Below are 102,196 nucleotides of genomic sequence, written 5' to 3' on the forward strand. Positions count from 1 at the left end.
CCTACAGTGCTGTGTAGGATACTGCAGACCTGGGTCATTACTGCTTCTCTACCTACTGTGCTGTGTAGGATACTGCAGACCTGGGTCATTACTGCTTCTCTACCTACAGTGCTGTGTACAATACTGCAGACCTGGGTCATTACTGCTCCTCTACCTACAGTGCTGTGTACAATACTGCAGACCGGGGTCATTACTGCTTCTCTACCTACAGTGCTGTGTACAATACTGCAGACCTGGGTCATTACTGCTTCTCTACCTACAGTGCTGTGTACAATACTGCAGACCTGGGTCAATACTGCTTCTCTACCTACAGTGCTGTGTACAATACTACAGACCTGGGTCATTACTGCTTCTCTACCTACAGTGCTGTGTAGGATACTGCAGACCGGGGTCAATACTGCTTCTCTACCTACAGTGCTGTGTAGGATACTGCAGACCCGGGTCAGTACTGCTTCTCTACCTACAGTGCTGTGTAGGATACTGCAGACCGGGGTCAATACTGCTTCTCTACCTACAGTGCTGTGTAGGATACTGCAGACCGGGGTCAATACTGCTTCTCTACCTACAGTGCTGTGTAGGATACTGCAGACCGGGGTCAATACTGCTTCTCTACCTACAGTGCTGTGTAGGATACTGCAGACCGGGGTCAATACTGCTTCTCTACCTACAGTGCTGTGTAGGATACTGCAGACCAGGGTCAATACTGCTTCTCTACCTACAGTGCTGTGTAGGATACTGCAGACCGGGGTCAATACTGCTTCTCTACCTACAGTGCTGTGTAGGATACTGCAGACCGGGGTCATAACTGCTTCTCTACCTACAGTGCTGTGTACAATACTGCAGACCGGGGTCAATACTGCTTCTCTACCTACAGTGCTGTGTACAATACTGCAGACCGGGGTCAATACTGCTTCTCTACCTACAGTGCTGTGTAGGATACTGCAGACCCGGGTCAGTACTGCTTCTCTACCTACAGTGCTGTGTAGGATACTGCAGACCGGGGTCAATACTGCTTCTCTACCTACAGTGCTGTGTAGGATACTGCAGACCGGGGTCAATACTGCTTCTCTACCTACAGTGCTGTGTAGGATACTGCAGACCGGGGTCAATACTGCTTCTCTACCTACAGTGCTGTGTAGGATACTGCAGACCGGGGTCAATACTGCTTCTCTACCTACAGTGCTGTGTAGGATACTGCAGACCAGGGTCAATACTGCTTCTCTACCTACAGTGCTGTGTAGGATACTGCAGACCGGGGTCAATACTGCTTCTCTACCTACAGTGCTGTGTAGGATACTGCAGACCGGGGTCATAACTGCTTCTCTACCTACAGTGCTGTGTACAATACTGCAGACCGGGGTCAATACTGCTTCTCTACCTACAGTGCTGTGTACAATACTGCAGACCGGGGTCAATACTGCTTCTCTACCTACAGTGCTGTGTAGGATACTGCAGACCTGGGTCATTACTGCTTCTCTACCTACAGTGCTGTGTAGGATACTGCAGACCTGGGTCAATACTGCTTCTCTACCTACAGTGCAGGATACTGCAGACCTGGGTCATTACTGCTTCTCTACCTACAGTGCTGTGTAGGATACTGCAGACCGGGGTCAATACTGCTTCTCTACCTACAGTGCTGTGTAGGATACTGCAGACCTGGGTCAATACTGCTTCTCTACCTACAGTGCTGTGTAGGATACTGCAGACCTGGGTCATTACTGCTTCTCTACCTACAGTGCTGTGCGGGTTATACATGTTTATCCATTTCAACTAACCTTGAATTCTGTCCTTGTAGAATTCTAAACTTATTAATAATAACATATCCTTAATTTCCATTATTAGTATTGTGGAGCCTTGCTTGAAAATAAAGTACAGAGCTGTACATTGTACTGTGTAAGTTTATTTATTATCCATGCAAAAGTTAGAGTTCATTTTGAAGACAGGACAGTTCAGTACACTGCTGCCATTCCCTGAGGTAATGCCCCAGACTTACTGTATCTATAAATAGGGTTACTGGGCTGCATCCTCCCAGCCACACAGCTCCTTATGCATGCTGCTGTCCCCTTTAGCATGGCCTGCCACAGCACTGAGCCATCCACCATGTCCTGGTCCAGCATGGAGCGCTGGTGGTGGTGAGCACTGCACTGACTGACTGAATTACATCAGCCTTAGCTTCCGCCTCAGCTAGCTAAACCACCATGCCTGTTATGTCCTCAGGTCAGCCTGAACATCCTTGGCCAACACAGACCGAACAGTGTTTTCTATAGTTATTATTAGAACTAGGGCCTGGAATTTTTCCTGGTCAGGTTATGTGGTAAATATAACACAAACTAACCAGCCTATTCCAAATATATGGATCAGTGTTGAAATTCTGCAGATGCCTGAAGGCAAAACTTAATCAGAATCATGTTATATAAGTATATGATGAGTCATATGGTCCAAAGACAAGATAGTTTTTGGTTTAAGATGTTTGTTTACTCCATTATGTCATCTTCCTAACCACAAAACAGCACAGTGCCATAGTGGACACGGTTTCCCCTCGGATCGATCTGTACCTCCTCTCCAACACATCAACAGCTGCTCACAGGGAGGCTGCCCAGCATCATTAAGTAAGGAAGATGACTGAGCCAAAGGAGGTCAGCACCTTCCTGCTCGTCGGAATTTCTTATTTAACATATCATTCATTCTGAATTGCTAATAAAAAGGGCTGGGAGCTTATTGAAAGCTTTTTATCACCCCGCTTATTTCATGTCGTCTAGCTCTATTCAATTATTCGTAAGTTAGCTACTACTATGATACCTTGCTACCATACCACACCATTCTTTGTGAAGCTGCTGAAGCAACTGAAATATACTGCTAAGTTTCAGCTGGTAGGTTATGCATTATAAAATCCATTTACCAGTTTGGTTATGAATAGAGAGAAAATGTGGTGGCTTCTGTAGGTTTTTCATCAGAACCTTGTTATCACTGTGCTGACATGAAGATTGCACACTTGGCTATTTGTGGATAAGTGAAACATGGAGATAGAAGGGTTTTAAGTGCTGGTGGGCGAGTCTCCTCTCCTGCCTAAGTGCTGCATGTTATTGCTGTTTCACCAGGAGAAAGACTTCACTTTGCTCAGACAGGACATTGTATTAAGCCTAATAAAGTAATGGGAATTGTCACTTCCTCAGGGAAATGTGCAGTATGAACATGGTACAAGCTGTAGAAGCTGACATAAAAATAAAATTAATTTTAGAAGTACTCGCTGACATCGGTGCAGAATGCAGCACACTCCAACAGCCAATAGTAATAGGGGGTTTGTGTCTTGGTTTGTTAGTGTGAATTTGTGTCTGTGCTTCTATAGTGTAATAACAAATCAAGACATTATGCAACGAACCAAACTAAGCCCACTGAAAGATACACATGACGTCATCTGCCGTGTCAGTCATCTTTATGGGACAGCAATGCCCTCTGCTGTTTGAAAATGTTTCTGCAGGTGGTAATGTGCATGTGAAATAGAAGAGTTGAATCTAGAGTACTTGTGTTTATCAATTAAACTATACTATGGCTCAGTACATAAAGTTTAGTGTTAGTATTTGCTTCCATCCAAAGATATTTATTGGCATCCCACTAAATTAGATGGATTGAGTAGTCCTCTAGAGATATAGGCCTTATCAGACGATCCCACATTGATCATGACAGAAATGTTCATCATTATAGTGCTAACATGTAGAGAAAGACAATATTCATGTCAATCTGTGAATGAACACAACATCACCAATACATGAATGAAAGTAATTAGTGTCAGTGAGCTGCAGTTAAACATACTCTGTGATCACATTAACCTGACAGAGAGAGGACATTGGAATGGAAAATGGCACCCCTAACTGCATAGGATAAACATCACGTCAGGGGTCCTCTCTGCACCAAACCAAACAATACAATGCCTTAGAGTTGCTGGGGTCTGATGAGGACACTGCTGGGGACAGATAAAGCAGACATCCATCAGACGGTCCTGCTGCTGCTTCACAGCCTTCTGGGAAACAAATCACCCTGCATCATGCACTCTCACAGCCAGCACATTCACAATCTCAGTCTGCCTTTACACTAGCATCTAGCATGTCGCCCACTTACAGCTAGTCAATACTGTACAGATAGCTTGGTTATCTTAGCACTTCCAACACCAGGGTTTGTATGATGGATATGCCTGATTGAGTTTATTGTTGGCATGGACAGCCTCAGTCCCAATTAGTGCTGCATAAATTGCATGAAACTGTAATGGTGTTCTGTAAAAGGAAAAGCAACAAGAGGCTGATGGCAAGGGACACAAACAGGAACCAGGGCTACACTTAAATTAATATAAATTAATTTATCATTAGTATAGCTAATCATAATCATGAATGCTTATATATATATATATATATATATATATATATATATATATATATATATATATATATATATATATACACACACACCTGTGTATTTTTCTCTGCTGCAGTCCAGGTTGTTTTTCTGGAGCCAGTTGATCATTCCTTTACCCAGCTAGTGCTTCATAATGGAAATACTTATAATTAAAACGTAAAAAGGGGACATACTTTCACAACACTAAATATAGTGACTAAATTGAACATCTCTTCCAGTTAGGCCTGACTTCGACTTATAGTCATAACCAGGCGATGACAGCTTCTGATAGACCGTGAATCACCAGGTCACTTTAAGTAAGAGCCATCTGAGCATCTCACAATCTGCTCCTGATTCTCTGGAATGAGTTTTCATATCCTGTCACGATCTCTCCATTCCTTAATGGAGGACAGGCGGTCCAAATGTTCATGAAATGTTCCATCAAAACTGCACTTCTCAGACACAATGAAAGTTTTAAATATCAACATCATTTATTACATCACAAACAAATACACAACTTTGTCAAAGATGGTGATCCATGTCTTCATAAACACGACCATTAGCAAGACTATAGAAACATCAGCAGTGGTCAATCTCGTGTCTCCAGTGCTACAGTTCAGAGCACTCAGGGTCACAACAAGCCTGTTTTTTAGTCTTCTCCAGCGGAAGGCAGCACGCTGTTTTGAACGAAGCTATCCATTCATTTGATTTTCCTGTCACGCTGTGAGGCCCTGGGAGAAAGCACATTGACTTATTGTTTAGACTGGGCGCACAGGCCACACGTCCACCTACCTTATTTGAACTCATCACAGTCAGTGAGCTTCTCCTCTGGACGGAGCCTGTCAGCCAAAGGTCAATTAACATTAAGTAGATCCATGAAATCTTAAAACATCCAATGCATTTTTAAACTGGGAACATTGCTGTTGTGTCGACAGTGCCATTTTATAGACATTAAGAAAGCACTAAATCGTCCACCCACATGGAGTCTGAGTTACACACGTAATGAAATGTCAATTAGTCATGAAGAGTGTATAAAAAAAACAAAGATTTGAGACTTGAAAAGTTCAAATCTCAAAACAGAAATGGATCGCAATTTTTTTTAAATAAAAATGCAGAATAAAAGTTCCTAGTAGTCCTAGTACTTATTGCGGACCGTCACTTTAGTGAGTCGTCCCCTCTGGTTCTGGAATGCCGTACCCTGTCCCCATATCCCTCCTCCTCTGCATCGTCTTCTGAGCTGTGGACCACTGCAGCACTCAGAGTCCGAAGGTCCCCAAGCACTGACAGTAGCGAGTCTAACAGGGAACACACAGAACAGTTCACTGGTTACTACTGTGTGTCTGTAGACATGTTAACTATAGTCAAATTACAATTTCATTCTATGTTTTATAAATTTGCTATAAACATGTTATAGTATACATGGAGTATACTTAAGGACACCTGCTCTTTCCATGAGACTGACCAGGTGAATCCAGGTTGAAACTATGATCCTTTATTAATGTCACTTGTTAAATCCACTTCAATCAGTGTAGATGAAGGGGAGGAGACGGGTTAAAGAAGGATTTTTAAGCCATAAGACAATTGAGACATGGATTGTACAGTACCAGTCAAAAGTTTGGACACACCTACACATTCCAGGGGGTTCTCTTTGTTTTTACTATTTTCTACACTGTAGAATAACAGTGAAGACATCAAAACCATGAAATAGCACATATGGAATGATGTAGTAACCAAAAAAAAGTGTTAAACAAATCCAAAAATACTTGATATGAGATTCTTCAAAGTAGCCACCCTTAGCCTTGATGACAGCTTTGCACACTATTGGCATTCTCTCAACCAGCTTCATGAGGTAGTCACCTGGAATGCATTTCAATTAACAGGTGTGCCTTGTTAAAAGTTAATTTGTGGGATTTCTTTCCTTCTTAATGCGTTTGAGCCAATCAGTTGTGTTGTGACAAGTTAGGGGTGGTATACAGAAGATGGCCTTTACCAAATAGGGCTAAGTCCATATTATGGCAAGAACCGTTCAAATAAGCAATGAGAAACGAAAGTCCATCATTACTTTAAGACATGAAGGTCAGTCAACAAGGTACATCTCAAGTGCAGTCGCAAAAACCATCAAGTGGTATGATGACACTGGCTCTCATGAGGACCACCACAGGAAAAGAATACCCGGAGTTACCTCTGCTAGAGAGGATAAGTTCATTAGAGTTACCAGCCTCAGAAAATGCAGCCCAAATAAATGCTTCAGAGTTCAAGTAACAGACATCTCAACATCAACTTTTCAAAGGAGACTGCGTGAATCAGGCCTTCATGGTCAATTTGCGATTTGTGATGGTGCTTTGCTGGTGACACTGTCAGTGTTTTATTTCGAAATCAAGGCAAACTTAACCAGCATGTCTACCACAGTATTCTGCAGCGATACGCCATCCCATATGGTTTGCGCTTAGTGGGACTATCATTTGTTTTTCAACAGGACAATGACACAAAACACACCTCCAGGCTGTGTAAGGGCTATTTGACCAAGGAGAGTGATGCAATGCTGCATCAGATGAGCTGGCCTCCACAATCACCCGACCTCAACCAAACTCAGATGGTTTCGGATGAGTTGGACCACAGAGTGAAGGAAAAGCACCATGCCTCAGGACTACCTGACCTGATGACTCCTTGCTGTCCCCAGTCCACCTGGTCGTGCTGCTGCTCCAGTTCCAACTGTTCTGCCTGCGGCTATGGAACCCTGATCTGTTCACCAGACGTGCTACCTGTCCCAGACCTGCTGTTTTCAACTCTCTAGAGACAGCAGAAGAGGTAGAGATACTCTGAATGATCGGCTATGAAAAGCCAACTGACATTTACTCCTGAGGTGCTGACCTGTTGCACCCTCGAGAACTACTGTGCTTATTGTTATTTGACCCTACTGGTCATCTATGAACATCTTGGCCATGTTATAATCTCCACCCGGCACAGCCAGAAGAGGACTGGCCACCCCTCATAGCCTGGTTCCTCTCTAGGTTTCTTCCTTGGTTCTGGCCATTCTAGGGAGTTTTTCCTAGCCACCGTGCTTCTACACCTGCATTGCTTGCTGTTTGGGGTTTTAGGCTGGGTTTCTGTACAGCACTTTGTGACATCAGCTGATGTAAGAAGGGCTTTATAAATACATTTGATTGATTGAGCAGCCAACAAGTGCTCAGCATATGTGGGAACTCATTCAAGACTGTTGGAAAAGCATTCCTCATGAAGCTGGTTGAGAAAATGCCAAGAGTGCAAAGCTGTCATCAAGGCAAAAGGGGGCTACTTTGGAGAATCTAAAATATATTTTTATTTGTTTAACAAATTTTTGGTTACTACGATTCCATATGTGTTATTTCATAGTTTTGATGTCTTCACTAATATTCTACAACATCGAAAATAGTTTAAAAAAAAGAAAAACCCTTGAATGAGTAGGTGTCCAAACTTGACTGGTACTGTATATGTGTGCCATTCAGATGGTGAATGGGCAAGACAAAATATTTAAGAGCCTTTGAGTGGGGTATGGCAGTAGGTGCCAGGTGCACCAGTTTGTGTCAAGAACTGCAACATTGCTGTTTTTTTTTAGCTCAACAGCTTCCTGTGTGTATCAAGAATGGTCTACCACCCAAAGGCCATCCAGCCAACTTGACACAACTGTGGGAAGCATTGGAATCATGGGCCAGCATCCCTGTGGAACACTTTCGACACCTTGTAGAGTCCATGCCCTGGCGAATTGAGGCTGTTCTGAGGGCAAAAGGGGGTGCAACTCAATATTAGAAAGGTGTAGCTAATTTTTGGTATACTCAGTGTATAAAGTGTTATACATACACTTGTATTATATTACAAGAGGTATTCATAGGAAGAGACAATGTGACAACATGGTGTGTTGGTGGAAGTTACCTCTGGTCTGTGGCTGGTCTTTGGCTCTCAGAGTGTTGCTCTTCCTTGAGGGTCTCTGCTGCTGCTCCAAGGCCACAGAAGTCTGCAGGGCTGTGGTCCGGGCTGCCTTATACTCACTCATCAGACCCCTCTCACGTACAGTCGCCTGTGGGATACAGAAGATCTTGACAGTTGTCAGTTTCACAAAAAAGAAAAAAAGTCTCAACATGGTAAACAATAAGTCTCGCGGAGGCCATCCTTCCAAAACTCGTCTTGTTGACTGTTGATGGAGGCGCTGGCATTTGATTGGCTCAGAGTAGAAATGACATTCCCCGTTAGGAGAGGCATTTTTTTGTTTGTCATTTTCATATTTTTCTACCATGTCGGACAAAGTTTAAGTATGTAGCGTTGTTTTTTGTATCTCATGTTCGCTTGCTTTTTGGAAGTCAGAAATTTTTTCAGGAACACAACCTCTGTTCAGAGCTTGAGCCATGTCAAATACTCGTTTCCATCTAGACTAACCCCTTTTAAGCATCTTTCTGCCGACAAGTTCACCAGGCTTTCAGAATGTACAGTACGTGAACAAAGCCTGAGGTTCGTGGCTAACTTACAATAAACCAAGACATGGGGAAAAAAAACAATGAACTCACCAAAAGTAGATTTCTGTCCTTGTCCTTTTCTTGCAGTAGTTTCTGTAGATCCTGGATTTCTCTCTTGGTGTGTTCACTCTGAAGGCATTGTGCTTCTCTCTCCTGCTCCCTCTCTCTCTTAGCCTGTCTCTCAAACTGACGCAGGGCTACCACTATAACATACAGACAGGAGTCCTATCAGTCTTAGCCATATATATTTACACTACAGTACATTTCTGTAGACGCATATATGAATCCTCTCAACTCTACATGACCCTTTCACATGTTTGTGTTGAGATGGACATTATGTGATGAATGAGTCAAGTGTACCCTACCTGCTTTGGTGTGTTCTCTTCTGGCCGTGTTGAGTTGAGATTCCATCACTCTAAGCTGCTGAGCACAGTGATCCTCTGTCTCAGACACTCTCTCCTGCAGAGCTGATGGGACAGTCAGAGATGGTGTATGGAGAAATTCAGGTACAGAACATTCTGTGACATGTCAACAATTCGGTCACATCGATTTCAAGAGAAATTGAAATTTGATGAATAGATTGAAAAATCCTTGCAGAACACAAGATATTTTAAATTCAGACAGTAAACTTAATTGACTGAATTACAATGGAATCCTGGCATTGTACACTTAAGTCCACCCTGATCCCTCTCTAACCTCTGTCACTGTCCTCCTGTTGGCTGATCAGCTGTGCATGGAGCTGCTCTAGGTTGAGGTTGCTCTCCTCTAGCTGTGTGTGGGCCTCCTGCAGCCTCTGCTGGGCCTCCTCTCTGGCTGCCTGGGCCTCCTGGGCTTCACCCCTGCTTCGCTCTGCAGCCTGCCTCAGCTGCCTCACCTCACTGTCAACTGGAGAGGAGGGGGAACACAGATGGTGTACTGCAGGGGTGTCAAACTCATTTGCCCAGGAGGCCGCAGTCAGTCTTCAACGAGGTCCAAAGGGCCGCATGGAAAACTGGTTATTTTTCCACGCCGTGAAAATGGTTAAATATAGTCTTAAATCCATAATTCCGGGAATCCCGGACTCTCCATCTTTCCTTAGGGTGATTATTAGCGAGCTGGACAGTCAATGAAACGTTTGAATTTAGGTTCATTATCATTACCACACTGTTCTCATTTGGTTTTGGTTATTTTAAAAAGTATATTGACTTTGTTCCCACCACGGGTCGGATTCAAACCACCCGAAGTCCGGCTTGGACCCCCTAGCCAGCCGTATGTTTGACACCCCTTGTGTACAGTATTCTGAGTATTTCTACTACCACATAGTCAGGATATACAAGAGGAGGAAGGCGCTAAAAATGGTCAAAAAGTACAGCCACCCTAGTCATAGACTGTTCTCTCTGCTACCGCATGGCAAGCGGTACCAGAGCGCCAAGTCTAGGTCCAAACAGCTTCTACCCCCCCAAGCCTTATGACTCCGGAACAGCTAATAAAATGGCTAACCAGACTATTTGTATTGTCGCCCCCCACCCCTATTTTATGCCGCTGCTACTGTTTATTATCTCTGCATAGTCACTGTAATAACTCTACCTACATGTACAGTGCCTTGCGAAAGTATTTGGCCCCCTTGAACTTTGCGACCTTTTGCCACATTTCAGGCTTCAAACATAAAGATATAAAACTGTATTTTTTTGTGAAGAATCAACAACAAGTGGGACACAATCATGAAGTGGAACGACATTTATTGAATATTTCAAACTTTTTTAACAAATCAAAAACTGAAAAATTGGGCGTGCAAAATTATTCAGCCCCTTTACTTTCAGTGCAGCAAACTCACTCCAGAAGTTCAGTGAGGATCTCTGAATGATCCAATGTTGACCTAAATGACTAATGATGATAAATACAATCCACCTGTGTGTAATCAAGTCCCCGTATAAATGCACCTGCACTGTGATAGTCTCAGAGGTCCGTTAAAAGCGCAGAGCATCATGAAGAACAAGGAACACAAGCCACCTGGGAGACACATCAAACATGTGGAAGAAGGTGCTCTGGTCAGATGAAACCAAAATTGAACTTTTTGGCAACAATGCAAAACGTTATGTTTGGCGTAAAAGCAACACAGCTGAACACACCATCCCCACTGTCAAACATGGTGGTGGCAGCATCATGGTTTGGGCCTGCTTTGCTTCAGCAGGGACAGGGAAGATGGTTAAAATTGATGGGAAGATGGATGGAGCCAAATACAGGACCATTCTGGAAGAAAACCTGATGGAGTCTGCAAAATACCTGAGACTGGGACGGAGATTTGTCTTCCAACAAGACAATGATCCAAAACATAAAGCAAAATCTACAATGGAATGGTTCAAAAATAAACATATCCAGGTGTTAGAATGGCCAAGTCAAAGTCCAGACCTGAATCCAATCGAGAATCTGTGGAAAGAACTGAAAACTGCTGTTCACAAATGCTCTCCATCCAACCTCACTGAGCTCGAGCTGTTTTGCAAGGAGGAATGGGAAAACATTTCAGTCTCTCGATGTGCAAAACTGATAGAGACATACCCCAAGCGACTTACAGCTGTAATCGCAGCAAAAGGTGGTGCTACAAAGTATTAACTTAAGGGGGCTGAATAATTTTGCACACCCAATTTTTCAGTTTTTGATTTGTTAAAAACGTTTGAAATATCCAATAAATGTCGTTCCACTTCATGATTGTGTCCCACTTGTTGTTGATTCTTCACTAAAAAATACAGTTTTATATCTTTATGTTTGAAGCCTGAAATGTGGCAAAAGGTCGCAAAGTTCAAGGGGGCCGAATACTTTCGCAAGGCACTGTATGTACATATTACCTCAACTAACCTGTGCCCCCACACATTGACTGTGTACCGGTACCCCCTGTATATAGCCTTCGCCACTGTTATTTTACTGCTGCTCTTTAATTATATTGTATTTTTAACTTAATACTTATTTTTCTTAAAACTGCATTGTTGGTTAAGGACTTGTAAGTAGGCATTTCACTATAAGGTCTAAACCTGTTCTATTCGGGCAAATGTGACAAATAACATTTGATTTGATGGTGCATGCAAATCTACTGTAGGTACAGTTACAGTGTACAAGGAATTCATGTAAGTCTGAATCTCTCTGAACAGATGACTAAACAGCGTACACTGTTCACGGACATCAGCCAGAGCACTCTCAATGAGCTCGGGGGTTCTCTTGAGCTCCTGCCTGAGCTTGTCTCTCTCCTCACACGCCGAGGACAGCTCTGCCTGGAGCTCTGTGACAGCGGCACTGTGAATAGAGAAAGAGGACAGCACAACTAGTGAGGCAATGGGAGATGTAGTGGTAGAGAGACAAACTGAGGCAATGGTCTACAAGTCAAGGCCTTTTCCTGATTAATAACTGGCCATTGCCAGCTTGGGTTCATGGAGAACCAGGGCCAAGGTGGTCCAGTGTGGTCAGTTATCATACAGCTCAGAGACCGGGTTGGCTGCTTTAGTGGCCTGCTGCACTCTCCGTAGGGCCTCCTTCCTCATCATTAGACCTGCGAGACAACAGTACAGTGAATGTGTGGTCAAACTGAGCCAGAATAAAACAGTGCAAAGAATTATCCAGGGGCACATGCAATTTAAACTCACTGTTGTAAGATTTCCTGTAGTTAAGCGGGAAGAAATCATTTCAGATCTATAGACAGACCTTGAATTGTGTCCACTCTTCTTTTGGCAAAGGTCAGCCTCTGGCCAAAGCTGTTCAGACGTGTTTGGACAGTCTCCACCTCTGACATCTTAGCCTCAAATGCCTGACTGAATCTGTAGAAAGAAGAACTGGTACTATAACAAAAGATTTGACATCAAATGAGGATTGTAGGATTGAGTAGTACACAAATTCACCCTGTGTCATTGGACATTTTGTAAAAGATGGTATGAGTGATATGGACTGTGAAAGAGTCTGGAAAAGATTAGGTGCCCAGTGTACAAAATTACAGTTAGTACAACTTAAATATCTCAGGCGACTTGACTTGTATAGTGGTTGTCAAGGGGATCTGTCTATCTGGCAGCTCTTTACCGCTGGGTATCCTCTGTCATTGTCCTCAGTCCAGCCTCTGCCTCCTGACTCCAGCTCTTCAGCTCTGTGTTCTCCCTCTTAGTCGTAGTCATGTCCTGCTCCACGGCCTGACAGGACCAGACAAACATAAAAACCGACCCGCCACCAGACAACTACTAGGGTCTCCTTTCAGATGAGGTCATAGTGACCTTTTGATTACATATACAGTTAAATGTCAAATTTCTGAAAAAAGTTTAATGTCATCGCACACTGACTTCAGGGTTCAATCGTGTCTTTTGAGGATTGTTTGAGAGTATTTAATCTGGAAATTGTCATCTTGCTATAACATTTTTAAAGGAAGCATTTTTTGTATTCTCTTAATACTAATGGGAGGCGCGTAAGACGTTTTTCGTGAGAAGTGGCGCCCTCTGCTGTGCTAACACAACAGAGGTAATTGGCAACTCCCCCTGGCAACAGCAGATGCATCATGTCTCAACAACATGGAGGAAAGACATCCTATGAAGAGATGCATTGAGACACTCCCACAGAGGCTGTCCCCCAGCTCCTCCTCACCTCCCTAGCCACCCTCTCCAGCTCCAGCTCAGCTGTTCTGTCCTGCAGGCTGTGCTGGAACACATTGGACTGGTACTTCTCCTTCTTCACCTCCTGCTCCAGAGACAAGATCTGAAGCAACAGGACACACAATAGAGTAATGGATGTTTCTGCACGTTTCGATTATGTCCCTTATCACGATTTGCCTATTTATACACTGAACATTATTTCACAGTGGTTGGAGTTCATCAGGTTTTTAAGTCATAAGCCTCCTAAATCACATACGGTTGAGTGAAGTTTATCCCTTTCTCCCCTCAGTTCCATATCCTTTGAGCGAAGCTGGACCAACAACATGAAGACCTTCTCTCTCCAGCAACGCAGAACCCGAGTGCCTTTGGGCCCAGCTTTCAGGAGAGGGTCTGACAGAGTCTGTGGACGTGACAAAGCCTTTACTTAACCCACAAACCACTCAGATATAGTCACCCACACATGGGGGAATGGATGTTAATCAAATATCTGAAAGAAATAAGAGGATTTTGCATCAGCTGTGGGGCTGTGAACACACAAGCATGGTTCAAACACCTTCTCTACCATCTCCTCCTCTTGTAGGGCCAATATGTCGTTCACAGAGTTGAGTCTGACCGTCAGAAGCTCTGTTGTCACCTGCAGAGCCTCCTTCTCCCTATTCAGTGTCTATAGAGGAAGTCAGATTAGAATATTGACTACTTATTACATGGTAATATGAAAATATGCTCATACCATACATTGAGATTGAATGAGACAAAATTCACCTTGTTCTACAGACAAGACTTTGCTGGAAGAACAATCCATTTCTCTGCTTGGTTAAGCACCAACTGTATTTTTCCTTGTGTGTTTCCTCAGAGCACACAATTAACTTGATCTAAATCAATGTTATCAATGAATCTCCCCACCTGAATGGTTTCAGTTAGTTTCTCTTCCAACCCTCTCTCAGGGGTAAGTTGTCCAATGTAGTTTCTAAGACTCTGCAACGTTGCTGACTGGGTCTCAAAAGCATTGCCCATTTGGCTGAAAAAATAAAACCCCAAAAATGAGATACTATCCATCCATTGAACAAAGCAGTATATTTAAGAAGCTTTGGGATCAAATATAACACCTACCTTAGTTGTTCTTTCAGTCCATCTCTCTCTGCAGACACTTCCAGTAGACAGCACTTCAGATGAGTCACCTCCTTTGACAGATGACATAACCTCTCCTGCACCTCAGAGCTCGTCTGTCTGACTGTGGACAATTCAGTGTCGTGGGTGGCAGTCAACTGCTGCAACTAGAGGGAACAAATAAAGAGATCCACAATAAAACTTACACATCTGTAAAAAATGTATTATTTGCGCCATGTTTGTTAAATTGTTCAGAAAGAAATGTAAACAATCTGAAAAAAAGACTCTTACCTGTGTTTCATGTCTCCTGTGGGATTCCTCCAGTTGCTTATTTAGTTTCTGCAACTCCTGCTTGGCCTCTTCCCCAGCCTGCAGCCTGGCTATATCAGCCTCCCTGGTCAGCCTGTGGGTTTCCTGTCTGCTCCTCTCCACCTCCCTCCTCAGCCTCTCAGCCTCCTCCCCAGACTTCCTCTCCAGCATCTCCAGCTGCACACCACAGAGAGCAGGCATTGTCCAATACAAGGTCAATGTAGTAAATAAAGAAGAGGTTTGAGTGGAAGCCTGGGAGCAGGGAATTGATTTAAACCAATAGCTGTTTTGAAGCAGTGATTCAAAATTACAGTCCTTGGGGGCTGCAAGCATACCTGACTTGGCTTCTATACCATTTCTTGGACCATCAATATACAATGTATTCAGAAAGTATTCAGACCCCTTCCCCTTTCCCACATTTTGTTACATTACAGCCTTATTCTAAATTTGATTAAATTATTGTTTTTCTTCAATCTACACACAATACCCCATAATGACAAGGCAAAAACTGTTTTTTTTAGACATTTTTGCAAATGTAGTAAAAAAATTACAATAATAATACCTTATTTACATTCAGACTCTTTGCTATGAGAATCGAAATTGAGCTCAGGTGCATCCTGTTTCCATTGATCATCTTTGAGATGTTTCTACAATTTGATTGGAGTCCACCTGTGGTGAATTCAATTGATTGGACATTTTTGGAAAGGCACACACCTTTCTACACAAGGTCCCACAGTTGACAGTGCATTGTCAGAGCAAAAACCAATTCATGAGGTCGAAGGAATTGTCCATAGACAGGATTGTGTCGAGGCACAGACCTGGGGAAGGGTACCAAAACATTTCTGCAGCATTGAAGGTCCCCAAGAATACACTGGCCTCCATTATTCTTCAAACGGAAGAAGTTTGGAACCACCAAGACTCTTCCTAGTGCTGGCCGCCCGGCCAAACTGAGAAATCGGGGGAGAAGGGCGTTGGTCAGGGTGGTGACCAAGAACTCGATGGTCACTCTGACAGAGCTCCTATGTGGAGATGGGAGAACCTTCCAGAAGGACAACCATCTCTGCAGCACTCCACAAATCAGGCCTTTATGATAGAGCGTCTAGACGGAAGCCACTCCTCAGGAAAAGGCATCACCAGAGAGAACATCACCGGAGAGAACATCACCGGAGAGAACATCACCGGAGAGAACATCACCGGAGAGACCTGAAAACAGCTGTGCAGCAATGCTACCCATCCAACCTGACAGATCTTGAGAGAATCTGCAGAGAAGAATGGGAGAAACTCCCCAAATATAGTTGTGCCAAGCTTGTAGCGTCATACCCTAGAAGAATCTAGGCTGTAATCGCTGCCAAAGGTGCTTCAACAAAGTACTGAGTGAAGGGTCTGAATACTTATGTAAATGTGATATTTCTAAAGACCTGTTTTTGCCTTGTCATTATGGGGTATTGTGTGTAGATTCACGAAGAAAAAAATATTGAACTAATTTTAGAATAAGGCTGTAATAAGGCTGTAACGTAACAAAACGTGGAAACGGTCAAGGGGTCTGAATACTTTCCAAATGCACTGTATAGTTTTGCAATCATGCCATTGTTGCTGATGATGCTGCAATCATGGCACAGCTGCTGCAAGCTAGATGCAAATAACTGAACTTTCCCTTAGTTACCACCACACATAAAACAGAGGTGAGCTGGGATGACAACCTACACAAATGTAGAGTTATTGTGAATAACTGTTACCTGGGTGCTGAGTCTCTCTTTGTCCTCTCTCTTTTGGACCAGCTCCACACTGACTTGGCTGAGCTCAGTCTTAGTCTTATATAACTCCTCCCGCATCGCCTCCATTTCATGACTCTGCCTGCAATATAGGGTGTAAGGAGAGGGGAGGTAATATCACTGGTAACTTAAAAAACAAAACAAAAAAATTAAGTAGGTCTACTTAGAATAGAAGCAGGATACACATTTCTCCATAAAATGTGAATTGTTGAATGAGGAATGTAAGATCTAGACTACTAATAAGCCATAATGACAAGTCAGTGTCTATACACCCACACTATAATACCTGTTCAGATAAGTTTCTTTGTCCCTCATCTCCTCTCTCTGTCTCCCTCCAATTTCCTTCAGTGCTTCTACCTGGCCTTTCAACCTCTCTGACTCTGCCCTGAAACGCTCTGTGTCCAGTCTCCATTCTGTCTCCCACCTGGAGGCCTGCTCACCTCTCGCTCCAGACCTGTGTGTGGGGGGTGGGAGGAGCAGGTTAGGTGTTATGTTAATAGACATGGGTGAGAATTGAAAAAAGTGGATTTCATAAGCAAGGCATATAGAGCAGCACCTGACCTTGCTATGGAGTGGGCAGAATCCTCTGTTGACTCTGTTCCTCTGGAGCAGTCTCCCTGTAACATCAGAATCCTCTGGTTTTCTCTGTGTAGTTCTAGAATTTCCTGTTTGGCCTGAGCCATGGTGAGCCATGGGTTGGCAGGGCCAGAGTCCGATGGGGGTGTTGCGGCATGGGTGACCCATTTTATTGGTGTTGTCCCTCGTCCCGTAACAGTCCCTGGTACTATGATGGAGGCAGACTGGGTGCTTGCGGTGAAATGGGATGGGGGCATCAGGGTCCTCTGACTACCCTCTGAAAAACAATATGCAGTATTCAGTATGTGAGAATGTACTTGCAATAAACATGTGACAGAACACCTGCGAGTAAGGTAGTGGCACATGCTGTCCCAAATATAGAAATAGAATGAATAGAATGGACATCCCCATTCAAGTTAATGGTGGCATAATGGGTGGACAGGCGGTGATTGCGACTGTACCCATGGAGGAAGTCAAAACAGCAAGTGTACCCATCAATATAAATTAAATTGTATTTGTCAAATGTTCCATATGGTCCCAATGCCATCCAAGAGGACAGTTTCGGCGCATACGCGACTAGGTACGTTTGGTGCAACAGCTCACAAGACACAACTTACGCTGCTGTATAACTTAGAAAATTATATAACTTAAGTAATTGGTTAGCAATGCTACTTATGTTCTATATAACGTTAGGCGCAGCTGGCGTTAGCTTCCGGGTAGCTAGCCAACTAACTAACTTAGCTAGCTAGCTTTTTAGGACTTACTTGAGACACTTGATGCCACAAAATCGGACGGGGCATTCAGCTTCTCATCCTCATTGCATCTTTCCATCAGAGAATCGTAAAATGACCACTGTTCTAAAACAAGTTACAAAAGAGTACACTGTATTGTGAGCGGGATCATTTTGAACATCACTTTCATGGCGACGAGTCGCTGCAACGACTCTTCCTGTTTACGTAGTTACGTGAATGGAATAGTTGCGTGGGCGTTGCATTCTCAATCGTTTTGGTAAACGGCAATAGATTTTAAAAAACATTGATGTATATCGATCAAATCAAGTCAAATTGTATTTGTCACATGCGCCGAATACAACAGGTGAAGAAGACCTTACAGTGAAATGCTTACTTACAAGCCCTTAACAAACAATGCAGTTTTAAGAAAATACCCCCAAAAAGTAAGAGATAAGAATAACAAATAATTAAATAACAGCATTAAAATAACAATAGCGGGGCTATATATAGGGGGTACCAGTACAGAGTCAATGTGCGAGGGCACCGGTGTCGAGGTAATTGAGGGAATATGTACATGTAGGTAAAGTTATTAAAGTTACTATGCATAGATAATAACAGAGAGTAGCAGCAGTGTAGAAGAGGGGGGGGGGGGGGGGGGGGGGCAATGCAAATAGTCAGGGTAGCATTTGATTAGATGTTCAGGAGTCTTATGGCTTGGGGGTAGAAGCTGTTTAGAAGCCTCTTGGACCTAGACTTGGCGCTGCGGTACCGCTTGCCGTGTGGTAGCAGAGAGTCTATGACTAGGGTGGGTGGAGTCTTTGACAATATTTTAGGGCCTGACACCGCCTGGTATAGAGGTCCTGTATGGCAGGAAGCTTGGCCCCGGTGATGTACTGGGCCGTACGCACTACCCTCTGTAGCGAGCAGTTGCTCGGTGGCCGAGCAGTTGCCATACCAGGCAGTGATGCTCTCGATGGTGCAGCTGTAAAACCTTTTGAGGATCTGAGAACCCATGCCAAATATTTTCAGTCTCCTGAGAGGGAATACTGTAGGTTTTGTCGTGCCCTCTTCACGACTGTATTGGTGTGCTTGGACCATGTTAGTTTGTTGGTGATGTGAACGCCAAGGAACTTGAAGCTCTCAACCTGCTCCACTACAGCCCCGTCAATGAGAATGGGGGGGTGCTCGTCCTCTTTTTCCTAAGAACCAATGTGTGCACAACAATGGGGCAAAACAGCAAGGGGTTGGCTTTGATGGTTGACAACATGCAAACTATATTTCATCTCCAATGTTTATTGAAAACATAAATAAATTTGCTCAATGAGCACTTGTTTCCTCTCAAATACATCCTTACAGTTGTTGGTTAGTGACTTTTTGCCATATTTGCATTGCCATGAACTCAGTCAAAGCAAGACATGGTATCAAGAACAAGATGAAACGAGCCCCTTACAATTCCCCACATGGAGTTTCTTGTTATTCTTGCTAGCAATCTGGCCGTCCAGAATCACAACAACACGCTGACTTCTGCCCCATGGAAGCTCACATACTGTATAATCACAGATAGAACAATGAGACAGATATTTCACTGGATGTATAAATGTGAAGCATCCGCTTGGCGTTTCCACTCATATGGTAGTGAGAAGAAGCCCAGTGGGAGAGGATGGAACGAGATGGATTTTGGCCGACATTCTGCAAATGTTCTCATCGACGAAACATTTGATCTCAATACCGTTTTCTGTTCCCAAAACTACAAGCTGTTCCGAAAAGAGTGGACTAAGTTTTGTAGACTTTGCCATTTGCAAAGGGTTTCAAAAATCGCGTTGTTTAGAAGGTGTGTTTAGTCGAATGGGGTTATTGCATACGTGCAATTCACTAAGTAGGCGTTAGCTAACGGAAATATGCAGATGATGCTCGTGCTTGGCTCTGCCCACCTCCTTGCTTGTTCTGCCCACTATGACTAATTTGTTCCTATTGGAAACGACATGCTGTGGTCTATCTTGGTTTAGTTCTAAAAAAATATTTGGTTTAATTTTCGTGATGTTGTCAACACATCTATAGAGAATGATAGTGGCCTCTAGTGGCCAAACTGCCATATTAGCATGGGCAGCGCCATTGAAGGCTTTCAACATTTTCATGTCGTCAACTAGGTGGGACTTACAACTTCATTGGCTGATCCAGCTTTTAGTGACCCTGTTGGAGTCATGTCCAACCGGATCATAAGGAGGGATCAGCCAATCGTGAAGAAGAAAATTGACCACTTCAAAATAGAGAGAGCCTCATTGGCGCTGCCCATGCTGTCACAGACGATATAATGGCACAGATAGAAGATGAGTCCTCTATCTCTATGGAGTACCCCAACAACAAAATGGTGAGGGCGTATACCGGTCAATAAAAATATGAATGACAAGTAAAAGAGCTGATTGGCCAGCTCAGACGGTGAGCCAATTAGAAGTCTCAGTCAAAAACATGAAGGCATCCTCTATGAAGAAATAGCAATTATTTTTTTCAACGGTTTGAGGTGGGGCTTTGGAAGCATTTTTTTCTCTAATTTGTGCTTTGGCCACAAATATAAGAATAGGACGAGTCAACAACATTATTTGGGTACGCGTTAACAGATTATGAGCTTTTTAAAGTGAAATTTTCACTGGACAGTTACTTTAAAACATCGTTTCCCACTGAAGTTGCCCACGATGGCTGTGAATTTTAAACTTACCACAAGGGGGAGCTGTCCAACGCAGCATCAGCACCAGATACTGCAAGTGTTTGGGTGGATGATGCTGAGCGCCTCTTTATAATTGAAACTTATTTTATAACTATAAACCATTTACTATATTAGACCATTCACATTTTAATGTTTTAGTAAAGACATCTAATCAAAGGGTAATTACTAGCACCATTTTCCCATTCAAACGTTGACATGGTATTAGCAGAATTTGCTGAATCTCATCGAATAATTCCCATTGAATTGTCAGGAAGACAATGCAGATTATAGGCCTATCCTTAAACAGCATTGGTTATGCTTAGGCTATCACACACACAGCCTACATTTAGACCCTTATATTTGAATTTTAAATTAGATGAGACCTGAATCTGCATCACTCAGTGTCTTTCATTAGGCAGTTTTTCCTAGCCACCGTGCTTCTACATCTGCATTGCTTGCTGTTTGGGGTTTTAGGCTGGGTTTCTGTAGAGCATTTTGTGACATCTTCTGATGTAAAAGGCCTTTAGAAATACATTTGATTGATCACACAAGGGACCCGGGGAAATGCTACCTGATGCGTTAGATACCATATAGCCTAATTATTATAATGAAATATACATAATTTTGATTAGACCATGATACAGATACATTCCCTTTACTTCTTTACTGCCTGTCTGTCAGCTCACGCGTATCCCCATGGTTGCCTAGAAACGCGAAGACAGTGGGCGCTCCTGACCTTGCCGTCGTGAACGAGCTGCGCGCGCACAAACCGAAAGGGCTAATATATTAATGTTAATCAAGAAGACAAAATAGAACATGTGAATTGAAAGCAAAATATTTGCATGCGATTTAAAAAATAATATTAATGAAATGTGATCATCAATGCAGTGCCATGAAAACGAAATGATATGGAGACCGGGGATGAAGAGTAGGAGCCTCCGTTAGAGCAGGTGAGTCGAAAATTCCCTTTCCATGAGATGAAGGTTTGGCAAGATTTTACTACACACCACGATCCCACATAGCAGGATCATAGGTATTCTTTTCATAATATGATGTGTTTTAATTGTAGCACATTTAAACATTATTGTATAATATGTTGATGATATTTAGATGTTTTGCATGTGATAATTAGGGTCAACATTTGCAACGTTTTATTCATCAACCGCATCCTTGGTGTTTATTTGGGAATTTGGAGGAGCAGGGCTGACTGTGGCTTGGTCTTTTGTGTGAACGTCTGGTTTTCAGTCTCTTTTTCACTCTGACATTTTAACGCATCGTTGCCTATTACTGGTGAATCAGTGCCACCAGCTCACCTTCAACGAGGTGTTCTGTGACATTATCATCCTTTTACCCTGTAACCGTGCATGTTTTGGTTTTACACTAAAACGAGTTGGACTAATTGAACGATTTGGAAGGATTAACATTAATCCTTGCAACATTAAATTGCAAGGGCACTCGATTTGGCTATAGCACCGGATTTGGCTATAGCACCTTGCGTGCCTTACATAGATAGAGAACCGCACTCCGGTTATCTTTTAGCCATAACCATTCTGCCAATGGTCACAAGCTGCTACCTTGGAATCGGTATAATGCAATTGGGATTCATTAACACAAATTTATAGGCGAAATGTCAAAGCATGTCATGTGTGTCCAATTAGACTCCCCGTGTAGAGTAATTCACTACAAGTTGTCATTGGGGATGTGGTTGTAATTGTGCTTATGACTGGCATAGCCAATAGAGCCACTGATATCATTACATTATTGTGGGCCTGTAGCCGCCATAACGGACCTCAACAATGTTGTTTTTTCAAATGCATCTTTAAATGCATGAATACATTTTTTGCCCAGCTTTGGCCCATAAATGCAACATTTGTAGACTATATTCAGGATGTTAACACACCTGTTTTGAGTGTGGTATAACTTATGGTTAATTGTCTGTATTTGACATATTGAGTATATTCGAAAGCATTAGGCTAATGGCCTACACTCAAAGTGACCATTGTTGTTCTCTATGTATTTTCTTAATCAACAGCCTTTTCATTGGGTCTGAAAATTACACACAGCTCAGGAAAATAGGACAGGTTGCGGCATTTAGTTGCAGACTTAGACACAGGGCCTGTCAGTATTTTGAAGTGATGATTTTAATATAAGGATATTGAGAACTCTGGATAATTTATTTATTTTCAATGTAGGCTACACACACTGCATGGGCATCAGATAGCTCCCACAGCACTGCAAGTATAAGAGACCGTGGGTTGTAATCTATTCGTATTCATGTCTTGTCGGGAAGTCTCTTCCATCTCCCCTGCTAGTCTAAACGCAATCCTATGTGTTTAGGGAATATACCTCGTCAGCTTTGCCTGGCCTCCTGATTAACCTAAGCTGAGGCTTACTTTGTCAACCTTTAGCCTGTTTCTGTATCCATACATCAGCCAATAAATTGCAATCATTGCACAAGTTGAAAATAAACAAATAAAAACAGCGTTTATCTAGCTACATTCACTACTTTTTTTCTGATATATTTTCACAACCCAGATTGTACACTTTTGAAGAGGTAGAGGACTCAGAGATATTTCTGTTTTTTGACAGAATCATTATCTGTTCATTCCAGAAAAGAGTAGGTTCACTTTCAGGTGCCTCTACCATGGTCTATCAATAAATGCTAAAGAAATTCATTTAGGGAAACAAACTTATGCTTGCATGTTCATGGAGTCATCCATACCGACAAGCAAGTACCCAGCCTGATGACCCAGGAGGCTGGTTACACTGTTTCTATTGCCTGTAGCTCTGCAACACTGTTGTTTCACTGTTTTCATTAGGATTTAGTCTAGTGTTTAGCTGTTTTCATTAGGATTTAGTCTAGTGTTTAGCTGTTTTCATTAGGATTTAGTCTAGTGTTTAGCTGTTTTCATTAGGATTTAGTCTAGTGTTTAGCTGTTTTACTGGAGGGTTGTTGTTGCCATGCTGCTGTGGCTCTATACTACGCACATGCAGGCATCATGGGTAAGAACATGATTATATGGCACTGTACTTCCTTCCATCACAGCTTTTCATCCTTCCACTCAAAGGTTACGTCAGTGTTGTTTTTCTGATATTTCTGTCCCGTTCATTACTGTCTTTTAAATGAGAGAAAGTGAATGTGCAGTATATTACTAAATCCCTTACTTCCAGATGCATTGCAGTATACAACATTCGATGCAGATGCTTTTTCAGATAGTTCAAATCTTCTCCCCATGGTATTGTCAGCCCACACTAGAACCATGAAAGGGTGTTTATAACAAACATGACGCTGGAAATTATATCGCCTGTTTGTAGAGTAATATTTGTCCCAGGTGAAATCGTAAAAATAAAAAAAAAGAAGACAATTGAGGCCAATGAGCATATCCTCTGCGATATATATTTACATATACAGTATTTACATTCATATTCTGCTGGATTACAGACAATACTACCACTCACTCGCCAAAGTAGTGTGTTCAAATGGTCCCTTGAGTTCTCCCAAGTGATTAGTTTGCTTTGAAATGATTGTGTGGGTTGTCTACAGGGAGCCTATCTTCTGTGAAAGCATACGGATGATGAGCAACTCCCGCTCTATATATTTAGAAGCCCCAGTTTTCAAGTAATCTGGCAACATAGTCCCGTCAGTATACTCAGGGGCATTGCAGTTAGCAACCCACCGATGTTTGCTCACCTAACCATTTGTCTCTCTTGTTTGCAGCTCGGTTTCAGAACAGCAATGAGAATTGGAGCTGGAGATGAGTGAATACCTGGGCTTTGTTAATTTGTTTTTAGTAACCATTGGCGCCCAGGGCAGGTTGAGCGATGCCTGGTTAAGTGGAATATAGTAGGTCATAGGGGTTGAGAGGACACTCGAGTGTACATTGGCGTGGTGCAAGGGCACTCACTTGCCCAGACCATGTGTTTGGCAGAGTTTACGCACCATGTGTTGCCTGCACACCTATCAAATCGGCGAGGAACCGCAACCATCACCACCCGCCGTGGTCTTTTAATGTGGATGTTATGTTCCTACTGGCCATTTACAGTGGTGACCAGCCAGAACTTCAACCCGACTGTGAACACCCAGTTTGGGAAGCTGAGGGGCCTCCGGGTTGCGGTGCCAGGCGAGGTCCTTAAGCCCGTTGACCAGTACCTTGGGGTGCCGTACGCTGCCCCTCCCATCGGGGAGAAGCGCTTCATGCCCCCAGAGCAGCCCTCTTCCTGGTCAGGGATCAAGAATGCTACCCACTTCATGCCCGTGTGCCCGCAGAACATCCGCAACACAGTGCCTGAGATCATGATGCCCATATGGTTCACCTATAACCTGGACACAGTGGCCAACCTCATTCAGGATCAGAACGAGGACTGTTTGTATTTAAACATCTATATTCCAACAGAGGATGGTGAGTGGAACGGGTAAAATGGACCAAAGGAACAATCCATGTTGTTTACTGTATTACCCTTGCTGTCACCTTGCAATCATCATGTTTTGCGTATGCAGCAGTTGTCCTTGTGCATCTCATTTGTGCCACCCCAGGTTGTTTTCTCATCCAAAGTCATGTCACCTACTCTTCTTCATCCTGTTACACTGTTGACTCCGTTCATTGTGTTCTCTACGGGAAAATCACACACTGATATAAAACCTATTATTGCGTCAGACAACTAATAATTTAAAGTCAGAATATAGCCTACAGCATGGCATAACCTAACTACTGGGAATGGCTCAATAGTTATGATAAATCAGACCGGTGAAATGTTTGTTATTGTGCACTAGAGGCCTGTTGTTTACAATGAAACGCCTTAACCGTGTAAGAATCTGAGTTGCAATACATTTATATATTTCTATGCTATGGATCTGTAGATCAATATTTACTTGACAAATTCGGAGGTGCTTAGTCTCAAGTAAACACTATTGTGATTGGTAAACACATTTCCTTTCCTTCATTTATTTTGTAGAGTATTAGGGCTCATACAATATACAGACAGAGTGCATGTGAAAATGGACTGTGTGCAGCATTGTGAAATCATTATGATTATTATTTAATTCGATGTATATCTTTAACCCCCTATCCCACTACCTCCCTTGTATAGTTCCTGAGGTGATGAAAAGTGAACCGGGTTGGGAATTGGGTGCCTGAATGCTTCTTCAATTTTTCAGAGCCTTCTGTTATTCCGTAGTCTTTCATTCATTTTTCAGTCAAAAGAGTATCCAAGGAATGTGCCAGAAAACCCAACAAGAAAGTATGTAGAGAAGAAGGTATGTAAGCTAACAAAGAAGTAAAAAGGAGCAAAGTGACTTCAGAGTTGGCTCAAAACCAAGATCACATCGTCATCGTATTTGAAAATCAAACACAGTAGAGACCGATAAATGTCGGTCAGAGATGTGTGCGTCCATCCATGCCTGAGAGTGTGTGTGTCTCTCTGCTGTGTGAAATTAAAAGCAATCCAGAGTAAGATCATTCCACACAATAACATCCACCCATGACATGTTTATTCGAAAAACACATTGATTTCTATACATTTTTTATTTGTTATTATTGGAAAGCCATTAATGAAATAAATCAACATTCTGATGTCAAAAGTTACTGTTTGTACAATATGTAAATCTAATTTGTTCTGATTGAGTCATGGCAATGAAAAGGAGAGTACATCATATCTTACCTCAAATTCTGCACAGCCTATGTTTACTGCAAACAAACATTCTTTTGTTTTTACAGTAACGCCATTTTTGACAGATTTTCCGAGACACAGATTGGGATATCACTATCTTCCTTCCTTGGTGGTCAATCATGCTATTTTTGAATTCTCTTGTACTTTTTTTTTTTTCCTCCTTGATGTGATTCTTAGGGGCCCACAGCAAGAGTCAAGGAGTGGATTTCTCTCATGGTGACAGTGAAGGTATTTTTGGTGCTCAAAGTTTAATGCATGACGTTTTTTATTTTTTTAGACACTTTTTGACTTTTGATATTTTCATAGACTTTCGTCTTCGATCTTACCTTTGACAACTCAGAAGTGGTTAAACCTTAGTTTATCAGTGGGCATGCCAAGTCAATTATAAGTCACTTGATTCTCTCAGCGTCTTAGCTATTTCACTCTCAATTGTTTTGATTTGGACATCCATATAATATCTGCAGTATTTTTGGTGCCATGGATTTTTTGGGACACTGAATACTGATTTTGTCCCCCTTGAAGACAAATGCTGGTCAATTTGCCATTGATCCCAAATTTACTCAATTTGAACAATGACTCAAATGGGTTATTTCTTGTATCTTTGGCTATACCAATCAACAAAGATATTATTTTGTAGCACCATAAATAGAATGGGAAGTGAAGATTTTCCTGTGTCTTCTAGGGATCACAAACTGGGCTATCTATAACCAACTACATCTTATCTCAAAGTCTCCTCCACTACCTCTCTGTGGGTCTCATGAGAGGACCGTATGAGTGACTCATGAGGATGAAGCTATTACTATTCACTACATGTCGTACTGTTCAAGAGATTGAGTGTGATGTAGGAAATGGGTGTCCTTAAGTTATTTTATGGCAACTCACGCCTTTCTCACATTGACACTGAACTTACAGTTCAGGTCATATGCCTTATTCTTTTTGTCACCAAATTGTTTTTTACTTTGTCATTTTTTCATTGGGGCGGGGAGGGCAGTTATATTGTGGGGAGGGTTTATATACTTATTCTGACGAAAAAACTATATTTAGTAGTTGTTGTTTTAGATGCAGAGAAAATCATGTCCTGTAATTTAACCACTATTATGACAAATTAATTGATAGGAGCGTGGTGCACAGAAACGACCACCTTGCCTGATAAGACGCATGCTCTGTTGAACATAGTGAACACATAGTATTAACTAGATACACTTTAGAGATACTAGATGTGAAAACGGTATATTGCTAATAATAGAATATTAGAATATGGCTCAGGCTCTAGTATAAACACAGTTTTGTGGGGGAAAAACATTGAGATTGACATAATATAGATCCCTGTTAGGCCTGTATGAGTAGTGTCCTTGCTTTGCATTCTTGTCTCCATTGGTGCGTCACAACCAAGACCGTAATCACCGAAGCACATCTGCTAAAATCAATACCATTACCTTGAGCTTACCTTCAGCTTTAGTGGTGTAAATGTTGCTGAGTCTACCGTCTGGTAGGGGTTACAGTATTCTGATGTTGCATTACCTTGCCTGTAACTCTTTACAGTACAAATAGTAAATGGCTGATTCTCTCTGCAGACATTCGGAACACTGAGGCTAGGCCTGTGATGGTCTACATCCATGGAGGATCCTACATGGAGGGGACAGGAAATATGATCGATGGGAGTGTGCTGGCCAGCTATGGGAATGTCATCGTCATCACTCTCAACTACAGGGTCGGAGTACTAGGTGATGGGATTCTCTTACTATCTCTGAATGGTGTCTGTGGAATTTCTTTTCAGTCTAGAAGATACATTTTCTTCTTCTCATAACGTTGATCTCCACACAGAGATCCAATTCATATGTACACTTATGCCAGTTATTCAAACTTCTATTCATTTGTTACATTTCTATCATGTGCTATGGAAGTCATTTTCTCCTGGTGTGTAATGTATAATCCCAGGTTATGAAGGCAAAGTCTTTTTCAGTATGTTATTGTCTTGAGGAGGGAGTAAGATTAGAACTCCTCAGTCAGAAGACAACGGTTAGGACTATTAATCGCCTACTTGGTGTATACAAGCTACAATATTCCAAAACACTGTTAATCTTTTTTGAACTAACCGCCAGAGAAATTGACCGCTTTTGTCAAGCCTGGAAGACTGATTTAAATAGGAAGGGATGCAGGAATCACAGCCAAGGTCTGGAGTCTTTCTTGTAGGAGCGACATCACAGCTGTAACACTTCATGTATCTCTGTGCGAGGGGCGGAAAGGGCCAGCCCCTCTCTCTGTGATTGATACTGCATAGTGGAGAATGCATAGTGGAGAAAAAGACTGGTTGCAACTCAAGGAACCATGCAGTGAGAGTATCCTTATGAAAAAGTGGAGGAGGAGGAGGAGAATGATGTACTGAGCTAGGTATTTAACCTGCTCTGGTATGGTAAATCACAGATAAAAGTGTGACAAGAAAGAAGTTAAATAACACTAATATCCTCTGCTGTACACTTCAGGGTTCCTCAGTACAGGTGACCAGGCAGCTAAAGGAAATTATGGACTCCTGGACCAGATCCAAGCCCTGCGTTGGATCAGCAAGAACATTGGCTATTTTGGAGGAGACCCTGGTCGCATCACTGTCTTTGGATCTGGGATCGGAGCATCCTGCGTCAGCCTGCTCACACTGTCCCATCACTCTGAGGGTAAGACTAAAACTCAACCTGGATAGACAGGGCAGGGGGGGTGGGATGGGATGGGGATAGTCACCAGTGAATCTCATGCCCAATGAGAATGCCTTTATATAGCTTTATCGCATGATAAACACACACAGACCCAGTGATTCCTCAGCCTGCAGTTTTCACAGACACATACTAGGTACTACATTATCTGGTACTTCATCTCAATGTATAGCTTTATGTGGAGCATTAACATTAATGTGTTGTGCTCTGTAGTATTGCTTCAGGGAAGTGACTTTATTCACTGTGTTGGAACAGATCTACTGTTATCTGCTTTTATTTCTACTTTGATGTTTTTATGCAAAAATGCAAAAATGTTATTTTTCTGTATTATGCCATTATTTAGTTTTACCTTTACATTATAAAGTGTGTTCGGAAAGTATTCAGATCTCTTCCCTTTTTCCACATTTTGTTACGTTACAGCCTTATTCAAAAATTTACTAAATTATATTTTCCCTCATCAATCTACACACAATACCCCATAATGACAAAGTGAAAACAGGTTTTTAGATATGTTTGCAAAGTTATAAAAAATGTCAAATATAAATATCTTATTTACATAAGTATTCTGACCCTTTGCTATGAGAATCAAAACTGAGCTCAGGTGCATCCTGTTTCCATTGATCATTCTTGAGTTGTTTCTACAACTTGATCGGAGTCCACCTGGTAAATTCAATTGATTGGACATAATTTGGAAAGGCATACATCTGTCTATATAAGGTTCCACAGCTGACAGTGCATGTCAGAGTAAAAACCAAGCCATGAGGTTGACTGGAGAAGGGTACCAAAAAATATCTGCAGCCTTGAAGGTCCCCAAGAACACAGTGGCCTTTGGAACCACCAAGAATCTTCCTAGAGCTGACCACCTGGACAAACTGAGCAATCGGGGAGAAGGGCCTTGGTCAGGGAGGTGACCAAGAACTCGATGATCACTCTGACAGAGCTTCAGAGTTCCTCTGTGGTGATGGGATAACCTTCCAGAAGGACAACCATCTCTGCAGCACTCCACCAATAAGGCCTTTAAGGTAGAGTGGCCAGACGGAAGCCACTCCTCAGTAAAAGGCACATAATAGCCCGCTTGGAGTTTGCCAAACGGCACCTAAACAACTCTGAGACCATGAGAAATAAGATTCTCTGGTCTGATGAAACCAAGATTGAACTCTGTGGCAGGGACTGAGCTAAAGAGGATCTGCAAAAAAGAATGGGAGAAACTCATCAAATGCAGGTGTGCCAAGCTTGTAGTGTCATATCCAAGAAGACTCGAGGCTGTAATCGCTGCCAAAGGTGCTTAAACAAAGTACTGAGTAAAGGGTCTGAATACTTATGTAAATGTGATATTTTTTATCATTATATTTTATAAATGTGCAAACATTTCTAAGCCTGTTTTTGCTTTGTCATTGTGGGTTATTGTGTGTAAATTGATGAGAAAAAAAACAATTGAATACATTTTAGAATAAGGCATTAACGTAGCAAAATGTGGAAAAATTCAAGGGGTCTGAGTACTTTCTGAATGCACAGTATACAACCCTTATCCTCAACTAAAGAAGGAATAGTTTCACCAAAATGGCGCCGGAGAAGAAGGCTGATGTTTTACGTGGGCCCAACCGATTGTGTTTTTTTGTTGTTGTATATTTGTGTTGTTTGTAACTTATTTTTGAACTTATTTTGTACATAATGTTGCCGCTACCGTCTCTTATGACTGAAAAGAAGTAATGGACATCAGGATTGCGATTATTCACCACGGACTGGCAGAATCCTTTTTTTCCTTTAACGAGTCTGACGAGCCCTACGCAAAGTATTTACTGCTTTCTTGTGAACAGGCCCAGATCCCCTTGATTTGCGTGAAGAGGAGGTGGAGAAAAATGGGCCAGAGGGCGTGCTGCCTTCTGAGAATTTGTAGGCGATTGAATAAACCCCCACTTCCTTCCATTCTGCTAGCAAACGTGACATTTTTTAAGAATAAAATCGATGATATTCGCAGAGATTAAACTACCAACGGGACATTCAACACTGTAATATCTTATGCTTCACGGAGTCGTGGCTGAACGACGACATTATCAACATACAGCTGGCTGGTTATACGCTGTACCGGCAGGATAGAACATCGGTGTCTGGTAAGACAAGGCTCGGCGGACTATGAATTTTGTAAATAACAGCTGGTGCACGATATCTAAGGAAGTCTCGAGCTATTGCTCGCCTAAAGTAGAGTATCTCATGATAAGCTGTAGACCACACTATCTACCTAGAGAGTTGGGGTGGCAGGATAGCCTAGTGGTTAGAGAGGTTGCAAGTTCAAATCCCCGAGCTGACAAGGTACAAATCTGTCGTTCTGCCCCTGAACAGGCAGTTAACCCACTGTTCCTAGGCCGTCATTGAAAATAAGAATTTGTTCTTATCTGACTTACCTAGTTAAATAAAGGAAAAATAAAAAATCTGTATTTTTCGTAGCTGTTTACATACCACCACAGTCAGAGGTTGGCACTAAGACAGCATTGAATGAGCTCTATTCCGCCATAAGCAAACAAGAAAACGGTGTTCCTAGTAGCCGGGGACTTTAATGCAGGGAAACTTAAATCCGTTTTACCAAATTTTTGTCAGCAACCAGAGGGAAAAAACTCTTTACTCCACACACAGAGACACATACAAAGTTCTCCCTCGCCCTCCATTTGGCAAATCTGACCATAATTCTATCCTCGTGATTCCTGCTTACAAGCAAACATTAAAGCAGGTGCACCAGTGACTAGATCAATAAAAAAGTGATCAGATGAATCAGATGCTAAACTACAGGACTGTTTTGCTAGCACAGACTGGAATATGTTCCGGGATTCCTCCAATGGCATTGAGGAGTACACCACATCAATCATTGGCTTCATCAATAAGTGCATTGATGACGTCGTCCCCTCAGTGACCGTACGTACATACCCCAACCAGAAGCCATGGATTAGAGGCAACATCTGCATTGAGCTAAAGGTTAGAGCTGCCACTTTCAAGGAGCAGGACTCTAATCCAGAAGCTTATATGAAATACCGCTATGCCCTCCGACGAACCATCAAACAGGCAAAGCGTCAATACAGGACTAAGATTGAATCGTACTACACCGGCCTTGACACTCGTCGGATGTGGCTTGCAAACCATTACAGACTACAAAGGGAAACACAGCCGAGAGCTGCCCAGTGACACGAGCTAAACTACTTCTATGCTTGCTTCGAGGCAAATAACACTGAAACATGCACAAGAGCACCAGCTGTTATGGAAGACTGTATGATCGCGCTCTCCGCAGGTCAACATTCATAAGGCCGCAGGGCCAGACAGATTACCAGGATGTGTACTGTGAGCATGCACTGACCAACTGGCAAGTGTCTACACTGACATTTATTACCTCTCCCTGACCGAGTCTGTAATACCAACATGTTTTAAACAGACCACATAGTACCTGTGCCAAGAGCACTAAGGTAATGTGCTTAAATGACTACCGACCCGGATCACTCACAGAGTGCTTTGAAAGGCTGGGAATGGCTCACATCAACACCATTATCCCAGAAACCCGAGACCCACTCCAATTTGCCTACCGCCCCAACAGATCCACAGATGATGCAATCTCTATTGCAATCCACACTGCCCTTTCCCACCTGGACAAAAGGAACACTTATGTGAGAATGCTATTCATTGACTACAGCTCAGCGTTCAACACCATAGTGCCCTCCAAGCTTATCAATAAGCTAAGGACCCTGGGACTAAATACCTCCTAATGCAACTGGATCCTGGACTTCCTGATGGGCCGCCCCAGGTGGTAAGGGTAGATAACAACACATCCGCCATGCTGATCCCCACCACAGGGGCCCCTCAGGGGTGCTCAGTCCCCTCCTGTACTCCCTGTTCACTCATGACTGCACGGCCAGGCACGACTCCAACACCATCATTAAGTTTGCCGATGACACAACAGTGGTAGGCCTGATCACCGACAACGATGAGACAGCCTATAGAGAGGAGGTCAGAGACCTGGCCGTGTGGTGACAGGACAAAAACCTCTGCCTCAACGTGATCAAGACAAAGGAGATGATTGTGGACTACAGGAAAAGAGGACCAAGCACGCCCCCATTCTCATCAATGGGGCTGCAGTGGAGCAGGTTGAAAGCTTCAAGTTCCTTGGTGTCCATGTCACCAACAAACTAACATGGTCCAAGCACACCAAGAGAGTTGTGAAGAGGGCACGACAAAATCTATTCCCCCTCAGGAGACTGAAAAGATCTGGCATGGGTCCTCAGATCCTCAAAAGGTTCTACAGCTGCACAATCGAGAGCATCTTGACTGGTTGCATCACTGCCTGGTATGGCAACTGCTCGGGGTCCAATCACAAGGCACTACAGAGGGTAGTGCGACCGGCCCAGTACATCATTGGGGTCAAGCTTCCTGCCATCCATCTATACCAGGAGGTGTCCATCCTGCCATCTATACCAGGAGGTGTCAGAGGAAGGCCCTAAAAATTGTCAAAGACTCCAGCCACCCAAGTCATAGACTGTTTTCTCTGCCAAGTCTAGGACAAAAAGGCTTAACAGCTTCTACCCCCAAGCCATAAGACCCCTGAACATCTAATCAAATTGCTACCCAGACTATTTGCATTCCCCCCCTCTTTTACACCGCTGCTACTCTCTGTTGTTATCATCTATGCATAGTCACTTTAATAACTCTACCTACATGTACATATTACCTCAACTAACCGGTGCCGCCTGTTACATAACTAGGAGTGGTGCGTGCGGAGTCAGGAGTCAGAGAGCAGAGGTTTAAGGAAAACCGTATTTATTCCGGTGAGAAAAGGTCATGCCAAAACAACAGGCGAATAAATCACCGGCCCAAAACAGGACACAAACAGTCCGGAAAAATACAAACAATACCATCCACAAAACAGAACAGAGAAACAAGCCCACGCAAAAGCAGGTGGGCATAACAGGCTTAAATAGCTCTAAACCAAACCCCAAACGAGAAACAGGTGAAACCAATAAGACATAACCAACGGAAAAGGGAATTGGTGGCAGCTAGTAGACCGGTGACGACGACCTCCGAGGAAGGGGAGCCACCTTCGGTGGAAGTCGTGACACCCCCGCACATTGACTCTGTACCGGTACCCCCATGTATATAGTCTCCCTATTGTTATTTTACTGCTGCTCTTTAATTACTTGTTACTTTTATTTCTTATTCTTATCCTTATTTTTTAAAACTGCATTGTTGGTTAGGGGTTCGTAAGTAAGCATTTCATTGTAAGGTTGTTGTAAACCTGTTGTTTTCAGCGCATGTGAAATTTGATTTTATTTTATATTCAAACGAGTTCTGTTCACGTAACTGGGTTGACTTTAAAATGAGGGACAGACGTAAATGAATCACTAATCACATTAAATAAATACAAATCTTCAGAAAGGTCTTTGTCAAAGCAAAAACATAACTAGAGCTTTACAGTGATAGTGAAACCTTCAATACATTTGGGGTTAAGCGGGTTAAAATCTTCATGTCAAAATGCCGAATTTTCCATGTGGTCTATAATAAAGGGCACTTCATTTAATTTAACAGGCTTTTGAAATTCACTATTGGTAAACAATTTCTACTTAAAATATCAAAGGGATGCAAAATGTACTCTATTTGTGAACCAAACCCCAAACTCCAAATGGATCCAATCGAGTCCTTCAGAGGAAGTGAATTGTTTGGATATGTGGCTAGGGTGGTAGGGTAGTGGTACAGTTAAGTGATGGCTATTGTTCTCCTCTCCTAAATATAATCAGACTAAAAGCTTTGCCTCTTAAAGAGTGAACCCCTTTAACAGATCCACCTATAAATTCAAGGTAGTGTATGGATGGAGTCTAACTATCTAGCTATCTATCATTTTTACTTTATATATTTACATTTTATTCATCAAGACATGTGAACACAGCACATAATGTGCAGCATCTATTAATCAATATAATAATCTTTAAACCTCACTCTGTTTTACACTCACTCATTTATCCCCAGCGTTTCAGAAAGATTTGCTCGTATTTCTTTCTTACCCTCACGAGAGTAAATGGAAGGAGGGTTGTGAATGAATTGAGGAATGTCACTCAATCTGAAACAAAGATAGTGGCATCTGTGCCTTTACATCTCCCACAACCACACACACACACACACACACACACACACACACACACACACACACACACACACACACACACACACACACACACACACACACACACACACACACACACACACACACACACACACACACACACACACACACACACACACACACACACACACACCACCTCTTCTCCTCTAATCAATCAGCCCTTTATTACATCAGGCCACAGCTCTAACGGCACCAGAGCCAGCTTAGGCCCCTCTCACTGAGATTGTGTGAGCCAGCGTGATACTGTGGTATACAGACAGACTACCCAAGTCTTTATATCATATATTTATATATTTCAAGCATTAATCAAGAACCACGATCACCGTTGGCGATATAATAAAAAAAGATTATATCGCCATGTTTTCCAGATGTTTTTCCACTGCCTGGCTGTGTAAAATGAGCTTGTTTTACTACAGGCCAAATTTGGTTTGATGGGATCATAACAAAGTAAAAAACAGGAAGGTCATTTAAGTGAATAATTAAGGTGTAGCATACAGTATAATCAAAGTGGATAATTTAAGGGACTAAAGAGCAGTGGGATTTGTCCTTTGTTTTCCAGACATGTAATGCTTTGGTTAGTGGTTGTGATGTATGTCCTGGTAGCTTGAAGCTACCCTTCAGCTCAATGCTCAGGGTCTTGCACTAACTGTAATCTATGGCCCTCTGAATATACTGTCTTTATCTGACAGTATGCATTATGTGGGTTGAATGCTGTAACAACACAGAATAAAAACATTGGAAGTCCCATTTGGGCTCCCGAGTGGCGCAGCGGTCTAAGGCACTGCATCTCGTTCTAGGGGCTGTATCACAACAGGCCGTGATTGGGAGTCCCATAGGGCAGCGCACAATTGTCCCAGCGCTGTCTGGGTTAGTATTTGGCCGAGGTAGGCCGCCATTGTAAATAAGAATTTGTTCTTAACTGACTTGCCTAGTTAAATAAAGTTTTTAAAAAAATGAAAAAAAATGAAAAAACGGTAGTGAACGGTAGTGAATGCCCATTCACCCATCTACTTATCACTTATTAACCATCATTTATTCACATTACTTTACTTTAATACATTTTTTGTTTTATGACTTTATTATTATAATAAAATGCTAAAAAATGTTACCTACTTTTTCTCCCAAATTTCATGATATCCAATTGCGATCTTGTCTCATCGCTGCAACTCCCAAACGGGCTTGGGAGAGGCGAAGGTTGAGTCATGCGTCCTCCAGACAATCCGCGTCCGCTTAACCCGAAAGCCAGCCGCACAAATGTGCCGGAGGAAACACCATCCAACTGACAATCGAAGTCAACCTGCAGGCGTCTGGCCTTCCACAAGGAGTTGCTAGAGTGTGATGAGCCAAGTAAAGCCCCCCGGCCAAGCCCTCCCCTAACCTGGGCGATGCTGGGCCAATTGTGCACCGCCCTATGGTACTCCCGGTCAGTTGTGACACAGCCTGGGATCGAACCCGGGTCTGTAGTGACACCTTAGACCGCTGCGCCACTTTGGAAGGCCCCATGACTTTATTATTTAATTCAAAGTAATCATCTCATATAGGGCTGCTGCTGCCTATGCTGTCTGACAAAATCACAATTTTACTAGTTCTTCAGTAAATAAGGCATACTTTTATGACCCTGAAAACCAACTGTCAATCACTTAGATCATGTATTTAAGTGAACCCAGCCTAAAACCCCAAACAGCAAGCAATGCAGGTGTAGAAGCACGGTGGCTTGGAAAAACTCCCTAGAAAGGCCAGAACCTAGGAAGAAACCTAGAGAGGAACCAGGCAATGAGGGGTGGCCAGTACTCTTCTGGCTGTGCCGGGTGGAGATTATAACAGAACATGGCCAAGATGTTCAAATGTTCATAAATGACCAGCATGGTCAAATATTAATAATCACAGTAGTTGTCGAGGGTGCAGCAAGTCAGCACCTCAGGAGTAAATGTCAGTTGGCTTTTCATAGCCGATCATTATGAGTATCTCTACCACTCCTGCTGTCTCTAGAGAGTTGAAAACAGCAGGTCTGGGACAGGTAGCACGTCCAGTGAACAGGTCAGGATTCCATAGCCGCAGGCAGAACAGTTGAAACTGGAGCAGCAGCACGGTCAGGTGGACTAGGGACAGCAAGGAGTCATCATGCCAGGTAGTCCTGAGGCATGGTCCTAGGGCTCAGGTCCTCCGAGAGAAAGAGAGAATTAGAGAGAGCATACTTAAATTCACACAGGAAACCGGATAAGATAGGAGAAGTACTCCAGATATAACAGACTGACCCTAGCCCCCCGACACATAAACTACTGCAGCATAAATACTCGAGGCTGAGAAAGGAGGGGTCAGGAGACACTGTGGCCCCATCCAATAATACCCCCGGACAGGGCCAAACAGGAGGGATATAACCCCAACCACTTTGCCAGAGCACAGCCCCCACACCACTAGAGGGATATCTTCAACCACAAACTTATCATCCTGAGACAAGGCTGAGTATAGCCCACAAAGATCTCCGCCACGGCACAACCTAAGGTTGTGACTCAACCCACTCAAGTGACACACCCCACCTAGGGATGGCATAAAAGAGCACCAGTAAGCCAGCCCCTGTAATAGGGTTAGAGGCAGAGAATCCCAGTGGAGAGAGGGGAACCGGCCAGGCAGAGACAGCAAGAGCGGTTCGTTGCTCCAGAGCCTTTCCGTTCACCTTCACACTCCTGGGCCAGACTACACTCAATCATACGACCCACTGAAGAGATGAGTCTTCAGTAAAGACTTAAAGGTTGAGACCAAGTCTGTGTCTCTCACATTCTCGCAGACCATTCCATAAAAATGGAGCTCTGTAGGAGAAAATCCCTGCCTCCAGCTGTTTGCTTAGAAATTCTAGGCACAATTAGGAGGCCTTGCGTCTTGTGACCGTAGCGTACTTGTAGGTATGTACGGCAGGACCAAATCAGAAAGATAGGTAGGAGCAAGCCCATGTAATGCTTTGTAGGTTAGCAGTAAAACCTTGAAATCAGCCCTTGCTTTAACAGGAAGCCAGTGTAGAGAGGCTAGCACTGGAGTAATTGTTAGGAATTTTATGAATAAATGACTAAACAATATCCCCATTTTAAATAGAACTGTAACTAAGTAAACTTATACTCTGTTTTATTATATCTGATTAACAATATGAGTTCATAAGTGAGGGATTGTGGAGCCTGAAACAGGGGGTAATTACATTTAAATAAATACCATTCCAGCCAGGTTGGAGGAGATTAGGAGTGTTTTTTTTAAGTAAGCAGAAAAGGTCTTTAACCTATGGTTGAACCGACGAAACTTAGCTCTGGGGTGTTTTAGATAAGGTAGTGAGTGCATTCCCAGGTTTCCGTTAACTAGAACTGTCAGCTAAGTGGTGATCGATAATGGTGAGGGGTCAAGAGTTAATTCAGCTATGTTGTGTGTCCTGTGTGTGCGTTAGTGAGTCGGAATGAACTTTTAAACTTGCTTTGTCTCAGTCGGGAGGAGGAGATTCATTCTAGAAGCAATTAAATGACGTCATGTTTTGTATATAAACTGTTGTTCGTGGATAGTGCGCTCCGGAGCGCGCTCCGAGAATAAATGCTATTATCCCATTATTGATAAGACTGGTCTCCGTCTATTCTATGCAAATAACAATCTTACAAATTCTCATAAAATAGACTAAGTGAATTCAATTAATGAAAACATATTGGAAATAATGAAATTACAGTAACAGTAATAGGATCAAATTTTTTGGTTCTAGTCAGGATTCTAGTAGCCGTATTTAGCACCAAAAGAATGTGGTGATCAATGGTATCAAAAGCAGCACTACGGTCTAGGAGCACGAGGACAGATGCAGAGCCTTGGTCTGATGCCATTAAAAGGTAATTTACCACCTTCACAAGTGCAGTCTCAGTGCTATGATGGGGTCTAAAACCAGACTGAAGCATTTTGTATACATTGTTTGTCTTCAGGAAGGCAGTGAGTTGCTGCTTTTTCTAAAATTTTTGAGAGGAATGGAAGATTCGATATTGGCCGATAGTTTTTTATATTTTCTGGGTCAAGGTTTGGCTTTTTCAAGAGAGGCTTTATTACTGCCACTTTTAGTGAGTTTGGTACACATCCGGTGGATAGAGAGCCTTTTATTATGTTCAACATAGGGGGGCCAAGCACAGGAAGCAGCTCTTTCAGTAGTTTAATTGGAATAGTATGCAGCTTGAAGGTTTAGAGGCCATGATTATTTTCATCATTGTGTCAAGAGATATAGTACTAAAACACTTGAGTGTCTCTCTTGATCCTAGGTCCTGGCAGAGTTGTGCAGACTCAGGACAACTGAGCTTTGAAGGAATACGTAGATTTAAAGAGGAGTCTGTAATTTGCTTTCTAATGATCATGATCTTTTCCTCAAAGAAGTTCATGAATTTATTACTGCTGAAGTGAAAGCCATCCTCACTCATGGAATGCTGCTTTTTAGTTAGCTTTGCGACAGTATCAAAAAGGAATTTCGGATTGTTCTTATTTTCCTCAATTAAGTTGGAAAAATAGGATGATCGAGCAGCAGTGAGGGCTCTTCGATACTGCATGGTACTGTCTTTCCAAGCTAGTCGGAAGACTTCCAGTTTGGTGTGGCGCCATTTCCGTTCCAATTTTCTGGAAGCTTGCTTCAAAGCTTGGGTATTTTTTGTATACAAGGGAGCTAGTTTCTTATGACAAATGTTTTTAGTTTTTAGGGGTGCAACTGTATCTAAGGTATTGCGCAAGGTTAAATTGAGTTCCTCAGTTAGGTGGTTAACTGATTTTTGTCCTCTGACGTCCTTGGGTAGGCAGAGGGAGTCTGGAAGGCCATCAAGGAATCGTTGTGTTGTCTGTGAATTAATAGCACGACTTTTGATGCTCCTTGGTTGGGGTCTGAGCAGATTATTTGTTGCAATTGCAAACGTAATAAAATGGTGGTCCGATAGTCCATGATTATGAGGAAAAACATTAAGATCCACAATATTTATTCCATGGGACAAAACGTGGGTCTGTGGAGTGGGTCACTTTTCCATGTGAATATTAAAGTCACCAAAAATTTGAATATTATCTGCTATGACTACAAGGAATTCAGGGAACTCAATGAGGAACGCTGTATATGGCCCAGGAGGCCTGTAAACAGTAGCTATAAAAAGTGATTGAGTAGGCTGCATAGATTTCATGACTAGAAGCTCAAAAGACGAAAATGTAATTTTTTAAAATAAATTTACATTTTCTATCGTAAATGTTAGCAACACCTCCACCTTTGCGGGATGCACGGGGGATATGGTCACTAGTGTAACCATTTTCAGGCTTGCGAAGCAACTGCTTTCTATCCCTCTCGATTGGCCTTCTCTCTTCTCTCAGTCTCCATGTCTTGCTCCGCACAGACCGGACAAGTTTATGCGGGCGTGCAATAGATTATGGTCATTGTAGTTAATTACCACGTTTTCTGCGCTAAACTGTGTAGAATATTGGCCTGTTGGAAACTTCAACTCCCTACTATGTTGCACAGTTCAGGCTTGATCTGATTTATCTATACATAAACTGCATATTGAGCTCACAGAAAAAAACAGAACGAAATGGAACAAATTATATTTGAAAGTATTTTGAATGTCTCTCATAAAAACCTAATATTTGAGGTATTTGAAAATATGCAAGTTTAAATATATATATATATATGTATATATATATATATATATATATATATATATATATATATATATATATATATATATATATATATATATATATATATATATTTGATGGCAGCCAAATATTTGATAAAGAACAAAAAACCTTCTACAGTTAGTTCAGTTAATCTAAATATATGATCATAAGTACATGGTTTGGAGAACTCTTAGATATGAATCTCAATATAGCCTATATTCTTGAATGAAATACATGAGGGACATGGAATCACCTCAACATTAGAGTAGACCACTTTTGCTGCTTCAGAATGACTAACAAATATATGTTCATAATGAGACAAGGTAATACTTGACATAGTTGTTATACATGTGTAGTAACTTTGTGATTATTACAATAGAAACATTGGTGTTACATAGGACTTTGGAAATGGCTTTATAATTTCATATTAATGGAATTATTACATAAATGGAATAAGAAACAGTCACTATTCCTCTTGTGTACAGTAGTTAAAAGGGTTTGGGTTAGCTAATAAAATGTTACTCCAAAAGTAATGACAGTTGTATTACACAGACACAAGAACAGTTTAATGTTAAGTGTTACTGAGAATGCTAATAGTAACAAAAAATGGCTATTAAGTGTTGAAAGGAAATCAACTACAGCTGAGGTAGGTGGAAAATCAAAAAAATGATCCCTTTACAGATGGTATAGTGTGTGTTTGAAATAAGAACACTTACCCTCAGATGGACAGAGGTTCCAAGTAGTTTTTTGTAAGTATCCAAATTGATGTTTGTAGTGTTTGCAAATGGCTTTTAATTACTCTGCAGTATTTTCAGGTATCATAAAATTAATTGTAGCTTTTGACCTTTTCAGTAGCATGTTGAAAGAGCCATACAATAGTTGAGTATCACAACTTATTTATACTTATCTGTACAAAATGTCATTGGTTAATTGGTTTGACTTGATTATGTACACCTGGGGCAATTGACATTCAAGAGAATGGACATTTACAAAATGTTCAGATATAAATGTATTGTATAGATCAAATATGACTGCCAGATAGATTGGAATAGTATAGGAGATTGTGTGTGCTCTATTCATTCTATCTTCAACATGCAGTTCCGATACAGTCCTGCCATTAGTTGAAGGCAGCCAATCCAATAGTTTCAGAAAAGTAGTCCCTTACTGTATTCAAATATTTTTTAAAGTACTTGTTTTCTCAGATCTGTATTCAATTTGTTTTAATAAGTAGTTACTTTCTGAGATCTGTATTTGAATAGCTTTAAAAAGTAGTTATTTCCACAAACTATATTTGTGGGAAGAGTTACTTTCCACAAACATAGTTTAAACTACAGGTATCCCAGGTCTGAATTATACCCATTTTGCCATGACTTGTTAATATGATTTCTGAGTGAGTGCCTAACAATATCGCCCTGGAAGTCAGGGCCACTGGGCACGTTCCCTGCATGCACGGTCGGTAATTTGATCATGATTCATACAAGTTTAGGTAGTTGGCTAGACTAATTTACCAATCTGAAAGATGTTTTGACATGGGCTAGTTGATAAATAGAGAGAAACTTCTGATGCACTATCAAATTTTCGAAATTACTGTACACGTCTGTCAAATAAAATGGTGGCCCTGCCACATAGCCAAGTAGTCTTTGGTTAAAGAGTTCCCTGAGGACGCAGATATTGAGGCACGATGCGATGACTGACTTTGTGTGTGCTACTGTGGTGTGTGTAGTTCCCTGCATGAGGGCTGCCTGTTATCGCATACACACCTGCTCACACACCCCCTGATGTGGTATTGATTTTGGAGCATGGTTTCTGTCAATGTTTATTATTTGGTTTGCCTGGCTGTCCACGGACCTCCATTACACTTGGTTCTGATGGACATGCTGTGAGTGTCAGCAGAGAGATAGAGAGAGAGAGTGAGAGAGCTGTGAGTGTCAGCAGAGAGAGAGAGAGAGAGAGAGAGAGAGAGCTGTGAGTGTCAGCAGAGAGAGAGAGTGAGAGAGCAGTGAGTGTCAGCAGAGAGAGAGAGAAAGATATTCCACATCAAGATCACTGGACCAATTCTTGCACAGAGTTAGGTTGAATTAATAGTGTTTCTTAAAATGTAATCTTAAAGGTTCATTTAACAGTGATGTTTTCAACAAGGCTACTGTGTGTATTCACGAAAATGACATTTTTTTTTTTTTTGTAAATTGACATTTTCTATCGTGACTCATTCCCAAAATCAGTACTCTTCAAGATGAGTGCCACAAATATGATGCCTTTGTGTTGAGTGAGAGTTTAATTAATTCAAATCCCTTTTTAATGTGGCCAATGTTGTGAGACCTTGCATATGCACCACTTACTAAGCTTTATTTTTAATTGTGGAATATACACTCTCAATTAGAATTCATATCATTTTTAGAGTTCCATCCTTTCCCTCGATATTATTTAGTGATTTATCTTTCGTTAAAGGAAAATGAAAGTTAACTGAGACTGCAGATACACAGATTGAAAAAGCAATGTTGATGAGGTTTGTCTATCACCATCTCAGATGAAATTGTGCGGTGAGCACAAATTATCATCAAAAGTCTGGTCAAAACTGACCTCTCATCATCAGAACTTAGATAGAGATCCTATGAAGCTACCAATATGTTATACTGCAGAGTAGGCCTAAACATTTACTGTCTCAGATGGTTGTTGACCAAACAGCCCTCCTCTGATCTATGTTTGTGCCTGACTGTGCTGTGATCTCCTCAGGCCTGTTCCACAGAGCCATCATCCAGAGTGGCTCAGCCCTGTCCAGCTGGGCCGTCAACTATCAGCCTGTCAAGTACACCCGCATGTTGGCCGAGAGGGTGGGCTGCAACGTGCTGGACACCCTGGACATGGTGTCCTGCCTGCAGAAGAAGAGTGCCAGAGAGCTGGTGGAGCAGGATATCCAGCCAGCCCGCTACCACGTAGCCTTTGGCCCCGTCATTGATGGTGACGTCATCCCTGATGATCCCGAGATCCTGATGGAGCAGGGCGAGTTCCTCAACTATGACATCATGCTGGGCGTCAACCAGGGGGAAGGGCTGCGCTTTGTGGAGACTGTTGTGGACCTGGAGGACGGCGTATCTGGCAGCGACTTTGATTTTGCTGTGTCGGACTTTGTGGACAGCCTGTATGGCTACCCGGAGGGGAAGGACACTCTGAGGGAGACCATCAAGTTCATGTACACGGACTGGGCCGACAGGGACAACCCGGAGACCAGGAGGAAGACATTAGTTGCCCTGTTCACTGACCACCAGTGGGTGGAGCCCTCAGTGGTGACGGCTGACCTGCACGCCCGCTACGGCTCGCCCACATACTTCTACGCCTTCTACCACCACTGCCAGAGCCTGATGAAGCCTGTGTGGTCGGACTCGGCCCACGGGGACGAGGTGCCCTATGTGTTTGGCATCCCCATGGTGGGAGCCACTGACCTGTTCCCGTGCAACTTCTCCAGGAATGACATCATGCTCAGCGCTGTGGTCATGACCTACTGGACTAACTTCGCTAAGAGTGGGTGAGTACAGTACACTGAGATCTGGTCAGCCTTGATTGTATAGTAAAATACTGGGGTCATTCTTTCACTTATTTCAGAATATTTCCCATTTGTGTCCATGTATTTTCCCCAAAAGTTTTCCTAATCATATTTAGATGCGCATTGAAGCCTGTGCAGAAGAACCAGTATTTATAGACATACAGTATAGATGCACTTCACATGTACAGTGCCTTCAGAAAGTATTCACACCCCTTGACTTATTCCACATTTTGTGTTACAGCCTGAATTAAAAAAATATTACATTTAGATTTTTTTGTCAGTGGACTACACACAGTTTGTGATGTCAAAGTGGAATTAGGATTATTTTTAGTTTTTACAAATGAAAAGTTGAAATATCGAGTCAATAAGTATTCAATCCCTTTGTTATGTCAAGCCTAAATAAGTACAGGAGTAAACATTTGCTTGACAAGTTGCACTCTTTGTGCAATAATAGTGTTTAATATGATTTTTGAATGACTACCTCATCTCTGTACTCCACACATACAGTACAATTATCTGTAAGGTCCCTCAGTCAAGCAGTAAATTTCAAACACAAATTCAACCACAAAGACCAGGGCAGTTTTCCAATGCCTCACAAAGAAGGGCACCTATTGGTAGATAAAATCAAAAGAAGACATTGTATATCCCTTTGAGCATGGTGAAGTTATTCATTACACTTTGGATGGTGTATCAATACACCCGGTCAAAACAAAGACACAGGCATCCTTCCTAACTCAGTTGCCGGAGAGGAAGGAAACCACTCGGGGATTTCACCATGAGGCCAATGGTGACTTTAAAACCGTTTCAGAATTTAATGGCTGTGATAGGAGAAAACTGAGGATGGATGAACAACATCGTAGTTACTCAACAATACCAACCTAATTGACAAAGTGAAAAAAAGGAAGCCAGTACATAATACAAATATTCCAACAAGGCACTTAAGTAATACTACAAAATGTTATGCTTGAGGCAAATCCAATACAACACATTACTTATTTTCAAGCGTAGTGGTGGCTGCATCATGTTATGGGTATGCTTGTAATCGTTAAGGGCTGGGGAGTTTTTCAGGATAAAAAAGAAACGGAATGGAGCTAAGCACAGGCAAAATCCTAGAGGAAAACCTGGTTCAGTCTGCTTTCCAACAGACACTAGGAGATGAATTCACTTTTCAGCAGGACAATAACCTAAAACACAAGGCCTAATATACATTGGAGTTGCTTACCAAGAAGACAGTGAATGTTCCTGAGTGGGCGAGTTACAGTTTTAACTTAAATCTACATGAAAATCTATGGCAAGACCTGAAAATGGTTGTCTAGCAATGATCAACAACCTATTTGACAGAGCTTGAATAATTGTTTTAAGAATAATGGACAAATGTTGCACAATCCAGGTGTGGGACACTCTTAGAGACTTACCCAGAAAGACATTTCTATGACATTACATCAACCAGTTTCACAGCTCACAACTTGCCTGTTGACATCCCCCATAATGAAACAAATGAAAGTTTAATGTCTTCTATGTGGGTAGTCAATCTCTGATCCCTGTCTTCACTGTTTGTTTGCAGGGATCCCAACAAGCCAGTTCCTCAGGACACCAAGTTCATCCACACCAAGGCCAACCGCTTTGAGGAGGTGGCCTGGTCCAAGTACAACCCCCATGACCAGCTGTACCTTCACATCGGCCTGAAGCCTCGCATCCGCGACCACTACCGCGCCACCAAGGTAGCTTTCTGGAAGCACCTGGTGCCCCACCTGTATAACCTCCATGACATGTTCCAATACACCTCCACCACCACCAAGGTCCCTCCCCAGGACACCACCAACTCCAACGGTAAGAGGACTGGCACCACCAAGCGTCCGCCTGTCTCCACGGCCCACAGCAGTAACGGGGATGAGGAGGAAACGGGTCCTCTGATTGTGGCTAACCCGAGAGATTACTCCACTGAGCTGAGTGTCACCATCGCTGTGGGCGCTTCACTGCTGTTCCTCAATGTGCTGGCCTTTGCCGCGCTCTATTACCGTAAGGACAAGCGCAGCCGACAGGATGGCCACGGCAGCCCCCATCAAGCCAGTCCCCAGCGACAGAGCAACGGCAACGAAGTGAGCCACACCACCACCACCATCGACGAGAGCCTGTCCCATCAGATGACCCAGAGCAGCCAGATGAACCAGTGTGACACCCTGCATGACCTCCATGATCTCCACGACCTCCATGACCTTCATGACCTTCACGACCCCCTGCACCTCTCCACCAATATGGACTACACCATGACCCTGCGCCGCTCACCAGACGACATCCCCCTGATGACACCCAACAATATCACCATGATCCCCAACTCCTTGATGGGCCTTCCCAATATGCACCCCTACAGTACCTTCCCAGCTGGGTACAACTCCACAGGCCTGCCCCACTCCCACTCCACCACCCGGGTATAGACCCAGCCTGGGACAGGTGACATACAGACCACAGGGGACAGAGATTGTAGAGGTGAGTTGAGGTGCGTGCTGTGCTGTACAGTAGTTTAGGAATGAATACAAAACAGTAGTTGGTATGGGATGCGTGGGTAAGATACGTTTGAATTTATGTTCATACTGCAAGAGCCATACAAAGCTTTTTCTGCTCAAAGGGTGCAGAATCGCCGCCAATATAATACTACTGCATCCTCTTCCTCACAGAAGGAGGTCTATAAGCAGTGTCATTTTCTTATAATCATTTTCAAAAGCCTTTGTGAGCTGGTTAAAACGTGGGGAAAAAAAGCTTTTTATTTCCCATTCTTGTCTTTTGAGGGTAACATTTATCTGTTTCTTTCTTGTACAACCTCAGTATAGTGTTTGTACAGTTGGATTTGTACGGGAAGCTTTTTTCTTACTATGATATCTGTTTTGATTTTCAACAATTCTTTGTGGAACAATTAACATCTGGACTCATCCCTGACTGAAGGACATTTGTAAAAAGCAGAAAATCTGTGTTATGAAGCTATTTTATACATATTCCTCATGTTACTCACAACTTAAAAGGGTATTTTTTACTTCCTGACTAAAGAATGGCTTGTTACTGTAACATTCTCTGCTTAGAGAAATACTGTTACGGTGACTGTGATGAATTGAACCTTTACTACAACATTGATTACAATTTGTAGTAAAAGTATCACATTTATCCAAACAATATTTCTATTTGAATATGCACAACGTGTGTGCGTTCGTGTGTGTGTGTGTGTGTGTGTGTGTGTGTGACTGTGTGCGCGTATGTTTGTGAGCGTGTGCGTGTCTGCGCACACACAAAGTGCAATGTACAAGTGTAAATTGGTAAGACATTTGTTTGACATTTGTTTGAAGTATTGGCTTTCATCATATTAGTGTTGTACTCCGATCTATGGTCGTCTGTTTAAGTACCTTTGTTATTTTTCAGTTAACTGTGTCTTCTTTTGCTAAACCCGTTCTGCGAATGCGACTTCTGCTTTGTTATAAACAGAGAATAGCTTAAGATGGCACCTACTCTAACCAACTGATATGATTCCATTGGCTTGGCTTGTTTGTACAGAATAAACTTAGACCAGCAGTTTTTTTTATTGTTATTTGTTTATATGAATATAAAGGTATTCAGTAAGATAATTAAGTATATCACAATTGTATGTACAAACTACCTGAATCAATCAGATTTGAAAGAGTTTTGCTTAAAATATTGCAGATTGAGCAAGCTGAGATTCACCCATAGGCTTCATCCCATTTACACAAAACCCAGATTTTGCAGCATAACACGTTTTGAAGCATCACTCTGAAAGTTTCTTTTGAATTCAATGTGAACGCTTCACAGTATTATTCTGGGAGAACGCACATCGCTCTGAGAATTATTGTCATCTTGCTTTCTTTGATACGATCATAGAACACAATTGACTAATACTACTGTTCAATATCAATGGGCTGATTAAAGATTTTTTGGAACTGAGTTGTCTTCTTGTCAAAATCCATCAACTTTAAAAAATGTATCAGCTTTACTATGAGTCAGATGGCCAATCTAATTCAATTGTATCACATATCAAGATTATTTTTCAACGGAAAACAAACAGCACAATTTCAGCTTGGATTGTGAGGCATCAGGGCAATGCCCCATATATGACTGGGAACAGTTGAGATTACATAGACACAGCTTTGGCATATTATCATAATCTATGGTACATTTGTAACTGTATGTTGATATTTTGGTCAAGGGCTAAGACTGGGGAAAGTCAAAGAGGATAAGAGGTTACAGGCACACTCCAAAAAGACAGTGTGGTGTTTGCTCCAGCTGCACACTGGGACCATTGTAAGGAGTGGGCTTTGACATCAACTGGGTCAGGGATGAGGGAGGGGAGGGAGGGCAGCAGCTGGATCCAGCCCTCAATGTCCCCTTGTTAGTCTACTTAATCAATGTCAGTCCAGTGGCATTTCCATGGTCTGCCTTTTGTTTTATACTTTTGTCTGCACATTCTTCATATCGCTCTGTGTTTCCTGAAGATGCTTCTCTGAAGAGCCGAACACACTGACCATGTGGTGTCCTTTACGTACCTCAGATAGGCAGCACACATACTATGCAGACCATGAATAGCCTGGCTACTAAGAGAGAATAAACTGTGCATGCAGCAGCCCACACATGATCACACATGATGATCACACCTACAGTAAAAAGGCCTCCAGATCTGCTATCGTAATTTCACCCTGTTTCTCACAGCAGGAAAGTAATTATGCAGCAACAGGAAATCTGAATTATTATGTGGATTATAATTAATGTAGGGGTTGATACATTTTTTGTTAGGGCAAATCAAGTTTGACATTTCAGTGGAAATTTAAAAGTTAGAAGCCTTTTAACTTTAGAAGCCTTTTAAAACCTCAAATACACTATAATTTGAATTTCTTCCTGCACAGGAAAATTCTCCGCAAAAACAGTGTTCAAATTAAGATAGCAGATCTGTATGCATAGGAATAGGATTGTATTTAGGGAAATTGTTATAAGGTTTCTGCTCTGGATTGGTGAATACAGGATGTCATACTCAGTCTAGGAGAAATTTTTAAAAATATGGCATATCTTTTGAAATGTGAAAGGATATGAAGTGCTGCTCATTGAGTTATATCTGATTGCTAACATTTAAAATATGTAATAACTTACTCCTAAAATCCAAAGCCAATTTATAGGGAGACATGCCACAGCAATGTTTACGATGAAGTCTGCTGCAAGTGTACTACACAGAAAAGGCTATGTGTTTGTGTGAATTTGTTATGCATGAGAGTGACTGAAAAGCAAGGGTCTACGGGTCTTTGACCCCTGCACTGTCCTTAATGTTGAACCCAGGGCTGCATTAGTGATGGACAGTGGCTGAAAAGGGACTTTGTGTCTTTAAGATCTGCTGGTATCTGGGAGCTGAGGGTCTGTCTATTGTTGGTCAGACAAAAGCGTGAGTCAGATTCATATAGGAGTGGTGGGGAATAACTTCTCAAATCACAGTCATAAAGCCGCCAAGCTAAACCTCAATAACCCCATAGCTCTTTCTGAACATGGGTAAGTGGTTATCTAATTAGTTTTTAATATTTTCTATGACTATCTTAATAGTAAAAGTCTGTGGAATATAATTAATCTACTTTTGAAATATATATATATATATTTTAGAAAATATAATTGTTGCTTCACTTGAGAACAATATGAAGGCTTGATTAATATTGTGATAATTGCTGGTTTTATTGCAAGTTGATTGTATGATTGTCTGATAAGATTATAATGTCCACTTGTGGGTACCTCATGGGTTATTCATAACACAACATTGGTAATATTGCAACATTATAAACATAGGCAGGATTGCTCAAATATTATTCCAGGTTGCACGTAGGTAATATTGTAGACTAAATAGTCAATTTGGAACATTTGAGATAAGCTAAGCTTATTGATACTCATTACTCAAAATATTGATTGCAATTCCTTGAAAACAAAACATGAGATTCAAATACATTCAGGATCATCATCTAATCAATGAGATTAAACTTCAAATACATTCAGGATCACCATCTAATCAATGAGATTAAACTTCAAATACATTCAGGATCATCATCTAATCAATGAGATTAAACTTCAAATACATTCAGGATCACCATCTAATCAATGAGATTAAAATTCAAATCGAACCAGCTCTCACACAGCTAATATCTGTAAAATATTTTCTAAAAGGTGGATTGAACTCATTGGGGTTCAGAGAGACAGAGGACCAGCGCAGGCTGCTGTCAGGGAGAGGTCATGCAAGGTCGATCACGTCAAAGGCTCTCACACTTCCAGTCTTGTCCAAGGCATAATTAGCAAATTTGCATGGAGTCCTTTGATTCACGTGGTAGATCTGACTCTGGAGTCAGTTCATGTCGACCAACTATTCCTCTTTCACTACAATTTCTTCAAACAAAATAGTTACTCTGCACTACAGTTGATTCAGATTTAGCATGATTTAAGGACTTAGTTTGGTATGATCCTTCAGTGGTATCTGTGCTGTGATTTTATTAATAGGTTATCGTGGCGTTTCAAAGCACAGCTGAAGAGGGGGCGTCTGCAGCTGATGTAATTTCCAGGGACTCAAACAACTTTCCAGCTGTTGCTGTTTTTATTTAAATGGCAGTATATTTCATTAATATACTTTGTTCCTTCCTACCAACTAAAATCACAGAAACCATAATATTACAGGAACATTTAGTCAGTGTGCAACAGTTTCTCAGTCATCTATTATGTATGATCATGACAGTGTTTGCCATTCCCGAATGGGGTTTGTAGATCATACAACTTTGATGAGCCACTTGGTTGTTGTTGTGAAGATATTTCAGTTTCCCCCCACCCATTCATTGTGCTTCCTCCCACCCTTGAACACTTGAACCGCAGTCCCCACCCCCTGCTGACATAGACACTTATTCGCTGCCATAGTACCAGTCCCAGCCAGCTGTAGCTGTGGGCTGGACTGGGTGAGTAGCACTGACGTTGCCATCGGTACTGTGAGAATCCTGGTGGTGGAGATACTCCCCTGACCTCCGCCCCACCTGCCCAGGCACCCGATGGCTTGTTTATTAGATTGTGTGTGTGTGTGTGTGTGTGTGTGTGTGTGTGTGTGTGTGTGTGTGTGTGTGTGTGTGTGTGTGTGTGTGTGTGTGTGTGTGTGTGTGTGTGTGTGTGTGTGTGTGTGTGTGTGTGTGTGTGTGTGTGTGTGTGTGTGTGTGTGTGTGTGTGTGAGGTGGTGCTAGTGTGGTCTTTGTTTGTTTGACATCGCTGGCCTTTGTTCTCCTCCAATCCTAGCTAAGACAAAGGTCACTGTGTATCCCGCCACAAAGACAGGCTCTTAAGTCCCTGGAGCCCATCCCTCAGTGCCCTCTTCTCTCTCTCCTCTCTTGGTGACGCCTGTGGTGGCGGGTGGTGGTGAAAGAGGGTTGGACTCTGGAGAGAAGAGGGTCTGAACTGTAAGCTGTTGGCAGGAGCTGAGGAGCTTTTACACACGGATGAAACCAGTGCAGAGAGCTGTTCTTTAGTTGCAATATCCTGCAGAAGAGCCTTTAGCATCACTGATTCATAAACTCTTTGCTTGTTGTTGAGGAGCACAAGATCGAAAGCAGCAAATGTTTCCGGTCAGACAACCTTGGCTTTGCAAAGCCCTAGGTGCATCTCTCTCTCTGATTCCTATACCAATACAGCCATTAACAGTCTGGATGTTTCCTATCTGCTTCCCCAGCACAGCTTACATTGGAGGAAGTGTATGAGAGTGCTGTGAAGTCATTGGTGGCTGGTTTTGTATGGGCGCTTTAACGTTACTTGGTTGGATTCGCTGCTCTGCTGCACTTGGTTTCGCTGTTGTGTTTCGCTAAAATGTTTCTGTTGCTTTCATGCCTGTTGATGGAAGTTGTTGGTGGATGTTGATGGATTTTCAGCAGAAACAGTGGGGTCTTTCTTTTCAACAGCTCCCCAAGTAGGGTGACTGACAGGTGTCTGGACTGTGGCGTAGATGTGCTGTGTGTTGGTGTGTGCGGTGTGTGCCGCCTGTGTGTTGATGTATTATGCCCCCTCACCAGGTTGTTATGATTGCTGTATCCGCTGCCTGGGGGCAGTGCCCTACCCGTCCCTGGTGGCCACTCTGCTCTGCTTCACCGGCATGGCACTGTTCTGTGGCTGTGGGCACGAGGCACTGGCCAACACAGAGGTTCTCGCCGAGACTTACTTCGCTCGTAACATACAAGACTATGTTGTCCTGTCCTCGTTGTGAGTTGAGTGGTCCTTTTAATTGATGAGTAGAATTTTCTTCCTTGTAAGTGTTTGTATTTGTAGATAGGTTGTGGAAATCAAGCAACATAAATGTAAAGACTCTTACAGTAGTATTAGTAGTAGTAGTAGAAGTTAGTAGTAGTACCCCTTCCTTTAGGTAGGTTGAGAGCAGCCACCTCTCAACAGCAAATGTTTATATCTGACCTCTCCTTATTATGACCTGTCCTTGTCTCCCAGTATCAAGTACTTCCAGTACGTGATCTATGGCCTGGCCTCTTTCTTCTTCCTTTACTGCATCCTGCTGCTGGCCGAGGGATTCTACACCACCAGTGCCGTCAAGCAGACCTTCGGAGAGTTCCGGAGCACCAGATGTGGCCGCTGCCTTAGTCTGACGGTGAGTAGGGGAGTGGGAGAGAGAGAGGTGAGGGGGCAGGGGGGAGGAGGGAATGACGTCACCTCGCTGTTAGGTTGCTAAAATAATATTGACACTATAGCCTACTGTACTCTAGCTTGTAACCCATCCACTGCAATAGAGGTTGAAAAAAAATCCATAAACAATTCATAGAGTAGTTAATTAATCATCAGTTAATTATCCATGAATCCCTCATATATTATGCTCTGGGGATATTAGGCTCATGTTAGAGTATTTACCCTCTGTGGTGGGGTATTACTGCAGTAATAAGGCCTCATGGGACATGTTGTGTCACATCCTGATTCCCTGGAATTTGACCAATAACTTCCTGTGACCTCCTACTCTGCGTCCTGCTACACAGTTCATCATTGTGACATACGTCCTGGCAGTGATCTGGCTGGCGGTGTTTGCCTTTACAGCCATACCCGTCTTCTTCTTCTTCAACATGGCACAGACCTGCCACACCATCAACATCCTGGCTGAGACGACGCCCAGCATCAACCAGCATGGCTGGATCTGCATGGATGCCCGGCAGTATGGTACGTTTAGCTTATGATGGGCCCAGCCGGGCCACCTTATGTTATTTTCTTTTTAATACATTTTTTACATTTGAAATGTACTGTACTTCATTTCACATTAATGAGACAAGCTTCGCTTTAGGACTGCTGCCCTGGAATGCAATGCCAGGGAAGGCTTGTGGAATGACCTTGGCATCCATTTGCAAAACAAAAGAGGTGAGTTGGTGGTAGCTCTGTCTGACATTAAAACTACTTTGAAAGAATGAATGTTCCTGGATTATGTAACCTTTAAACCACAAAACACACATAGCTAAATGATCATTCTGCATAGCAATTCAATGTACAGTACATGCACTCTATGAGGCCCCTTTTTATAATGTGTACTAAAATGCATTTAATCATATTTGCATGTTTTGTCTCTGCAGTTCTTCATCACCTATGACCTATATATCGCTGCCTTTGCTGGTGCAGGGATCGCTCTCTTGGCTCTGGTGAGTAAGAACGTCCACCCAGAGACTGATGAGTCTATGGGGCCTGTCAACCTCTTGGTTTAAGTTCAGAGTATGATTTGATGGTAACAGTTTATAATAGCTATCCTTTACAAACCATTTATAAATTAGTAAATAAATAAACTATTTGCAGATTATTAATAGTTAAATATCAGTACATTACTAGTAACTATATTAGTTAAAAATTACAAAAATTATGTTTAACTAATGCAGTTACTAATAATGTACTAATCATTTGGTAATATTTAGTTCATTTATAAATGGCTTATAAAGGATAGTTATTATAAAGTATTACTGACTTGAATTTTGCAGCTCCATTTGGCTTAGTTTAAGGCATACCACCAAAGAGGTATGGGGTTCATTTAAGGCTCTTTGGCAGAGAAGAATAATAACAGAGAAATAGACAAATGTATCATACTGTCCATCAGCACAGTAGCTAAGTCTTTATTGATTTTCAACAATGATTAAGATGACAAGACCAGCCAGGTCATAAGAGAAAAGCTCACCAATAGAGAACAGACTTAGTGTTATATAGGTGTAACTGTAGGGGCATATGGAAGTGATCAACGTGTGCACGAAGAGAGATCAGCTTGTGAGGCTATTGAATAATTGTGTCATCTAAATGAAGCTGCAGTTTTGCAAAAACATATTTAGGATTTATTTCATTTTTTTAATAGTTTCTCTTTTGTCCCACTCTTCATCTTTCTCTCTAGTTTATGTATGTGGTAGCCACCACATATAACTATGCAGTCCTGCGGTTCCTGGGCAGGAAAGGGCTGCGCTGTTAAAAACTGTGCCCTTTCACGTCTCCATCACCCCATAGACTGGGCCTGAGGGGGGCAGTTACACATCACACCACTGAACTCCATCCATCCCCTGTGAGACACACCTGCAACCTGGATCCCCTACCTACTGCTGGCTGCTTCCCTGGAGGGCTCCAATTACTGACACATGGTTCATCTGACCATCTGGTTTATCACCTCAGCCTAGCCTCAGAGCCATACTTTATGTATTTCTGAGCACCTCCAAGATGTATGATACCTACTAATGGTCTAGTTACTTTAGACATAAACTAAAGTAGGGAGGTTGGTCAAAGAAGAGGGGTGGGCTCAATCCATGACTGTATGATATTGTACGACCGCTATTCCATTCATAACATCACCTAATGTAACGTAATATATCATGCTAAATGGAGTGTCAAAGATTTACGTTGAGAATAATACAGATTGCCCTGAGACCACGTTGGGTCGTTATAACTTTAAGCCCCTCCCCCTGCTCACCAGTCTTATACCCGTGGTTCTCAGTCCAGACTCTCTGATGTCTGTTGCTAATTTTCACATTGGATGTAGCGTCTCTGATTTTGGTTCACACATTTAAAAAAAAAAAAAGCTTGTATAAAGTGTCACTGACGCTATTGTCAGATTGTGGGCTCTATTTAGCTCTCTAAATCTGAGTGACTTGGAGAGATGGCTGCTCTCCATGCTAATCAGAACTAAGAAACCGACCCCAGTCGCCTTGCTTACTGATATGTATATAGATTGTGAACATGATCTAGCTCCTGTTGCTTTAGATTGTGTTAGTAAATGAGCTGTCCATTACTGTAACTAGAGAAAACAGCAGAATGTGCCAAAGTTCTCTACAACACTCAAGTGAAATGTAGGAGTGTAATGTGGGAGTCGCTCTTGTCTAAGTGTGTCAAAGCACTTACGGCAGCTTTTTTGCATTCACTCTTGATGTAGTACCTATTGTTTGTCCTTTTGACTGATTACTGTGTGTGGGGTGCAAGGAAACCCAATTCTATGGATGTGCTAAAGGTATAAGCTAAATAAGATACTCCGTTTTCATTCTCCATATGTATTAATGCTCTCTGCTTTTAAACTGTAGTGTTTGATTTCCAGGGGATTTCTGGCTGGTGAGTGGCCTGCTATGCTATTTACTGAATTGGGTGTGTATATAATGCTGTGTTGAATTGATTAGCAATTAAAATGTATCAAAGCCTTTGAACCCAAGGTATTAAAATGTTGTGCTTCATTTCATTGTCATGCAAATGTCAAATGGTAAAACAAAACTTCCAGTGAGGTTGGGTAATATAAAAGCACAACAACAAACAAGACAAATGTTATTAGAAGTTAATTATTGACAAATTATGGAAACGGTCATAAATCATTTATATATTTTTTCTCATTAAAGATATACATGCCCTCCACATGATGAAAACACAATAAATGGGGAAAAAATATTATTTGTTTACAGAAAAAAGTCTTACATTCACAAAAGAATGGCATTCAGTGTCAAGGAAGGAAAATTGATGATAACTCTGGAATTATAACATCTTACAAAAAAAATTTGAACAGTGTTAGAAAGTAATCTGTCAAAATGGTTGTGTTGGTGACAGGGATGTTCCAGGGATGACACTGTTGTGCCCTCTGTGTCAAGGTGATGAGAAGCCCTGGGGCCTACATGGTTTTAATAAAGCAGCCATCACAGTGGATCACTCTCCCATGCACGAACATGGAGGTCGTCATGTCCCCCAAGGCCTTACTGCACAACCCGCACTGAAAAAAGGAAATATTCCCCTCAGTATGGAGAGAGAGAAAGTGGACTAACATATCACCAAAAAACAAGTGTCATAATGTTCAGTTCACTGACAGATTGTTTTGAACAATGAGGTGTCTGGACAAGGGTTGGGGTGCTGTACCTTAAAACAGTCTGGGTGGCTGTAGATTTGTGGGTAATTGATTGTGATCTTGACATTTCCATCAATTGACTTGTCACAGTATGAACAAATGGCTTTGCCATCCCTGCAGGGGAGAGGGGAAGTTCATCAATATTGAGTACGGTCAAAACATCTCTTTCTTAAGTATAGAAAATACACTATAACCTTTGGAATGGCTAAAACAGACTCGATTGTAAAATAATTGGCAAAAAAATATGTTTACTTTTACAGTGGTGGAAAAAGTACCCAACTGTCATACTTGAGTAAAAGTAAAAATACCTTAATAGAAAATGACTCACGTAAAAGTCACCCAGTAAAATTCTACTTGAGTAAAGGTATAAATCGTTTCAAATTCCTTATATTAAACAAACCAGATGGCACCATTGTCTTGTTTTTTTTTATTTACAGAAAGCCACGAGCACACTCCAATACTCAGACATTTTTTACAATTGAAGCATTTGTGTTTAGTGAGTCCACCAGATCAGAGACAGTAGGGATGACCAGGGATGTTCTCTTGATAAGTGCATGAATTGGACCATTATCAGGTCCTGCTAAGCATTGAAAATGTAACAAGTACTTTTCGGTGTCAGGGAAAATGTATGGAGTAAAAAGTAAAACATTTTCTTAACGAATGTAGTGAGGTAAAAGTAAAAGTAGTCAAAAATATAAAAAGTTAAGTACAGATACCCCAAAAAATGTGCATCCTGCAATGTGTAGTATTATGCTGGTGTAATTATTGGTGTAATATTAAAAAAAACTGTCTTCCCCTTTACTCATAGTAAAGGTGTTTTCCTTTTAGGCCTACTATAGTCTGAACATGGACAGAATGACAACACTTACTTGGTGTGACGAAAGTCATGGACTATCTGATGCTGTGGTTCAGCATCCTCCTGTTGCTGAATGCTGAAACAGTACAGAAACAAATAGACACTCAAATTGCACTGCCCAAATGTAGAAAATGTACATACCATGCAAGTGTCTTACTGCATTACTACTGCATGTATTGAATGTATGTATGCATGTATCGAATAACTTAAAGGGTAAATGTACATTTGAAATGTGTGCTTGTTTACTGTACTGATTAACTTATCTGCTCAAATTACTTTAAAATAATTGTATTGTCTCTAGTAGGAAAAGATTAGGACAACTCAATATGAGGGCAGACTCACAGTGATGGAACCTGACCCCCACAAGGGGATGGTGTAGGTTCTGATGCAGGTGCTATTATATCATCTGCCACGACTTCAGCAGCGGGTAGCTCCACGTCTAATGCCTCCTCAAGTTCAATAGCAGCTGATAATTCCTGAACAACTTCAACAGCTGCTTCAGCCACAGCTTCAACTACAGGTTTAACTGCAGCCACAGGCTCAACTACAGGTTTAACTGCAGCCACAGGCTCAACTACAGGTTTAACTGCAGCCACAGGCTCAACTACAGGTTTAACTGCAGCCACAGGCTCAACTACAGGTTTAACTGCAGCCACAGGCTCAACTACAGGTTTAACTGCAGCCACAGGCTCAACTACAGGTTTAACTGCAGCCACAGGCTCAACTACAGGTTTAACTGTAGCCACAGGCTCAACTACAGGTTTAACTGTAGCCACAGGCTCAACTACAGGTTTAACTGTAGCCACAGGCTCAACTACAGGTTTAACTGCAACCACAGGCTCAACTACAAGTTCAATTGCCTCCACAGCCGCTGGCCTAACTGCAGGTTCTTCAGAAACACTGTCAACAGGTTTCACTACAGGTTCTAAGACTGATTCTACAGCAGTCTCTTCTGATTGAATTTCACTTGCTGGTTCCACTGTGGGTCCCACGGTGGGTTCTGCAGTGAGTTGTGCGATGAGTTCTCCATCAGCTTCTTCCACAGATGCAGGAGGTTCCTCAGTCGTTGTCTCAGAGGGCTCTGCTGCCTCTGGTTGGTCAGCAGGTGCATCTACAGATTTTCTAGCTGCTGGTTCATTTACAGATTCCTGCACTGCAGGTTGTTCCACAGGTTTCCCAAGAGATTTGTATTTTGATTCTGCTGTTGGTGGGTCCGACTCCTCCACAGCTTCTGACAACTCTTCAGGCCTACTGTAAATCAGTCACACAGAATTAGCACTTAAATACGCTTTATGGCAGTAACTGATTCAAGCACCCATTATACTACTTCTGTCAGGGTGAACAACAGCACCTGCTATCTATATTTCTCCTCAATCATATTCTAAATGTGCACAAAATCTATTATTGCATAAAACAAAGTAAGGTAACATTCATTTTAATGGAGCTGGGGATGTGCTTGGCTACTTCATAGTGAATACATTAACCCATTACCCTCCTGGGAAATGGCCTATATGGATAGGGCTAGATTGAAAAAAAAATTACATGAAAAATATGGAAATTATATACATAACCATGGTAGCAATTCAAAGGGAGATTATGGCAAGATTATTAGGCTAAAGGTGAGGACACAACAGTTAACCTGACAAGACTGAATCCAAACATTACACTTGATTTTATGTGCATTTTACATTTACTGTATTTTTAGCCGCATTTGATGATAACGAAATCTGAAAATACTCTGGATACAGTGCCTTGCGAAAGTATTCGGCCCCCTTGAACTTTGCGACCTTTTGCCACATTTCAGGCTTCAAACAAAGATATAAAACTGTATTTTTTTGTGAAGAATCAACAACAAGTGGGACACAATCATGAAGTGGAACGACATTTATTGGATATTTCAAACTTTTTTAACAAATCAAAAACTGAAAAATTGGGCGTGCAAAATTATTCAGCCCCCTTAAGTTAATACTTTGTAGCGCCACCTTTTGCTGCGATTACAGCTGTAAGTCGCTTGGGGTATGTCTCTATCAGTTTTGCACATCGAGAGACTGAAATGTTTTCCCATTCCTCCTTGCAAAACAGCTCGAGCTCAGTGAGGTTGGATGGAGAGCATTTGTGAACAGCAGTTTTCAGTTCTTTCCACAGATTCTCGATTGGATTCAGGTCTGGACTTTGACTTGGCCATTCTAACACCTGGATATGTTTATTTTTGAACCATTCCATTGTAGATTTTGCTTTATGTTTTGGATCATTGTCTTGTTGGAAGACAAATCTCCGTCCCAGTCTCAGGTCTTTTGCAGACTCCATCAGGTTTTCTTCCAGAATGGTCCTGTATTTGGCTCCATCCATCTTCCCATCAAATTTAACCATATTCCCTGTCCCTGCTGAAGAAAAGCAGGCCCAAACCATGATGCTGCCACCACCATGTTTGACAGTGGGGATGGTGTGTTCAGCCAAACATAACGTTTTGCATTGTTGCCAAAAAGTTCAATTTTGGTTTCATCTGACCAGAGCACCTTCTTCCACATGTTTGGTGTGTCTCCCAGGTGGCTTGTGGCAAACTTTAAACGACACTTTTTATGGATATCTTTAAGAAATGGCTTTCTTCTTGCCACTCTTCCATAAAGGCCAGATTTGTGCAATATACGACTGATTGTTGTCCTATGGACAGTCTCCCACCTCAGCGGTAGATCTCTGCAGTTCATCCATAGTGATCATGGGCCTCTTGGCTGCATCTCTGATCAGTCTTCTCCTTGTATGAGCTGAAAGTTTAGAGGGACGGCCAGGTCTTGGTAGATTTGCAGTGGTCTGATACTCCTTCCATTTCTATATTATCGCTTGCACAGTGCTCCTTGGGATGTTTAAAGCTTGGGAAATCTTTTTGTATCCAAATCCGGCTTTTAACTTCTTCACAACAGTATCTCGGACCTGCCTGGTGTGTTCCTTGTTCTTCATGATGCTCTCTGTGCTTTTGACGGACCTCTGAGACTATCACAGTGCAGGTGCATTTATACGGAGACTTGATTACACACAGGTGGATTGTATTTATCATCATTAGTCATTTAGGTCAACATTGGATCATTCAGAGATCCTCACTGAACTTCTGGAGAGAGTTTGCTGCACTGAAAGTAAAGGGGCATGTGTATTTCCCACCGGAAAGTATGGAGGAGGTGTTATGGTGTGGCGGTGCTTTGCTGGTGACACTGTGTGTGATTTATTAACCTCTCTTGGGTAGGAGGCAGTATTTTCACATCCGGATGAAAAGCGTGCCCAAAGTAAACTCCCTGTTACTCAGGCCCAGAAGCTAGGATATGCATATAATTGGTAGATTTGGATCGAAAACACTCTAATGTTTCTAAAACTTAACATTTATGTCTATGAGTATAACAAAACTGATATGGCAGGCAAAACCTAGAGGACAAACCATCCCAAAAACAAAAAAAAATCTTCCTACCAATGTTTTCAATGGCTGTCACTTTTATTATAAGGTGAAATCCTCCCAGATTGCAGTTCCTATGGCTTCCACTAGATGTCAACAGTCTAAAGAAAGAGTTCCATGCTGGTTTTTGGAAAAATTAGCCAGAAATTGTAATTTTCTAGATGGCTCCCATTTTGGCTGTACAGTTTCCAAGCGAGTGGAAGAGAGAGCGTTCTTTGGTATTTTTCTCCGGTAAAGACAATAACGATTCTCCGTCTTAAATTGTATAGTTTTGTCACGTATTAGGGGACCTAAGGTTTGATTATAAATGTTGTTTGACTTGTTTGGAAAAGTTTATTAGTAGCGTTTGTGATTAATTTTGTATGCATTTTGATGGAGGGAAACTGGGTGGATTATTGACTGAAGCACGCCAGCTAAACTGAGTTTTTATGGCTATAAAGAAGGACATTATCAAACAAAAGGACCATTTGTGATGTATCTGGGACCTTTTGGAGTGCCAACAGAAGAAGATCAAAGGTAAGGTATTTATTATATCGCTATTTCTGACTTTCGTGGCGCACCTGCCTGGTTGAAATATGTTTTTCATGCTTTTGTATGCGGGGCACTGTCCTCAGATAACCGCATGGTGTGCTTTCGCCATAAAGCCTTTTTGAAATCTGACACAGCGGCTGGATTAACAAGAAGTTACGCTTTATTTTGATGTATTACACTTGTGATTTTATGAAAGTTAAATATTTATAATTCTGTAGTTCGAATTTAGCGCTCTGCAATTTCACCGGATGTTGGCCAGGTGGGATGCTACCGTCCCACCTGCCCATAAGAAGTTATAAGAATTCAAGGCACACTTAACCAGCATTGCTACCACAGCATTCTGCAGCGATCCGCCATCCCATCTGGTTTGATTTGTTGAACACTTTTTGGGTTACTACATGATTCCACATTGATACTGGGAAGAGATAAACAATATGCTATTCATATTTTACAAGTAAAAAGACTCAGCTACTGAGTTTTATGGGTAGATCTAAAAAAAAATATATTGTGTAAATATACATACAAATAAACATTAAACACTACACTAAAACACAAACACCCACTCAAATTTCTTAGCTGCTGAGAGGACATAGGACTTTGCCAGGGGTCTGACCCTGCTAGATGTCAATGACCTACAGAAGAGAAGAAAGAGGTAATTAAGTTATGACATGTTATTACACTTTAATAACTGTCTAATACTGATTCATCACATGCACAGTCAAAGGTAATTGCCCTCTTACCATTTGGTGATTTCCTCAGGGGTCAGTGGGTCAACATCTGGTGTCACTGTAGGACTGTAGGGGTTGCATGAAGCAAGCGAGGTAACAGGGCTGGATTCAGCTGAAAAGAGACCAGTGGGTTTCTTTGGAAGTTCTGGCTTACTTGAGAGAAGAAAATAGTGGGGTTGTGGAATGTTAGTTCCAAATAGACTAGCGCCATAAATATAAAATCTGACTCAATTGTTAATTGCAATTAACGCTTTAGATAAATCATTAATGCCTTAGACAAAGATAAATGTGCCTCCATTGTCTCCTAAAACATCAAGTGGGTGGATTTTGGTTTGGAATGGGTTACCGTGGTTTTCCCTCTTCTTCGTCTGGGTCTGTCACTCTACGGATCCAGCTGCCGTCTCCCTTGAGGGAAGTACGCACCTTCATGGTTCGAACCACCTGTGCTCTGTTAACTTCTACAACACACATTACACATACACTTTATATTATTCTGTGTTTTGATATACCACAATTGCTCATGATGGAGCAGTGATGTTTTATATAGTGTTTAGTTACAGTTATGTAGCTCAACACACCCTTGGTGGCCATGGTCCAGTCCAAGTCTCTGCTTCCTATTGAAACAAAGAACACGGTTGATGGGTAATTGTGTGAGGATCATAGTATGTACAGAACAGAAGTCTGTATGTACTAAATATATATTGCATTAGAAAAAGGTATAACCAAAGGCACTTCAGCCCAGCTTAAACAAAAAAAGGGGAATCAGTTGCTAGACTGAAGGACTTGAAAATCCCAAAAACATTCCTTCCCCCAGGATACTTCAACTGGTGACTAACCGGGAGAACAAAGAAAAAAAGAGCACACTGGTACTGCGTAAATCAAATAGATTTATTGACTGGACAAACAAACAATATGCTTGAGTTTCGGCCTTAATCACCTTCATCAGAGCCTTGAGAAGGAAAATAGTGGGAGGCACCTACAGTTGAAGTCGGAAGTTTACATACACCTTAGCCAAATACATTTAAACTCAGTTTTTCACAATTCCTGACATTTAATCCTAGTAAAAATGCTCTGTCTTAGGTCAGTTAGGATCGCCACTTTATTTTAAGAATCTGAAATGTCAGAATAATAGTAGAATTAATTATTTATTTCAGCTCTTATTTCTTTCATCACATTCCCAGTGGGTCGGAAGTTTACATACACTCAATTTGGTAGCATTGCTTTTAAATTGTTTAACTTGGGTCAAACGTTTCAGGTTGCCTTCCACAAGCTTCCCACAGAAAGTTTGGTGAATTTTGGCCCATTCCTCCTGACAGAGCTGGTGTAACTGAGTCAGGTTTGTAGGCCTCCTTGCTCACACACGCTTTTTCAGTTCTGCCCACAATTTTTCTATGGATTGTGGTTAGGGCTTTGTGATGGCCACTCCAATACCTTGACATTGTTGTCCTTAAGCCATTTTGCCACAACTTTGGAAGTATGCTTGGGGTGATTGTCCATTTGGAAGACCCATTTGCGACCAAGCTTTAACTTCCTGACTGATGTCTTGAGATGTTGCTTCAATATGTTCACATCATTTTCTTTCCTCATGATGCCATCTATTTTGTGAAGTGCACCAGTCTCTCTTGCAGCAAAGCACCCCCACAACATGATGCTGCCACCCCCGTGCTTCACAGTTGGGATGGTGTTCTTCGGCTTGCAAGCCTCCCCTTTTTCCTCCTAACATAACGATGGTCATTATGGCCAAACAGTTCTATTTTTGTTTCATCAGACCAGAGGACATTTCTCCAAAAAGTACAATCTTTGTCCCCATGTGCAGTTGCAAACCGTAGTCTGGCTTTTTTTTATGGTGGATTTGGAGCAGTGGCTTCTGCCTTGCTGAGCGGCCTTTCAGGTTATGTCGATATAGGACTTGTTTTACTGTGGATATAGATTTATTTTGGTACTGTCCATATAAAATAACCAATGTAAAACATACAAGATCTGTAAAATGTATATAGGTTCAGAAATGTTGTGAAATAGCACAGTTACAAATAGAAATCAAACTGGATGGACATCAGAAATAGAGGAAGGACTAAAAACAAACAGAATATAACTATTTTAAAATGGATTGTGTCTGTAAAATGTGTATACATATAGAGGATTGGAAATGATGCATATAATTACATTGATGGAAGCAACAATCTGAAATATTAAAGATGATCCACCCCTTAAAAAAAAAAAGTAACAAGAACATTTCCCAGGACATAGACATATCTGATATGGGCAGAAAGCTTAAATTCGTTATAATCTAACTGCACGGTCAAATTTACAGTAGCTATAGTGAAATAATACCATGCTATTGTTTGAGGAGTGCACAGTTAACTTGAAAATGTATTAATAAACCAATTAGTCACATTTGGCCAGTTTTGAACAGTTCATTGAATCAGTCTAAAACTTTGCACATACACTGCTGCCATCTAGTGGCCAAAATCTAAATTGTGCCTAACCTGGAATAGTACATTATGGCCTTTCTCTGGCATTTCAAAGATGGAACAAAAAAACATGTTTTTTTTTCTTTGCATTATTTTTTACCAGAACTAATGTGTTATATTCTCCTACATTAATTTCACATTTCCACAAACTTCAAAGCGTTTCCTTTCAAATGGTATCAATAATATACATATCCTTGCTTCAGGTTCTTAGCTACAGGCAGTTAGATTTGGGTATGACATTTTAGGCAAAAATGGAAAAAAAGGGTCCGATCCTTACGTGTCACGTATCAGTTTGCAATTTAAAAAATAATAGAGTTAATGAAGCCGCATACACACTTGGACTCTTTTTTGCTTTCTTGACCAAGGCAGCTCCAGCCTAGCTCAGTGCTTTCTGTGGTGGTGGGGCAGCCAGCGTAAAATACGGAGCGTAGGAGTTGGTAATGTTAGTTGTGCCGTGATTAGCTCAGTGTTCTGTCCCACTACGACACCACCAAATCTAAGGGTAGAGCTAAAAAATTCAAGCCCCTTGGGTGCTGCCATACATTAGAAGTGCCCATCCAAAAAGGCACAAGGTCATTGAGCACAGGTAAAATGTCAAATCACGTTATATCTACAGCAGCTTTGATTGGACAACATCATACTTTCAAAATCTTAGCTTGCAAGCTAGCAGTCATCATCATGAATGAAGTCGACAATTTACTGGCAAATACTTTTTAATCCTTGTCATACGAAGATAAATAATGAAGATAAATGATAGATGTAAAGTATTGGTGCTCATAGGCCATAAGTTGGAATTCGCAAATTCAACAATGAGTGGTTTGGAAGGAATCAGTGGCTAACTGCAAGCATTGCAAAGCAATCACTAGCCTGCTATTCAGTAGAGTGGATGTGTGGTCCCAAGTCTGTGTTTAAGGGTCTATTTTCCAAGCTTAAAAGGATACACATTCAACATTCGCCATGGTGTCTATCCAGCATGACTTCTGCCTTGCTCAAACAACAGGAAACTCAGAACTGGGAAATATGATTTTGGTGAGTTCAAGATAACTGGGAACTCTGATAAAAACAAGCTCAGACTGGTAAAAATACATTTTGAACGGTCATCCAACTCGGAATTGCAAGACGGGAACGCCGGCCTCTTTCTAAAGCTCCAATCTGAAGATCACTGACGTCATGATTCAACCTTGTTTTTTTTCTCCAGAGTTCCCAGTTGTCTTGAAAGCGCCATAAATCTAGAGAATGCCAGACTTTGATGACAAAATTTGCCCATGAAGGATCGCTGCGCCACCTTCCTGTTCATGTGAGCACAACACAACAAGGTATGCTTGTTGTCTTGTATACCGCTGTATAAATTATGTAATATGCCAGGGAGATCTGTATACTGGGGTTATATCCTGCCTGGTTGGCCCTGTCTGGGGGCATCGTCAGACAGGGCCACAGTGTCTCCCAACCCCTCCTGTCTCAGCCTCCAGTATTTATGCTGCAGAAGTTTATGTGTCGGGGAGCTAGGGTCAGTCTGTTATATCTAGAGTATTTCTCCTTTCTTACCCGGTGCCCTGTGTGAATTTAAGTATGCTCCCTCTAATTCTCTCTCTCACCCTCTCCTTCCCCTCCCGGAGGACCTGAGCCCTGGGATCATGCCTCAGGAGTACCTGGCCTGATGACTCATGACTAAGTTCGTCCTAGCTCGCTCATTAATGTCTCAATGGAAATTAAGGATTGCCTCATATCTGCTCGTCGTCCCCTTATAACAAATTTTGCCATATCAGGTATGTTTTTTTAAAAGGCAGTAAATGAGGCTGGATGAACTATTTCCCTGCCAGACAAGGCTCTGCTGATAGCCAGGTGTAGCAGTGTTAAGGTGTTGGGACTGCTGTTGGGACACTGCTTATCCTCTTTGGGCTGCAATCCCGTTAACGGGATGATATGACAACAGCCAGTGAAAGTGCAGGGCGCCAAATTCAAAACAACAGAAATCTCATAATAAAAATTCCTCAAACATACATGTATCTTGTACCGTTTTAAAGGTAGTCTTGTTGTTAATCCCACCACAGTGTCTGATTTCAAATAGGCTCTATAACTCTATATAAATATAGAAACATCCCTTTTTCAGGACCCTGTCTTTCAAAGATAATTCGTAAAAATCCAAATAACTTCACAGATCTTAATTGTAAAAGGTTTCAACACAGTTTCCCATGCTTGTTCAATCAACCATAAACAATTAATGAACATGCACCAGTGGAACAGTCGTTAAGACACTAACAGCTTACAGACGGTAGGCAATTAAGGTCACAGTTATGAAAACTTAGGACACTAAAGAGGCATTTCTACTGACTCTAACAAACACCAAAAGCAAGATGCCCAGGGTCCCTGCTCATCTGAGTGAACGTGCCTTAGGCATGCTGCAAGGAGGCATGAGGATTGCAGATGTGGCCAGGGAAATAAATTGCAATGTCCAAACTGAGAGTCACCTAAGACAGCGCTACAGGGAGACAGGACGGACAGCTGATCGTCCTCGCAGTGGCAGACCACTTGTAACAACACCTGCACAGGATCAGTACATCCGATCATCACACCTGCGGGACAGGTACAGGATGGCAACAACAACTGCCCGAGTTACACTAGGAATGCACAATCCCTCCATCTGTGCTCAGACTGTCCGCAATAGGCTGAGAGAGGCTGGACTGAGGGTTTGTAGGCCTGTTGTAAGGCAGGTTCTCACCATACATCACCAGCAACAACATCGCCTGTGGGCACAAACCCACCGCCGCTGGACCAGACAGGATTGGCAAAAAGTGCTCTTCACTGACGAGTCGCGGTTTTGTCTCACCAGGGGTGATGGTCGGATTTGCGTTTATCATCAAAGGAAGGAGCGTTACACCGAGGCCTGTACTCCGGAGCGGGATCAATTTGGAGGTGGGGGGTCCGTCATGGTCTGGGTGTCACAGCATCATTGGACTGAGCTTGTTATTATTGCAGGCAATCTCAACGCTGTGTGTTACAGGGAAGACATCCTCCTCCAGCATGTGGTACCCTTCCTGCAGGCTCATCCTGACATGACCCTCCAGCATGACAATGCCACCAGCCATACTGCTCGTTCTGTGCATGATTTCCTGCAAGACAGGAATGTCAGTGTTCTGCCATGGACAGCGAAGAGCCCAGATCTCAATCCCGTTGAGCATGTCTGAGACATGTTTGGATCAGAGGGTGAGGGCTAGGGCCATTCCCCCCAGAAATGTCTGGGAACTTGCAGGTGCCTTGGCGGAAGAGTGGGGTAACATCTCACAGCAAGAACTGGCAAATCTGGTGCAGTCCATGAGGAGACGACGGACTGCAGTACTTAATGCACATCTATCAGTGTTAATGCAAAATGTTAATTATTTCACCTCTATGGCCTATTTATTGCCTAATCTTACTACATTTGCACACTGTACATATATTTGTCTATTGTGTTATTGACTGTACGTTTGTTTATCTCATGTGTAACTCTGTGTTGTTTTTGTTGCACTGCTTTGCTTTATCTTGGCCAGGTCGCAGTTGTAAATGAGAACTTGTTCTCAACTGGCCTACCTGGAAAAAATAAAGTTGAAATATATAAAAATAAATAAAATGCAGCTAGTGGCCACTCTGTTACTTTTGATTTTGAGCCCCCCTTTGTTCAGGGACACATTGTTCCATTTCTGTTAATCACATGTCTGTGGAACTTGTTCAGTTTGTCTCAGTTGTTGAATCTTATGTTAATACAAATATTTACACATGTTACGTTTGCTGAAAATAAACAGTTGACAGTGAGAGGACATTTCATTTTTTTATGAGTTTATGAAATAACACATGGAATCATGTAGTCACCAAATAAGTGTTAAACAAATCAAAATATATTGTATATTTGAGATTCTTCAAAGTAGCCACCCTTTGCCTTGATGACAGCTTTGCACACTCTTGGCATTCTCTCAACCAGCTTCACCTGGAATGCTTTTCCAAAAGACTTAAAGGAGTTCCCACATATGCTGAGCACTTGTTGGCTGCTTTTCCTTCACTCTGCAGTCCAACTCATACCAACCCATCTCAATTGGGTTGAGGTTGGGTGATTGTGGAAGCCAGGTCATCTGATGCAGCCGTCCATCACTCTCCTTCTTGGTCAAATAGCCCATACACAGTCTGGAGGTGTGTTGGGTCATTGTCCTGTTGAAAAACAAATGATAGTGGGACTAAGCACAAACCAGATGGCATGGCGTACTGCTGCAGAATGCTGTGGTAGCCATGCTGGTTCAGTGTACCTTGAATTCTAAATACATCACTGACAGTGACACCAGCAAAGCACCCCCACAGCATCACACCTCCTCCTCTATGCTTCACGGTGGTAACCACACATGCAGAGATAATCTGTTCACCTACTCTGTGTCTCACAAAGAGACGGCGGTTGGAACCAAAAATCTCAAATTTGGACTCATCAGACCGAAAGGACAGATTTCCACTGGTTTAATGTCCATTGCTCGTGTTTCTTGGCCAAAGCAAGTAACTTCTTCGTATTTGTGTCCTTTAGTAGTGGTTTCTTTGCAGCAATTCAACCATGAAGGCCTGATTCAGTCTCCTCTGAGATGTGTCTGTTACTTGAACTCTGTGAAGCATTTATTTAGGCTTCAATTTGAGGCTAGTAACTAATGAACTTATCCTCTGCATGTCTTAAAGTAATGATGGACTGTCGTTTCTTTTTGCTTATTTGAGCCGTTCTTGCCATAATATAGACATGGTCTTTTACCAAATAGGGCCATCTTCTGTATACCAACCCGACCTTGTCACAACACAACTGACTGGCTCAAACGCATTAAGGAAAGACATTCCACAAATTAACTTAACAAAGCACACCTGTTAATTGAAATGCATTCCAGGTGACTACCTCGTGAAGCTGGTTAAGAGAATGCCAAGAGTGTGCAAAGCTGTCATCAAGGCAAAGGGTGGCTACTTTGAAGAATCTCAAATACATTTTGATTCGCTTAATAATTTTTTGGTTCCGACATATAACACATGGAATTTTCATAGTTTTGATGATGTCTTCAATATTATTCTACAATGTAGAAAATGGTAAAAAAATAAAGAAAAACCCTTGAATGAGTAGGCGAGTCCAAACTTTTGACTGGTTCTGTATATTAACAAATATATACAGTGCCTTGCGAAAGTATTCGGCCCCCTTGAACTTTGCGACCTTTTGCCACATTTCAGGCTTCAAACATGAAGATATAAAACTGTATTTTTTGTGAAGAATCAACAACAAGTGGGACACAATCATGAAGTGGAACGACATTTATTGGATATTTCAAACTTTTTTAACAAATCAAAAACTGAAAAATTGGGCGTGCAAAATTATTCAGCCCCTTTACTTTCAGTGCAGCAAACTCTCTCCAGAAGTTCAGTGAGGATCTCTGAATGATCCAATGTTGACCTAAATGACTAATGATGATAAATACAATCCACCTGTGTGTAATCAAGTCTCCGTATAAATGCACCTGCACTGTGATAGTCTCAGAGGTCCGTTAAAAGCGCAGAGAGCATCATGAAGAACAAGGAACACACCAGGCAGGTCCGAGATACTGTTGTGACGAAGTTTCAAGCCGGATTTGGATACAAAAAGATTTCCCAAGCTTTAAACATCCCAAGGAGCACTGTGCAAGCGATAATATTGAAATAGAAGGAGTATCAGACCACTGCAAATCTACCAAGACCTGGCCGTCCCTCTAAACTTTCAGCTCATACAAGAAGAAGACTGATCAGAGATGCAGCCAAGAGGCCCATGATCACTCTGGATGAACTGCAGAGATCTACAGCTGAGGTGGGAGACTCTGTCCATAGGACAACAATCAGTCGTATATTGCACAAATCTGGCCTTTATGGAAGAGTGGCAAGAAGAAAGCCATTTCTTAAAGATATCCATAAAAAGTGTCGTTTAAAGTTTGCCACAAGCCACCTGGGAGACACACCAAACATGTGGAAGAAGGTGCTCTGGTCAGATGAAACCAAAATTGAACTTTTTGGCAACAATGCAAAATGTTATGTTTGGCGTAAAAGCAACACAGCTGAACACACCATCCCCACTGTCAAACATGGTGGTGGCAGCATCATGGTTTGGGCCTGCTTTTCTTCAGCAGGGACAGGGAAGATGGTTAAAATTGATGGGAAGATGGATGGAGCCAAATACAGGACCATTCTGGAAGAAAACCTGATGGAGTCTGCAAAAGACCTGAGACTGGGATGGAGATTTGTCTTCCATCAAGACAATGATCCAAAACATAAAGCAAAATCTACAATGGAATGGTTCAAAAATAAACATATCCAGGTGTTAGAATGGCCAAGTCAAAGTCCAGACCTGAATCCAATCGAGAATCTGTGGAAAGAACTGAAAACTGCTGTTCACAAATGCTCTCCATCCAACCTCACTGAGCTCGAGCTGTTTTGCAAGGAGGAATGGGAAAACATTTCAGTCTCTCGATGTGCAAAACTGATAGAGACATACCCCAAGCGACTTACAGCTGTAATCGCAGCAAAAGGTGGCGCTACAAAGTATTAACTTAAGGGGGCTGAATAATTTTGCACGCCCAATTTTTCAGTTTTTGATTTGTTAAAAAAGTTTGAAGTATCCAATAAATGTCGTTCCACTTCATGATTGTGTCCCACTTGTTGTTGATTCTTCACAAAAAAATACAGTTTTATATCTTTATGTTTGAAGCCTGAAATGTGGCAAAAGGTCGCAAAGTTCAAGGGGGCCGAATACTTTCGCAAGGCACTGTATATGGTGGATTGGAAATTATGCAATTACATTGATGGACGCTACAATCGAGCTGCAATATTAAAGCTGATCTACCCCCTAAAAAAACATAATTAAAAAAAGATCCCGTGGCACATATCGTAAGAGTAGGGGTGTTAACCCCGGTGTCCTGGCTAAATTCCCAATCTGACCATCATAGCCACCTAATCATCCCCAGCATCCAATTGGCTCATGATTCCCTCTCCTCTCCCGTGTATTATTCCTCAGGTCATTGCTGTAAATGAGAATGTGTTCAGTTGACTTACCTGGTAAAATAAGGGTTAAATAGGAAGTGCAATGCTCTTCAGGAAACAAAAAATGGGGAGTTGGCATACAACACAAATCTACTCAGGTGGGTGAACCTCTGTGCCCCTACAGGCTACCAGAATATCATCCATATATCTGTGCCACGGGACAATATTATTAAATAACGTGTTAGATACAGCAGTTAATTAATTAATTTTTTCCAGAAAGCTATAAACAAATTAACATAATTTGGCACAATTGCCGCTCCTGTCGCATATTGAAAAAAGTTAATAGTTAACGCCATTTTGGTGAAAGTCTAAATAAATCCATAAGTGGCAGCAGACCTTCAGGGCATGTATATGGTGGGAGAGGGCTTCTAGGCCTCCTGCATGGGGGATGTTTGTAAGTATGTCATTAGATTCATATTTGACATTCTCAAGGATCTTTAGCACATAAGTGGTGTCGCCAAAGAAAGCTGTGAGGAAAGGAACCAACTTCATGAAAAAAATAAACAAATTGGTTTTAGGGGTTCCGTGAGGCTATTATTAGCACAGACTATAGGCCTCAGAGGAGGGTCAGATTGTTTCTCAAGAAACAGAGTGCTCCTTTTACTTTTTTCTCCTGTATAATCACCAGTTGAAGTATCCAGGGGTAAGGAAGGTTTTTTAGATATTAGATTACTCAGTGGAGCTGAAAGCCCTGAGGGAAAGATCTAGAGCTTTGATTCTGTCAGTCATCCATCTTTTTACCATGACTTCACACACAATTTATGGGCCGACATTTCACTAGCAACCGGTGTTACTGCATTCTGGGACTCTAAAGGAATGATCGGCATCACATTTAACCAACATATGCAAAACCCACAACATTATGTAACAACAAAAATGGTACATGAACATACCAATTATTACAGGCCTCTAGAGCAGGGGTTCTTAATGGTTTACATCCTGGGACCCAAATTAGAAATGCTGTGCTTTCCTGGGACCCAAGCTTATGAAAACTATACGTAAATATCAGTACATTTAATTGCCCTTATGCCTAAAACAAATGCAATATAGATACAAACAAATAACAATGAAATACCCATATAAAGAGCAATTAATTTGTATTTTTTCCCATTAAAAAAACTCTTACATATCTGTCTAGGTTGGAACTATTGCTGTTAATATACAATAAATCATTTTAATTCTGAACTGGAATAAACTGATGGATCACTTCACACAGATGTATAAGAGAACACACAGGCTCAGCTTTTGATAGTGTAACCCGAAGTAGCAGTACATTGAAAGATTCAGGCCTACTGTACATCTTACTGTAGAAAGTATTGCTGAAAAAAAGGTCTAGGTTAGAACTGTTGCTGTTAAAATACAATGAATATTTTCTTATTTTGTCTGGAATAAACCTTTTGATCACATCACACAGATATAGACCAGAAAACAAACACGCACAGTCACAATAAGGTGTGTGGCTGGTTGAAGTTTTCAACAAGTATGTCGATTCTGGGCTCAGTTTTTGAAAGTGCAACCCTGAGGTCATGCTCAGAATTGGGTATGTTTCTGTACTTTAAAAAAAAAAATTTTAGGTACACCAGAGTTGAGAACCCTGACTTAGGTATGTGGTGCCAAACTGGAAAATAATATCTACTGCCTTCTCACTCAGGCAGGGGACCACTTCCTGCTGTAGATGAGCAACCCAAAGCTGTGTGTGTTTGCCTCAAAAAGGATCTTGTTTCAGTTTTTTCCCAGAATAAAAAATATTACTTGTACTTTAACAGTAACAGTTCCAATCTGGAATTGTTTAACAATAATTTATACAGTAAGATGTACAGTAGTTCAGATACTTATTTATCTTCATCTGTACTGTTACTTAGGTAGGGTTGCACTAAGTACAGTAGCTACTTTAACTTGGTTTAACTAACGTTAGCTAGCTATTACCTGTGGACATGTGGATTGTTCGATAGAGAAACTCACATCTACTTTAGTACTATGAGCGAAACTAACGTTACTCCCTTATTTCTGCTGATCATCACCTGTTAGAAAATGACAACAATGCCTTGCTAGCTGAATTACTTTTCCACTGTCGAAGCACTGTTTCCTGAAGCATTGTGCCCTGTTCTGAAATAACTACCTCGGTTTACCTTCATTCTGTGGACGTTTGGTCAGGACGTGTATGAAACCAAGAGAGATAAATGTATCGCTGTATGAGCTCAGTCAGAACATGTGGCTAGCTTGAGTCCATTTGATGACAGAGGTGAGTGAGAACGACAAGACAGTGGCTGTCAGTTCCAGTAATGAATGAAATAATTACACATTTACCCCCAACATTGTTATTACAATCTGCAATGACTGCAACAAAGCAAGGATGCTGGAAGAGTCATGTGATCTACTCCAAAGAATGGAAATTTGCCAAATTTTACATTAATCTATAACCAGTTGTAAAATATCTTCTCCATTTGCCGCTCCAATCGTTGTGGGCAACTGTGTCTGCATCCACACACTCACATTATACACACTCTCCACTGAGTAATGGATTATTCATACTTTACAGATGGTCAAGACTAGCAGCACCAAAACAAAGGTAAGTCTAAGGACCTGTAGTGAAACCTGTTGAAAGTGTTTCTCAAGGAATGCAAAGGCAACAACATAAATATCAGTTTAAAGATCATGTGTATGCATATGTAAATCATTTAAATGTTCTGCAGTGAGAGCAGTCTGAATTAGCAGCATAATCTCTCCCTCCCAGTATTTTATAAAGTCTTCAGATTGTTGTCTAAAAGATCAAATGCAGGCAGAACTCACCTGTTGGAATCAGTACTGTGGATGATAGCAGTGCCGCAGTACCTGGTCTGGGTTTGTAGGAAGTCAGGTCCTCCTTTCACACAGCATAGATGCCTCTCACTGTGGGATGGTTGAGACCGCAAGCTTAAGATTCAACACAAATAGCTTTTGCCCCCCTCCCCCCCATCTCTTACACCACAGGTACCACCCCTGGATGCTAGTATGCCATGCAGGGATCTCAGAGTGGGGCAGAGGGAGCATTGTGACTCATTTTTTATTTATGTGTTACTTCCTTTGTATGTTTGAAAGACATTCCTAGAGAGGCAAGAGAGGCAAGAGAGGCAAGAGATACCAGATAAAACCGGATCATAACACGAGGCAACACTTTTTCTTACTAATTCCTGCTTTCACAGCCTGGTCTCATAGATTAAATGTAGCATAGTAAACAGAATTCCGGGACACTCAAATTAGTATGATATGTTAAGTTTGGTTACATAAGACAGATGTTTACTTAAGGCAAAAAACACAGACGTCTAGCAACCCAAAGGTTGCGACTTCGAATCTCATTACTGACAACTTTGGCATTTTAGCTAATTAGCAACTTTTCAACGACTTACTACTTTTGTAGCTACTTTTCATGTTAGCTAACCCTTCTCCTAACCTAACTCCTGAACTTAACCCTAACCCCTAGCCTAGCTAACGTTAGCCACCTAGCAAGAATTCGCAACATATCATGCGTTTTGCAAATTCGTAACATATAATACAAATTGTAATTTGTAACATATCATACGAAATGAGTGATGGACATGAACAAATTAATGCGTACAATACGAAACATAACATATCATACTAAATTGAGTGTCTCTGTCACGATCGTCGTAAAGGGGAGACCAAAGCGCAGCGTGATTAGAATACATTCTTCTTTTACTGAAGGAAGAACCGTTAAACAAAAATAACACCACGAACGTGCCGCTATGACCAACGAGTGCAGACACAGGCAACTTCACATAGACAATAACCCACGAACCACAATACAAAACAGGCTACCTAAATATGGTTCCCAATCAGAGACAACGACAAACACCTGCCCCTGATTGAGAACCATATCAGGCCAAGACACATAGAAACAGACAAACTAGACATGCAACATAGAATGCCCACTCATATCACACCCTGACCAAACAAAACATAGAAACAAACAACGCAAATAATGGTCAGAGTGTGACAGTCCCGGATTTACATATAGAATAATACAAAATGCTCTGAGACCAGGTTGGCTTTCAAAAACATTTATAGTGAAACCCAGATGCAAAGCTCAATTAGCAGTCATAAAAAACAGTCACTAAGACACTAACCCATCTGGTGTGCTCTCTGTGTCAACACAACTTTTTATCATTAGAAAGTAAATTGCTAAAGGCTAAAATCAGGCTAGCTTTTCGACACCAGTAAGTATTAGTGTCTTGATGAGGAGCTATCAGAATGTTAGTCTGACTTGTCCTTGTTGAATTAAACTACTCATGTATAGCCATTCAACTGCCCCAGAGTATATTGAGCATTAGTCTTGTTTTTGGTGATGTTATGTGGTGAGATTAAGTACCTATAACTGATCGCAGTCATTCCTGTTTTGACTAACCACTCTCTCCCCCTTATACATAAGGAACTTGGCCAAGGGGTGTATGCTTTTCCTCTTTGTATGCACCACACACAGTCACACTCACGTAAAAATAGACCAGACCCATACACCATGAATAAGTAGATTTACTGGGAGGTTTCTGGCCATGCCCTCATAGCTAAGCTTTAATATTAGGCCAATCAACATGAGTCAGTTAACACTCTAGTGAATACACTTTGTGGGTTATTTCATTAAATGTCTGTGTGCCTGCTTGCTTGAAACCCTCATCCACCCACACCCCATCATTCCTACCCACCATCTAGCACAATATGGAACCAGTAGAACCTCCCCTCTCAGTCTACCTCCCTCTGCCCTGGGGCCTTCGATGGGAATTTGCGGCATTTAAATCCACCTCACCGTATCCAAAAAAGACAGAAGGAAAAAACATAACTATATGAAGACAATGTTTGGCATCTGTGGACTGATGATTCATGTCAGTGGCCAATCATTCTCAGACAGAGCACAATGAAGATTGTTTATGACACATGAGAAGGCAGGGACATTCTGATCTGTTATCTTATTTTCAAGTTTAAATGTCACGTGCACAAGTACAGTGTAATATCTTTCTAGGCCCAACAATGCAATAATCAATATCAATGTAGCACTAAAATACTATAAGGTAGAACAAAAAACACAAGTAAAAAAATCAGAAATAAGAAGAATATGAGAAAGTAAGTATGCTATATACAGGGATCAGTCAGTTCCAATACCATATTTCCAATGTGCAGGGATACACGAGTGATAGAGGTGGGGTAAGGTGGATAGGCATCAAGTTATATGATAAACAGAATAGCAGCAGCCTATATGATGATCATATGTAAGTGTGTGTACGTGTGTGTAGAGTCAGTATAAATGTGTGTGCATGTTGTGTGTTTAACTGTCAGTGTGCATGAGTTTGTAGAGACCTGTGAGTATGCATAGAGACAAAAATAAAATGCCAGGGTCTACTGAGATAGTCCATGTAGCCATTTAGTTAGCTATTTAGCAGTCTTATGGCTTGGGGATAAAAGCCTGTTGGTGTCAGACTTGATTCACCGATACCGCTTGCCTTGTGGAAGCAGAGAAAACAATCTATGGCTTGGGTGGCTTGAGTTTGGAGTCTGGATGGCAGAGATCTAGGCCCTAGTGATTTACAGTGCATTCAGGCCCCTTGACTTTTTCCACATTTTGTTACGTTACAGCCATATTCTAAAATGTATTAAATGTTTGTTTTTTTCCTCATCAATCTACACACAATACCCCGTAATGACAAAATAAAAACTGATTTTTAGAAATGTAGCAAATGTCCCTTTACTCAGTAGGGGAGAGTGAGGTAAGCTGTCACACGGGTAAGTTGTCAAACTGTTCATACCTCCAACACAAGAGATGCTATCTCAAAAATCAAATAGCTACTTTGTGTGACTACACAAATTGTGAATTTCCTGTTCACATGTGGTCAAGGTCACTCTAATCTGAGATGAGCACTATTTTCATATTTTTTCCCCTTCAAAAGGTAAAAAATTGTCACTTTACATTTTATGCAATAAAACGTTGTTAGGTATGAATGTTCAAAATTATAATTTTGCACTGAGTAGAGGAGACAATAACGTCTCTTTTGATAATTTAGCTGCACTCTTAGGTTGAGCTAACCTTGAGATTTAGCCAACATTAGCACACATGTCAGTTTGGGGCAAGTTGTCTCAATGACCTTGGGGCAAGTCTTCACATTTGACAACTTGCCCTAGTATACATAGACACATAGAAAATGCTAAGAAAATCATTGTGATATTGTATAATCAGCTCTGATAATAGTATTAAATGTTACTGTAAATGGATTATTATATATGCACGTATAGTTTAGAGCAGCAGACCTATCCCTAGACTACACAAGACAGGCTCTGGTGTATGTGTGTGTGTCTACTAACACACTACATGCCTACTGTATGACACAGGATATCCACACACACACTACTTCATACAGTGTCATGAATTTAGTGTGGTGTTATGTATTGCATTGTGGCAACAAGGATAGTAGACAGTTAAGTGGGTGTAATAAGCCTGTAATGAATATGTAATTGCAATGAGGAAATGTGTTTTTGAAGGAAAAATGGAAGGAAAGAAAGAGGGTTAGACATTTTAAAAGAAAGACAGAATGGCAGCACACCACCTGGCATAATGTTATAGGCAGTGAGGCAGGTGAAGTTGCAGAACAAATCAATCAGGAGAACAGGGAAGGATTTTTACATAAATGACCGTACTCTGACTCGATATTGTCAAAAGGTTACCAAAGAAGAAGTTGAAAGTCAGACAGTCATACCAACAACAGTAGTTGGTTATACAAAGCTACGGCAGGTTTATTCACCTGATTTAGAGATGCAGCTTGTTCAGTATATTACTAGGTCAGCTGACATTTATTTTGGTCTGTCGCCAAGTGAGGTCAGAAGACTTGCCTACCAGTTTGCTGTGGCACACCAGCTGAAGTTCGCGCCAATGTGGGCAAAAAAAGAAAAGGGCCAGCTCGGAGTGGTTTACAGGCTTCTTAAAGCGGCAACCAACGTGGTTGCTGAGAAAGCCAGAGGCAACTAGCCTTGCCAGGGCAAGTAGCTTCAACAGAGAAAATGTTTATGCTTTCTTCGACAATGTAGCAGAAGTGCTACAGAGATATCAATTTGGACCAGGACACATATGGAGTGTCGATGAAACTGGGGTGACCACTGTACATAAACCTGACAAAGTGGTTGGCAGACGTGGATTCATGCAAGTAGGGTCACTGACCTCCGCTGAAAGGGGAACCCTCGTCACACTGGCCTGTGCTGTCTCAGCCACAGGGAATAGTATACCTCCATATTTTATTTTCCCCCGTGTCAACTTCCGCAATCATTTCCTGATCAATGGGCCACCTGGCAGCAAAGGACAGGCAAATCCCTCTGGGTGGATGAAAGATGTGCACTTTGCTGACTTCCTGAAACATTTTGTCGAGCATACGAAGTGCTCAAAGGAGAAGCCCTGTTTACGCCTTTTGGATAAAACCAGGAGTCTCATCTATCCATTGATTGACTCAATTATGCCAAAGAAAATTGCATAATTTTGTTGTTATTCCCACCCCATTGCGCTCATCGGCTTCAACCCTTAGACAGGTCTGTCTATAGGCCGCTAAAGAGGCACATCAACACCACGTGGGATGCCTGGATGAGGAACAATCCCGTAAAACATTGTCAATTCATGATATTCCTGGGATTGTGGCAATCGCCTATCCTCTGGCTGCAACCCCCTTGAACATTCAGGCTGGCTTTAGGGTGACTGGAGTACAACCTTACAACATGAATGAGTTTGCGCCATCCTACATTACAGATCTCCCATTCAGAACCAAACCCTACCAGGCCCCAGCACCAACTATGCCCTGGCAGGCCACAGCAACATCCCAGCCCTGCCAGGCCCCAGCACCAACCTGCCTGCCCCAGCACTATTCCAGCCCTGCCAGGTCCCAGCACCAACCTGCCAGGCTCCAGCACCATTTCATCCCTGCCAGGCCCCAGCACTAACCTGCCAGGCCCCAACACCATTCCAGCCCTGCTTAGCACGAGATGACACAGACCTGCCCAGTTCTTAAGCTAGCACCAGCTCACCCTTGCCCAGCAATGCCATTGCTGACAGCGGACTACCAACTCCAGAGGACATCTGGCCATATCCAAAAGTTGGCCCCTGAAAGCCAGCTTGCAAAGGAAGAAAACGGCGCAAAACAGCAATTCTATCTGACACACTAGTGAAGCAGGTACTATAAATAGAAAAGAATAAGTCACAATCTAGCAAAAGGCTGTTTCCGAAAGAAAGGGAAGCAAGGGGGGGGGGGGGGGGGGAGTCAATCTGGATCTGCAACGACAAGGCAACAGCTTAAAAAATAAAAATCGTAGAAGATTCATCATCAGATGAAGAGGGGTGCTTCTGCCTCGTCTGTGTGGAGCAATTTTCAAACAGCTTTCTAAAGGAGACTTGGGTGAAGTGTGTGAGATGCAACAAATGGGCCCATGATGCTTGCACCTCAGGCCAAGCAATTTGTGTGCCAGAACTGTGACTCTGAAGATGAGTCTGATACGAATGTATGTCGTATAGGCTGTTACAAAACTGTGTATTAGTGCATTAGTGTGTTTAAACACCACGTCTGTTTTGTTAAGACTTTCGACATTTAAGCAAGTTATCTGTAGCATTACATTACATTCAGATTCCAACAACTATCGTGCATCTATGTGCACACCAGAGAACTTTCGTTTTCAAAGTAAAAGTAAAAGTGGTCGTGCCACTTAAAGTTTTGATTGAAAGGCATGATTTGCCAGATTCTCTAGGCATGATTGTTTTGATTTTAAGGTCTTTAATAAAGTTGAGCTTGGTTTTGAATTTGAAATTAAAATCAATATTCAATTAATTAGTTGTGTTCTTATTTGTTGATAATCCAATGTGACAACTTACACGATGTAGTGTGACAATTTACCCGCTGATGGGGCAAATTGTCACAAGTGCACACTATTTAACAATCTACAACTCTGTACTGAAATAAGATAGGAAGCTGTAATGAATACAAAATATGTGCCCAAGACTTCCTCCTTTCATTTGGTATGACATTTATACCATTGTGATGTAAATGTTAGACAGCGTGAAAAGTGTGACAACATACCTCGCTCTCCCCTACTTTGTTGAAGCACCTTTGGCAGCGATTACAGCCTTAAGTCTTCTTGGGCATGACGCTACAAGCTTGGCACACCTGTATTTGGGGATTTTTTCCCATTCTTCTCTGCAGATCCTCTCAAGCTCTGTCAGGTTGGATGGGGAGCGTCACTGCACAGCTATTTTCTGGTCTCTCCAGAGATGTTAGATCGGGTTCAAGTCCAGGCTCTGGCTGGGCCACTCAAGGACATTCAGAGACTTGTCCCAAAGCCACTCCTGCATTGTCTTGGCTGTGTGCTTAGGGTCATTGTCCTGTTGGAAGGTGAACCTTCGCCCCAGTCTGAGGTCAAAATCAAATCAAATAGTATTTGTCACACGCTCCAAATACAACATTACCATTACATTACCGTGAAATGCTTAAGTCCTGAGCACACTGGAGCAGGTTTTCCTAAAGGATCTCTGTACTTTGCTCCCTTCATCTTTCCCTCAATCCTGACGAGTCTACCAGTCCCTGCTGCTGAAAAACATCCCCACAGCATGATGCTGCAACCACCATGCTTCACCGTAGGAATGGTGCCAGGTTTCCTCCAAACGTTACGCTTGGCATTCAGGCCAAAGAGTTCAATCTTGGTTTCATCAGACCAGAGAATCTTGTTTCTCATGGCCTGAGAGTCCTTAAGGTACCTTTTGGCAAACTCCAAGCAGGCTGTCATGTGCATTTTCCTGAGGAGTGGCTTCCATCTGGCCACTATACCATAAAGGCCTGATGGGTGGAGGGATGCAGAGATGGGGTTCCTTCTGGAAGGTTCTCCCATCTCCTCAGAGGAACAGCTCTTGGTCACCTCCCTGACCAAAGACCTTCTCCCCCGATTACTCAGTTTGGCCAGTCCGCCAGCTTTAGGAAGAGTCTTGGTGCTTTCAAAATTCTTCCATTTTAAAATTATCGAGGCCACTGTGTTCTTGGGGGCCTTCAACGCTGCAGAAATGTTTTGGTACCCTTCCCCAGATCTGTGCCTTGACACAATCCTGTCTCGGAGCTCTACGGACAATTCCTTCGACCACATGGCTTGGTTTTTGCTCTGACATGCACTGTCAGCTGTGGAACCTTATATAGACAGGTGTGTGCCTTTCCAAATCCGAATCTCGTCCAATCAATTGAATTTACCACAGGTGGACTCCAATCAAGTTGTAGAAACATCTCAAGGATGATCAATGGAAACATTGGAAACAAAATTGGAATAAGTCAAAGGGTCTGAATATTTCTGAATGCACTGTATGTACCCATGTCAGACCTTTTGAACCACCTGAGGGGGAAGAGGAGCTGTCGCGCTCTCTTCATATCTGTGCTTGGACCATTTTAAGTCCTTAGTGATTTGGACACTGAGGAACTTGAAGCCTTCGACCTGCTCCACTGCAGCCCCCGTCAATGTGGATGGGGGCGTTTTGTTGTAGTCCACGATCAGCTCCTTGGTCTTATTGATGTTGAGGGAGAGGTTGTTGTCCCAGCACCACATTGCCAGGTCTGGCCTACCACCATCTTGTCATGAGCAAACTTGATGATGGTGTTGGAGTCGTGCGTGGCCACGCAGTCGTGGGTGAACAGGGAGTACAGGAGGTCCCCCTGTGTTGAGGGTCAGTGTGGCGGAGGTGATGTTGCCTAACCTCACTGCCTGGGGTCAGCCCGTCAGGAAGTCCAGGATCCAGTTTCAGAGGCACGTGTTCAGGCCCGGGGTCTTAAACTTGGTGATGAGCTGGGAGAGGACAATGGTGTTGAACACTGAGCTGTAATCAATTAACAACATTCTCACACAGGTATTCCTCTTATCTAGGTGGGTGAGGGCAATTGAGATTGCGTCGTCTATGGATCTGTTGGGGTGGTATGCACATTGGAGTGGGTCTAGGGTGTCTGGGATGATGGAGTTGATTTGTTCCATAACCAGCCTTTCAAAGCACTTCATGATTACAGATGTGAGTGCTACATGGAACAGGAATGATGACGGTCATCTTAAAACATATGGGGATTACAGACTGGGTCAAGGAGAGTTTGAAAATGGCCATGAATATGCCTGCCAGCTGTTCTGTGCATGCTCTGAGAACGCGCCCAGGAATACGTCAGCCCTTGACCGTGCAAGTGTTGAACTGATTAAAGACCCAACTCACATATGCGAGATCATCCAGTCGTCTCGGTTGGTGAGGGTCCTCACACCCGGAAGGGTGTTGCTATTGTCGAAGAATGCATAAAATGCATCGATTTCGTTTTGTAGAGAGGCATCGTTGGGAAGATCACAGCTGGGTCTTCCTTTATAATCTGTAATGGACTGTAGCCCCTGCCACATGTGGTGGTCAGCGGAGCCTGTGTAATATGATTCCACCTGGTTACTATATTGGCCTTTTGCTCATTTGATGACTCTGCAGTGGTCATAACGGGACTTCTTGTTTTTGGTTTTAGCCATAGCCTCAGGGTTGTCTGGGATAGCCCTGTGTGTGGTGACCATGTTCTTTAGCTTAGAGCCAACCTTGGTGTTAATCTAATTGGAACATACATAGGCATGCAAAAAAACAGGTTAAGGAGGGAGGGTACATAGTTTGCATGATACAGGAGGGTATAGGTGCAAATTTCTCAGAACGACCATGCATTGCATGTAAAATAATGAGGTTAACACTAGTAGCACCAGACAGTGAAAGCCCTTTAGAGATAATAATAAAAGCAGAAAGATAAACGTTCATACCATAATGTGAGAACCAGTTGTTTCCGCCCGGCTTTGAGAGTCTCTTCACACTAAATATTGTCAAGTGACTTGTGTGACACAGATACTAAAGCCACAATTATTAAAAGGATAGTTCACCCAAATTACACATTGGTTTCCTTAACCCAGCCTGTTCTCATAGACTAGACATAACATATTAAACAAAAATCCGGGACACTAAATTATTAAGATATGTTACATTTGGTATGGTTAAATAAACGAATACATTCTAAAAGCTGTAACAAGAGCCAGGTATTGTGTTTCATTTGAAAACAGCATAACAGTTTGTAAGACAGAAGGTTACTTAAGGCAAAAATGAAAGGAGGGTGGTTGGTCAGGGTGAATTGGTGGCCATATAAAGTAAACATCTAGCAACATCTAGCATCTAACCCAAAGATTGCGTGTTTGAATCTCATCACAGACAACCTTACAATTTTAGCTAATTTGCAACTACTTATTACTTTTTGGCTACTTTTGCTACTCCTAACGTAGCATTTTAGCTAACACTTCCCCTAACCTGAACCTGAACCTTAACCCTTTAACTTAACTCCTAACCCTTAGCCTAGCTAACGTTAGCCACCTAGTGTTAGCCACCTAGCCACTTAGCTAACGTTAGCCACAACAAATTGGAAATCATAATATATCATGTGAATTGCAATTTGCAACATATCATATGAATTGTTATCCGTAACATATCATAAAAAAATTGATGATGGACATCCACAAATGAATACACACCATACCAAATGTAAAATATCATACCAATTTGAGTCCAGATTGCTTACCCTGTAAGCAGTCTATGGACAAGGTATGACAGTAATCCATGCATTGGTTTTGTTTACCTGGCCACTGTTTAAAGCTAGAACATTTTAGCATTTGTGGCACATATCCAATGCAAGTCAATGGTACCTACAGTATATTAGCATTTCCGCACGCCATGTCCAAATCATTAATAAGTCACTTCATTGAGCTACACAATCAATTTTAGCTACTTTAATTTGAATTTAGTTCAACTACCACCAAGTTACTGCAAAATGTAGTTAAATTACTATTTAAACTACATATAATACACTACTCCCCAACACTGAAGCATAATGGCCATGCATTCCACCTGGCTACCCCTCTGAGATTCCTAAAGATTGGAAAGCGGCCGCGGTCATCCCCCTCTTCAAAAGGGGGAGACACTCTAGACCCAAACTGTTACGGACCTACTTGTATATCCATCCTGCAATGCCTTTCTAAAGTCTTCGAAAGCTAAGTGAACAAACAGATCACCGACCATTTCGAATCCCACCGTACCTTCTCTGCTATGCAATCTGGTTTCTGAGCTGGTCATGGGTGCACCTCAGCCACGCTCAAGGTCCTAAACAATATCATAACCGCCATCGATAAAAGACAGTACTGTGCAGCCGTATTCATCGACCTGGCCAAGGCTTTAGACTCTGTCAATCACCGTATTCTTATCGGCAGACTCAACAGCCTTGGTTTCTCTAATGACTGCCTCACCTGGTTCACAAACTACTTATCAGATAGAGTTCAGTGTGTCAAATTGGAGGGCCTGTTGTCCGGACCTCTGGCCTCAATTCTCGGGCTGACTCTTTTCTCTGTATATATCAATGATGTCGCTCTTGCTGTGGGTGATTCTTTGAACCATCTCTACGCAGACGACACCATTCTGTATATATATAGCCCTTCTTTGGACACTGCGTAACAAACCTCCAAACAAGCTTCAACGCCATACAACATGCCTTCTGTGGCCTCCAACTGCTCTTAAATGCTAGTAAAACGAAATGCATGCTCTTCAAGCTATCACTGCCCGCCCGACTAGCATCACTACTCTGGACGGTTCCAACTTAGAATATGTGAACAACCATAAATACCTCGCTGTCTGGCTAGACAGTAAACTCTCCTTCCAGTCTCACATTAAGCATCTCCAATCCAAAGTGAAATCTAGAATTGGCTTCCTATTTCGCAACAAAGCCTCCTTCACTCATGCTGCCAAACATACCCTCGTAAAACTGACTATCCTACCGATCCTTGACTTCGGCGATGTCATTTACAAAATAGCCTCCAACACTCTACTCAACAAATTGGATGCAGTCTATCACAGTGCCATCCGTCTTGTCACCAAAGCCCCATATACTACCCACCACTGCGACCTGTATGCTCTCGTTGGCTGGTCCTCGCTACATATTCTTAGCCAAACCCACTGGCTCCAGGTCATCTATAAGTCTTGCTAGATAAAGCCCCACCTTATTTCAGCTCACTGGTCACCATAGCAACACCCACCCGTAGCACACGTTCCAGCAGGTATATTTCACTGGTCATCCCAAAAGCCAACACCTCTTTTGGCCGCCTTTCCTTCCAGTTCTCTGCTGCCAATGACAGAAACGAATTGCAAAAATCACTGAAGTTGGAGACATATCTCCCTCACTAACTTCAAGCGTCAGCTGTCAGAGCAGCTTACCGATCGCTGCAGCTGCACACAGCCCATCTGTAAATAGCCCATCCAACCAACCAACTACCTACGTCATCCCCATATTTGTTTTTCTGCTCTTTTGCACACCAGTATTTATACTTGCGCATCCTCATCTGCACATATATCACTCCAGTGTAAATTGCTAAATTGTAATTACTTTGCCACTATTGGCCTATTTATTGCCTTACTTCCTGACTTAATTTGCAATCATTGTTAACAGATTTTGCTATTGTGTTATTGATTGTACAATTGTTTATCCCATGTGTAACTCTGTGTTTTGGTCGCACTGCTTTGCGTTATCTTGGCCAGGTCACAGTTGTAAATGGGAACTGGTTCTCAAGTGTCCTACCTGGTTTACTAAAGGTGAAATAACACATTTTTTTTAAATGTAAGTGCACGCATGGCAGTTTTATTACTCAAAACTAATACTTACACAAATAATTCCAAAGAGTGTAATTCATAAAGGGACAAATAACAATCTAAAACATAATGATGAATACAATTCTAGGGTTTTATTTCCAATGCCAGCCAGTGGCCATAAATATGGCACCACTTGACCTGAACCAGACACTCCTCATACAACAATGTTGGCATCCATGCTTGTAGGGGCTAAGGTAGACAAGAGCAATGTATAATTGATACACTGTATTTACACATGCATGTTCCTTCTTTGATCTGCCTTGGTAAGTCTGAGGTGCCTAAGGAATGCAGCTGAGATACCAGGCAGAGGAAGCTCTCTCCTGTGGCATCTCAACAGATAAAAAGTGTTACTCTTTCTGCCACTTAGAGATGATACATAACAGTGGATATGTGTGCTGGTGTGTATAATGCTTACGATTAAAACGTAACGGATAACATGATGCATGTGGAGGTGTCCTCCTAGCGGTCAGTGGGGTCCATCAACACCAGGTGCATATTGTGCAGCTTGTGCTCTCTACACCACTAGATGGTAGTGGTGTTGTAGCCTGAGAGAGACTAGGGTGTCTGGCTCCCACTTGAGCCCATCAGTAGAACTGTAGCTCACAGCTCTGAGTGGATGTTCGACTACTCCAGTCAAAGCCCTATTTAAAACCAAACTTATTTTCTGTTTATTCACTGTACCTTGAACTCAAAAGAGACAACAGTGCATGATAAGATCATGGTATCTGACAGGTAAAATAATGTTTCCTCGGTACAACAAAGGTTGACGTAGGTCTCCTGGCCCAGTCACATTTTTTGCTGGAAGACCGGCCCAGCAACAAAGGAATGTATTTATACAGTAAGATCAGGATCTATGTTCAGTGTTCCTCAGAGTCCATCTGGACAACAATAGCTACCTTAAGTAAACAATTCAATCTGATAATGTTAAAGTGACCACAGAACAGTATAATGCAGCTCTACTTGAGCAGGGATTGTGTCAGTAGTGGTTTTGTTGCAAAACTAAGACGGTTCTGCCGAGTTATTTGAATAATGCTCCACACCACTCTCTCACTTGAGTATCTTACCTAGTTATTTTCAGATCTCATTTTTGTTCTGTTGTAGCTTTGGAAACTATGTGTGTGTTTTCACACCTGTCCCCTTGGCTGCAATCCTTCTAATTTAGTGTACCCTGTGCGCACAACCCATGTGGAATTCCGGGTCTCTGGCAGCATTTGGAACTGCCAAACTGCTGTCAAGAAAGCCAAGTTCATCTCAGCCTACAGTGCATTTGTAAAGTAATCAGACCCTTTGATTTTTCCACATTTTGTTATGTTGCAGCCTTATTCTAAAATGTATTAAACATGTTATTTTCCTCATCTACACAAACTACCCCATAATGGCAAATTGAAAACATGTTTTTAGAAATGCTTGCACTTTATTAAAAATAAAAAAAAACAGATCATATTTACTTAAGTATTCAGACCCTTTGCTATGAATCTTGAAATTGAGCTCTGGTGCATCCTATTTCCATTGATCATCCTTGAGATGTTTCTACAACTTGATTGGAGTCCACCTGTGGTAAATTCAATTGATTGAACATGATTTGAAAAAAGGCCCGCTTGGAGATTGCCAAAACACACCTAAAGAACTCTCAGACCATGAGAAACAAGATTGAATGCCAAGTGTCACGTCTGGAGGAAACCTGGCACCATCCATATGGTGAAGCATGGTGGTGGCAGGATCATGATGTCGTGGTGTTTTTCAGTGGCAGGGACTTGGAGAGTAGTCAGGATTGAGGGAATGAATGAACGGAGCAAAGTACAGAGTTCCTTGATGAAAACCAACTCCAGAGCGCTCAGGACCTCAGACTGGTTCACCTTCCAACAGCACAACGATCCTAAGCACACAGCCAAGACAACGCAGGAGTGGGTTCGGGGACAAGTCTCTGACTGTCCTTGAATGGCCTAGCCAGAGCCCGGACTTGAACCTGATTGAACATCCATGGAGGGACCTGAAAATAGCTGTGCAGCGACACTCCCCATCCAACCTCCCATTCTACAGAGAAGAATGGGAGAAACTCCCCAAATACAGGTGTGTTAAGCTTGTAGCGTCATACCCAAGAATACTCAAGGCTGTAATCGCTGCCAAAGGTTCTTCATCAAAGTACTAAGTAAAGGGTCTGAATACTTATGTATTGTTAGATTCTGGGTGAAACTTGAAACATTGTTATATGCAGAAGCATAGTATTTAAATGAGTGAAAGAGACTGGTTTTTACATCAGAAGTTAATGGTTATCTGTAGGAGACAGATGGCTTTGGAATGTGTTGGGTGGACAGGAGGAAGTCACAGGATTTACATTTTTTTTATTTTTTTTATTTCACCTTTATTTAAACAGCTAGGCTAGTTGAGAACAAGTTCTCATTTACAACTGCAACCTGGCCAAGATAAAGCATAGCAGTGTGAACAGACAACAACACAGAGTTTTACATGGACCAAACAATAAACAAGTCAATAACACAGTAGAAAAAAAGAGTCTAAATACATTGTGTGCAAAAGGCATGAGGAGGTAGGCAATAAATAGGCCATAGGAGCGAATAATTACAATTTAGCAGATTAACACTGGAGTGATAAATGATCAGATGATCATGTGCAAGTAGAGATACTGGTGTGCAAAAGAGCAGAAAAGTACATAAATAAAAACAGTATGTGGATGAGGTAGGTAAATTGGCTGGGCTATTTACAGATGGAATATGTACAGCTGCAGCGATCGGTTAGCTGCTCAGATAGCAAATGTTTAAAGTTGGTGAGGGAAATGAAAGTCTCCAACTTCAGCGATTTTTGCAATTCGTTCCAGTCACAGGCAGCAGAGAACTGGAAGGAAAGGCGGCCAAATGAGGTGTTGGCTTTAGGGATGATCAGTGAGATACACCTGCTGGAGCGCGTGCTATAGGGGAAGCGAATGGACATCTGTGGATTAGGCGAAGGAGGGGTTGAGGTCAGATCCCCTGAAGGGAGAAATGGTTTATTACCCTCTTCCTGTCAAACCATAAGATGTAAGGATGGCGCGAAGGAGTGCCTAAAGTGGAGTGTGTGTGTATGTATGTATGTATGTATGCATGTGTGTATGTGTGTATATACAGTGCCTTGCGAAAGTATTCGGCCCCCTTGAACTTTGCGACCCTTTGCCACATTTCAGGCTTCAAACATAAAGATATAAAACTGTATTTTTTTGTTAAGAATCAACAACAAGTGGGACAAAATCATGAAGTGGAACGACATTTATTGGATATTTCAAACTTTTTTAACAAATCAAAAACTGAAAAATTGGGCGTGCAAAATTATTCAGCCCCTTTACTTTCAGTGCAGCAAACTCTCTCCAGAAGTTCAGTGAGGATCTCTGAATGATCCAATGTTGACCTAAATGACTAATGATGATAAATACAATCCACCTGTGTGTAATCAAGTCTCCGTATAAATGCACCTGCACTGTGATAGTCTCAGAGGTCCGTTAAAAGCGCAGAGAGCATCATGAAGAACAAGGAACACACCAGGCAGTTCCGAGATACTGTTGTGAAGAAGTTTAAAGCCGGATTTGGATACAAAAAGATTTCCCAAGCTTTAAACATCCCAAGGAGCAAAGTGCAAGCGATAATATTGAAATGGAAGGAGTATCAGACCACTGCAAATCTACCAAGACCTGGCCGTCCCTCTAAACTTTCAGCTCATACAAGGAGAAGACTGATCAGAGATGCAGCCAAGAGGCCCATGATCACTCTGGATGAACTGCAGAGATCTACAGCTGAGATGGGAGACTCTGTCCATAGGACAACAATCAGTCGTATATTGCACAAATCTGGCCTTTATGGAAGAGTGGCAAGAAGAAAGCCATTTCTTAAAGATATCCATAAAAAGTGTTGTTTAAAGTTTGCCACAAGCCACCTGGGAGACACACCAAACATGTGGAAGAAGGTGCTCTGGTCAGATGAAACCAAAATTGAACTTTTTGGCAACAATGCAAAACGTTATGTTTGGCGTAAAAGCAACACAGCTGAACACACCATCCCCACTGTCAAACATGGTGGTGGCAGCATCATGGTTTGGGTCTGCTTTTCTTCAGCAGGGACAGGGAAGATGGTTAAAATTGATGGGAAGATGGATGGAGCCAAATACAGGACCATTCTGGAAGAATGATGGAGTCTGCAAAAGACCTGAGACTGGGACGGAGATTTGTCTTCCAACAAGACAATGATCCAAAACATAAAGCAAAATCTACAATGGAATGGTTCAAAAATAAACATATCCAGGTGTTAGAATGGCCAAGTCAAAGTCCAGACCTGAATCCAATCGAGAATCTGTGGAAAGAACTGAAAACTGCTGTTCACAAATGCTCTCCATCCAACCTCACTGAGCTCGAGCTGTTTTGCAAGGAGGAATGGGAAAAAATGTCAGTCTCTCGATGTGCAAAACTGATAGAGACATACCCCAAGCGACTTACAGCTGTAATCGCAGCAAAAGGTGGCGCTACAAAGTATTAACTTAAGGGGGCTGAATAATTTTGCACGCCCAATTTTTCAGTTTTTGATTTGTTAAAAAAGTTTGAAATATCCAATAAATGTCGTTCCACTTCATGATTGTGTCCCACTTGTTGTTGATTCTTCACAAAAAAATACAGTTTTATATCTTTATGTTTGAAGCCTGAAATGTGGCAAAAGGTCGCAAAGTTCAAGGGGGCCGAATACTTTTGCAAGGCACTGTATATATGTATATATATATGTGTGGGGAGAACAAGTATTTGATACACTGCCGATTTTGCAGGTTTTCCTACTTACAAAGCATGTAGAGGTCTGTCATTTTTATCATTTGTATACTTCAACTGTGAGAGACGGAATCTAAAACAAAAATCCAGAAAATCACATTGTATGATTTTTAAGTAATTCATTTGCATTTTATTGCAGGACATAAGTATTTGATCACCTACCAACCAGTAAGAATTCCGGCTCTCACAGACCTGTTAGTTTTTCTTTAAGAAGCCCTCCTGTTCTCCACTCATTACCTGTATTAAATGCACCTGTTTGAACTCGTTACCTGTATAAAAGACACCTGTCCACACACTCAATCGAACAGACTCCAACCTCTCCACAATGGCCAAGACCAGAGAGCTGTGTAAGGACATCAGGGGTAAAATTGTAGACCTGCACAAGGCTGGGATGGGCTACAGGACAATAGGCAAGCAGCTTGGTGAGAAGGCAACAACTGTTGACGCAATTATTAGAAAATGGAAGAAGTTCAAGATGACGGTCAATCACCCTCGGTCTGGGGCTCCATGCAAGATCTCACCTCGTGGGGTATCAATGATCATGAGGAAGGTGAGGGATCAGCCCAGAACTACACGGCAGGACCTGGTCAATGACCTGAAGAGAGCTGGGACCACAGTCTCAAAGAGAACCATTCTGTTTATATAATAGCCTCAGATATGAGGTTTACATCTAATTGTTGAATAAGATGAGTGAGTATGATACTGTTTACACAATTTTACAATGTGATTTTGGACTGTTTAATGAAGGAAAACTCCAATTCCCTTTTTGAGTTAACTAAATCAGAGGACTGCCCCTGAGCCCAGTTAGGGTCAGGCGTCCTGGGACAGCCCTTTTCTGCAATTCTGAATAAAACCCAACTTTGAGAAATTATCACCAGACTATGTTTTTCTCCATTAGGAGGGGACGAAGGTTGTAGACCATTGCTGAATATTTTAGCCATACCACGTGGTTAAACTCTTAGACTATCGATACAGACAGAATAAGAACAAGTCTTTGATATTAACTACTAGTCTGCAGCTAGGAATTCGGTATCGTTGAACGATAAGAACGTCAACCGCCGAAACATCCATTCTATAACGATACGAATGAATGTCACTCTGAACCACCCACTATAACCAACAACAGAGAGAGCGGGAGAGATACGGACAATTCTACAAAATAACAACTTTTCACCAGCGATCAAGACGACACACGAGGGCAAATATATATATTGATTACAATTGTTCCCGAATGAGTGAGCGTTCATGTGCAAAGGATTAACATTTAATTGTTATAATTATCACTCTGTAGTGACTTTTTAGTCGACCCCCACTTATACAAGCCGCCATGCCGGTTTAGCCCACTAGGGCACATTCTCCTATCATTTCTTGTAACCATATTTACTGTTTGTTTATGCATTTCTGTGAATTACTTAGTTAGTAATAAATAAATGATTTAAGACAATTGATGTATGGATGACTCATAGTGAAGACTGGGTTCGTGCAGATAACCAACAATTTACGATGTTTGGAATGAGACTAACGTGAGGTAAAGTAAATAATTCATTAATTCGAAGACTAATTGATCAGATAAAATATCTGAAAAGTTATTTTAGGAAATGATAACTTTAATCTGAATATTTTTCCTTGGTGCCCCGACGTCCTAGTTAATTACAGTTACATGGTTAGTTGCTCGAGTAATACTAATTACAAATAATCTTTGATTAAAAACTACGTCTTCAATTTAATGATAGTAGAGACACGACAAAGTATTGAAACTGGTAACATAATGTTGGAGAGTAGGACATTATTCCAAGGTGGATGACACAAGGACAGCCAGAGATTAAATGCTGAATCCCCCAGTACTGTGGATGTTTCGATTTTAACTCATCGGGCTTTGTTTCACACAAGTGCGCACACACCAGACCACGGGAAACATACAAAGGCAGGTTTCACTTGCTACCACTGCAACATTGTATAGTCATATCCCTCAAAGCTATTGGGTTTAATTCTCTACAGTTGTTTTGTTTACAAGTACATGCGGTTGCTATTCGTTTTTTCTCCACAATAGTTATTGAACCAATCATCTCATGACTATAAAAATGGTACATTCTGAATCTGGGTTTGAGAAGGCAATGAGAAATCTTAAGTCACAACCTAGATTCGAGCAAATGTCTTAAGTAGTTGAACATGTTAATAAGCCAACTTTGTGACACTGACAAGTTTACATTTTTGTAAAAAATAACATATCCTTTGATTAGACAACCAGCATATGCGCAGTTTGACGCGAGACGGTCGTTAGACCCGATGACGTTTCTACGCATGAGTTTAGCTAGCCAACGTCGCCATGACATAACCTACAAGTGCGATCAGGGATTTTATTCAATTTCTACTGTACTGTCTTTGGTATTATTGTGTGTGTAGCTCCGTTTTCTAGCTAGCTTGTGTAACACACGGGATATTAACCTGGGCCACCCATGGAGGCAAAAAACGTCTTAGACCAAGAGGAAATTCCTTCTTGGGCCGAGGGCAGACATTGGTTTGGAAGTTTGCAGGCGGGGCTACCTCATCACGTAACCATGGCCGCTACATTTACCCCCTTTGATCTCCCCCGCATAAGAGACCGCCCACGTTGGGAAATGAATCTGGGAGCGACCAATGTCTTAGACCATCAGATCAATAGGACATTTTCACATGTTGCTTCCTAAACTTATTATAAAGACGAAATGCACATTTTTATCACACCAATAGTGGTGTAGTCTACGTCGATACGGATATCACATTATTGATATCTACATGAGCAGTGTGATTCACATCAATGCACTCTCTCTCATTTAGCTCTTTGCGCTTTACGGATTGTGGATGGCTGTTCACAAATCTAAATGTGTATTTGAACCCAATAATGGTTGAATTCAAGAAGTTTAAGCTGCCAATCAATCATTGTTTTTGAAACCAGTGGACATCCAGTGAAAAAATAGCTCTTGCAACAGCTGCATAGTTCGGATCCAAGCCTATGGAATAAAAGTGAGCAATAAAAGCCCCAATCTAATTCATTCTGATTTAAAAAATAAAAAATAAAAAATCCACAGGCCTAATGAACACATGCTCAAACTTGCACACTTTTGATAGACTTAAAGGGGAAATCAGTATTTGCTACATGTATTTTTGGACTTATAAATGATACAGTTGAAGTCAGAAGTTTACATACACTTAGGTTGGAGTCATTAAACCCCGTTTTTTAACCCACTCCACAAACTTCTTAAGGTATAGTTTTGGCAGGTTGGTTAGGACGTCTACTTTGTGCATGACACAAGTAATTTTTCCAACAATTGTTTACAGACCGATTATTCCACGTGTAATTCACTGTCTCTCAATTCCAGTGGGTCAGAAGTTTACTGTGCCTTTAAGCAGCTTGGAAAATTCCATAAAATTATGTGATGGCTTTAGAAGCTTCTGATAGGCTAATTGACATCATTTGAGTCAATTGGAGGTGTACCTGTGGATGTATTTCAAGGTCTACCTTCAAACTCAGTGCCTCTTTGCTTGACATCATGGGAAAATCAAAAGAAATCAGCCCCCAAAAAATGGAAAAGATGGTATACAAGTCTGGTTCATCCTTGGGAGCAATTTCCAAATGCCTGAAGGTACCAACAATAGCACGCAAGTATAAACACCTTGGGACCACGCAGCCGTCATACCTCTCAGGAAGGAGACTCATTCTGTCTCCTAGAGATTAATGTACTTTGGTGCGAAATGTGCGAATGAATACCAGAACAACAGCAAAGGACCTTGTGAAGATGCTGGAGGAAACGGGTACAAAAGTATCTATATCCACAGTAAAACGAGTCCTATATCAACACAACCTGAAACGCCGCTCTGCAAGGAAGAAGCCACTGCTCTAAAAGCGCCATAAAAAAGCCAGACTACGGTTTGCAACTACACATGGGGACAAAGATCATACTTTTTGGAGAAATGTCCTCTGGTCAAAAATAGAACTGTTTGACCATAATGACCATCGTTATGTTTGGAGGGAAAAGGGGCAGGCTTGCAAACTGAAGAACACCATCCCAACAGTGAAGCACGGGGTGGCAGCATCATGTTGTGGGGGTGCTTTGCTGCAGGAGGGACTGGTGCACTTCAAAATAGATGGCATCATGAGGAAGGACAATTACGTGGATATATTGAAGTAACATTTCAAGACATCAGTCAGGAAGTTAAAGCTTGGTCGCAAATGGGTCTTCCCAATGGACAATCAAGGAAAACAAAGTCAAGGTATTGGCATGGCCATCACAAAGCCCTGACCTCAATCCCATAGAACGTTTGTGGGCAGAACTTAAAAAGCGTGTGTGAGCAAGGACGCCTACAAACCTGACTCCGTTACACCAGGTCTGTCAGGAGGAATGGGCCAAAGTTCACCCAACTTATTTTGGGAAGCTTGTGGAAGGCTACCCAAAATATTTTGACCCAAGTTAAACAATTTAAAGGCAATGCTACCAAATACTAATTGAGTGCATGTAAACTTCTGACCCACCGGGAATGTGATGAAAGAAATAAAAGCTGAAATAAATCACTCTACTATTATTCTGACATTTCACATTATTAAAATAAAGTGGTGGTCCTAACTGTGCTAAGAGATTTTTTTTACTAGGATTAAATGTCAGGAATTGTGAAAACTGAGTTTAAATATATTTGGCTAAGGTGTATGTAAACTTCCGACTTCAATACAGTACCAGTTAAAAGTTTGGACACCTACTCATTCAAGGGTTTTTCTTTATTTGTACTATTTTCTATATTGTAGAATAATAGTGAAGACATCAAACTATGAAATAACACAAAAGGAATGATTTTAGTAACCAAAAAAAGTGTTAAACCAATCAAAATATATTTTAGATTCTTCAAAGTAGCCACCCGTTTCCTTGACAGCTTTGCACACTCTTGAAAAATGTTCTTGTTACTTACAACCTCATCCTAATCGCATTAGCCTACGTTAGCTCAACCTTCCCGAGGAAGGGACACCTATCCTGAGGAAGTTTAACCCTTTACACTCACGGGAATTGGCTAATTTGGATAGGGCTACATGTAAATGTTTCTTACAGAATAAATATGAAAAGCATAAACCATGATAGCAATTTAAAAGGAACAATTGAGAAAATTGAACAATTATTAGACCAAAGATGAGTACACAACCTCCTGACAAGACTAAATCCAAACATTACACAGTTTGTGCATTATACATTTACTGTACTTTTTTTGCAGCATTTGTTGATAATGAAATCTGAAAATACTCTGGATACATTCAGTATCATAAGACTATTCCTGGAAAATGTGGGGGTAGGTGCAACATGAGACAACTGGTGTCTCGGAGTGGCCACCACCTCTCCAAAGTGTGCAGAGTTCCTAATCAATTTCATTGCGCCTTTATGACTCAAAGAAGAGTCTTCAACTATAAGCTACTTTTTTGGAGCTCTCCTAGCTGTGCCAATGAAGAACTAGAGCAAGCACACTTGTAGAACCCTGCATCCCCACAATTACTGTTTACACAATCCAAAAATGGCTCAGGTGGGCATGATTTGAGAGCTTGTTCTATTGTCAACATGACTACCTAAGTTATAAAATACAATCGTACAGTGTTAGGCTTTCACAAGGCAATTCAGAGAAACAGATCATAGTTTTAGTGTGTATTGAAAGGAGTCATGAGTACATTCAGGTGCGTGTGCCCAGGCAAATTTTCTTCACAATAAACAAACACGGGCTCATTCTGTTCAGAACAACCCAGGGTATGACCCCATGTCATCTTGTAACTGTACTTCAAACATAGTGATCATCAGGGTTGGGTAGGTTACTTTCTAAATGTAAATCAGTTACAAGTGACCTGTCCAAAAATGTAATCAGTAACGTATCTTTAGGATTACCCAAACTCTAACTTAATCTGATTACATTCCGTTACTTTTAGATGACTTTCCCCTTAATTTAAACAAAGCCTGCCATAACTATGAAAATTATATATTCTGAATCAGGGAAGAATGGAGAAAAATTCACCCTTTTTGTGTTGTTGAGATTTGGTTATAGAATAATCTAAATTTCAGCAAAACGTGTGGATTGTTTTCCTTCCACCCCTGATTCAGAATATATAATTTTCATAGTCATGGCATTCTTGGTTCAATAGCTATTGAAGAGAGAGAACCGAATATCCAATATTAAACAAATTTGACCTTGGTGCCAAACCATAAATTGAATTGCTCTATTATAAATTAGGCTATAGATTTGAACAATGTTAGTTAATTAAATGGGGATTGTGATATCAGGTGCTTAGCGATATATTGACAATATATTTGTTATGGTGAGTGTCATGAGAATGCACTGCATTACCAAAAGTATGTGGACACCTGCTTGTCGAACATCTCATTCTCCTGGCATCCACCAAACCCAAATTCGTCCTGCAAGACTGCCAGATGATGAAGGGTGATTCATCACTCGAGATCGCATTTCTTCTGCTCCAGAGTCCAATGGCGGCGAGCTTTACACCACTCCAGCCGACGAATGGCTTGTGTGCGGCTGCTCGGCCATGGAAACCCATTTCATGAAGCTCCTGACAAACAGTTCTTGTTCTGACGTTGCTTCCAGAGGCAGTTTGGAACTCGGTAGTGAGTTTTGCAATCGAGGACAGATTCATCACATTCATTTTTATGCTCTACATGCTTCAGCACTCGGTGGTCCCATTCTGTGAGCTTGTGTGGCCTACCACATGTGGGCTACCACGTCGTGCTAAGTTGTAGCACCTAGATGTTTCCACTTGACTATAACAGCACTTACAATTGAACGGGGCAGCGAACTGACTTTGACAAACTTACTTTTTGGAAAGGTGGCATCCTATGATGGTGCCACGTTGAAAGTCACTGATCTCTTCAGTAAGGCCATTCTACTGCCAATGTTTGTCTCTAGAGATTGCATGGCTATGTGCTCGATTTTATACACCTTTCAGCAACGGGGAAGGCTGAAATAACCAAATCCACTCATTTGAAGGAGTGTCCGCATACTTTTGTATATGTAGTGTATATTGGAATGGCATTTAGGGATAAGTCAGCATTTGTGGAACATCAGATGTTGTTGAACATTTTGTGCTTGAGGGTAGGCTACTGTACTATGGTAATTTGGCAACCTAATCACTACAGATGTTATTGGGTTGTTGCTGAATGTGTTCTTTGAATGACAATAATTGTTTTGGATAGTGTAACATCATTTTAGTGTGTGTGGTCAGGTTTCTTAGATAAGGTGACTCATTGAAAACCATGAGAAACTGTCATACTATGAAACCTTGCTCTAGAATGATAAGGCTGTCATTCTGCCAATTATAATTCAACAATCTAGCTTTTGGTGTTAAAATTAATATTTATTGTTATTGCTTTGAAATATAATAACCATTCATGTAAACAGATTTTATATTTTATGAAAATCTGATTGATAGTGCTGTCACACTTCCCCTGAATGGGGTTTGAATAGTGGGACAGGGTCCTGCCCAGCTGTAAAATTGCACAAAATAGACCTTTAATCAATTTAAATGTAATTACCGTCATTAGATATGCTAAAAATACATCGCAATATGTTGTTTTAGTTGTTCATACCATCTCTGAATCTATTCAAGACGCTATATAGCACATTTTATTTTTATTTTTTATTTCACCTTTATTTAACCAGGTAGGCTAGTTGAGAACAAGTTCTCATTTGCAACTGCAACCTGGCCAAGATAAAGCATAGCAATATCAACACATACAACAACACAAGAGTTACACATGGAATAAACAAAACATAGTCAACAATACAGTAGAACAAAAAGTCTATATACAGTGAGTGCAAATGAGGGAAGATAAGGGAGTTAAGGCAATAAATAGGCCATGGTGAAGAAGTAATTACAATATAGAAATTAAACACTGGAATGGAAGATGTGCAGAAGATGAATGTGCAAGTAGAGATATTGGGGTGCAAAGGACCAATATAAATAAATACTGTATGGGGATGAGGTAGGTAGATTGCCCATCTGTAAATAGCCCATCTATGTACAGGTGCAGTGATCTGTGAGCTGCTCTGACAGCTGGTGCTTAAAGCTAGTGAGGGAGATTTAAGTCTCCAGCTTCAGAGATTTTTGCAGTTCATTCCAGTCATTGGCAGCAGAGAACTGGAAGGGAAGACGACCAAAGGAGGAATTGGTTTTGGGGGTGACCAGTGAGATATACCTGCTGGAGCGTGTGCTACGAGTGGGTGCTGCTATGGTGACCAGTGAGCTGAGATAAGGCAGGGCTTTACCTAGCAGAGACTTGTAGATAACCTGTAGCCAATGGGTTTGGCGACGAGTACGAAGCGAGGGCCAACTAACGAGAGCGTACAGGTCGCAATGGTGGGTAGTGTACGGGGCTTTGGTGACAAAACGGATGGCACTGTGATAGACTGCATCCAATTTGTTGAGTAGAGTGTTGGAGGCTATTTTATAGATGACATCACCGAAGTTGAGGATCGGTAGGATGGTCAGTTTTACGAGGGTATGTTTGGCAGCATGAGTGAAGGATGCTTTGTTGCGATATAGGAAGCCAATTCTAGATTTAATTTTGGATTGGAGATGCTTAATGTGAGTCTGGAAGGAGAGTTTACAGTCTAGCCAGACACCTAGGTATTTGTAGTTGTCCACGTATTCTAAATCAGAGCCGTCCAGAGTAGTGATGCTGGACGGGCAAGCAGGTGCGGGAAGTGATCGGTTGAATAGCATGCATTTAGTTTTACTTGCGTTTAAGAGCAGTTGGAGGCCACGGAAGGAGAGTTGTATGGCATTGAAGCTCGTCTGGCAGTTGTCTTAGTTGACAGTGTCCAAAGTGGGGCCAGAAGGATACAGAATGGTGTCGTCTACGTAGAGGTGTACCAGAGAATCACCAGCAGCAAGAGCAACATCTTTGATGTATACAGAGAAGAGAGTCGGCCCGAGGATTGAACCCTGTGGCACCCCCCATAGAGACTGCCAGAGGCCCGGACAACAGGCCCTCCGATTTGACACACTGAACTCTATCAGAGAAGTAGTTGGTAAACCAGGCGAGGCAATCATTTGAGAAACCAAGGCTGTCGAGTCTGCCAATAAGAATGTGGTGATTGACAGAGTCGAAAGCCTTGGCCAGGTCGATGAATACGGCTGCACAGTAATGTCTCTTATTGATGGCGGTTATGATGTCGTTTAGGACCTTGAGCGTGGCTGAGGTGCACCCATGACCAGCTCTGAAACCAGATTGCATAGCGGAGAAGGTACGGTGGGATTCTAAATGGTCGGTAATCTATTTGTTAACTTGGCTTTCTAAGACCTTAGAAAGACAGGGTAGGACAGATATAGGTCTGTAGCAGTTTACAGTGCCTTGCGAAAGTATTCGGCCCCCTTGAACTTTGCGACCTTTTGCCACATTTCAGGCTTCAAACATAAAGATATAAAACTGTATTTTTTTGTGAAGAATCAACAACAAGTGGGACACAATCATGAAGTGGAACGACATTTATTGGATATTTCAAACTTTTTTAACAAATCAAAAACTGAAAAATTGGACGTGCAAAATTATTCAGCCCCTTTACTTTCAGTGCAGCAAACTCTCTCCAGAAGTTCAGTGAGGATCTCTGAATAATCCAATGTTGACCTAAATGACTAATGATGATAAATACAATCCACCTGTGTGTAATCAAGTCTCCGTATAAATGCACCTGCACTGTGATAGTCTCAGAGGTCCGTTAAAAGCGCAGAGAGCATCATGAAGAACAAGGAACACACCAGGCAGGTCCGAGATACTGTTGTGAAGAAGTTTAAAGCCGGATTTGGATACAAAAAGATTTCCCAAGCTTTAAACATCCCAAGGAGCACTGTGCAAGCGATAATATAGAAATGGAAGTATCAGAGTATCAGAGTATCAGACCACTGCAAATCTACCAAGACCTGGCCGTCCCTCTAAACTTTCAGCTCATACAAGGAGAAGACTGATCAGAGATGCAGCCAAGAGGCCCATGATCACTCTGGATGAACTGCAGAGATCTACAGCTGAGGTGGGAGACTCTGTCCATAGGACAACAATCAGTCGTATATTGCACAAATCTGTCCTTTATGGAAGAGTGGCAAGAAGAAAGCCATTTCTTAAAGATATCCATAAAAAGTGTTGTTTAAAGTTTGCCACAAGCCACCTGGGAGACACACCAAACATGTGGAAGAAGGTGCTCTGGTCAGATGAAACCAAAATTGAACTTTTTGGCAACAATGCAAAACGTTATGTTTGGCGTAAAAGCAACACAGCTGAACACGCCATCCCCACTGTCAAACATGGTGGTGGCAGCATCATGGTTTGGGCCTGCTTTTCTTCAGCAGGGACAGGGAAGATGGTTAAAATTGATGGTAAGATGGATGGAGCCAAATACAGGACCATTCTGGAAGAAAACCTGATGGAGTCTGCAAAAGACCTGAGACTGGGACGGAGATTTGTCTTCCAACAAGACAATGATCCAAAACATAAAGCAAAATCTACAATGGAATGGTTCAAAAATAAATATATCCAGGTGTTAGAATGGCCAAGTCAAAGTCCAGACCTGAATCCAATCGAGAATCTGTGGAAAGAACTGAAAACTGCTGTTCACAAATGCTCTCCATCCAACCTCACTGAGCTCGAGCTGTTTTGCAAGGAGGAATGGGAAAAAATGTCAGTCTCTCGATGTGCAAAACTGATAGAGACATACCCCAAGCGACTTACAGCTGTAATCACAGCAAAAGGTGGCGCTACAAAGTATTAACTTAAGGGGGCTGAATAATTTTGCACGCCCAATTTTTCAGTTTTTGATTTGTTAAAAAAGTTTGAAATA

General features: G+C 41.8%; 4 protein-coding genes across 8 annotated transcripts; 2 read left to right on the forward strand and 2 right to left on the reverse strand.

Moving 5' to 3' along the window:
* Positions 1-4,852: 4,852 nt before the first annotated feature.
* cchcr1 (coiled-coil alpha-helical rod protein 1) lies at positions 4,853-19,876 on the reverse strand. Of its 2 annotated transcripts, XM_021623346.3 has the most exons (20): positions 18,000-19,876; positions 17,221-17,512; positions 16,946-17,113; positions 16,624-16,741; positions 14,870-15,064; positions 14,582-14,745; positions 14,375-14,489; positions 14,025-14,135; positions 13,728-13,871; positions 13,464-13,574; positions 12,912-13,018; positions 12,543-12,655; positions 12,318-12,390; positions 12,013-12,137; positions 9,570-9,758; positions 9,239-9,340; positions 8,925-9,076; positions 8,296-8,440; positions 5,584-5,681; positions 4,853-5,117 (listed from the first exon to the last, which is right to left on the reverse strand). In XM_021623346.3, exons 1-20 carry the CDS (start codon positions 18,064-18,066, stop codon positions 5,103-5,105), a joined length of 2,604 nt encoding a protein of 867 aa, XP_021479021.3. In that variant the 5' UTR covers positions 18,067-19,876; the 3' UTR covers positions 4,853-5,102. The 2 variants fall into 2 exon arrangements, with proteins under 2 accessions (XP_021479021.3, XP_021479019.3); XM_021623344.3 differs by lacking the exon at positions 4,853-5,117 and having other exon boundaries at positions 5,310-5,681.
* Positions 19,877-21,363: 1,487 nt separating this feature from the next.
* On the forward strand, positions 21,364-48,325 carry LOC110537364 (neuroligin-3). 2 transcript variants are annotated; one of them, XM_021623348.3, is made up of 7 exons: positions 21,370-21,617; positions 24,386-25,067; positions 26,512-26,562; positions 27,909-28,058; positions 28,818-29,003; positions 43,573-44,362; positions 45,945-48,325. In XM_021623348.3, the coding sequence occupies exons 2-7, from the start codon at positions 24,584-24,586 to the stop codon at positions 46,813-46,815; spliced, it is 2,532 nt and encodes an 843-aa protein (XP_021479023.1). In that variant the 5' UTR covers positions 21,370-21,617; positions 24,386-24,583; the 3' UTR covers positions 46,816-48,325. The 2 variants fall into 2 exon arrangements, with proteins under 2 accessions (XP_021479024.1, XP_021479023.1); XM_021623349.3 differs by lacking the exon at positions 26,512-26,562 and having other exon boundaries at positions 21,364-21,617.
* A 1,291-nt stretch (positions 48,326-49,616) lies between these two features.
* On the forward strand, positions 49,617-56,078 carry plp1b (proteolipid protein 1b). Of its 2 annotated transcripts, none has more exons than XM_021623355.2 (7): positions 49,617-49,912; positions 52,441-52,627; positions 52,868-53,024; positions 53,404-53,581; positions 53,703-53,776; positions 53,986-54,051; positions 54,783-56,078. In XM_021623355.2, the coding sequence occupies exons 1-7, from the start codon at positions 49,909-49,911 to the stop codon at positions 54,855-54,857; spliced, it is 741 nt and encodes a 246-aa protein (XP_021479030.1). In that variant the 5' UTR covers positions 49,617-49,908; the 3' UTR covers positions 54,858-56,078. The 2 variants fall into 2 exon arrangements, with proteins under 2 accessions (XP_021479030.1, XP_021479028.1); XM_021623353.3 differs by lacking the exon at positions 49,617-49,912 and adding an exon at positions 51,656-52,030.
* Positions 54,777-74,943, reverse strand: LOC110537366 (uncharacterized). Of its 2 annotated transcripts, none has more exons than XM_021623351.3 (9): positions 74,622-74,943; positions 62,889-62,924; positions 62,657-62,768; positions 62,323-62,463; positions 62,146-62,214; positions 57,955-58,863; positions 57,626-57,688; positions 56,768-56,870; positions 54,777-56,624 (listed from the first exon to the last, which is right to left on the reverse strand). In XM_021623351.3, the coding sequence occupies exons 2-9, from the start codon at positions 62,899-62,901 to the stop codon at positions 56,526-56,528; spliced, it is 1,509 nt and encodes a 502-aa protein (XP_021479026.3). In that variant the 5' UTR covers positions 62,902-62,924; positions 74,622-74,943; the 3' UTR covers positions 54,777-56,525. The 2 variants fall into 2 exon arrangements, with proteins under 2 accessions (XP_021479026.3, XP_021479027.3); XM_021623352.3 differs by having other exon boundaries at positions 57,955-58,860; positions 74,622-74,864.
* Positions 74,944-102,196: the final 27,253 nt, after the last annotated feature.

Source organism: Oncorhynchus mykiss, chromosome 12 (assembly GCF_057628025.1).
Source record: "Oncorhynchus mykiss isolate SJ-2025 chromosome 12, ASM5762802v1, whole genome shotgun sequence".
Taxonomy (NCBI): domain Eukaryota; kingdom Metazoa; phylum Chordata; class Actinopteri; order Salmoniformes; family Salmonidae; genus Oncorhynchus; species Oncorhynchus mykiss.

Excerpts from the sequence above, each read along its gene's own strand:
- cchcr1 (XM_021623344.3), bottom strand. The coding sequence starts at position 18,066 with ATGGAAAGATGCAATGAGGATGAGAAGCTGAATGCCCCGTCCGATTTT. Across the intron at positions 13,019-13,463 it reads TGGAGAGGGTGGCTAGGGAG|GCCGTGGAGCAGGACATGAC; the intron begins GTGAGGAGGAGC and ends TGGTCCTGTCAG. Across the intron at positions 9,077-9,238 it reads AAGAGAACACACCAAAGCAG|TGGTAGCCCTGCGTCAGTTT; the intron begins GTAGGGTACACT and ends TGTATGTTATAG.
- LOC110537364 (XM_021623348.3), top strand. The coding sequence starts at position 24,584 with ATGTGTTTGGCAGAGTTTACGCACCATGTGTTGCCTGCACACCTATCA. Across the intron at positions 25,068-26,511 it reads CTATATTCCAACAGAGGATG|GGGCCCACAGCAAGAGTCAA; the intron begins GTGAGTGGAACG and ends TGTGATTCTTAG. Across the intron at positions 28,059-28,817 it reads CTACAGGGTCGGAGTACTAG|GGTTCCTCAGTACAGGTGAC; the intron begins GTGATGGGATTC and ends TGTACACTTCAG.
- plp1b (XM_021623353.3), top strand. The coding sequence starts at position 51,991 with ATGTTTCCGGTCAGACAACCTTGGCTTTGCAAAGCCCTAG. Across the intron at positions 52,031-52,440 it reads TTGGCTTTGCAAAGCCCTAG|GTTGTTATGATTGCTGTATC; the intron begins GTGCATCTCTCT and ends CCCCCTCACCAG. Across the intron at positions 53,777-53,985 it reads CCATTTGCAAAACAAAAGAG|TTCTTCATCACCTATGACCT; the intron begins GTGAGTTGGTGG and ends TTGTCTCTGCAG.
- LOC110537366 (XM_021623351.3), bottom strand. Across the intron at positions 57,689-57,954 it reads GGGGGTCAGGTTCCATCACT|CATTCAGCAACAGGAGGATG; the intron begins GTGAGTCTGCCC and ends GTACTGTTTCAG. Across the intron at positions 56,625-56,767 it reads GCCACCCAGACTGTTTTAAG|TGCGGGTTGTGCAGTAAGGC; the intron begins GTACAGCACCCC and ends TCCTTTTTTCAG.